Source organism: Bubalus kerabau, chromosome X, assembly GCF_029407905.1.
Source record: "Bubalus kerabau isolate K-KA32 ecotype Philippines breed swamp buffalo chromosome X, PCC_UOA_SB_1v2, whole genome shotgun sequence".
NCBI lineage: Eukaryota > Metazoa > Chordata > Mammalia > Artiodactyla > Bovidae > Bubalus > Bubalus kerabau.
Window position 1 is genome coordinate 68504985 of NC_073647.1, and position 139584 is coordinate 68644568.

The 139584-nt window shown below is 38.3% G+C and overlaps 1 protein-coding gene across 4 annotated transcripts; it reads left to right on the forward strand.

Annotated features, from left to right (window-relative positions):
* Positions 1-2914: 2914 nt before the first annotated feature.
* Positions 2915-95594, forward strand: RADX (RPA1 related single stranded DNA binding protein, X-linked). Of its 4 annotated transcripts, none has more exons than XM_055563995.1 (14): positions 2915-3615; positions 19093-19235; positions 21170-21362; positions 32971-33076; positions 33275-33366; positions 33474-33596; positions 36513-36617; positions 37962-38126; positions 39306-39466; positions 41854-42026; positions 64282-64355; positions 75852-76145; positions 83043-83210; positions 94460-95594. In XM_055563995.1, the coding sequence occupies exons 1-14, from the start codon at positions 2973-2975 to the stop codon at positions 94588-94590; spliced, it is 2571 nt and encodes an 856-aa protein (XP_055419970.1). In that variant the 5' UTR covers positions 2915-2972; the 3' UTR covers positions 94591-95594. The 4 variants fall into 4 exon arrangements, with proteins under 4 accessions (XP_055419970.1, XP_055419971.1, XP_055419972.1 ...); XM_055563996.1 differs by having other exon boundaries at positions 75855-76145; XM_055563997.1 differs by lacking the exon at positions 39306-39466 and having other exon boundaries at positions 37962-37996.
* Positions 95595-139584: the final 43990 nt, after the last annotated feature.

Sequence of the window (139584 nt, forward strand, 5' to 3'; positions counted from 1 at the left end):
ATAGATAAATATTTATCATCAATATTTTACCGGAAAGGGTGCATTGTTTAAAGAGTATGGAAATCACTCTTCTAATCCCAAGTTTCTAAAGTGTGTTCCTCAAAATGCCTCTGTGAAATACCAAATGATCTACGGGTGATTTCAAAGAAAAAATCATGTTTATTGCATCCATTTCACAAAGACTATATACAATGATGGAGAAAGAAATAGCACCCCACTCCAATATTCTTGCCTGGAGAGAGGAGCCTCGCGGGCTACAATCCATGGGGTCTCAAAGAGTTGGACATGATCAAAGCGACTTAGCATATGCAATAATAAATAAAACTTCATAACTCATATTATTGGAATGATGTTTGGCCCTTTTGGTGGAAGAAATGTATACTACAAATAGAAATTTTTCTGTGAAATGACTCTAAATTAAACATATGTTTGATGTTCATGTCACTGAATATTCAGGTTTATGCAATATATTAATTTTTCTGGGGCTTCCCTGGTGATCCAGTGGTTAGCAATTTGCCTTGCAATGCAGGGGACACTGGTTTGCTCTCTGATCTGGGAAAATTCCACATGCCTTGGGGCAACTAACCCCATGCACCACAACTACTGAGCCTGCACTCTAGAGCATACAAGCCACAACTACTGAGCCCAAGCACCACAGCTGCTGAAGCCTGTGCACCCTAGAGCCCATGCTCTGCAACAAGACAAGGCACCACAATGAGGAGTCCGTGCACCACAGCTAGACAGTAGGCCCTGCTTGCCACAACAAGAGAAAGCCCAAGCACAGCAGTGAAGACCCAGCACAGCCAAAAAATAAAAATATATTTTTACTTTAAGGTGATAAGTTAATTATAAGTTTTAAGCTTATATTAATAATAAATGATAATAAAATATATTTTAAACTATATATTCATATTAAATTAAAAGTTTTCAAATTTGTATATTTCTTCAATCTGTGATCAAATGTTCTTCCAGAATTATAAAATTAGCATGTGTTTACTGAAATCAATGAAATTAAATAATATGTTGATCTTATAAAAAAATATATAATTTCACCCCTTTTCCTTCTCCACCTGCAAACTCCAGATAACCTTCTATGTATTATTCCACACTTTTCTCATATTCAGTGTGTGTGTATGTATTTAGCTCAATATATCATGAATATTTCTTCTTCATTAACAGAGATATAATTCTCTGTAGTACAGAAAAGAGAAGAGATATCTTCTAGCCTTGTCATGTTGTTGAGAGCTTTGATTAGTCTTATAGGATGGGAGGAGAAAATGCATAAAAGATACACGAGCAGTCTGGCCATATTCCAGTGAAGTTCAGTATCCTTGAGACTGGCACTTTCCCTGCAGTTCAGTTATTAATAATATGATCATCTTCCTCCTGTTCCTCTGGCCTAACTAATATCCAACAACTTGGAGGTGAGACAAAATGACAGCCAATGAATAACAAATTATGATGCTTCAAAATTGGGTGGGGGGCAATTTTATAAGTAATTTTAATGGGCATTTTCTTGACTACTAAAGGAGTTAGGATACTTTTCCTATCATTATTTATTTATTTTTTTGTTTCTTTTTATAATATTTCTTTATTCATTTATTTATTTTTGGCTGTGCTGGGCATTCACTGGTGCATGGGGGTGGTGAGTGAGGAATACTCTTTAGTTGCAGTGCACAGGCTTCTCATTGTAGTGGTTTCTCTTGTCATGGAGCATGGGTTCTAAAGCACAGACTCAGTAATTATGGCACATGGGCTTAGTTGCTCCACAGCATGTGGGATCTTCCTGGATCAGGGACTGAACCTGTGTCTCCTGCATTGGCAGGCAGATTCTTTACCACTGAGACACCAGAGAAGTCCTGATTATTTATTTTTCTTCTTTTTCTTCTTCTTTTTTTCGGTCATGCCATGCAGCATGTGGGATCTTTAGTTCCCCAAGTAGAGATTGAATCTGTGCCCTTTGCAGTACAAGTCCTGGAGTCTTAACCACTGGACTGCCAGGGAATTCCCTCCATTCCATTTTTAAAAAGAGGAACCAGGTTTGGAGAGTTTAGGTAACTTGGTCAAGATAAAACAAATAGTAAGTAGGAGAATGAGAATTTAAATTTGTGTTAGTCAAATTAAAAGCTAGCTTTGGCTCAGGTGGTAAAGAATCTGCCTGCAATTCAGGAGACCCAGGTTCCATCCCTGGGTCAGGAAGATCCCCTGGAGAAGGGAATGGCAACCCACTCCAATATTCTTGCCTGGAGAATTCCATGGACAGAGGAACCTGGCAGACTACAGTCCAGGGGATCACAAAGAGTCAGACACAAGTCAGACACGACTGAGCGACTAACACACTTCAATTTCTAGTTAGTTAAATTGGATGCAAACTATCAGTTCAGTTCAGTCGCTCAGTCGTGTCTGACTCTTTGCGACCCCATGAATCGCAACACGCCAGGCCTCCCTGTCCATCACCAACTCCCAGAGTTCACCCAAACCCACGTCCATCGAGTCGGTGATGCCATCCAGCCATCTCATCCTCTGTCATCCCCTTCTCCTCCTGCCCCCAATCCCTCCCAGCATCAGAGTCTTTTCCAATGAGTCAACTCTTCGCATGAGGTGGCCAAAGTACTGGAGTTTCAGCTTCAGCATCATTCCTTCCCAAGAAATCCCAGGGCTGATCTCCTTCAGAATGGACTGGTTGGATCTCCTTGCAGTCCAAGGGACTCTCAAGAGTCTTCTCCAACACCACAGTGCGTTACTGCCTAATAATAGTCCCTGGGATACAGAAGCCCGCCTGGCGAGGGGCAGGGCCAGAGAGCCGAAGCACACCCGCGTAAAGTCTTTGTAGCTCCGCGACGGGGCGGAGCCTTGCCTGCCCCCTGGGGCCGCGTACCATTTAAGGCGCGCGCGCGCAGTGTCTTATTCTTTTAGCTTCGGACCCGGCAAGCTGACTTTCGAAAGCGAAGAGGGTATGCAGCCACCTAGCAATGTCTGGTGAGTCGGGTCAGCCTCAGGCTGACCCATCCCAGGCTGGGGTCGATATGCCGCACCCTGAGAGAGCTGGGGCTGTAGTCCCGGGGCGTGTGGTTCGAAGGGTCGGTCCCTTAGGGCGCCGGTCCTGGATCCAAAAGGTTTTTCAGCAAGTAATAGATTCACCTCGCCGGTGGGTCACCCCATTGGAGGTGGTTCCTGTTGCAGTTTTGGCCGTCCAGAGATACCTGTTAGAGGATGAGCCACGTAACGTGGAACCTAAACCTCCGATTTACTGCTTTGATGTGACAATCTCAGACGGGGTGTACCAAGAGAAGTGCTACCTGGACCCCAGCCTGAATTCTCTCGTATATAAAAATATTCTCAAAGTTGGCATAGAAGTGAAAATTTTCAGAGTCTCGTGCATTTACAACGAGAGAAGAATAGGCCAGGGATTCTTGTGCATAGATGACGTTCTCTGTGGGGAGTTGCTGGAGTCTGTTTCTCTAGAAACTCCCTTCAGAAATAGTGCGCACCGAGAGGTCCCCGAGAGACCTTTAAGAGGCGGAAAAAGTCATTACCTGCCCCTGTGGAATAACGAAGATCCGTATGGAGATATCTGGCTAAACAATAAGCAACCAAAGGAGCACAATTTTAACAGTAAGTAATTGGAGGGAATGCCGGAGGGGTTAAAAAATAGTTTTTATTTGGCAAAACTAATACAGTTATGTAAAGTTTAAAAATAAAATAAAATAAAAAAAAGAAAAAAAAATAGTTTTTAGGAATTCACTTTAATGGAAAAGGAAACGAAGGTGTTTGGGTCTTGTTAATTATAAGCCGGGAGTGGTAAGAGACAAGCTTTGCAGGATGACGGAGAGACGGTCGCTTAATGAAATTTGCACAGCTTGTGTCTTGGGTTGATGGTAAAAAGGGGCCATTTCGGCAAGTGTCTTGCATGCGGTTTATTTTGTTGTTGTTGTTTATTTTTTATTTTTTTAATTTTATTTTATTTTTAAACTTTACATAATTGTATTAGTTTTGCCAAATATCTTGCATGCGGTTTAAATTTAATCTGACGAACGTAGTCTCATTGCAGTCAGTGTTCCTCATGTGTTTGTTATACATTTGACGGAGTGAAATTCATTTTAGTTCTATTCCCATTCCAGTCATGGAAGTAGTACTTTCTGTGTTGTTGGAAAGATTTGAATTCGGCATAAAAGTTGTAAAAATTTGGGGTTCGCCTTTTTAGACTTTGATTCAAAAAAGGATGTTTGGCGATTTATTCCTTAGTTTACATTTAATGAAATGCCATTTGTATACCATTAACTGTAGCAGTTACGTAAATACTGTTTTTGGAATGTGTGATTTTTGCGGAAAAGCTTGAAATTCTCATTTTTGTGTTTATTACTTACCACGAACAAAACTAATCTAAGTTCAGTTTCATAAGAAGGAAGTTAACCTGATAATGCTGGCTCCTTAGTCATCAGCCACTGCTCTAAAATACATTTTTATCTATAAGAGATGGAAATGAGCAGAATTATAGGTATGTAGGTATATGGAATGGAGAAGGCAATGGCAACCCACTCCAGTACTCTTGCCTGGAAAATCCCATGGACGGAGGAGCCTGGTGGGCTGCAGTCCATGGGGTCGCTAGGAGTCGGACAGGACTGAGCGACTTCACTTTCATTTTTCACTTTCATGCATTGGAGAAGGTAATGGCAACCCACTCCAGTGTTCTTGCCTGGAGAATCCCAGGGACGGGGGAGCCTGGTGGGCTGCCGTCTCTGGGGTCACACGGAGTCGGACACGACTGAAGCGACTTGGCCTCAGGTATATGGAAAGGGGAAGAAATAAAGTGCAAAAAATAAAGGTGAAAGTACTGGAGCGAGAAAGAAAATTTTCTGCATTTACTGCTTTTCAGGTTGGTTGTTTTTTAACATTGCAGTAGTAATGCTATAATGTGTAACAGCAACAGACTTTAAAAGATAATTGAGATGAAAATAAGCAATTAAAATAATATCCAGTTATAAGAAAAAGAAGATGGCTGTAGAAATGTGTAGCGAAGATGATTTAAAAAACTTAAACTTTAAAAACAAGATACTCATTTCAGGGATGAAATAATCAAATTATTTTTTTTAATCTCAAGCATGGAATAAAGCAGTAGTGCATTACTACTCTGTTGAATATTTTTATTTTTAGAACTGAATGTACAAATGAAAAATTGGTGCTCTAGAAGAACTGAGAATAATTTGTAAAAAGTTATTTCATTTCTCTGATTATGAAAGTAATATCTATTCATTATTTAAACCATATTTTTATTGCAAAAGGCAAGGTGCATGTACTAAAAATCCAAACTTTATATTTAAAAGTATATTGTAAGACCCAAGTACAGTAAAGTATTAATGACAAATCTAGAACTATTGGTGTTTTTTCAGGTTTGTTGTATGTTTGAAGTTTTTAATAATAAAATGTCTGTGGGAGAGGGTGAGGGTGGGATGATTTGGGAGAATGACATTGAAACATGTATAATATCATATGTGAAACGAACCGCCAGTCCAGGTTCGATGCAGGATACAGGATGCTCAGGGCTGGTGCACTGGGATGACCCAGAGGGATGGTATGGGGAGAGAGGTAGGAGGGGGTTTCAGGATGGGGAACACGTGTGCACCCGTGGCAGATTCGTGTTGATGTATGGCAGAACCAAAACAATACTGTAAAGTAATTAGTCTCCAATTAAAATAAATAAATTTATATAAAATAATAATAATAAAATGGATGGAGTAAAAGACCCTTCTTACCTCCTCTTATGGCTTCAACTTTCCACTCAAAATAGGGAAAAATGATTATATTACATTTTATGATTTGTTATTTCTACTTCTCTCAAGTGTCTTTAACACACATATTTGTATACACTTTTCTATAGTGGGGGTGTACCATAATTTATATAATCATGCCCATTTTAATGGATAATTTATAGTTTTAGGCGGTTATTAGTTTTTCAGTTTTAGATCCAGTGCTGAACCTCATTAGGATATGCCCGTGTTTGTTTACTGTGTTCAAGTATTTCTGTTAAATGGACAGCTTCCTAGCAGTGAAATAAAGAGTATTTGAATTTTAAAATGGGTATTGACAAAGCGGTTTATGAAAAGATGGGTTCTTGCCTGGAGAATCCCAGGGACGGGGGAGCCTGGTGGGCTGCCGTCTTTGGGGTCGCACAGAGTCGGGCATGACTGAAGCCACTTAGCAGCAGCAACATATTTAGTAGAGTGCCCATTTCCCCATTTTATACTATTGTTTTTAATTATATCTTTAATCTAATTAATTTATAGGATTTCTTTGCTAAGGGCAGTAAATTTTTACCTGCTGTATATTGCAGGTTATTTTCTCCCACTCTCTCTTCTCTTAGATTTGTTGTGTGCTTTTGTGCTTTTTAAACTTTTCTATTCGGTATACTGTGTACACAGTAAAATAGAAAAATCTTAAAAACACAACTATATATATATATCTATGTAACCATCCCCCTAGATCAAGATATGGAGCATTTCAGGAACCCCAAAAATCTTCCTCTTCTGGTTCAGTACCCTATTCCAAAAGTAAACTATAATACGTCAGAGACAGCTTTTTAAAATGCCAAGTTAGGAGAATTCCCTGGTAGTCTAGTTGTTAGGACTCCACTTCCACTGTCCGGGTCCAGGGTTCCATCCCTGGTCAGGGACATAAGATCCTGTAAGCAGAGGGTGCAGGCAAAAAGTAAAATGGAAGTTGGACTGTGCCACTCTCCTGCCTAAACCCTTCCCCAGGGCTCCCCATTGCACTTAGACAAACATCTAGACCACCTACCGGGATCCACGTGGCCCTATGGTGGATGCAAACTCTCTGTAAAGAGATAGTAAATCTTTTTGTCTTTTCGAGACTTATGATTTCTGCTGCAGCTATTGAACTTTGTTTATGGAAAGTGGCATAGAAAATATGTAAATGTATGGGTTATTCTATTAACAAATCCTGGCTGCTGCTGCTAAGTCGCTTCAGTCGTGTCCAACTCTGTGCGACCCCTTAGACGGCAGCCCACCAGGCTCCCCCGTCCCTGGGATTCTCCAGGCAAGAACACTGGAGTGGGTTGCCATTTCCTTCTCCAATGCATGAAAGTCAAAAGTGAAAGTGAAGTCGCTCAGTCGTGCCCGACTCTTCGCGACCCCATGGACTGCTGGCAGCAGGCTGTATTTGTCCTGAGGACCACAGTTTGCGGAGCCCTGCTGTACACAACTGCAGCCTTCCTTACTTCTCTCCTGCACCATGTTGTTTCAGCATACCGGCCGCCATTTTTCCACCCCGCCCACCGGCCGCCATTTTTCCACGCCACCCACCAGCCGCCTTTTTTTTTTTTTCCCCCTTGCCGTTTTCGGCTCAGACGGTAAAGAGTCTGCCTGCAATGCAGGAGACCCAGGTTCAATCCATGGCTCAGGAAGATCCCCTGGAGGAACTGGCAACCCACTCCAGTATTCTTGCCTGGAGAATACCATGGACAGAGGAGCCTGGTGGGCTACACTCCATGGGGTCGCAAAGAGTCTGACACGACTGAGCGACTAACACACAAGCTTTAAACATCCAAGCTTTATCCTGCTGCAGGGACTTTGTGCCTGCTTTTTCTCTTTTTGGAAAGTTCCTTCCCATCCTCAGGTTTCAACTCAAATAAAACATTTTAAAAGGGTTATTTAAATATGTATTCCCTCCCCTTTTATTGTTATTGTGTGTGTGAGTCGCACAGTCATGTCTGACTCTTTGCGACCCCATGGGGTGTAACCCGCCAGTCTCTTGTCCATGGGATTCTCCAGGCAAGAATACTGGGGCCGGTAGCCATTTCCTTCTCCAGGGGATCTTCCTGAGCTAGGGATCAAACCTGGGTCTTGTGCATTGCAGGCGGACTTTTTACCATCTGAGCCACCAGGGAAAGAGTCCGCCTGCAACGCGGGAGATGCGGGAGAGGCGGGTTCAGCGCCTGGTTCGGGAAGATCCTCTGGAGAAGGAAATGGTTACCGGCCCCAGTATTCTTGCCTGGAGAATCCCATGGACAGAGGAACCTGGAGGGCTACAGTCCATGGCGTCACAAAGAGCGGGACACGACTGAGGGACTAACACTTTATTGTTATTACACCACTAGAACAGAATTGATAACATTCAGAAATTATTTTGTTTTCTTTCTCCTCCCTCTAATTTATAAGATCCTTGGGGGTAAGCACTCGTGTGTTTTTGGTTTTTTTTTTCCACTGCTGTGGTCTATTTTTCTTACAGCCAGGAAAATGTGTGGCACATAGTAGGCAGTTTAGAAGTGTTCATTGAATAAAGAATGAATGAAATAGATTACATTAATAGGTTTTCTGATGTTGAACCACTACTGTTTGTACTTGGTCATGCTTGTTATTGTTATATCTATATATTCAAGTGAATTTGATCCATAAGTTTTGTTATATTTTAGGAAAGTACTATTTCAGTTCAATTTTGATACCAGATTAATCAATATTAGTCTAAAGAATGAGTTAGGAAGCTTTCCTGTTTTTCTGAACTTAGAGAAATAACATGTTCTTTGAAGGTTTGGTGGAATTTAGCCCCAAAACTATTTGAACCTGGGACCTTGGGTGAGCATTGGGAGTTCGGAAAATGTTTTCCTTTTCAATTTTTGAGAAAGTAGTAAAACCAGTAACGCTTCTTTTGAGTGCATTTTTGAGAGTTGACATTTCACTAGGAAATCTCATTTCACCTAAATCTCAGAGCTGTACATAATCTACATGTTTTAATCTCTATCTTGTCAGTTACATCCCCTGATATGTTCCTAATGTTCAAGTCTTCACCCTTTTTCGTGATCAGCCTTGGCAGAGGTTTGTCTACTTTCTTGTTATTCAAAAATAAAACTTTTAGCTTTACTAATTAAAAGTCTGTATCAGGGAGATGTTTCTACTTTATTTGTACTGTCCTCTTTAATTATTTTTACATCCTTTGTTCATTTTTTATTTTTATTTTTGGTACTTCCTTCTAGAGTTGAATGCTTGGTTTATTTATTCCCTTCTTTATTTCTTCCAAAAGCTTTAACAGTTCTGAAATTTAACACAGTTACTGTTTTGGCTGTATACCCCAGGTTTTGAAGTATAGAGATTTTATTACTCATTACTCATATTTTCTGATTTTAAATTTGAGCTTGTTTACCCCTAAAAGTTTAGAAAAAGTTTACTTATTAGCTATGCATTTCCTTGTTATACCAGGTTTTAAAATTTTTAATTAGAACATTCCATATCCTTATTTTAAAATCTATTTTATTTGCCCATTTCTTTGAGAGGAATATTGACTTCTTTTTAGGAAGGTGATTTTGTTCATTTCTGCTTATATTTCTAAAAGTTTTAGGTTTAGATCTTTCCGTAATACGCAAAATTTCATAACTTGAGTATATCTTGGTGGATTTTACACTTAACAACATAGAATTTCTCTTAGTCCCTTTTTGCCTCAAATTATATTTTGTCTAATAGTACTGTTTTCCACTTACATGGTCTTTTAGCATTTACAGCCATGATTCTCAAACCTGAGTGGGCATCCACATCACCTCAAAGTGAAAGTGAAAGTTGCTCAGTCGTATCTGACTCTTTGCAACCCTATGGACTATAGTCCATGGAAGTCTTCAGGCCAGAATACTAGAGTGGGTAACTTTTCCCGTCTCCAGGGGATCTTTTCAACCCAGGGATCCAACCCAGGTATCCCGCTTTACAAGAGGATTCTTTACCAGCTGAGCCACAAGGGAAGCCCAAGAATACTGGAATGGGTAGCCTGTCCCTTCTCCAGCAGATCTTCCGGCTGCAGAACCTGGGTCTTCTGCATTGCAGGCAGATTCTTTACCAACTGAGCTATGAGGGAAGCCATATGACCTCAGAAATTCAGATTGCTGGATCCTGCCACCAGTTTATGATTCTCAGTACATCTGCCCTAGAATTTACATTTCTAACACATTGATTCTGCTGGTGCAAAGGCACACTTTGATAACCACTGGCTTAGTGTATATTTCTTTGTTCATCACTTTATTTCCATTTTTTAAAAAATGGTTTTTGCCATACATTCACATGAATCAGCCATGGGTGTACATGTGTTCCCCATCCTGACCCTGCCTCCCACCTCCCTCCCTTCCCATCTCTCAGGGTCATCCCCATGCACCAGCCCTGAGCACCTTGCCTCATGCATCAAACGTGGACTGGCGATCTATTTCACATGTGATAATATACATGTTTCAATGCTATTCTCTCAAATCATCCTTGTTTTAGGTTTCTCTCTATAGCTAAGCTTTTTCTTTTTTACCCAAACAAATTCTTTTTCTTTCAAGAGATGAAGTTAATCAAGTTACGTTTTATGTAATTAATGATGTTTATACTTATTCTTGCAGTCCTACTTTATTATATGCCATGCATTATTTTTTTAAAAGTTTATTTATTTTAATTGGAGGCTAATTACTTCACAATATTGTATTGGTTTTGCCATACATCAACATGAATCTGCCACGGGTGTACACGTGTTCCCCATCCCGAACCCCCCTCCCTCCTCCCTCTCCGTACCATTCCTCTGGGTCATCCCAGTGCACCAGCCCCGAGAATCCTGTATCATGCATTGAACCTGGACTGGCTATTCATTTCACATATGATATTATACATGTTTCAATGCCATTCTCCCAAATCATCCCACCCTTGCCCTCTCCCACAGAGTCCAGAAGACTGTTCTATACATCTGTGTCTCTTTTGCTGTCTCACATACAGAGTTATCATTACCATCTTTCTAGATTCCATATATATGTGTTAGTATACTGTATTGGTGTTTTTCTTTCTGGCTTACTTCACACTGTATAATAGGCTCCAGTTTCATCCACCTCATTAGAACTGATTCAAATGGATTCTTTTTAATGGCTGAGTAATACTCCATTGTGTATACGTACCACAGCTTTCTTATCCATTTATCTCCTGATAGACATCTAGGTTGCTTCCATGTCCTGGCTATTATAAACAGTGCTGCGATGAACATTGGGGTACACATGTCTCTTTCAATTCTGGTTTCCTCAGTGTGTATGCCCAGCAGTAGGATTGCTGGGTCATATGGCAGATCTATTTCCAGTTTTTTAAGGAAACTCCACACAGTTCTCCATAGTGGCTATACTAGTTTGCATTCCCACCAACAGTGTAAGAGGGTTCCCTTTTCTCCACACCCTCTCCAGCATTTATGGCTTGTAGACTTTTGGATCACAGCCATTCTGACTGGTGTGAAATGGTACCTCAATGTGGTTTTGAGTTGCATTTCTCTGATAATGAGTGATGTTGAGCATCTTTTCATGTGTTTGTTAGCCATCTCTATGTCTTCTTTGGAGAAATGTCTGTTTAGGTCTTTGGCCCATTTTTTGATTGGGTCATTTATTTTTCTGAAATTGAACTGCAGGAGTTGCTGGTATTTTTTTGAGATTAATTCTTTGTCAGTTGCTTCATTTGTTATTATTTTCTCCCATTCTGAAGGCTGTCTTTTCACCTTGCTTAGAGTTTCCTTTGTTGTGCAGAAGCTTTTAATTTTAATTAGGTCCCATTTGTTTATTTTTGCTTTTATTTCCACTATTCTGGGAGGTGGGTCATAGAGGATCCTGCTGTGATTCATGTCGGAGAGTGTTTTGCCTATGTTCTTCTCTAGGAGTTTTATAGTTTCTGATCTTATGTTTAAATATTTAATCCATTTTGAGTTTATTTTTTGAAAGTGTTCTACTTTCATTCTTTTACAAGTGGTCGACAAGTTTTCCCAGCACCACTTGTTAAAAGATTGTCTTTTCTCCATTGTATAGTCTTGCCTCCTTTGTCAAAGATAAGGTGGCCATAGGTGCATGGATTTATCTCTGGGCTTTGTATTTTGTTCCATTGATCTATATTTCTGTCTTTGTGCCAGTACCATACTGTCTTGATGACTGTGGCTTTGTAGTAGAGCCTGAAGTCAGGCAGGTTGATTCCTCCAGTTCCATTCTTTCTCAAGATTGCTTTGGCTATTTGAGGTTTTTTGTATTTCCATACAAATTTTGAAATTACTTGTTCTATCTCTGTAAAAATACCATTGGTAGCTTAATAGGGATTGAATTGAATCTATAGATTGCTTTGGATAGTATACTAATTTTCACTGTATTGATTCTTCCAATCCATGAACATGATATATTTCTCCATCCATTAGTGTCCTCTTTGATTTCTTTCACCAGTGTTTTATAGTTTTCTATATATACGTCTTTAGTTTCTTTAGGTATATTCCTAAGTATTTTATTCTTTTCGTTGCAATGGTGAATGGAATTGTTTCCTAAATTTCTCTATTTTCTCATTATTAGTGTATAAGAATGCAAGAGATTTCTGTGTGTTGATTTTATATCCTGAAACTTTACTATATTCATTGATTAGTAATTTTCTGGTGGAGTCTTTAGGATTTCCTATGTAGAGGATCATGTCATCTGCAAACAGTGAGAGTTTTACTTCTTCTTTTCCAATTTGGATTCCTTTTATTTCTTTTTCTGCTCTGATTGCTGTGGCCCAAACTTCCAAAACTATGTTGAATAGTAGTGGTGAGAGTGGGCACCCTTGTCTTGTTTCTGACTTTAGGGGAAATGATTTCAATTTTTCACCATTGAGGATAATGTTTGCTGTGGGTTTGTCATATATAGCTTTTATTATGTTGAGGTATGTTCCTTCTATTCCTGCTTTCTGGAGAGATTTTATCATAAATGGATGTTGAATTTTGTCAAAGGCTTTCTCTGCATCTATTGAGATGATCATATGGCTTTTATTTTTCAATTTGTTAATGTGGTGTATTACATTGACTGATTTGTGGATATTGAAGAAACCTTGCATCCCTGGGATAAAGCCCACTTGGTCATGGTGTATGATCTTTTTAATGTTTTGTTGGATTCTGATTGCTGGAATTTTTTAAGGATTTTTGCATCTATGTTCATCAGTGATATTGGCCTATAGTTTTCTTTTTCTATGGCATCTTTGTCAGGTTTTGTTATTAGGGTGATGGTGGCCTCATAGAATGAGTTTGGAAGTTTAGCTTCCTCTGCAATTTTCTGGAACAGTTTGAGTAGGATATGTGTTAGCTCTTCTCTTAATTTTTGGTAGAATTCCACTGTAAAGCCGTCTGGACCTGGGCTTTTGTTTGCTGGAAGATTTCTGATTACAGTTTCAATTTCCATGCTTTTGATGGATCTGTTATGATTTTCTATTTCTTCCTGGTTCAGTTTTGGAAAGTTGTACTTTTCTAAGAATTTGTCCATTTCTTCCAAGTTGCCCATTTTATTGGCATATAATTGCTGATAGTAGTCTCTTATGATCCTTTGTATTTCTGTGCTGTCTGTTGTGATCTCTCCATTTTCATTTCTAATTTTATTGATTTGATTTTTCTCCCTTTGTCTCTTGATGAGTCTGGCTAATGGTTTGTCAATTTTATTTATCCTTTATAAGAAACAGGTTTTGGCTTTGTTGATTTTTGCTATGGTCTCTTTTGTTTCTTTTGCATTTATTTCTGCCCTAATTTTTAAGATTTCTTTCCTTCTACTAACCCTGAGGTTCTTCATTTCTTCCTTTTCTAGTTGCTTTAGGTGTAGAGTTAGGTTATTTATTTGACTTTTTTCTTGTTTCTTGAGGTATGCCTGTATTGCTATGAACCTTCCCCTTAGCACTGCTTTTACAGTGTTCCACAGGTTTTGGGTTGTTATGTTTTCATTTTCATTCATTTCTATGCATATTTTGATTTCTTTTTGATTTCTTCTGTGATTTGTTGGTTATTCAGCAGTGTGTTGTTCAGCCTCCATAGGTTGGCATTTTAAATAGTTTTTCTCCTGTAATTGAGATTTAATCTTACTGCATTGTGGTCAGAAAAGATGCTTGGAATGATTTCAATGTTTTTGAATTTACCAAGGCTAGATTTATGGCCCTGGATGTGATCTATCTTGGAGAAGGTTCCGTGTGCACTTGAGAAAAAAGTGAAATTCATTGTTTTGGGGTGAAATGTCCTATAGATATCAGTTAGGTCTAACTGGTCTATTGTATCATTTAAAGTTTGTGTTTCCTTGTTAATTTCCTGTTTAGTTGATCTAGCCATAGGTGTGAGTGGGGTATTAAAGTCTCCCTCTATTATTGTGTTATTGTTAATTTCCCCTTTCATACTTGTTAGCATTTGTCTTACATATTGTGGTGCTCCTATGTTGGGTGCATATATATTTATAATTGTTTTATATTCTTCTTGGATTGATCCTTTGATCATGATGTAGTGTCCTTCTTTGTCTCTTTTCACAGCCTTTGTTTTAAAGTCTGTTTTATCTGATATGAGTATTGCTACTCCTGCTTTCTTTTGGTCTCTGTTTGCGTGGAATATCTTTTTCCAGCCCTTCACTTTCAGTCTGTATGTGTCCCCTGTTTTGAGGTGGGTCTCTTGTAGACAACATATATAGGGGTCTTGTTTTTGTATCCATTCAGCCAGTCTTTGTCTTTTGGTTGGGGCATTCAACCCATTTACGTTTAAGGTAATTATTGATAAGTATGATACCATTGCCATTTACTTCATTGTTTTGGTTTCAAGTTTATACACCCTTGTGTTTCCTGTCTAGAGAAGATCATTTAGTATTTCTTGGAGAGCTGGTTTAGTGGTGCTGAATTCTCTCAGCTTTTGCTTGTTTGTAAAGGTTTGAATATTTGAATGAGATCCTTGCTGGGTACAGTAATCTGGGCTGTAGCTTATTTTCTTTCATCACTTTAAGTATGTCCTGCCATTCCCTCCTGGCCTGAAGAGTTTCTATTGAAAGATCAGCTGTTATCCTTATGGGAATCCCCTTGTGTGTTATTTGTTGTTTTTCCCTTGGTGCTTTTAATATTTGTTCTTTGTGTTTGATCTTTGTTGATTTGATTAATATGTGTCTTGGGGTGTTTCACCTTGGGTTTATCCTGTTTGGGACTCTCTGGGTTTCTTGGACTTGGGTGATTATTTCCTTCCCCATTTTAGGGAAGTTTTCAGCTATTATCTCCTCAAGTATTTTCTCATGGTCTTTCTTTTTGTCTTCTTCTTCTGGGACTTCCGTGATTCGAATGTTGGGGTGGTTAACATTGTCCCAGAAGTCTCTGATGTTGTCCTCATTTCTTTTAATTCATATTTCTTTTTTCCTCTCTGATTCATTTTTTTCTACCATTCTATCTTCTACTTCATTAATCCTCCCTTCTGCCTCCCTTATTCTACTATTTGTTCCCTCCAGAGTGTTTTTGATCACATTTGTTGCATTATTCATTATATATTGACTCTTTTATTTCTGCTAGGTCCTTGTTAAACCTTTCTGACCTCTTCTCAATCCTTGTCTCCAGGCTGTTTATCTGTGATTCCATTTTGTTTTCAAGATTTTGGATCATTCTCACTATCATTGTTCAGAATTCTTTATCAGGTAGATTCCCTATCTCTTCCTCTTTTGTTTGGTTTGGTGGGCATTTAGCCTGTTCCTTTACCTTCTGGGTATTCCTTTGTCTCTTCATCTTGTTTATATTGCTGTGTTTGGGGTGGCCTTTCTGTATTCTGGCAGTTTGTGGAGTTCTCTTTATTGTGGAGTTTCCTCACTGTGGGTGGGGTTGTACAGGTGGCTTGTCAAGGTTTCCTGGTTAGGGAAGCTTGTGTCGGGTGTTCTGGTGGGTAGAGCTGGATTTATTCTTTCTGGAGTGCAATGAAGTGTCCAGTAATGAGTTATGAGTTGTCAGTGGGTTTGGAGAGACTTTGGGCAGCCTGTATATTGAAGCTCAGGGCTGTGTTCCTGTGTTGCTGGAGAATTTGTGTGGTATGTCTTGCTCTGGAACTTGTTGGCCCTTGGGTGGTGCTTGGTTTCAGTGTAGGTATGGAGGTGTTTGATGAGCTCCTGTCAATTAATGTTCCCTGGAGTCAGGAGTTCTCTGGTGTTCTCAGGGTTTGCACTTAAGCCTCCTGCTTCCGGTTTTCAGTCTTATTTTTACAGTAGCCTCAAGACTTCTCCATCTATACAGCACCATTGATAAAACGTCTAGGTTAAAGTTGAAAAGTTTCTCCACAGTGAGGGACACCCAGAGACATTCACAGAGTTACATGGAGAAGAGAAGAGGGAGGAGGGAGTTAGAGGTGACCCGAATGAGATGAGGTGGAATCAAAAGAAGAGAGAGCAAGCTAGGCAGTAATCACTTCCTTACCTGCGCTCCACAGTCTGGACCACTCAGAGATGTTCATGGAGTTAAACACAGAAGAGAAGAGGGAGGAAGGAGACAGAGGTGACTAGGAGGAGAAGGGGAATCAAAAGTAGAGAGATAGATCTAGGCAGTAGTCAGTTACCTAAGTGTTATCCACTGCCCGGAATACCCAAAGTGTCACAGAGTTAGGTAGAGAAGAGAAGGGGGAGGGAGGAGATAGAGGGGACCTGGTGGAGAAAAAGGAGAGTCAAAAGGGGGAGAGAGCAATCAAGCCAGTAATCACACTCCCAAGTAAAAATGGGTACTGAGGATTGGGTTCTTAAAGGTACGCAATTGATAACAAACACCAAAAAGCAAAGATTAAAAATCTAGAGTAGAGTTTGGATTTTCAAAAGTACAATATTAAAGAAAAAAAAAAGTCACAAAATTATAATATATATATATATATATATATATATATATATATATGAAGTTTGCGTTAAAAATAGGGTCTCTCTTTTTTTTGCAAAGTAATGGTAGGTTATAAAAATTAAAATTAAAGGAGTAATAAGGACTTAAAAAAATTTTTTTTAAATAAAGAATGATAAAAGCCTTTATTTTCTTTTTTTAAACTCTCCTTCTGAAGTATAGAGTGGAGTTTTCCAGAGGCTGCATGTCAAGGACATTGAAACAGACTGAATAAATGCCAAAGAAAATATGATTTATCCAGCTGTATTCTTTTAAGCTAGATACTAAAGAGATCTGCAAAAATGTAAAACAATACCACTCTTCCCACTACATTTTTGATTTTGAACAATGTAGTCATTTTTCAAAAATACATCTTTTTACTATGTATAACAGATTTATTGTTTTTGTTTTAAAGAAATTAATAAATATTTTTATTTCTTAGTTTTACTATGTAATATGATAAGTATTGGTAAATATTACCCACATACACAGAAGCTTATTGAGAAGGCAATGGCACCCCACTCCAGTACTCTTGCCTGGAAAATCCCATGGACGGAGGAGCCTGGTAGGTTGCAGTCCATGGGGTCGCTAGGAGTCGGACGTGACTGAGCGACTTCACTTTTACTTTTCACTTTCATGCACTGGAGAAGGAAATGGCAACCCACTCCAGTGTTCTTGCCTGGAGAATCCTAGGGACGGGGAGCCTGGTGGGCTGCCATTTATGGGGTCACACAGAGTTGGACACGACTGAAGTGACTTAGCATAGCATTGAGGTCTTCAGTAATTTTTTAAGACTATAAAGGGGTCCTGAGACCACCAAGTTTGAGAAACACTATTGCGTTGTTTACTAATTTTTATATTGACTATGTAGTCTATTATTTTCATTGTTTCTTTTGATAAAGAATCCACTTATTTCTATGAATTTACATGGATTCCCCATTGTCTATGTAATTTCTTTTTAACTTGTAATTTTTTTTAGATTTTAGAGATATGTATATTCTATGAAGTTAATGAGGGTTTTTTGTTGTTGTTTTTACCCAATCTGGGAAAATGTTCTCCAGGCAGATGTTTGATCATGGCTGTCTGGACTCAATTATAGCAGAAATAGTAGCTCTTACAGCTCTGGTTTTATAAAAGTGTGTAGCTTTTGAATTTATTCCACTTGTAAAGGAGGTGTATGTGCCTTCATTGGTCAAGAGTGTTCCACATACACTCTAGATAATTCAGAGCTGAGGTACAGTTTGTTTCACCATATTAAAAAGGAAATTACTTAATTGTGTCAGATCAAATACTAGTCTCTGTGATCCTGGACTAGTAGTTTTGGGAGAATCTGGAGGGAAATTTATACAAGATACCTAATACTGAAAATGGGGTGGGTATTAATGGTAGTGTTGTAATTATAAAAGGCCATTTAAACTCTTACTGAAAACAAATTACGAGAATACTTTTAATACCAAAGTTGAGGTGGTGATACATTATATAAATAAAAATGGAAGTGGAGGATGCCTTAGAGAAGTAAATGAAATGTTTGAACAAATACCAGTTCAGGTTTTAAAAGCTGGGACTGTAGGCTATGAGAACAAAATGTGGAGAAAATTGCAGATGGAATCCCTCTTAGCCCAAGGAAGAATAAAATTAGAAATACAAATTAATCTTCTAAAGATGATGAATAGCTTTTAAACAGTTTTGGCACTTACCAACAGGCTTGGAGATTAAAACATTTCCAAGTAAATTATATGGCATATAAAAATGTAATAAATGCCATTGGTAGGTAGAAAAATGGGATGGAGATAAGTAAGGGGATTAGTTTTCTATAGGGGGGTTAGAGCTAGCATCACTAAGAAAGTGACCTTTGAGCAAAACTTGAAGGAGAAAAAGTCACTCAGATATCTAAGAGAAAGACATTCCAGACCCAGGGAACAGCAAGTGCAAAGGCCCTGATACAGGACCGTGTCTGGAATGTTTGGGGAAAATTGAACTTACACATATGAGACTAAGGTGGGGGCAATAAAGAAATATATCATGAAAATTCTACAAATTAAATGTATAAGTGCTAAGTAGTGGGAAAATATTCCATGGTTTTGAGTTTTTTCTTAAGGAAGGTAAGTTTTGATCCAAGTCTTCCAGGAAGTAATTACACAGTTTGACAAGATAGAGAGTATTATAGATGGACAATTCCATCTAAATGTGTTAGTTAGCATAGGTATTTACCTATATTCCAGTAACATAGTAAATCATGGGTATGTGTGTGTGTGTGTGTGTGTATATATATACACATATATATATATATTTAACCATTATTATTAAGGTTACTGTTTATTGCTAAGTTTTGTATGTGGGAAGTATATAGACTGGTTTAGCTGGTGAGAAGGAGTTGCTTTGGGTCTGATCTGGCTACCATTTTTAACTAATAAAATAGAATTTTGAAATCACTATGACATATTTTTTCTTTTTTGTATTCTAGATACCAAAATAATTTCCCTTTCTCACCTTGAGATGACCTGGTCTAAAACAAAGAATTTTCCTCCATTGCTTGTGAGAATCTTATATAAATCAAAACTGCGATACTATGGAAAACCCAATAAAAAGATAATTGAGCCATACCAGGTATGAATAGTGATAAGATGTTATATGTTAATTTATCAATCATAAATTATAACTTGCAGACCTGATACCTTCATTAGGATAATTTATGTTTAAATAACACGTTAAAAGTTCAACTTAGTAATGTATATAATGAACATAAATATATATTTCAGAGTATTTTTCTGTATAATTTCTTATACAAAATGGAATTATTTCTGTATTAGTGCTCTTTAGTTCCCTTGATCCAGCTAGTCTCCTTCACACCTTTTTCTGTATCTTCAGTGTTTTCCTTTTTTACTGAGATTTCTATACCAGCATATAAATATTAGTAATATATAGTCTGTGTGGGCATGCTCAGTTGCTTCAGTTGTGTCCGACTCTTTGCAACCCCATGGACTGTAGTCCTCTGTCCATGAAATTTTCCTGGTAAGAATACTGGAATGGGTTGTCATGCTCTCCTCCATGAGATCTTCTTGACCCAGGGATCAAACCCGTGTCACCTGCATCTCCTACATTGCAGCCAGATACTTTACTACTGAGCCACCATGGAAGCCCAGATATATAGTATAGTCTTCCATTTTAAAAAAGGAAAACAATCTTTGACATCAGGACACCTATATTCTCTCTCTCCTTCAGGCAAGCTCCTTGAAGAAGTAGTCTACACTAGTTGTTTTCACTGTCTTGCCTCCTGTTTACTTCTCAACACAATTAACTTGGCTCTTTTCTTCAGCTGGTCACTCACTATAGAGACCTTAATTGTCAAATCTATCTGACACTTCTCTGTTATCTTGACTGTGCATATGATGCTGATTTCTGTCCCATTTTTTTTAAACTTAACATTTTACTGTATTTCCACATTATCAAAAATTATTTTGAGTGCTTTGCTAAGCTTTTATAATAAAAGTTATACATACTTCTAGGGAATTTGCAAAGTGTATAAAGATATATAAAGCTGATAAATAATATCAACCCAAATCCTACCATTCAGTGAGAATCACTGTTAATATTAGTGTGTTTTATTCCCCCATTTTGTATGTATAGATCATATATATACATACATGTAGGTATCTCTCATAAATGCATATGTCTCTGATAGCATATGTATGTCATATATACCACATCTATGCATATATGTATTCCTGTCATGTATTTGTTGTCATTTAGTTACCAAGTCATGTCCAAATCTTTGTGATCCCATGAACTGTGGCCTCCCAGGCTCCTCTGTCCATGGGATTTCCTAGGCAAGAATACTGGAGTGTGTTGCCATTTCCTTCACCAGGGGATATTCATGACCCAGGGATCAAACCCGTGTCTCCTGCATTGGCAGGTGGATTCTTTATCACTGAGCCACTAGGGAAGTCCCCTATCATATATTACATATGACTATGTAATATATCATCAGAGAAGGCAATGGCACCCCACTCCAGTACTCTTGCCTGGAAAATCCCATGGACAGAGGAGCTGGTGGGCTGCAGTCCATGGGGTCGCTATGAGTCAGACACGACTGAGTGACTTCACTTTCACTTTTCACTTTCACGCATTGGGGAAGGGAATGGCAACCTACTCCAATGTTCTTGCCTGGAGATTTCCAGGAACAGGGGAGCCTGATGGACTGCTGTCTATGGGGATCGCACAGTCGGACACGACTGAAGTGACTTAGCAGCAGCAGCATGTCATATATCATAGTAAATTTTCTTACAAAATGGGAATCATAGTATATATAACATTTTGTATCATTTAACATTTTCTTAAGTATTTTCTCACATTACTAAAAGTTCTTCATTCATAAGTTTTCATCATTACAGAGTCTCTCATATTACATCATAAATTACTCAGTGGTTCTCCTATAATTTTGCTTCCTCATTCTTAAAAAATAAAATTTGAACACCATGTAGGTAAAAGTAACTAATATGCATTTATTAGGTAAAATATGCTTTTACTTTTGTTTTTCCTAGACCTTTTTGGAAGTTGCTGACAGCTCAGGCACAGTGTCTGTGATTATGTGGAATACCCTGTGCCCTGAGTGGTACAAAAGTCTGCATGTTGGTTTAGTTCTTCTGCTTCAAAATTATTCTGTTAGAAAGAGTTATCCATTCAGGATGCAGCCTCTTCCTGTGGATCGACACATCAAACTGATTTCTACAATGGGTTAAGTATTCAGTGAATTTGTTATTTTATCAGTGTTTTGTTTGTATAAATTTGTAAAGTACCATATCAGTCAAAAGAACTTAAAAATTACTGAAGCTGTTAGAACCTGACAAACCTTTAAATTCCTTCATCCATAAAAAAATTTTGAGCAATCACTTAATAAGTGTATTTATTCATTTATTAAGGAAAAGCATCTGAGATATTTATTATTGATTAATGAATGAGTGCCACTTTGGATTTACTTATTTTTCTTTTCTTTCATTTTTGTATTAAAATATTAAATAGTGACTTGAATATAGTTTTTGTTACTTCAAGGTACCATTTCACAGGGCTTTTGTCAACATTCTATTTTGAAATAATTTTGAACTTACACACAGAAGTTGAAAGAATAGTATAAAGAACTCCTGTATACCCTTCACACAGATTCAGCAGTTGGCAACATTTACTTTATCATTTCTCCACTATAGATAGATAGATAGATAGATCTCACCTCTGAACCATTTGAGAGTAAGTGGCAGCCATCATATATACATATCCCTTTACCTCTAAACACTTTGGTGATATTTTACTCTCTATTTCCTAAGAACAAGAACATTCTATTACACAGTCACAGGTCACAGTATAGTTATCAAAACTAGGAAATTTAAAGTTGATATAATAATGCTATATAACTTATGATCAGTATTCAAATGTTGCCAATTATTGTAATCTTGAAAGGGCTCTTCCTAATTAGTATTGAAATCACAGTATTGATATCTTGGCATCATCCTTAATATTTGGGGAACATTAGAATTAATATATTAAGTGATTGCTTAAGGTGTGGATATGACTTCTTTGAATTTCCATTTTTCAAAATTGTAGGACACATCAGTCAACAGTTTTAAGCACTGTTTTTGGTTTGTCATAGTTTTATATTGGACCTGTATTTCTATGTATTCTGAACTCCCTAGCAGACCTATTAAGGTTAATTACATAAAGAATGTTCAGATAATGTAGCCTTTGTTCACTGTTTACCGAAACATATATTTAGGACAATTTCATATGATTTTGTATTAGTGTCTACCGGCTATTGAAGGTAGACATCAATCTGGCTGGGTGAACAAGATATTAATTAATTTGGTACGACTAGTCCATTATCGCATTACTCTTTATCATAGGAGAAGATAAACTGATTGCTGTTGAGATTTAATTAAGAAAATGTAGTGAAAGTTAGCAAGAGGAAGCTAATTCTAAACGTGTATTATTGTGTCTGCCAACTTATAAATTCTTTCCCACAACCATGCATCTCCAAGTGACAAAATTGCTTTTTAGTAAAAATTGAGACATTCTTTGTCAATAGCAGATAAGGTAAGTGACTTTGTTGATGTCATATAATTGATCACTGGCATAGTGAAAATTGAAACCTAGTTCTCCTGATACCTAACCTAATGTTCTTTTTACTAAATACAGTGTTTTCTGATATAAAGAAAATTAACTTCAATCACAGTTTCTATGTGGCTGTGGACAAATCTAAAAATGAGTCTGTACTAATAGCTGCTTCTAAACCTTAAAAACATATGGAAAGTGGGCAATAGGCAGCATGTGGTCAGTAGATAAATAGTTATTAAAACATAGCAGTGAAAGTGAATTGAGCTCTATGCTACCTCTGCTACACAGAATTATAGGGCCAGATTTTGATAATATAAACTCTCTTTTTAAGATATGCTGCTGCTGCTGCTAAGTCGCTTCAGTCGTGTCCAACTCTGTGCGACCCCATAGACGGCAGCCCACTAGGTGAAGCTATTTTTACTTTTAAGTGAATAACTACAAATACAGAAATCATTTTTAAAATGAGAGCCTTAATGAGAATATGTTTAAAATGCACCTTTTAGTCTTTAGAACAGTTTTACTTATCAGTGTTAGCATCAGTCTCTGTTATCCCACACCTTTTTAATAAGTAACAGGACTTTTTCCCTCTTCATCAAGGGTCAGTGAGCTATTTCTACAAATAGCTGAATAGTAAATATTATAGGATGTATAAGCAGTATAGTCTCTTTCACAACAACTCAGCTCTGTCTTTATTGAGTGAAAGCAACCAAAGATAATATGTCAATGGATGGGCATAGCTGTATTACAGTAAAACTTTTATTTGCAAAACACAGGCAGCCATCTACAAGCCATAGTTTGCCTAGTGTTCCTGTATAAGTGGATCTCAATACTACTGATACATTAGTATCATTTCAGGAGCTTTAAAGAACCATGACCACCCCACTCTCAGAGATTTTGAATTATTAATAATTATTCTGAGGAGGGGACCACACATTGATGTATCTCTGAAACTCCTCAGATGGATTCTAATGTACAACCAGGGTTGAAAACTATTGATCTATGATTTTTAAAAATCTCAGTGTGATTAATCATCTTTTAAAGGGAAAAAAAAGTTCTGTAAACTGTGGTAGGCACAGGAAACACAAAGATAAGTAATATAGAATTCTACCCTTAGAATTAATCTAACACATAGATAGAGAACCTGTGGACACAGCGGGGGAAAGAGAGGGTAGGACAAATTAAGAGAGTAGCATTGAAACATATACATTACTCTGTGTAAAAAAGATAGCTAGTGGGAAGCTGCTGTATAGTACAGGGAGCTCAACTAGGTCCTCTGTGATGACCTAAGGAGTGGTTAGGAGGCTCGGGAAGGAGGGGATATATGTATACTTATAGATGACTCATGTTGTTGTACAGCAGAAACCAACACAACAATTATCCTCCAATTTAAAAAAATAATTAGTCTAGCAAGGTAACAGATATGTAAGATGAACAAATTACATTAACATGAAAGACTGCTGACAGTAAACAGTAAGAAAAGGATGAATGGAAGGGGAGAGGAAATGAACAGAAATGTAGTTGAGGAAAGAGTGAATGGTCTGGAGAGTAGGAGAATGGGTTGAATTGGAGAAAACGTAAGTAAGGGTTAGGAATAAGAACAGGGTAGTTTAAATGTTATGAGAGAATACATGAGAAAGAGTATGCAACTAGGGCCAGTTTGGTCAGTACAGAAATAAGGATCTGTGATACTATCACTGCCTTCTAGGTGTTGATGTTGGAACACAAACCATTGGGGTAATTTAGCTTGGTTTATTTTTTCATGCTTACACATAATAGTTGTAAGTTATAGAAACTAATGTAATTTTAAAGAAACTAAATAAATGGAAGCTTGTGAAGATGAAAATTCTATTGTAAAAAAAAAGGACGTATTTGCTGGCAATGTATGATTTTTGTATATTGTCTTTTTGTTTATTGTTCTGTCCTATCTTATACAAAATAGTGTTCAGTTGACATACACAAATGATAAACCTTTTAAAGTCTTGAGATTTTCAGACTGTATTACATAATACATATTGAGGTAATAACCTTAGGTGTTTTGGGTTTGGGGTGAAGGAAGTTCTTAATTCATTTGAAATCCTAGCATTTTAGAGCTGGGAGGGACCTTGAGTATAACTGAATAACTATGGCTATGAAAGTGCTTTGTAAAATGCAAACTATTTTCTAGGTACAAGGTAATACCATGTAATACAAACTTTGTTCACTCATATGTGAAAAGGTAAAAGAGAATTTTGTAGTCACATGTTTGGTAATATGCAAAATGAGAAAGCAGTCATCTTCATTCTGGTTTAATCTTTGTTTGCTACATAGCAAATCCTTAGAAAAATATTGACATTAAGAAATAAGAAACCCAGATAGTTCTATAACTATTAAAGTGAATCAGAGGTTTAAAATAATCACTCACACACCCACCACCCACCCACCAGGCAGGTATCATTGTATAAGCAAATTCTAGCAAACATTGAAGGAATGTATCATTAGAGAATAAAGTAAGAAGGTATACTCTCTGACTTATTCTTTGCTACCAATATAACCTTGATAATTGAAACCAAATAAGAATTTTATGAATGTGGAAAACTAAAGGCTATCTTCAGCTATGAACATATATACAGATATACAAAATTGAAGGTTAGCAAACTGAATTGTTATATGTAAAAAAAAAAATGATTACACATTGTGACTAAGCTGTATTGTTTTCCAGCAATGCAAAGTTGATTTTACTTACAAAAATAGACAAGTGTCACTGCCACATTAATAGATTAAAGAAGGTTGTCCTAGCAGAGCCATAAAAGTCATTTGCTAAAATTTTACACATATACATAAATTTTAAAAAGAAAATACCAAGAAAAGGAACTTTCCATAACTGATAAAGGATGTTTGCAAAACCAAATGAAAACAAACACAACTCTTAAGGGGAAAATTTAGAAACACTCCAAAATTTTTTTTTGTGGGGGGGGCATGCCTTGTGTCATACCAGATCTTAGTTCCCCAACCAGGGATTGAACCTGAGCCTTCTGTAGCAGAAGGGCAGAATCTTAATGACTGGACTACTAAGGAAGTCCTGAAACACTCCTTTGTAAAATGGGGACCATTGATGGTCTCTTATTACTATTTCTCTTTAATGTTGTACAGGCTGCCCTTGCCAATGTGGGGATGCGTGAGTGCCTGTGTGCTCAGTTGTGTCTTGATTCTTTGAGACCCCATGGACTCTAGCCCACTAGGCTTCTCTGTCCTTGGAATTCTCCAGTCAAGAATACTGGGGTGGGTTGCCATTTCCTCCTCCAGGGGATCTTCCCAACCCAGGGATCAAACCCGCTTTGGCAGGTCAGTTCTTTACCACTGCACCACCTAGTGAGAAGATAAAATCCATTAAAAGCATAAGAGCTTTTTATTGAGGTATAGTTGATGTATTGGCCTCCTGGATAGCTCAGCTGGTAAAGAATCTGCCTGCAATGCAGTAGACCCCCATTTGATTCCTGGGTCGGAAAGTTCCCCCGGAGAAGGGATAGGCTACCCACTCCAGTATTCTTGGGCTTCCCCAGTAGCTCAGATGGTAAAGAATCCTGCAATGCAGCAGATCTTGGTTTTATCCCTGGGTTGGGAAGATCCCCTAGAGGAAGGCATGGCAACCCACTCCAGTATTCTTGCCTGGAGAATCCCATGGACAGAGGAGCCTGGCTGGCTACAGTCCATGGAGTTGCAAAGAGTCGAACACAATGGAGCAGCTAGGCACAGCACAACACAGTTGCTGTATTGCTGTACAATATGTTAGTTTCAGGTGTCCCACATAGTGACTTGACATTTGCATACATTACAAAATGATCACCATAAGTCTAGTGACTACCTGTCTCCAAAGCAAGTTATTATAATGTTTTTATAAAGTTATTATAACTTCTTATTTTGTATATTTGGAGAAGGCAATAGCACCCCACTCCAGTACTCCTGCCTGGAAAATCCCATGGACAGAGGAGCCTGGTGGGCTGCAGTCCGTGGGGTCGCTGAGGGTCGGACACGACTGAGCAACTTCGCTTTCACTTTTCACTTTCATGCATTGGAGAAGGAAATGGCAACCCACTCCAGTGTTCTTGCCTGGAGAATCCCAGGGATGGGAGAGCCTGGTGGGCTGCCATCTATGGGGTCACACAGAGTGGGACACAACTGAAGTGACTTAGCAGTAGCAGTATTTTGTATATTACATCCCCTTGGCTTACTTATTTTATTATATAACTGCAAGTTTGTACCTCTTAATTCCCATCACCTATTTCATCCCCCAACCCCTGGCAACAGCTGATTTATTCTGTGTATCTGTGAGTCTGTTTTTGTTTTGTATGTTGAATTTATTTTAAGATTCTGCACATACGTGAGACCATATGGTATTTATATTTCTCTATCTAGCTTATTTCACGTAGCATAATATCCTCTAGATTCATCCATGTTTCAAGTAGCAAGATTTCATTATTTTTGATGGCTGAGTAATATTCCACTGTGTGTATATGTGTGTGTGTGTGTGTGTCTGTCTGTGTGTGTATGTTTGTCACACACACCACATCTTCTTTATCCATTAGTCTGTCAATGGACATTTAGGTTGCTTCCATGTCTTAACTATTGTAAATGACACTTCAGTGAACACTGATGTGCATATACCTTTTTGAATTAGTGTTTTTGTTTTTTCAGGTAAATAGCCAGAAGTAAAATTGCTGGGTCATATGGTAGTTCTGTTTTTAACTTTTTGAGGAACCTCTATATTGTTGTCTGTAGGGGCTGCATCAATTTACAATCCCAACAGTGCACAAAGGTACCCTTTTCCTTTACATACCTGCCAACATCTGTTATTTGTTGTCTTTTATGATGATAGCCATTCTAACAGGTGTGTGGTGGTATCTCATTATGGTTTTGATTTGCAGTTTCCTAATGATTAGTGATGTTGTGCATCTTTTCATGTCCATTGGACATCTTTGTGTTGTCTGAGAAAAATAAATATCTATTCAGGTCCTCTTCCCAGCTTTTAATTTAGTTTTTTTTTTTTTCCTTTAATATTTGTATAAATTCTTTGTCTATTTTGGATATTAACCCCTTATTGAATTATCATTTGTAAATACCTTCTCCCTTCAATGGGCTCTCTTTTCATTTTGTTGATAGTTTACTTTGCTTTGCAAAAGTTTGACGTGGTCACATTTGTTTATTTTTGTTTTTATTTCCCTTGCCTGAGGAGACAGATCCAAAAATATATGCTAAACCAATGTCAGAGAGCATAGGGCCTCTGTTTTCTTTTTTTTTTTTAATTTTATTTTATTTTTTAACTTTTAGAAGTTTTAGGGTTTTAGGTCTTACATTTAAGCCTTTAATCCATTTTGAGTTTTATCTTTGTATATGGTGTGAAAAAGTAGTCCAGTTTGATTCTTTTGCATATAGCTGTCCAATATTCCCAATGTCATTTATTGAAGAGGCTGTTTTTCCCCATTCTTGCCTCCTTTGTCATGGATTAATTGACCATATAAGCATGGATCACAAGGGCTATATGCTTAGGGGTGCCTCCTATGCCGGTTGTGTGAGCCCTCCTATTGTGAATGACTACTGTGGACATGCTGGTAGGCAGGGCAGCCCCTGGCCTGGTTGGCTGCCAGACCCTACCTTGTGTGGAGGCTGCTGGCCACTGGAAGGTGGGAGCCAGTCCCTGGGCAAGGGATGGGATTGTCAAGTGGGTCCATGGCTAGTGCCAGCCTGCTGGTGGGTGGGCCTGGGTTACTGCAGGAATAGCTGCTTGGAGAAGGAAATGGCAACCCACTCCAGTGTTCTTGCCTGGAGAATCCCAGGGATGGGGGAGCCTGGTGGGCTGCTGTCTATGGGGTCACACAGAGTTGTACACAACTGAAGCGACTTAGCACCAGCAGCAGCTGCTTGGTATGGAGGTGTCCCAGGACTGGTGCTGACCAGCTGGTGGGTGGGTAAGCCAGAGACTTCTGCCATAGGGCAAAGGCCCAGTCACACCTGACCCACAGACTCTGCTGTGGACCTTCAAGGATGCAGCAGAGAATGGGGGAGAGGCTGCCCTGGCAAGGTTTCTTTCACCTTAAGTACATTTTCTCTTCTCTAGTCTGTGTCATCCCTAACTTTCACTCTTGAGAAAACACTAAATACTGGAGGATCAGAAAGAGGGCATCTGGTGTATTGAGACACCCATTAGCATTTTGATAAGTCCCCCAAGGTGCACCTCGAGGTCTCTTGATGTTTTCCATTTGAGCAACTGATGCAGTTCCAGTTCAGGGGTTTCTCCCTGTAGACAGGGCACCCAGTTTGTAAGGTGCTGCTTTGCACAAATGTCACAGGCTTAGTGGGACTTGGAAGTCACATTTGGGGCATTCTTGCCATTTGGTTTTTTGAATTTCTGGGCATCTCTTTGCCATTTGCTTTTTTGGAGTAACTTCCTGCTGGCGTGATTCGGTTTGGTTTGTTTGCTTTGAGTGCACAGATATTTTGTACTAATTGCTTCCTCTAAGGTTCCATCTCCAAGTCCCCTAGGAAAAGTCCTAAGTGATTGGTAGACCTATCATTATGATCCAATGAGGAGAAAACAAAAACTTGAAACTTTAACAAAGGCTTTCTAGGGGGAAACTTGCATTTCTGTCTTTGAGATGTAAATGTTGTATCTTATCTTCCTAGGACATTCTGTTTGTGTGTTTGTATGTATGTATGTATGTGTTTTGAAAACTCTGACCTTTTGGACAAAGGTCACAGGTCTAATGGAACTGGGAAGCCATGTTAATGTGACTCTCTGGCTGGCTAGGTTTTGGTTTATTCTGGTTACTTTGGTAACGCATAGACATCTGGTACTAACTGCTTCCTGTAAGGCTTCCTCTACTTTTCTTGTTTCTTTCTCCTCAAATCCCTGCGAACAGGCTAGTGGCTATGGAAGCAATTGAGGAACTCTGGCCAGGGTTACTCTCTGGTGTATTCCAAAGGCCCTGCAGCCCACTGTGCCACAGTATCTGCCACCCAAGCAAGTGAAGGCTCTCCTTTCCTTCTGCCTTAAGTTGAGAGCCAGGCCAATTAAAATTGTGCAAGCACAGGTCAGGCACTTAAAAGCCATTAGGGTGCCTGCTGCTTGAAGACTCCCTTGACAGGATAAGGGGGATCACGGAATGGACCAGGCTACTGGGGTATCCACCCCCAACAAGACAACTTCCGTGCAATACCAGACACATCTGGCTCAAGCATAACACTGAGCCCACTTTTCCCTGGTCACTGCCTTCCTGGCAAGACTATGAGATGGATTCCTCAGCCTATCTTTCCTATTACCTTCACCTCTTTCCCCCTTGGTACAGATTGATTTACAGGAGGCTAAGTGTTGCCTCTGAGCCTTCCCAAGAGGCCTTCTTCCCTAAGCTAGAAAGGGAAAAACTTTCCAACATAGGTAAATTGGTATGTCAGTCCTTCAGTTTCATTGAGGTAGCCACACAATTCTTTTTTTTTAAAAAAAGTAAAAACAAAACAATCCTTGTTTTACAAATGTAATCTTTACAGGACCAGAAGGGTGGCTCCAAAATTAATCCAAAGCCCACCAGTCCTTTTACCACTTCCCAAATCCTCCATGTTTATCTTAAGAGGCTTGTAAATATTTTCAAAAAGGGAAACAAAGTCATCCTAGGAAGAACTTGCCTGTATCTTTAAGATGCAAGTGTCCTATCTGGTCTTCTCAGGACCACTCATCTCTGCTGTCTCTTAAAATGCAAATTTTAGAGGGGGTAAACTAGAAGTTGGCTTGTCCAAGGTAAATAGAAATCCTAAATGCTTTTTCTGCAAATATTTAGCCATCTAGCCAAGTGAATTTGACTTGTTTCATCTGTCAGAAACCCAATTTTAATACAACTTCTTTTGTAAACTGATGGGTTTTACATTGCTGAACCTGACTCAGGGCTGAAATCTTAAAATAAGAACTAAGGTCTCTGTGTGTGTATGTATCTTTGACTTTGGATAACATTGCCTTGGTTGATTTGTAAAAGAGCTCTATTTAATTGGCTTAAATATAAGTAAGTACTTACAAACCAAACAATTCAAAATACAAAAGAAATTAAGCTAAGTGAGTTTCAGGCTCACATGAGCTGGGAAGTATTTAGAATCAAATTAATATCTGAAATTAATGTTTGTTATTACACATTTGTCATCAAGGAAAGGAACTTGGTATGAAGAAAATTTTAAGGACAGAAAATGTAAATGAAATAAGAGCTTTAGATAAATTCTATTAAGGGTAATAGTGGCATAGTGGTAAAGAATCTGCCTGCCAATGCAGGAGATTCAGGTTTCATTCCTGGCTTGGGAAGATTCCCTGGAGGAGGAAATGTCAACCCACTCCAGTATTCTTGCCTGGAAAACTCCACGGACAGAGGAACTTGGTGGACTACAGTCCATGGGGTCGCAGAGTTGGACACGACTGAGCATACAATATTAAGAGAAAAAAAATGACATTATATTCCTATATCACACCTATAAAAATCAATGCCAGAGATATCAAATGCTTAAATATGAAAGGCAAAACTTTTAGAAGAACTTACAGAAAGTATCTGTTTGCCTTTAGGATAAGGAAGCAACTTGTGGATAGCACTAAGAAATGGTAACCATAAAAGAAAGATTAATAAGCTTAACTACATTAAAATTAAGAACTTCTGGGACTTCCCTGATGGTCCAATGGCTGACTCCATGCTCCCAGTGTAGAGGGCCCAGGTTCTATTCCTAATCGGGAAACTAGATCCTGCATGCTGCAACTAAGACCCAGCAGAGCCAAATAAATAAATAAACTATTTTTTAAAGGATAAAACAAAAATTAAGAACTTTTGTCCATCAAAAGACACCCCCCAAAAATTCAAAAACTGTGTGAAGATATTTGCAATAGTATAATCAACAAAGGTATTCAATATATATAAGCAACTAATACAAATAAGAAAAAGACAATCTAGTAGAAAAAATGTTCAAAAATATTAGGAGTATTTCACGAAAGAGGATGCATAGATGAACTATAGGTATATGAAATGTTGTTGAACATAATTAGTAGTAAGAGAAGTACAAAATAAGACCACAACAAATTGCCATTTTGTATCATTAGATTGACAAAAAATAAGAAAGTTAGGAATTTCCCTGGCTGTCCAGAGATTAAGACTCTGTGCTTCCACTGCAGAAGTCACAGGTTCAATCCCTGGTCAGGGAACTAAGATTCCATATGCTGCGTGGTACAGCCAAAATAAATAAATAAATAAATTTAACAGAACCAAAATTTGGAGAGGATGTGGCTCAATGGAATTCTTGCACATTGCTGCTGAAACTGTTAATAGTTTAATATTTAGTAAATATTAATAAATATTTATAATATTAATAAACTAAGTGAAGAGTTAATAAATACTACTTTAGAATAGTTTGGAATTATCCTATAGAGTGACTTCCCTGGTGGCTCAGACAGTAAAGCATCTGCCTACAATGTGAGAGACCCTGGTTCGATCCCTGGGTTGGGAAGATCCTCTGGAGAAGGAAATGGCAACCCACTCCAGTACTCTTGCTTAGAAAATCCCATGGACAGAGGAGCATGGTAGGCTCCTACAGTCCATGGAGTCACAAAGAGTCGGACATGACTGAGCGAATTCTTCATCCTATACAGTGGAACATTTGCATATTTTATAATCCAGGTTTTCTCTTCTGGATATAATACCTTAGAAAGTATTTGCCTGTGTGTACAAGGAGATATGTCGAAAAAAATTCATAGTGACTGTTTGTTATGACAAAAGCTGGAAATAACCCATATGTCCAGCAATATGATCAAGAGTAAATAGAATTGTAGTATATCAACACCCTGGAACATTATTCTCAGTAGAAATGAGAAAAAAAAAATGCTACATGCAGCTGCATGGATGAATTTTAAGACCATAATGTTAAGTGGGGAAAAAAGTAGCCGTAGAATACTACATTATGGTATTACTCCATTCTTTAAAGTTCAAAAACAAATCCAAATAGTGTACTATTTGGGCAAAAACACTTAAGTGATTTTTTTTAAACCTTTTTAAAAATTTAAGTATATGGTAAAACACAAAGATAAGTGGATGTGATAATGTCAGAATAGATAGAAGAAAGCTATTGAAAATGATCTAGTTCTTAGGTTTAGTGGTGGACTCAAAGCATTCAATCTTTTTGCTGTGTGATATATACATGTGTATATTATTTTATATGTATATCATATTAAAGTAATATATTTCTTTTTCAGAAATCTGCCTGAATATTCGAGATTTTCCTAATATAATTATCATCCCAGAAAAGCAGGTGAAACCAGAATGGAGATTGCCAAAATTGAATAACCGTTTTGTTACGAGGTAAAATAGATTCTTGTAAAATATCTCAAATATTAATTTTCACTGTTAGTCACTGAAACAAGGTATTATAATTTGCTCAAAATCTACCCCAAATTATGCTGTAGCAGTTAAATATATATGTATTTTCATTCATATTTGTAGAATGCTTTTTTGCTATTTAAAAATAAAATATCTATTTAATAATTTTCCTTCTTTTAGATCAGAACTGGATAAGATGCCAAATAATTCTATCTGTGATGTTATTGGAGTTTTGGTTTTTGTAGGAAGGGTCCAGCGGTCAAAAAAGAAGGGTAAGCTTCTGATATTGAAAGTCATAAAATGTATTTCAGTGAATAATTCTGTGTTCATATGTGCATAATCCATTGTCTTCATTTATTCTAATATTCTATCCATATAGATAGCCGTGAAGATTTTCGGTCATATCGCTGGATTCACATTGCTGACGGGACATCAGAACAACCATTTATAGTGGAGCTGTTTTCAACATCTCAGCCAGAAATCTTTGAACATATTTACCCAAGTACTCAGTTCAAATATTATTATCATTTTATATTTGGAAATGGGAACATTAACTGAAAAAAATAGCAGAGTATACTAACTTACAGAATGCCATGATACTGAGCTAGCAAATTCAAGCAGTCTGATAGCACATATAAATTTTTTTCTATATTAATATTATAAGTGGTATTATAGATATTAACTGTCTTCTGGTTTTCTATTCAGAATTAATTTGGGATTGAAACTAGCTTTTCAGAAAACAGGTGCTCTTATTAATTCTCACTTTTAGCATTTTAGACATAAAAACTTGAAATTCTGTGAAACTAAAGCATAGACCATTTCCTTTGTATCCGTTTGGAAACTGAATTAATAGACCCCATTTAAGACAATGAAGACTTTATTAATGTAGAATTAACTGGTAGAGGATTGGGAAACTATGTAATTAAATAATGACAGTGGTAAGTATGATGTCATTTGAGTATGAAATTAATATTAGGTTAATGGTGTTATACCACCTGGTCAATATTTTACTTACTTTGGTGTTGATTTTTCCCCTTATATTTATTCATATACATAGGTATTTTTTCCACTACTTTCAAGACATTTAAAGTATGTCCTACTATGTATTTTATGTAACAACTTAGTCTACAGATCTATTTTGATGAGGAAAAATATATTTAATACTTTCTTATAACAACTTCAGTGAAATTTTTCCTTGTTTGAATTTGTAACATAAATCTATTTTAGATATGGTGAGCTGTTTTCCAAATAAGTATATGAATGAAATACTGATTGTTAAATGCTTGCCAAAATTGGGGAAATTCCCAATCTTGACTACATGTATTTTTTTTTTGATCGGCAACAACATAGAAATGGTAGAATATCAGGATACCTAGAGACCATATACAGGGCTGTTCTGCTACCCCTTTATTCTCTATTGTAAAATGGTATTACCCACTATTCAGATATTACTTCATTAGAATCCACCTTATGCTTGTGAGATTAAAATTTTAAAATATATGTATATGAATAGAACTAAACATTACCCCAACTATGATTGGAGGGGAGACCAGAAAGAGAATTTTGACCAAAACCAAGGTACGGGTTTCCAAGGTAAGTGGGGCTATGACCTTTCATATAACTTCTCTCAGGGCATAGATGGTTGATAGTGATGATCGCTCATGACAATTTAGATGGGTTTTATGGCCAGATCCCTCTCTCTTTATAGCCACTATAGCTGTTTTAATAGCTAACTGACACAGGTTTTGGCAAATGATTTTTCACAGAAATGTTGCCATGTAGTCACATTCTATTTCTTATGGAAACATGAAATATATCTTTTAAGAAAAGTTTATATGGAGCCTAGTGAGATTTACTCTAGTACAAGAGTTGACAACAATCACTATTCATTTTCATCTTTTGACCAAGAGTGAAGGAAAAAATTGTGAAATAAATGGTGAACATTAAGGAAGCTTCAGGCCTATGAAGGAGAACATAACTAAGGATCTTCTGGAACAGTACCAGAATCCTTTGGTAGTAGGGCATCTGTTTTACTTTATGTGTGTGTGCTCAGAATCACAGGCTTTGGCGATACATGGTGCTGTGGAAGGCCCATGGTGTGTGCATGCTGGGGCACCACTGGCCCAGGGCCCCTTTTTTTACTTTTCATTAAGGAAAGTGAAGAACTAAGGGGAAAACTTTTTCACTGCTTACTATATATTAGTTGCTCATAGATGTTACTTAATTTTGTACTTACAGTTACCTTTTGAAGAGGTGATGTTTTTTACAAATTTATGGGTGAGGAAATAAAGGTCAAGAGAGATTTTAAACAGCTAGAAGGTGTTAGGTTCAAATACCGTATTTTTAGCAACCATGAACTTAGAATTAGAGATTTCTTTAGTATTCTTATGTCAGCATATTTAATAATGAATACTCACATCTTTGTATAGTTTTTTAAATAAATGAAAAACAATATAAATCAAGAGAATTATTCTTAGTCATTTGAACAGATTTTCTTTCTTTTCATTGCTCCAAAATAAAGAACTAGTAAATGAGAGATATAGGAAATGAATTTATAGATATTATCATGCTCTAGGAAAATATTTATTCTCAAATGAGGGCTTACTGTTGATAGGAAATTGCAAGTATTTATATTTATTTCTTCATTTCCTGATTTGTAAGACAACTGTTTTGGGACACATAAGTTAAAATTTTAAAGATATTTTTGCTTAAGTAAACTCTTCCTAAATAACCTGATAGTTACAAAACAGTTGATAGCTTTTGAAAGTGGTTGAAATCTGAAGACATGATAATCTCATTTTCAAGGATTCTTTTTAGTCTATCTAGTTGGTGAGGAAAGCCAACAGAAAAGAATACGTGGTAGAAGCCCTGTCTTTGAGATTTAAAGTCTAATTGAGATAAACACAATTAAAACACTTGCATAAACAAGTTCACATTAATAGTGTGTAGCCCTATCTAATGGAAAGAGTGAGAGTAATTTCGGGGATCAAGGTTAGATTGGGTTAATCAGTGAAAACATGGAGAAGCTCAGTGTTTTTTTTTCTCTGTAGGAAATAACGGTTCACACTCAGTTGTATGGCCAATTAAAAGACTTTCACTCGTCAGCTGTCCAGCAAGCAGGGCCTTCGGTTATGTGCAGCTGCTGTATTAATACTTGCTAAAGGAAAAGTGTTAGATCCTTGTTGCTCCAAGTGTGGTCAAAGGGCTAACAGCACTAGTATCACTCGTGCTAAGATCTCACTAAGCAAAGAATTTCAGGCCCCACACTAAAACTACTGAATCTGAATTTACATTTTAACAATTATCCCAAGTGATTCCTGAGTTCAGTAAAACTTGAGAAGCACTCTGTTAGATTGTGATCTAGGTATTTCCCTTTGAAATGCATAAATAATTTCATAAGTATTTTCTTTTCTTGCAGTGACATATTTCACGTGTACACAGCTGAAAGTTGTCAGAAAAGATGATCAAGTACCTAAACTGCTTTACCTCACCACTACAAACGAGAGTCACGTGTTTATGACTAGTAAGCAATTTCTTTGTATATATTTAATTGGAAATCTAATATATTTTCTCTTCATTAAATTAAATTTTATTATAACATTCAACCACAAGATAGCCTTATTTTGAACTCCTTCACTATAAGATTGGTTTAACAAAGAGTATGTGTGTGTGCGCACAGTAGTTGCTCAGTCGTATCTGCCTATTTGCAACCCCATGGACTAGCCCACCAGGCTCCTCTGTCCATGGGGTTCTCCAGGCATGAATACTGGAGTGGGTTGCCATTCCCTTCTCCAGGGGATCTTCCTAACCCAGGGATCGAACCCGGGTCTTCTGCATTGCAGGCAGATTCTTTACCATCTGAGCCACCAGGAGGCCCCAACAAAGAATATACAGCTTATGAAATCTATTGCTTCGAGGTGATTTACAATTCAAGCAACAATTTTCTGACTTTCTGAAGAATTTTATGTCCTTTGGTTAACTTTAATTCCTGCTTAATGTTAAGTTAGATAATCATAAATGGCTTCACAGATTGAAGACTTGTTTGGCCCTGTATCACAATAAGGATTCAACTAACAATAGTTTTAAAATGTTAAAATGAAAATGTATGTTAAATTTTGGTCCCCAGACTTGCATTTTACTTAACATAGCAAGCAAAGTCTCACTGCTTATCTACAAGTTTATTATTTTTTTCCATTCTCTCTAATAATGTGGGCAAAAAAATCAGATGAGTGAGAGAGTACTGTGGAATGTTTTACTTACTAGAATGCTACCATCTTGGTAATTAGGAAATTTGTCAAAGAAGAGTCCTAGGAAGGATGTAATACACATCTTTGTTTATACCTCATTTTATAAATATGAATAATATCAGATCTAATATATACTAATAATATCAGATGTAAATGACACTTATGTACATTTCTAAAGCATGAGTTTAAATGCTGAGCTATATTCACAGAAAATTTAGTTCATATGTGCTATCATACCTTCAGGGTAATACATAAAAATTGGTTTTCTAAGAAGATGCTAACCAGTTGGATAGCTAGAAAAGTCCAGACTATTAGTTTTCTTTTTCTTCTGGCTTTTTTTGGTGTCCTACAGACAGCTACAGTGTAGTCCACAGAAACTGTAATATGTTTGATTTCATTCTAGATTTCGGATTTATTTACCATCTTTGATAATTTTGTATGCATATTCAGTATAATTATGTGCTACATAGTGAATAAGTTGACTTCTTTTCTTGGTGACATAAGATTGATCTTATATTAAAATGTTTTTATACACAAAAAAGTCCAGGCGGTTTACTACAGTGATTTATTTGTTTTTTGTTTTTTGTTTTTCCCTTATTTTTTACCCTTCGTGCAATGAGGTCATAAAGGCCAGCTGCATAACGATGATGCCAAGGTAAAAAATTTTATTCGGTGGGTTAAAGAGAAGAACTATTCTGGCGAAGGGAAGAATACTGTTATAGGTGGATATTACCCCTATCCACCAGTGCCAGAGACATTTTGGAAGTATAGTAGTTCTCGTAAAGGTACTGATGAAATTACTAGTCGTTTATGATTATATGCTATATGTATGGTATATGCCTTGTCATTTAGTCATCTTTACTCTTTAATTTGAGTAGGCCAAAGTGTAGCAATACTCACTGTTAATAATTTGATCTTTGTAAATATATAAAAACATATGTCATGTCCCATAAAGGTGGATATTTTTATTTTATTAGACTGTAAGGAAAAAGGAATATAGACTGACTAAATGGAGATATCTTGATTTAAGGTCTTTGAGATCAAATCTGCGTTGTTATTAGATCCCAACTCTTATAATATTATTTAAATTAAACATATGAAAGGATACATTGGACAATTTGATATCAAGATACAACTGTATTAGGCCACTTTTATGAAATGATACATAGATATCCCTTGGTATCCATAGGGGATTGGTTCAAGGAGCCCCATGGATACCTAAATCTTCAGATGTTCAAAAGCCTTACATAAGGGATATACAGTGATTACAGTTGGCTCTTTGTATCTGAAGGTTTGCAAAACTTATAGATATGTGTATTGCAAAACTTGTGGATGACTGTGTATTGGATATAACACGGCTGAGGCTCCACCTTTAAATAAAAATGATATCAAAATTAGTGAGATTCAGAATAAGTACTGATGAGAGACACTAATTTATTTTAGTAGAATTAAAATATGATAGTTGAAAAGTGTAGCATATGTTCTTTTTGAAAAGCCGTGGGATAATTTCACAGCTTTGGAAAAAAAGAAACTTTGAAATACTGATCTATCATTAGCTAAATATTGGCATCCTTCTATACTTCATAATGCCAGCAATATGTAGTATATGCTATATATAGCATATAGAATACAGAAAATATTAACATGTGTGCTTCTATGCAATGGCTAAGCAACACTTTATAGTTTGAAGTATGATATATAAATTGCATTCAATATGTAAAATTTCTGTTTCAAATTAAGACACCAGACTAGAAGACGGTATAACAATTTAACTGAAATATATTTTGCCAGTTTTACCAACATCACGTAAGGGGATGCCAAATATAAACACAAAGTCGCACATATTTAAGTTATTAGCAAGTTTATAATTTTCATGTTGTGAAATTACGTTGCAAATCTAATTCTTATTTTTGTCATTTCAGTTCTTTAAAACTTACAATTTCCTTGGAATTACTCTTTTGCAGCTGAATCACTCTTGACAGCTATAAGGGAAGTAAAGGTGGAGATTGAAGATCTGCAGTATAGGGAACAAAAGCGCATTGCAATTCAGGGAATAATTACTGTTATAAAGTATGTCCCACATCACAGTGCAACTCAAAGTGCCTCAGCATCTGAAACACTATGGGTATGGTGGCAGAGAATTAATAGTATATCTCTGAAAGCACTCTGATTCTAACCACAATTAGATTTATATCTTTTTTTTAATTTAAATTTATTTATTTTAATTGGAGGCTAATTACTTTACAATATTGTATTGCTTCTGACACACATCAACATAAATCTGCCATGGGTGTACACGTGTTCCCCATCCTGAACCCCACTCCCACCTCCGTCCCCGTACCATCCCACCGGGTCATCCCAGTGCACCAGCCCCAAGGATCCTGTATCAAACCTGGATTGGCGATTAGCTTCATATATAATATTATACATGTTTCCATGATATTCCCCCAAGTCATCCCACCCTCTCCCTCTCCCACAGAGTCCAAAAGACTGTTCTATACATTGGTGTCTCTTTTGCTGTCTTGCATACAGGGTTATCGTTACCATCTCTCTAAATTCCATATATATGCATTAGTATACTGTATTGGTGTTTTTCTTTCTGGCTTACTTCACTCTGTATAATAGGCTCCAGTTTCATCCAGCTCATTAGAACTGATTCAAATGTATTCTTTGTAATGGCTGAGTAATACTCCATTGTGTATATGTACCACGGCTTTCTTATCCATTCATCTGCTGATGGACATCTAGGTTGCTTCCATGTCCTGGCTATTATAAACAGTGCTGTGATGAACATTGGGGTACACGTGTCTCTTTCAGTTCTGGTTTCCTCGATGTGTATGACCAGTAGTGGGATTTCTGGGTCATAAGGCAGTTCTATTTCCAGTTTTTTAAGGAATCTCGACACTGTTCTCCATAGTGGCTGTATAGTTTGCATTCCCACCAACAGTGTAAGAGGGTTCCCGTTTCCCTACACCCTCTTCAGCGTTTATTGCTTGTAGACTTTTGGATCACAGCCATTCTGACTGGCGTGAGATGGTACCTCATTGTGTTTGATTTGCATTTCTCTGATAATGAGTGATGTTGAGCATTTTTATGTGTTTGTTAGCCATCTATATGTCTTCTTTGGAGAAATGTCTGTTTAGGTCTTTGTCCCACTTATTGATTGGGTTGTTTATTTTTCTGGAATTGAGCTGCAGGAGTTGCTTGTGTATTTTTGAGATTAATTCTTTGTCAGTTGCTTCATTTGTTATTATCTTCTCCCATTCTGAAGGCTGTCTTTTCACCTTGCTTAGAGTTTCCTTTGTTGTGCAGAAGCTTTTAATTTTAATTAGGTCCCATTTGTTTATTTTTGCTTTTATTTCCACTATTCTGGGAGGTGGGTCATAGAGGATCCTGCTATGATTTATGTCGGAGAGTGTTTGGCCTATGTTCTCCTTTAGGAGTTTTATAGTTTCTGGTCTTACGTTCAGATCTTTAATCCATTTTGAGTTTATTTTTGTGTATGGTGTTAGAAAGTGTTCTACTTTCATTCTTTTACAAGACTCCCTTCCCGGGATGGAGCTCCATCCCTACCTCTTTTGTCTCTTTATTTGTCATTTATATTTTTTCCTACCTCCTTTCGAAGACAATGGGCTGCTTTTCTGGGTGCCTGATGTCCTCTGCCGGCATTCAGAAGATGTTTTGTGGAATTTACTCAGCATTTAAATGTTTTTTTGATGAATGTGTGGGGAAGAGAGTGGTCTCCCCATCCTATTCCTCTGCCATCTTAGGACCACCTCCCCGGCATTATATCTTGTACAATTCATTCAGAACTCAAATGTATTAACTCTTAATGATGTAAACCTAAAAGTAAAAGCTTCATTTTCAGTTTGTTTTCTTTTTATGTCATTTATTTTGGAGCAGTCTGGACTAAAGTCACAGCCTCTGATATTTCCCTAGGCCCTCCAAACTTGGTATTTTGTTTTTGCTTTCTATGTAATATGAGCCTGTCATGATAGCGTTTATTTAGATTTCCAGGTCATATTTTTTACTACGTTCATTTCTTACCTTATGTCCAGGCCGAAAGTATATGTACATTCCCACTGGAAGTTTTTAGCTCTATTGTCAGACTTGGCAGTTCTACCCAAATTTTATTAAGAGGTAGCAATGACTCTTGGAGGATAAATGCTGTAGAAGAGGCCACTTCTGAACTCTAGGCAAAATCAAGACAAATTAATTTTTTCCATGAGTTTGTGTTTTTAAAAGTTATTTCTAAGATTACTATTCTTATGGAAAGAAGCATCTAATCCAACTTTACAGTTACATAAGAAAGACTTTTGTTTATCTTTTTGAAGTATGTTACTAGCAGTTAGATTAAGATAAATCAACTTTATAAAAGCATTGTTATGATTACAAAGTTTTGTCACAACTCAAGTTACAAAAAATGGATATGCTAAAAGTGTAGAGTCTTTTAAGAGAGAAATAATTCTTGTGAATTAGTTTAAAATGTTTTCTTCAAATTTTTGGTTTTAGGATGCTGACCAACCCTCAACATCCGAAGCAGCTAGAAAAGAAAGTCAACGTCAGGAAAAAGATGGTAAACGTCATCACGATGATGGTTCTGGGAGATCTCAATGTCATTCTGCATGTGCAAGTTCAAACCCTGTCACGAAGAAAAGAATTACGCAAACCCCAAGTGGCAAACAGTAAGTCATTTGTATTAAGTATATACATAGCATATGGTTTTTCATTTTTTCTATCGTATAAAATGAGCAGTGCTACTAGAAGTTGTATAGTTTTCTACAGCTGCCAAAGTCCAAGATCAAGGTATAGGCAGGGTGGGTTCCCTCTGAAGGCTATGAGGAAGAATCTGTTCCATGCATCTCCTTTAGCTGCTAGTGGTTTAGTGGCAATCTTTAGCATTCCTTGGCTTATGGAAGTTATCACTTGAATCTCTGCCTTCATCTTCACATGGCATTCTCCCTGTGGGTATATATGTGTCCAAGTTTTTCTTTAAGGACACCAGCCATATTGGATTAGGGACCCACTCTGGAGTACCAGTCTACTCTAGTATGAACTCATCTTAACTGATTACATCTTCAATGACCCTACTTCCAAATAAGGTCATATTTTTATGGTCATTGAGCATGTAATTGGTTACATATTGGTAGTCAGGGTGGTGTTTGGCAGGAACATAATTCAGTCCATAACAGTCTGCCCTCTAAAAACTCATGTCCTTCTCACATACAAAATACATTCACTCCATCAGAACATCCCCCAAAGTCTTAATCTATACCAGTATTAACTCTCATTCCTAAATATCATATAAATCTTATATGGATGAGATGCAGGGTGTTTCATCCTGGAACAAAATTCTTTTCCATCTGTGAGCCTATGAAACTAGACATATTACCTTCCAAAATACAATGGTGGGACAGACATAGGCTAAGTATTCCCCATTTCAAAAGGGATAAATTGGGAAGAAAAAGGAGGTTATGGGCCACGGGCAAATTTGAAACCTAGCAAGGCAAATACCATTTGGCTTTAAGGCCCCAGAATTATCCTCTCTGGCAGAGTACTGTGTCCTTTGGGCCCACTGAGATGGCAGCCCTACCCCCATGGCACTGAGTGGTGGCCCTGCACTCTGGAACTGAGAAAGTGGCCCTGGCTTCTGGAATTCAGGAGGTGTCCCTGCTTTCTAGAATGGAGGAAATGGCCTCACTTCTCGGGATCATTTTCCCATTTTCTTGAAGGATAATACTTGATCACAGCTAGATATCTCTGTCAACTCATTTCCTGACTGTAGAATCCCAGAAGTCCAATGGCATTGCAGTCCTGCATTTCTTCCCACCTATGTTCCTTTCAGTTGAAGCTAATAGCATGCCTACTGAGTTGGTTGACTGGATCCACAAGTCGTAATCTCTTGGGCATGTGGTTATCTAGCAATGTTCTTAGTATGCTTCCCAAAGCAAGCTTTCATATGTTTTCCAATATGAAAGGCTGAAAATTTTTCAAGTATTGATGGTTCTTTTTTTTTTTTTTTTCATTTTTATGTCATTTTTTAATTTTTTGGCCATGCTGCACAGCTTGTGGGATCTTAGTTCCCCACCCAGGGATTGAACCCAGGCCCTTGGCAGTGAAAGTGTGGAGCCCTAACCACTGGACCTCCAGGGGATTCCTTGATTCTTTTTTTTCTTCACAATTCCTTTTCAACTCTTCTCCCTTCTTGTATTTTACTATAAGCATTAAGAAGAAACCAGACTGTGTCTTCAACACTTTGCTTAGAAATCTCTTCATCTAAATATACAAGTTCATCTTATACATGTTTCACTTTCCATCCAACAGAACACAGTTTGGCCACATACTCTGCCACTTTGTATCAAGGATTATCTTTCACCCAGTTTCCAATAACATTTCTGTCTGAAACCTTACCAGAAGCACATTTTACATTCACATTTCTAGTTCTGTTCATGACACTGAATGTATTCTCTTAGACAGAGGAAACTTTCTCTACCACTCCTTTTCTTTCAGAGCCCTCAAGAGATTCTCCTTCAAAATCCATATTTCTACCAACATTCTCTTCAGGGCTTTCTAAGCTTTTTATGTTATGCACCTCAAAAATCTTCCCAACCCAGGGAATGAACTCACATCTCTTGGCATCTCCTGCATTGTACATGGATTCTTTACTACTTAGCCACAGGGAAAGCCCCCTTCACTTAATACCCAATTCCAAAGCAACTTCTATGTTTTTATGTATTTTTTATAGCAGCACACCACTTACTGATACAAAAATCTGTATTAATTTTCTAGGGCTGCTATAACAAAGTACCACAAACTGTTTGACTTATACAACAGAAATTTATTGTTTCACAGCTTTTTAAGTCCAAAATCAAAGTGTCAGTAGAATGGATTCCTTTTGAGGGCTGTGAGAAAGTCTGCACCATGCCTTACCCCTAGCGTCTGGTGATTTGCTAGCCATCTCTGGCTTTCCTTGGCTTGTATAAACATCACTCCAATCTCTGTGTCCAAATTTCCCCATGTGATAAGGGCATCAGTCATTGGATTAAGGGCCCACTCTACTCTAATATGACCACATCTTAACTAAATTACATCTTCAATGACCCTATATCTAAGTAAGGTCAAATTCCAAGGTAATGGGGATTAGGACTTCAACGTGAATATTGAGGGGGCATACTTCAACCCATAACATAAGCTCTTATCTGCCATATTCAGCATGGAGTAATTGAATGTAGGTTTAAAGTAGGGAATTACAAAAAGGAAATAACCATTTTTGTCTTTTTTTAATTCTACATATAAGGGAGATCATATAGTATTTGTCTTTCCTAGTCTGACTTATTTCACTTAGTATGGTAATCTCAGGGTCCATCCATGTTGTTACAAATAATAAGATTTCATCTTTTTATGGCTGAGTAGTATTCCACTGTATATACTACATCTTTATCCATCTGTTGATGAGTACTTAGATTATTTCCATTATCTTGGCTGTTACCAGTATTGCTGTTGTGATCATAAGGGTGCATGTATCTTTTCTATTTTTTAAATTTTTTGACCATGCCATGCATCTTGCAGGATCTTAGTTCTGCAAACAGGTATCAAACCCGTGTGCCCCCTGCAGTGAAATCACAGAGTCTTAACCACTGGACCACCAAGGAAGTCCCTGCTATCTTTTTGATAATAGATGTTCTGATAGGTGTGAAGGTTTGAAATGATAATCTCATTGTGGTGTTCATTTGCATTTCCCTGATAATTAGTGATGTTGAACATCTTTTCCTGTCCCTGTTTGCTATCTGTATGACTTCTTTGGGAAAAAGTCTGTTCAGGTCCTCTGCTCATTTTTTATTCAGATTGTTTATTTTTTTGAAGCTGAGTTGTATGAGTGTTTTATATATTATGTATCTTAACCCCTGATGGGATATATGATTTGCAAATACCTTCTCTTATTTGGTAAGTTGTCTTTTCATTTTGTTGCTGGTTTTCTTTCCTGTGCAGAAGCTTTTTAGTTTAATGTAGTTCACATTTGTGTTTATTTTTGGTTTTGTTTCCCTTGCCTGAGGAGACCTATCTATAAAGATAATTCTAAAAGCAAGGTCAAAGATCATACTGCCTATGTTTTCTTCTATGAGTTTTATAGTCTCAGGACCTACATTCAAGTCTTTACTCTATTTTGAGTTAATTTTGTGTGTGGTGGGGGATAGTGGTCCAGTTTCATTTTTTTGCATGTGACTGTCCAGTTTTCCCAATACCATTTATTGAAGAGATTTCTCCCACCACTCTATGTTCTTTGTTCCCTTGTTATAAATAAGTTGTTCATATATGTATGAGTTTATTTCTGAGATCTCAGTTCTGTTTCATTGATTTATGTGTCAGTTTTTCTGCCAATACAATACTGTTTTGATTATTATAGCTGTGTATATAATGTGAAATCAGGAAGTATGATAACCTCCAATTTTGTTCTTATGATTGCTTTGGTTATTTGGGGTCTACTGTGGTTCCAAATAAATTTTTTAATTTTTTGTTCTATTTCTGGGAAAAATGTCTTTGGGATTTTTATAGGAATTGTAGTGAATCTGTAGATTGCTTTAGGTGATATGGACATTTTAAATTAGGAAGCATTCCCTTCAATTTTTTGGAAGAATTTTAAAAGGTATTAAATCATCTATGGATGTTTGGTAGAATTCACCTATGAAGCTGTCTGGTCCTGGAGTTTTGGTTTGGGGGTGGTTTTTTATTACTGTTTGATCATTTAACTGATCACTATACTAGTGATCAGTCTACTCAGATTTTCAGTCATTGAAGCTTGTATGATTCTAAAATCTGTGCATTTCTTCTAACTTGTCCAATTTTGGGAATGAAGTCTATTTTGTCTGATATAAGTATGGCTACACCTGCTTTCTTTTGTCTGCCTTTTGCTTGAAGCACCATCTTGCATGCCTTCATTTTCACCTTGTATTTCTCTTTATAGAGTTGAGATGAGTCTCCTGGATGCAACAAATAATTGTGTCCTGCTTTTTTTAATATAAATTTATTTATTTTAATTGGAGGCTAATTACTTTACAATATTGTATTGGTTTTGCCATATATCAACATGAATCCGCCACGGGTATACACATGTTCCCCATCCTGAACCCCACTCCCACCTCCCTGCCTGTACCATCCCTCTGGGTCATCCAAGTGCACCAGCCCCAAGCATCCTGTATCATGCATCGAACCTGGACTGGTGATTTGTTTCATATATGATATTATACATGTTTCAATGCCATTCTCCCAAATCATCCCACCCTCTCCCTCTCCCACAGAGTCCAAAAGACTGTTCATACATCTGTGTCTCTTTTGCTGTCTCACATACAGGGCTATCGTTACCATCTTTCTAAATTCCATATATATGTGTTAGTATACTGTATTGGTGTTTTTCTTTCTGGCTTACTTCACTCTGTATAATAGGCTCCAGTTTCATCCAGCTCATTAGAACTGATTCAAATGTATTCTTTGTAATGGCTGAGTAATGCTCCATTGTGTATATGTACCATGGCTTTCTTATCCATTCATCTCCTGATAGACATCTAGGTGGGTTCCATGTCCTGGCTATTATAAACAGTGCTGCGATGAACATTGGGGTACACGTGTCTCTTTCAACTCTGGTTTCCTCAGTGTGTATGCCCAGTAGTGGGACTGCTGGGTCATAAGGCAGTTCTGTTTCCAGTTTTTTAAGGAATCTCCACACTGTTCTCCGTGGTGGCTGTACTAGTTTGCATTCCCACCAACAGTGTAAGAGGGTTCCCTTTTCTCCTCACCCTCTCCAGCATTTACTGCTTGTAGACTTTTGGATCACAGCCATTCTGAGGGGCGTGAAATTGTACCTTATTGTGGTTTTGAGTTGCATTTCTCTGATAATGAGTGATGTTGAGCATCTTTTATGTGTTTGTTAGCCATCTGTATGTCTTCTTTGGATAAATGTCTGTTTAGTTCTTTGTCCCACTTTTTGATTGGGTCGTTTATTTTTCTGAAATTGAACTGCAGAAGTTGCTTGTATATTTTTCAGATTAGTTCTTTGTTAGTTGCTTCATTTGCAATCATTTTCTCCCATTCTGAAGGCTGTCTTTTCACCTTGCTTAGAGTTTCCTTTGTTGTGCAGAAGCTTTCAATTTTAATTAGGTCCCATTTGTTTATTTTTGCTTTTATTTCCACTATTCTGGGAGGTGGGTCATAGAGGATCCTGCTGTGATTTATGTCAGAGAGTGTTTGGCCTATGTTCTCCTTTAGGAGTTTTATAGTTTCTGGTCTTACGTTCAGATCTTTAATCCATTTTGAGTTTATTTTTGTGTATGGTGTTAGAAAGTGTTCTACTTTCATTCTTTTACAAGTGGTCAACCAGTTTTCCCAGCACCACTTGTTAAAGAGATTCTTTTCTCCATTGTATATTTTTGCCCACTTTGTCAAAGATAAGGTGGCCATAGGTGTGTGGATTTATCTCTGGGCTTTGTATTTTGTTCCATTGATCTATAGTTCTGTCTTTGTGCCAGTACCATACTGTCTTGATGACTGTGGCTTTGTAGTAGAGCCTGAAGTCAGGCAGGTTGATTCCTCCAGTTCCATTCTTACTTCTCAAGATTGCTTTGGCTATTTGAGGTTTTTTGTATTTCCATACAAATTGTGAAATTATTTGTTCTAGCTCTGTGAAGAATACCTTTGGTAGCTTGATAGGGATTGCATTGAATCTATAGATTGCTTTGGGTAGTATACTCCTTTTCACTATATTGATTCTTCTGATTCATGAACATGGTATATTTCTCCGTCTATTAGTGTCCTCTTTGATTTCTTTCACCAGTGTTTTATAGTTTTCTATATATAGGTCTTTAATTTCTTTAGGTTGATATATTCCTAAGTATTTTATTCTTTTCGTTGCAATGGTGAATGGAATTGTTTCCTTAATTTCTCTTTCTATTTTCTCATTATTAGTGTATAGGAATGCAAGGGATTTCTGTGTGTTGATTTTATATCCTGCAACTTTACTATATTCATTGATTAGCTCTAGTAATTTTCTGGTGGAGTCTTTAGGGTTTCCTATGTAGAGGATCATGTCATCTGCAAACAGTGAGAGTTTTACTTCTTCTTTTCCAATCTGGATTCCTTTTATTTCTTTCTCTGCTCTGATTGCTGTGGCCAAAACTTCCAAAACTATGTTGAATAGTAGTGGTGAGAGTGGGCACCCTTGTCTTGTTCCTGACTTTAGCAGAAATGCTTTCAATTTTTCACCATTGAGGATAATGTTTGCTGTGGGTTTGTCATATATAGCTTTTATTAAGTTAAGGTATGTTCCTTCTATTCCTGCTTTCTGGAGAGATTTTATCATAAATGGATGTTGAAATTTGTCAAAGGCTTTCTCTGCATCTATTGAGATGATCATATGGCTTTTATTTTTCAATTTGTTAATATGGTGTATTACATTGATTGATGTGTGGATATTGAAGAATTCTTGCATCCCTGGGATAAAGCCCATTTGGTCATGGTGTATGATCTTTTTAATATGCTGTTGGATTCTGATTACTAGAGTTTTGTTAAGGATTTTTGCACCTATGTTCATCAGTGATATTGGCCTGTAGTTTTCTTTTTTTGTGGCATCTTTGTCAGGTTTTGGTATTAGGGTGATGGTGGCCTCATAGAATGAGTTTGGAAGTTTACCTTCCTCTGCAATTTTCTGGAAGAGTCTGAGTAGGATAGGTGTTAGCTCGTCTCTAAATTTTTGGTAGAATTCAGCTGTGAAGCCGTCTGGACCTGGGCTTTTGTTTGCTGGAAGATTTCCAATTACAGTTTCCATTTCCGTGCTTGTGATGGGTCTGTTAAGATTTTCTATTTCTTCCTGGTTCAGTTTTGGAAAGTTGTACTTTTCTAAGAATTTGTCCATTTCTTCCATGTCGTCCATTTTATTGGCATATAATTGCTGATAGTAGTCTCTTATGGTCCTTTGTATATCTGTGTGGTCTGTTGTGATCTCTTCATTTTCATTTCTAATTTTATTGATTTGATTTTTCTCCCTTTGTCTCTTGCTGAGTCTGGCTAATGGTTTGTCCATTTTATTTATCCTTTCCAAGAACCAGCTTTTGGCTTTGTTGATTTTTGCAATGGTCTCTTTTGTTTCTTTTGCATTTATTTATGCCCTCATTTTTAAGATTTCTTCCTTCTACTAACCCATTTTTTCCTTTTCTAGTTGCTTTAAGTGTAGAGTTAGATTATTTATTTGACTTTTTTCTTGTTTCTTGACGTATGCCTGTATTGCTATGAACCTTCCCCATAGAACTGCTTTTATAGTGTCCCACAGGTTTTGGATTGTTGTGTTTTCATTTTCATTCGTTTCTATGCATATTTTGATTTCTTTTTTGATTTCTTCTGTGATTTGTTGATTATTCAGCAGCGTGTTGTTCAGCCTCCATATGTTGGCATTTTTAATAGTTTTCTCCTGTAATTGAGATCTGATCTTACTGCATTGTGGTCAGAAAAGATGCTTGGAATCATTTCAATTTTTTTTAATTTACCAAGACTAGATTTATGGCCCTGGATGTGATCTATCTTGGAGAAGGTTCCATGTGCACTTGAGAAAAAGGTGAAATTCATTGTTTTGGGGTGAAATGTCCTATAGATATCAGTTAGGTCTAACTGGTCTATTGTATCATTTAAAGTTTGTGTTTCCTTGTTAATTTTCTGTTTAGTTGATCTATCCATAGGTGCGAGTGGGGTATTAAAGTCTCCCACTATTACTGTGTTATTGTTAATTTCCCCTTTCATACTTGTTAGCATTTGTCTTACATATTGTGGTGCTCCTATGTTGGGTGCATATATATTTATAATTGTTTTATCTTCTTCTTGGATTGATCCTTTGATCATGATGTAGTGTCCTTCTTTGTCTCTTTTCACAGCCTTTGTTTTAAAGTCTATTTTATCTGATATGAGTATTGCTACTCCTGCTTTCTTTTGGTCTCTGTTTGTGTGGAATATCCTTTTCCAGCCCTTCACTTTCAGTCTGTATGTGTCCCCTGTTTTGAGGTGGGTCTCTTGTAGACAACATATATAGGGGTCTTGTTTTTGTATCCATTCAGCCAGTCTTTGTCTTTTGGTTGGGGCATTCAACCCATTTACGTTTAAGGTAATTATTGATAAGTATGATACCATTGCAATTACTCCATTGTTTTGGTTTCAAGTTTATACACCCTTGTGTTTCCTGTCTAGAGAAGATCCTTTAGTATTTGTTGGAGAGCTGGTTTGGCGGTGCTGAATTCTCTCAGCTTTTGCTTGTCTGTAAAGCTTTTTACTTCTCCTTCATATTTGAATGAGATCCTTGCTGGGTACAGTAATCTGGGCTGTAGCTTATTTTCTTTCATCACTTTAAGTATGTCCTGCCATTCCCTCCTGGCCTGAAGAGTTTCTATTGAAAGATCAGCTGTTATCCTTATGGGAATCCCCTTGTGTGTTATTTGTTGTTTTTCCCTTGCTGCTTTTAGTATTTGTTCTTTGTGTTTGATCTTTGTTAATTTGATTAATATGTGTCTTGGGGTGTTTCACCTTGGGTTTATCCTGTTTGGGACTCTCTGGGTTTCTTGGACTTGGGTGATTATTTCCTTCCCCATTGTAGGGAAGTTTTCAACTATTATCTACTCAAGTATTTTCTCATGGTCTTTCTTTTTGTCTTCTTCTTCTGGGACTCCTATGATTCGAATGTTGGGGCACTTAACATTGTCCCAGAGGTCTCTGATGTTGTCCTCATTTCTTTTAATTTGTATTTCTTTTTTCCTCTCTGATCCATTTATTTCTACTATTCTATCTTCTACTTCACTAATCCTCTCTTCTGCCTCCCTTATTCTACTATTTGTTCCCTCCAGAGTGTTTTTTTTATCTCATTTATTGCAGTTAGTTCAGTTCAGTTCAGTTCAGTCGCTCAGTCATATCTGACTCTTTGCGACCCCCTGAATCGTAGCACACCAGGCCTCCCTGTCCATCACCAACTCCCAGAGTTCACTGAGACTCACGTCCATCGAGTCAGTGATGCCATCCAGCCATCTCATCCTCTGTCGTCCCCTTCTCTTCCTGCCCCTAATCCCCCTCAGCATCAGAGACTTTTCCAACAAGTCAACTCTTCGCATGAGGTGGCCAAAGTACCAGAGTTTCAGCTTCAGCATCATTCCCTCCAAAGAAATCCCGGGGCTGATCTCCTTCTGATTGGACTGGTTGGATCTCCCTGCAGTCCAAGGGACTCTCAAGAGTCTTTTATGCATTATTCATTATATATTGACTCTCTTTTATTTCTTCTAGGTCCTTGTTAAACCTTTCTTACATCTTCTCAATCCTTGTCTCCAGGCTGTTTATCTGTGATTCCATTTTATTTTCAAGATTTTGGATCATTTTCACTATCATTGTTCAGAATTCTTTATCAGGTAGATTCCCTATCTCTTCCTCTTTTGTTTGGTTTGGTGGGCATTTAGCCTGTTCCTTTACCTTCTGGGTATTCCTCTGTCTCTTCATCTTGTTTATATTGCTGTGTTTGGGGTGGCCTTTCTGTATTCTGGCAGTTTGTGGAGTTCTCTTTATTGTGGAGTTTCCTTGCTGTGGGTGAGGTTGTACGGGTGGCTTGTCAAGGTTTCCTGGTTAGGGAAGCTTGTGTTGGTGTTCTGGTGGGTGGAGCTGGATTTCTTCTCTCTGGAGTGTAATGAAGTGTCCAGTAATGAGTTATGAGATGTCAGTGGGTTTGGAGTGACTTTGGGCAGCCTGTATATTGAAGCTCAGGGCTGTGTTCCTGTGTTGCTGGAGAATTTGTGTGGTATGTCTTGCTCTGGGACTTGTTGGCCCTTGGGTGGTGCTTGGTTTCAGTGTAGGTATGGAGGCGTTTGATGAGCTCCTGTCGATTAATGTTCCCTGGAGTCGAGTTCTTTGGTGTTCTCAGGGTTTGGACTTAAGCCTCCTGCTTCCGGTTTTCAGTCTTATTTTTACAGTAGCCTCAAGACTTCTCCATCTGTACCTCACCTTTGATAAAACATCTAGATTAAAGATGAAAAGTTTCTCCACAGTGAGGGACACCCACAGACATTCACAGAGTTATATGTAGACAAGAATAGGGAGGAGGGAGTTAGAGGTGACCTGAATGAGATGAGGTAGAATCAAAGAGGAGAGAGCAAGCTAGGCAGTAATCACTTCCTTATGTGCGCTCCACAGTCTGGACTGCTCAAAGATGTTCATGGAGTTATACAGAGAAGAGAAGAGGGAGGAAGGAGATAGAAGTGTCCAGGAGGATAAAGGGGGAATCAAAAGGAGAGAGACAGATCCAGCAAGTAATCAGTTCCCTAAGTGTTCTCTACCATCTGGAACACACAAAGAGATTCACAAAGTTGGGTAAAGAAGAGAAGGGAGAGGGAGGAGATAGAGGTGACCCGGTGGAGAAAAAGGAGAGTGCAAAGCGGGAGAGAACAGTCAAGCCAGTAATCTCACTCCCAAGTAAAAATGGGTACTGAAGATTGGGTTCTTAAAGGTACAAAATTGATTACAAATACTAAAAGGCAAAGACTACAAATCTAGAGTAGAGGTTGGATTTTCAAAAATTATCATATTAAAGAGAAGAAGAAAAAGTCACAAAAATTATAAAAAGTATATATATATATATGAAGTTTGCTTTTAAAAATAGGGTCTCTTTTTTTGCAAAGTAATAGTAGGTTATAAAAATGAAAATTAAAGGAGTAATAGAGGACTTAAAATTTTTAAAAATTAAAAAAATAGAATGATAGTAAAATATATCTAGGACTTTCTCTGGTGGTGTTGTGGACAGTGTGGGGTCAATTCATTTTCGGATAGTTCCTTGGTCCAGCTTGTACTTCTCAAGGTCTATAGGCCTCTTCCTATGTAGTCGGTACTAACGACAGGGTTTTAATCTATTGCACCTGTCACTTCCAAGGTGATTCCCTCTGTTTTAGCTCCTTCTGTTTGGTGGTCTCTTCAGTGTCTGATTTCCACCCTGACACAAGGGAGCCATGGTGGACACTTTTTTAGGCTCACTTTTTCACTCGCGCTGTGGGGAGGGAAAGACGCTACAAACAAATAACACTGGCATGTGCTCGCAGTGCCTCAGCCACACTGAGCCTGCCCCCTGCTCACAGTGCATGTGCCCTCCCTGCTCACACTGCTCAAGCTCTAGGTTGCTCTGCTGGGAACCGTCTGAGGCCGGCCCTGGGCTGCATGTACCTCCCAGGTCTAAGCCGCTCAGGTTCAGGCACTCGGGTAGTCCTCAGAGGCGCAGACTCAGTTGGGCCTGCGTTTTGTGCCCTTCCCGGGTCCGAGCAGCTCAGGTGATCAGGTGTTTGGTGAGCGCGGTCGCTGCGACTTATCGCCTCCCCCATCCCTGCTGCTCAGTTTTCTGGGTGTACTACCGGCACACCTTCTCAGGCAGATGTTGACCGTCCAGAATCCCAAGAAATCTTAGTCAGCAACAAAGCCTGCTTGCAGTTTGGTAGATAATGCCTCTCTGGGGCCGCGATTGCCCCCTTCTGGCTCTGGCTGCCTGTCAGCAGAGGGGGATGGTCTGCAGCCGGCTAGCTCTGCTCAGTCCTTTGTTCTGTGTGGGGGCCTGATGGTGTCTTAAGTTAGGGCTTTTCACGTAGCTCTCTCATCAGTCCTTTGTTCTGTGAGCAGGCCTGGCTGTGTCTTAGGTTAGGGCTTTTCGTGTGGTAGCTATCCCCCAGTCTGGTTTGCTATCCCAAGTTAGTTCCCTCAGATTGCCCTTGGGGCATTGAGGCCCGGTCCTTACTCTAAGCATTGCAGCCTGCGCCTCCCTGCCCAGCCCCCACTTGCTAGCGGCAGATGCAGGCGTCTGTGCTGCTTCACTGCTGGGGGAGTTACCATTGGGCACGTAATCTGTGGGTTTTAATTATTTATTTATTTTTCCTCCTGGTTATGTTGCCCTCTGTGGTTCCAAGGCTCGCCACAGACTTAGCAGTGAGAGTGTTTCCTGGTGTTTGGAAACTTCTCTCTTTTTTAAGACTCCCTTCCTGGGACGGAGCTCCATCCCTACCTCTTTTGTCTCTCTTTTTGTCTTTTATATTTTTTCCTACCTCCTTTCAAAGACAATGGGCTGATTTTCTGGGTGCCTGATGTCCTCTGCTGGCATTCAGAAGTTGTTTTGTGGAATTTAGTCAGCGTTTAAATGTTCTTTTGATGAATTTGTGGGGGAGAAAGTGGTCTCCCCGTCCTATTCCTCCACCATCTTAGGACCGCCTCCTGTGTATTGCTTTTTAATCCATCCAGCCATGCTTTTTAATCCATCCAGCCACTGTATCTTTTGATTGGTGAATTCAATCCATTTGAGTGATTTAGAGTGATTATTGATAGATGAGGATTTAGTTACTGCCATCTTATCTTCTGTTTTTTGATTGCTCTGTTGTTGTTCAGTTGCTCAGTCCTGTCTGACTCTTTGTGGCCCAATGGACTGCAGCGTGCCAGGCTTCCATGTCCTTCACTACCTCCTGGAGTTTGCTCAAACTCATGTCCATTGCTGCTGCTGCTGCTAAGTCGCTTCAGTTGTGTCCAAGTCTGTGCAACCTCTCAGACAGCAGCCCACCAGCTCTCCCTTCCCTGGGATTCTCCAGGCAAGAATACTGGAGTGGGTTGCCATTTCCTTCTCCAATGCATGCATGCATGCTAAGTTGCTTCAGTCATGTCCAACTCTATGCAACTCTATGGACAGCAGCCCACCAGGCTCTTCTGTCCACAGGGTTCTCCAGGCAAGAATACTGGAGTGGGTTGCCAGTTCCTTCTCCCCATGTCCATTGAGTGTCATCCAACCATTTCATCCTCTGTCACCCGCTTCTCCTCCTGCCCTCAATCTTTCCCAGCATCAGGGGCTTTTCAAATGAGTCGGCTCTTCACATCAGGTGACCAAAGTGTTGGAGGTTCAGCTTCAGCGTCAGTCCTTCCAATGAATATTCAGGGTTGATTTCCTATAGGAGTGACTGATTTGATCTCCAAGGGACTCTCAAGAGTCTTCTCCAGTGCCACAGCTCGAAAGCATCAATTCTTTGGCACCCAGCCTTCTTTATAGTCCAACTCTCACATCCATACATGACTACTAGAAAATCGTACATAGCTTTGACTAGATGGACCTTTGTTGGCAAAGTGATGCCTCTGCTTTTTAATATGCTGTCTAGGTTTGTCATAGCTTTTCCTCCAAGGAGCAAGCATCTTTTAATTTCAGGGCTACAGTAGCCATCCACAATGATTTTGGAGCCCAAGAAAATAAAGTGTCACTGTTTCCATTTATCCCCATCTATTTGCCATGAAGTGATGGAACCAGATGCCATGATCTTAGTTTTTTTGCATGTTGACTTTTAAGCCAGCTTTTTCACTCTCCTCTTTCACTTTCATCAAGAGTCTCTTTAGTTCTTCTTCGCTTTCTGCCATAAAGGGGGGTGTCATCTGCAATATCTGAGTTTATTGATATTTCTTCCAGCTATCTTGATTCCAGCTTGAGCTTCACCCAGCTCCTCTTTTTACATGATGTACTCTGCATTTCAGAGAAGGTAAAGGCAACCCACTCCAGTACTCTTGCCTGGAAAATCCCATGGATGGAGGATCCTGGTAGGCTGCAGTCCATGGGGTCGCTAAGAGTCGGACTTCACTTTCACTTTTCACTTTCATGCACTGAAGGGGGAAATGGCAACCCACTCCAGTGCTCTTGCCTGGAGAATCCCAGGGACAGGGGAGCCTGGTGGGCTGCCGTCTATGGCGTCGCACAGAGTTGGACACGACTGAAGCAACTTAGCAGCAGCAGCAGCAACTCTGCATATAAGTTAAATAAGCAAGGTGACAATATACAGCCTTGACATACTCCTTTCCCAATTTTGAACCAGTCCATTGTTCCATGTCCAGTTCTAATTGGTTGCTCTGTATCTCCATTATTTCTTTTTCATTCTTTTTTGATCTACCATTTTGTTTCGTGGTTTTCTCTGATATTTTTCTCAGTTTCTTTCTCTTGTTTTTGGCTTTGGTGGGTCTTCGTTGCTGAACTTTGGCTTTCCCTAGTTTGGCTAGTGGGGGCCACTCTTTGTTGTGGTGTGTGGACTCTCATTTGGTGGTCTCTCATGTTGCAGGGCACAGACTATAGGTGCGCTGGCTTCAGTAGTTGCAGTGTATGGACTCAGTAACTTTGGCTCACAGGCTCTTGAGCACAGCCTCAGTAGTTGTTGGGCACAAGCTCAATTGCTTTATGGCATGTGGGATCCTCTTGCCCCAGGGATTGAAGCAGTGTCCCCTGCATTGCAGGACAGATTCTTAACCACCAGACCACCAGAGAAGCCCTCCTGCCTTTTTTTTCTTTTGTTTGGTGTCTCTGCTTGTTTTTTTTTTTTTTCTGCTTGTTGTTAAGTTGCTAAGTCATGTCTGACTCTTGGCATCCCCACCAACTGTAGCCCACCAAGCTCTTCTGTCTATGGGATTTCCCAGGCAAGAATACTGGAGTGGGTTGCCATTTACTTCTCCAGGGATTTCTTCTCAACCCAGGGATCAAACCCTCATCTCCTTCTTGGCAGACAAATTCTTTACCACTGAGCCACCAGAAAATTTTCTGCTTTAGATTTATGTTTTATGGTTACCAAAAGGTTTGTATACAACATCTCACAGATAAACTAGTCCTTTTTCTGTTGATAGCATCTTATCTTCATTTGCCTATATAGGTTATGTCCTTTTCCCCATTCTTGTTCATGTTTTTGTTTCTCAAATTACCTTTCTTTATGTTGTGAATTTGTTACCAAATTGAAGTAGCTATAGTTATGTTTCCCTCTTTTCTGCTTTAACATTTATGCTAAAATAAAATGTTAAAAAGCCTATTTTGATGTAGTTACAGTTTTATGATTCTATTACCTTACTCAAACTTTCGTGAACTTTTTTGCCTTTTTGTTTCTGGTAGAAGAACTCTTCTCAGCATTTTTTGTAAGGCATAGCTTTTGTTTGTCTGAAAAACTCTTTATTTCGCATTCATATCTGAATGATTACTTTGCTGGATAGAGTATTCTTGGGTGACAGTTTTTATCTTTCAGTATTTTGAGAATGTCAATTCCACTCCCTCCTGACCTGTAGAGTTTCTGCTAAGAAATCTGTTGATAGCCTAATGTAGGTTCCTTTGTAGGTTACCATCCTTTTCCCCTGCCTTTGAAATTCTTTCTGTGTCACTGACTTATGAAGACAACTTTGGTACAGTGCATCTTGCAGAAGATCTTTTTGCATTGAGGCAACAGTTCTCCTAGCTTCATGGACTTGTATATACAGTTCCTTCTGCAGACTTGGGAAATTCTCAGCTATTATTTCTTTCTTCTCCTTGCTCCTTTCTCCCTCTCTTTTCCTTTTGGGATATCCATTATCCTAATACTGCCCTTCTTAAAAGAGTCAGCTAGCTTTCTTTGCACTTACTCACTTTAAAAAATATTTCAATTCTCTTTTCTCCTTGTATCATCTATTTCTATCTTCAAGCTCACTAATTCTGTCTTCCGTATGGTCTGCTCTATTTCCAGTGTTTTGTAATGCATTCTTCAACTCATTTATTAAGTTCTTTAGCTCCAGATTTTCTGATTGGTTCATTTTACTTTCAGTGTCTTTGGTAAAGTATTTCTTGTGTTTATTAATTTTATACCTGAACTAATTGGTATCCTGATTTATCTTGTAGCTCATTGAATTTTACGATAGCTATTTTGAATTCTCTTATCAGTTAGATCACAATATTCTGTGATTTTTAATTTTGGTTTCTGGAGAACTGTCATTTTCTTTTTGTGGTGCAGTGTTACTGTGGTTTTTTATGGTGCTTAATGAGGTGTTACTCTGCTGGCCCATTTCAAGTGGCAGAAACCTTTCTTCTTTTTTTTGTTGTTGTTTTAGTCGCTAAGTCGTGTCTGGCTCTTTTGAGACCCTGTGGACTGTAGCCCTCCAGGTTCCTCTGTCCATGGGATTTCCCAGGCAAGAACACTGGAATAGGTTGCCATTTCCTTCTCCAGGGAATCTTCCTAACCCAGGGATCAAACCTGTATCCCCTGCATTGCAGGCAGATTCTTTACCATTGAGTGACCAGGGAAGCCCCTTTCATTTCTAGGTAAAACTTTTTGTTTCTGATAATTCAACAGATTGCTGCTGCTAAGTCACTTCAGTCGTGTCCGACTCTGTGTGACCCCAGGGACAGCAGCCAAGCAGGCTCCCCTGTCCCTGGGATTCTCCAGGCAAGAACACTACTGGAGTGGGTTGCCATTTCCTTCTCCAGTGCATGAAAGTGAAAAGTGAAAGTGAAGTCTCTCAGTCGTGCCCGACTCTTAGCGACCCCATGGACTGTGGCCCACCAGGCTCCTCCGTCTATGGGATTTTCCAGGCAAGAGTACTGGAGTGGGGTGCCATTGCCTTCTCCGATTCAACAGATTAGGCCTTTCTTTTATCTTCCAGTAGGTGGTGCTATAGCACAAGTTTTTGGCTTCTCTTACCTGCACTGCCTCTGGTTATATTTAACAGTCAGCACTTTCCACTCTTCACCACCTCCATCAGAGGTATCTCCCAGTGCCTTTGTTGTTACTGCTTATGCTTCCAGGGTCATTGGTGCTATGCTGCTGGTGGTGTGGCTGGTGTCACTCCCTGGGGCACCAGGATGGTGGACAGTTCTGCCATGTCTAGGATTTCCTGAGGCGCAGACTTTCCCACTGCAGGTTGGGGTGGCACAGGTGGCACAGGAACCCTGGCCATGTTCAGTGTTGTCAGATGAGGACTCTGTGGCTGTAAGCGAGGGGAGGGGTCAGAATCATGGGTACCTCCACGGCTAGAGAGGCAAGGTCCCAGACCCTACTACCACTGCCATCCAGTTAATCTGTGGCTGTTGGGCACCGCTGTAGCCAGGAGGCCGGAGTTGTATCCACTGCTTACCTTGTTGCCAACGAGTTCTCCAGGACTGCAAGTTCAGCTGCCATGGCTTGGGGGACCAGGATTACAGGCACCAACTCCACTGTTCCCCAAATTCCACATACTCTATAAGTCTAGTCCACCCACCTTTAGATATACAGCTATGTTGAAATCTCCAGTGCTCTGGTTTGTTGGGCAGAAGCACTTTTGTTGAGTTGTGGATGTTTTACTGGTTGTAGATAGGAGAGAGACAAAGAGAGCATCTTCCTTTGCCTTGATGCTGATATCACTCTGTTCAATTTTAATGAAACTAATGATACAGTCCCCAATTTATGTTTCGATTTACTATTTTTAAACTTTATGATGGTGTGAAAGCAATACAAATTCAGTAGAAAACATACTTTAAATTCTGAATTTTGATCTTTTCTTGGGCTAGTGGTATGCAGTACTATACTCTCTTGTGATAAAGGCAGTGGCAGTGAGCCACACCTCCCAATCAAATATGCAGTCACAGGGGTAAAGAACTGATACACTTATAATCATTCTGTACCCAGACAGCCATTCTGATTTTCATCTTTAGCATGGCATTCAATAAATCACATGAGATATACAATACTTTATTATAAATTTGGTTTTGTGTTAGGTGATTTTGCCAAACTGTAGGGTATTGAAAATGTTCTGAGCATGTTTAAGGTGGGTTAGGCTAAGCTATGATATTGAGTAGGTTAAGTGTATTAAATTCATTCTCAAGTTACTATATTTTCAACTTATAGTGGGTTTATCAAGACTTAACCCCATCATAAGTTGATGGAGACCTGTACTTTGGGCTTATATCAATTTTTATACTATTTGTTTAATCAAATAGTTTTCATTATTCAATTTCCCCTCTTTTAATTTGATATATGTTCTTCAGTAGTTACTCTATAAATTACAACCTAAACACTTGACTTATTGTAGATAAATACAAATTATTTAGAGCTTCCCTAGTGGCTTAGTGGTTAAAAAAAAAAAAAAAAATCTGACAGTGCAGGAGACACAGGTTTGATCCCTGGTCTGGGAAGATCCCACATGCCACAGAGCAACTAAGCCTGTGCCACAACTATTAAGCCTGTGCTCTAGAGCCCGCGAGCCACAACTACTGAAGCCCATGTGCCCTAGACCCTGTGCCTTGTAACTAGAGAAGCCACCGCAATGAGAAGCCCATGCTCCACAACTGGAGAGTAGTTCCCGCTTGCCACCACTAGAGAAAAGCCCCCACAGCAACGAAGACCCAGCACAGCCAAAGATAAATAAAATAAGTAAATAAATAAATGCAAATTATTTTACCATTTCCTGATAATGCTAGATCTTTAGGATAATTCCATTTATCTCCATTTTCATTACTTTTGCTTTATATTTTAATTCTACATATTATTTTAAATTCTAAGACTCATTGTTAATATTGTTTTTCTTATATGGTTAGTATTTATTTATATTTAACCACAGTTTTTTTTTTAAGTTCTCTTCATTCCTACTTATATTTCCATGCTTCTCTTTGGGATCATTTTCCTTCTGAATGAAGAATTCCTCTCAGCATTTATTTCAATACAGCTTGCTGATGATATATTCTCTATTTTTGCTTGTTTAAAAACATCTTTATTTCACTTTTACTTCTAAAAGGATATTTTCAGTTGGTTGCAGGTTTATTTTTTGAAGTCTGAAACTACTGTTTTATTGCTTTCATTGTTTCTATTAAGAATCAGACTAATGCCTTCTGATTGTTCATTCAAAGATACTGTATTTTTTTACTGTGAGTGCTTTTAAGATTTTCATTTTGATTTTCAACTGTTTGTATGTGATGTGCCAAGGAGTGGTTCTCTTTGTTTTATACTGCTTTGAGGTTACGAAGCTTCTTGAGTCTGTTTATTGATATCTTTCATCAGTTTTGGAAAACCATCTGCCATATTTCTTCAAATATATTTTCTTCCTCATTATTTCCTTTTTTCCCATGATTCCTACTTCATATATGTTAGCACTTCTGACTGACCAGCAAGTTTCTTACACTGCATTTTTTACTCATATACATATTTCATTTCTATTTTTGATTCTGTGTTTCAGTTTGGACCTGTCACTCCATTTAGTCTTTTACTATGTCCTGTGTGCTATTAAACCTATCAGTTAGGTTCATTGAGCTCTTGTGGGGTTTCCAATCCAACTAGCCATACTGTGATTCAGTTTTAATACTAATAACCAGATTTAACATCAGATTCTTAAGGGCTTAGTCCTCCTCAAGATTGACCTTACCTCATGTGCTAATGGCCACAGTTCAGCTGGTCCCCAGGTCCCCCTCACTTCCAATCAACTGGCTACAAATTCAGGAGTTCCCATGACCCCCTCAGAGTCAGTAACTCACTAGAATGAAAAATACTATACTTAAAATCACAGTTTTATTGTAAAGGTTACAGATCAGGAAGAGCCAAAAGAAGAGACACATAGAGAAAGGTCTGAGAAGAAACATGGAGCTTCTGTGCACTCTACTTGTGGAACCTGGGCATGCCACTCTTCTGGCACATTGTTGTGTTTTAAATCCTGGCTTGCTGACTCCAGTGTCTGTATTACCCATTGGTCTGTTTCCACTGGTACAATTTATGGTAGTAATAAATATGACCATTTAAGAGGTTGTATCAATGAACATGGGAGCTAGTGACCCATGGTGCTCTCTACTAGATAGTAAAATGTAGTCAAAGTATATCAACTCATTCAAAATTTAGCACTTAGAAATAAAACATAATAAATGGGACGTTAAAACTTATTTGTGTTCTCTTGGTTGTATTTACTTCATAAAGCAAGAAAGTACACCATATCAAGGTTATATGAATCCTTAAAAATCATTATCAGTGTCCCCTAAGAAAGGAGAAGGCACTATTGGAATGACTTTTGTTGTGCATGCGTGCTCAGTCATGTCCAAATCTTTGCCACCCTCCTCTGTCCATGAGATTTTCCAGGCAAGGATACTGCAGTAGATTGCCATTGCCTCCTCCAGGGAATCTTCCTGACCCAGAGGTTGAACCCATGTCTCCTGCATTGGCAGGTGATTCTTTATCACTGAGCCACTGGGGAAGACCACAGAAAAGACTACAATATTAATTATAATACTGTTATATCAATGAGGGCATGGCATACTATACAATCTATGTGACTTTTATCTAAGGCCAATAAGTTGATGAAGAGTACAGCTTATTGCCTCTGACATAATTTTTATACTATTCAGCTACTATCCACCATATTTAACATTATTGTCTTAGCCATCTGTTCCCTTTCTTTCCTCAGGCATCCTGTTATATTTCTTATGCTTTAAGTTTTCATCTCTTTTTTTCACTTTCTTCAGTTGGTACCCATAGACATTGATATCTCCACTTCTGTCATTTAGGCCCTCACCTTTAAGACACTTAAGGCATACAAATGAATGATTGTATGTTTCGGTAAAAATTTCCTAAGCCACTTACAAAAAATTCTATACAATATAATGATGCTGTCAGAATTTGGAAAACTACTTCTAATTTGTTTCAGATGAAAAAAATCACTTTATAACACCATGTATTTTAAAGTATATGCTGCTGTGTGTGCTCGGTTGTTCAGTCATGTCTGACTGTTTGCAACTCCATGGACTGTAGCCTGCCAAGCTCCTCTGTCCACGGAATTTTCCAAGCAAGAATACTAGAGTGAGTTGCCATTTCCTACTCCAGGGTATCTTCTCGACCCAGGGATCAAACCCACATCTCCTGCATTGGCAGGCAGATTCTTTACCACTGTGCCACCTGGGAAGACCCTATTTAAAAGTATATACATACTGTTTAATGATCTCAAAATACATGTAATTTAACTATTTTTATTTATTTAAATATCTCTGAGAGTTGATGTTATCAGTTTATTAATTTTTAGAAATAAACCATTTTTTGATATTCAGAAAAAAGTTTTAATTACAACAATAAAACGTATTTGTATTTCCTGGAGTTCTTTAAATGAAGTCTTCCTTCATGAAAGCTTGTTCTTTGCATTCATTAAGAACTCATTCATAAAATGAAGAATACTACTATTGTAACAGACATTTCTATTGCTGAAGTAAGCTGAGCAGTATTATGCAGTATTCTACAACATGACACTTCTGTTTTGCTTTATGCTTTTAGTTTTGGAACTACAACAGCAGAAAATACTCATCATAGAAATTTACTGAAAGTTTTTAAGAAGGAGGTCTTTGTTATAAGTGCAAGTTTCTCTCGTCAGCTTCAAAATAAGATGCTTCCTTTTCACTTATTTTTCTTTCAATAAACAATTATTGAGTGGCTATTCTGTGGAGATACAAAAATAGATAAAGTCTATGTTTTTGTAGAGCGAATAGAATCTGGTATAGGAAATAAACTGAAAAGGCAGTAATTTTAATACCATGTGGTGAGTGGTATGATAATATTTATTCTTAGAGCTATTACAGCATAAATAAGGATTAGTGAACCTTGAGTAGAGATCAAGGATGGCTTCTTATAGAAAATAATGCTACGAGCTAAATTTTGAAGGCTAAATAAGAGTTAACCAAGCAAAGGAAAGGGGGAATGTTTTTCTGGCTGAAGGAAAAACGTGATGTTTTGAAGCAGCATGAGGCTTATAGAAAACTCTGAAATGAGGTTGGAGAGTTAGGCCAGTTTGTTTTCCAGAATATTTGAACAAAGCAAATATGAAAGGAGGCCATTGAATAATTTAATTTATATTGTAGGGAATGAAATATATATATATCCATCTTTAGTGTCAACTAATTTAATAAAAGTTGAATACTTTCTTTTGTGTAATACTCCTTAAAAAAACATATAACTCTGTTTCAGTATTTGAATTATGTTAGTATGGATATTTGTTTAGAATTTGAATGTGTTTTCCTTACATTTCTAATGCATTACTTTCAAGAAACTAAACCTATAAATTTTCTAATTGTATTGGATTAGAATAAATTCCAAATGGAAACAGTTTTCCCATTAAAGTCTGTTTTTATAACTGTTATCTTTTTTTAATCTTTTGCAGAATTCCTGTACCTCAACCAGAAACTTCTTCACAAACAAAAGAAAGTAAACCAAGCATGCCAAGCTCCTTCCACTGTATGTTGGTTTGATAATGATAATGATTTTATGAAGACTTTGTGGAACACTATTATTATATACATACTGCTGTTTGATTTGATTGTGCATTTTTGGGTTGTGCCTGCCACTGGCATAATATAAGTACTTTAAATAGATATGTAGCTAGTTATTTTTGTTTCTATTTTTATTTATATTACCTTAAATCCTTGTCAAAAGTACTAGTCCAAAATTGTTCTGAAATTTGCACCAGTACAACACTTAATTCCCTAAGAAAAATAAATGCAAAAAAGCAAAATGGTTGTCTGAGGAGGCCTTACAAATAGCCGTGAAAAGAAGAGAAGCGAAAAGCAAAGGAGAAAAGGAAAGATACTCCCATTTGAATGCAGAGTTCCAAAGAATAGCAAGGAGAGATAAGAAAGCCTTCCTCAGCAATCAATACAAAGAAATGGAGGAAAACAATAGAATGGGAAAGACTAGAGATATCTTCAAGAAAATTAGAGACACCAAGGGAACATTTCATGCAAAGATGGACACAATAAAGGACAGAAATGGTATGGACCTAACAGAAGCAGAAGATATTTAAGAAGAGGTGGCAAAAATACACAGAAGAACTGTACAAGAAAGATCTTCACAACCCAGATAATCACGAAGGCGTGATTACTCACACTCACCTAGAGCCGGACATCCTGGAATATGAAGTCAGGTGGGCCTTAGGAAGAATCACTACGAACAAAGCTAGTGGAGGTGATGGAATTCCAGTTGAGCTGTTTCAATTCCTAAAACATGATGGTATGAAAGTGCTGCACTTAATTTTCCAGCAAATTTGGAAAACTCAGCAGTGGCCACAGAACTGGAAAAGATCAGTTTTCATTCCAATCCCAAAGAAAGTCAACGCCAAAGAATACTCAGACTACCACACAATTGGACTCATCTCACATGCTAGTAAAGTAATGCTCAAAAATCTCCAAGCCAGGCTTCAGCAATATGTGAACCCTGACCTTCCAGATGTTCAAGCTGGTTTTAGAAAAGGCAAAGGAACCAGAGATCAAATTGCCAACATCAGCTGGATCATCAAAAAAGCAAGAGAGTTCCAGAAAAACATCTATTTCTGCTTTATTGACTACGCCAAAGCCTTTGACTGTGTGGATCACAATAAATTGTGGAAAATTCTGAAAGAGATGGGAATACCAGACCACCTGACCTGCCTCTTGAGAAACCTGTATGCAGGTCAGGAAGCAACAGATAGAACTGGACATGGAACAACAGACTGGTTCCAAATAGGAAAAGGAGTACGTCAAGGCTATATATTGTTACCCCGCTTATTTAACTTATATGCAGAGTACATCATAAGAAATGCTGGGCTGGAGGAAGCACAAGCTGGAATCAAGATTTCCAGGAGAAATGCCAATAACCTCAGATATGAAGATGACACCACCCTGATAGCAGAAAGTGAAGAGGAACTAAAGAGCCTCTTGATGAAAGTGAAAGAGGAGAGTATAAAAAGTTCGCTTAAAGCTCAGCATTTAGAAAACTAAGATCATGGCATCCGGTCCCATCACTTAATGGCAAATAGATGGGGAAACAGTGGCTGATTTTTTTTTTCTGGGCTCCAAAATCACTGCAGATGGTGATTGCAGCCATGAAATTAAAAGACGCTTACTCCTTGGAAGGAAAGTTATGACCAACCTAGACAGCATATTAAAAGGCAGAGACATTACTTTGCCAACAAAGGTCCGTCTAGTCAAGGCTATGGTTTTTCCAGTAGTCATGTATGGATGTGAGAGTTGGACTATAAAGAAGGCTGAGCGCCGAAGAATTGATGCTTTTGAACTGTGGTGTTGGAGAAGACTCTTGAGAGTCCCTTGGACTCCAAGGAGATCTAACCAGTCCATCCTAAAGGAGATCAGTCCTGGGTGTTCATTGGAGGCCCTGAGGTTGAAACTGAAACTCCAATACTTTGGCCACCTGATGGAAAGAAGTGACTCATTTGAAAAGACCCTGATGCTGGGAAAGATTGAGGGCAGGAGGAGATGGGGACAACAGAAGATGAGATGGTTGGATGGCATCACTGACACAATGGACATGGGTTTGGGTAGACTCCAGAAGTTGGTGATGGACAGGGAGGCCTGGCGTGCTATGGTCCATGGGGTCAAAAAGTGTCGGACACGACTGAGTAACTGAACTGAACACTTAGTAAATTGGTTCCCTGGTAGTACATTCCTTCAGATGTACTATTTTTAATTAAGAGAAGAATGAAGTAGGAAGTTTAATTTTTATTTGACAATAACCGTAGTTAAAGCTTAAAAGATAGTTGTAGTTTCAGTTTTTGGGCTTTTTTTTCTGAAGTGACACAAATTTTATGACACAAATTTAGTTCTGGCAGGGTATCCTTAAAGTGAGTTTGTTTAAAGCAGATCTTATAAGGAGTCGTCTCTGTAGACATTTTAATACTTTAGATCCTTCTTGCTTTATGAGTTATTCTTATTTGAGAATTGACTTCTAGTCAGTCTGACAGATTAAGAACCCACAAAGGGATTTGGATTGTACTCCCCCCCAAATAAAAGATAGAAAATAAGAGGGAAATCATTGTAGTATAAATATATAACCAAGTTGAAAGCAAGAATTAAAAATCCCTAAGTGGCAGAAACAAAAAAGATTAAGTGGTGAATAGGAACTAAAACTAAAACTGCTCATGGACATTTAAGAACTAGAGGCCTAAATGATCATAGACTGAGGTGTAATAACCACTTAGAAAACAGAGTCCAGAGCACAGGCCTCTTGGATTTGAAGTAGAACCAATATAAACTTGAAAGGTTATTAATGGTCAGATAAATTATTGCCATCAACATGGGGAAGTATCAAGGAGTTTCCTGTAGTCCCTGGACAATGAATAGGAAAAATTGCATTGACTTAGTATCCACTGAATTGAAAACCATTGTTAAATATCAAATTCTCTTTCACTGGTCTATATGTATGTCCCTATGCCAGCACCACAGTGTTTTGATTACTATAGCTTTGTATCAGCTGTTGAAATTGGGGTGTATGAGCCCTCCAACTTTGTCCCTGTTGTTCAAGATTGCTTTAGCATTGAGGAGTCTTGTAATTCCATATAAAATTTAAGGATCCATTTGACCATTTCTGCAAAATAAGCTTTTGCGATTTTGATATGGGTTGCATTGAGTCTGCAGGTAGTTTGGATAGTATTGATGTCTTAATAATATTAGTTCTTCTAGTCCATTAACATGGGATTTTTTTCTGTTCATTTTTAGGTATTCTTTAATTTATTTCAACAATGTTTTGTAGTTTTCAGTATAGAAGTCTTTCACCTCCTTGCTTAAATTTTATTCCTAGGTATTTTCTTCTTTTAGTTGCTATTTTAAATGGAATAGCATTTTAAATTTTCTTTTGAATCTCTTTACTTGCTATCAGATCAGATCAGTCCCTCAGTCGTGTCCAACTCTTTGCAACCCCATGAATCGCAGCACGCCAGGCCTCCCTGTCCATCACCAACTCCCAGAGTTCACTCAAACTCACGTCCCTAGAGTCAGTGATGCCATCCAGCCATCTCATCCTCTGTCGTCCCCTTCTCCTCTTGCCCCCAATCCCTCCCAGCATCAGAGTCTTTTCCAATGAGTCAACTCTTCACATGAGGTGGCCAAAGTCCTGGAGTTTCAGCTTTAGCATCATTCCTTCCCAAGAAATCCCAGGGCTGATCTCCTTCAGAATGGACTGGTTGGATCTCCTTGCAGTCCAATGGACTCTCAAGAGTCTTCTCCAACACCACAGTTCAAAAGCATCAATTCTTCAGTGCTCAACCTTCTTCACAATACCAACTCTCACATCCATACATGACCACAGGAAAAACCATAGCCTTGACTAGACGAACCTTTGTTGGCAAAGTAATGTCTCTGCTTTTGAATATGCTATCTAGGTTGGTCATAACTTTCCTTCCAAGGAGTAAGCATCTTTTAATTTCATGGCTGCAGTCACCATCTGCAGTGATTTTGGAGCCCCCAAAAATAAAGTCTGACACTGTTTCCACTGTTTCCCCATCTATTTGCCATGAAGTGATGGGACCGGATGCCATGATCTTCATTTTCTGAATGTTGAGCTTTAAGCCAACTTTTTCACTCTCCACTTTCACCTTCATCAAGAGGCTTTTTAGTTCCTCTTCACTTTCTGCCATAAGGGTGGCATCATCTGCATACCTGAGGTTATTGATATTTCTCCTGGAAATCTTGATTCCAGCTTATGTTTCTTCCAGTCCAGTGTTTCTCATGATGTACTCTGCGTATAAGTTAAATAAACAGGGTGACAAGATACAGCCTTGACGTACTCCTTTTCCTATTTAGAACCAGTCTGTTGTTCCATGTCCAGATCTAACTGTTGCTTCCTGACCTGCATACAAATTTCTCAAGAGGCAGATCAGGTGGTCTGGTATTCCCATCTCTTTCAGAATTTTCCACAGTTTATTGTGATCCACACAGTCAAAGGCTTTGGCATAGTCAATAAAGCAGAAATAGAGGCTTTTCTGGAACTCGCTTGCTTTTTCCATGATCCAGTGGATGTTGGCAATTTGATCTCTGGTTCCTCTGCCTTTTCTAAAACCAGCTTGAACATCTGGAAGGTCAGGGTTCACATACTGCTGGAGCCCGGCTTGGAGAATTTTGAGCATTACTTTACTAGCGTGTGAGATGAGTGCAATTGTGCGGTAGTCTGAGCATTCTTTGGCATTGCCTTTCTTTGGGATTGGAATGAAAACTGACCTTTTCCAGTCCTGTGGCCTCTGCTGAGTTTTCCAAATTTGCTGGCATATTGAGTGCATTACTTTCACAGCATCATCTTTCAGGATTTGGAATAGCTCAACTGGAATTCCATCACCTCCACTAGCTTTGTTCGTAGTGATGCTTTCTAAGGCCCACTTGACTTCACATTCCGGGATGTCTGGCTCTAGGTCAGTGATCACACCATCATGATTATCTGGGTCGTGAAGATCTTTTTTGTACAGTTCTTCTGTGTATTCTTGCCATCTCTTCTTAATATCTTCTGCTTCTGTTAGGTACATACCATTTCTGTCCTTCATCGAGCCTATCTTTGCATGAAATGTTCCTTTGGTAGCTCTGATTTTCTTGAAGAGATCTCTAGTCTTTCCCATTCTGTTGTTTTCCTCTATTTCTTTGCATTGATCACTGAAGAAGGCTTTCTTATCTCTTCTTGCTATTCTTGGGAACTCTGCATTCAGATGTTTATATCTTTACTTTTCTCCTTTGCTTTTCGCTTCTCGTCTTTTCAAAGCTATTTGTAAGGCCTCCCAAGACAGCCATTTTGCTTTTTACATTTCTTTTCCATGGGGATGGTCTTGATCCCTGTCTCCTGTACAATGTCACGAACCTCATTCCATAGCTCATCAGGCACTCTATCTATCAGATCTAGGCCCTTAAATCTATTTCTCACTTCCACTGTATAATCATGAGGGATTTGATTTAGGTCATACCTGAATGGTCTAGTGGTTTTCCCTACTTTCTTCAATTTAAGTCTGAATTTGGCAATAAGGAGTCCATGGTCTGAGCCACAGTCAGCTACTGGTCTTGTTTTTGCTGACTGTATAGAGCTTCTCCATCTTTGGCTGCAAAGAATATAATCAGTCTGATTTCAATGTTGACCATCTGGTGATGTCCATGTATAGAGTCTTCTCTAGTGTTGTTGGAAGAGTGTGTTTGTTATGACCAGTGCATTTTCTTGGCAAAACTCTATTAGTCTTTGCCCTGCTTCATTCTGTATTCCAAGGCCAAATTTGCCTGTTACTTCAGGTGTTTCTTGACTTCCTACTTTTGCGTTCCAGTCCCCTATAATGAAAAGGACATCTCTTTTGGGTGTTAGTTCTAAAAGGTCTTGTAGGTCTTCATAGAACCGTTCAACTTCAGCTTCTTCATCATTACTGGTTGGGGCATAGACTTGGATTACTGTGATATTGAATGGCTTGCCTTGGAAACGAACAGAGATCATTCCGTCATTTTTGAGATTGCATCCAAGTACTGCATTTCGGACTCTTTTGTTACTTGCTATAGGTCTGTGGAGATTTTTTTTCCTTTTTTTTCTTTTGAATGAGTTTTGGTAATTTTTTTTGCTTTTATGAATTTGTTTCAGCTCATTTTTCTAATTTATGGTGTATGATTGTTCATAGTATTCTATTTTAATTCTTCTTATCTCTGTAATGAATCACATTGTATTTCTGAATTTAGTTATTTATGTCTTCACTCCTTGGGTGTGTAGAGGTGACGATTATCAATTTTGCTAGCCTTTACATAGGACAAGCTTTTGCTGTCTTAGATTCTATTAAGTTTTTTATTCTCTATTTCATTTATATTTACTTTAAGCATAATTACTTCTGTCACTCCTAGTTCCTTTAAATTTAATGTTACATTATTGAATATCTTTTTTAATATCAGTATTTATGTTATAAATTTCCCTCTGATCACTACTTTCACTGAATCCTAAAAGTTGTTATGTTGTATTTTCATTTTTGTTTATGTACCATAATACTATACCTCAGGGTTGGTTGGTTGGTTGTTTTTTAACTTATGTGAACAGAGGCAACTCAGTTAGTCTATATGTCAACCTACTCATCTCTGAAATTGACATCAGGCTTCCCAGATGGCTCAGTAGTAAAGAATCAGCTGCCAGTGCAGGAGATGCAGGTTCAGTCCCTGGGTCAAGAAGATCCCCTGGAGGAGGAAATGGCAACCCACTCCAGTATTCTTGCCTGGGAAATTCCATGGACAGAGGAGCCTGGTTGGCTACAGTCCATGGCATTGCAAAGAGTTAGATGGGACTCAGCGACTGGCATGCACTCAAAAGGGATGATAGCATCCCTTTATTTACTTAATAAAATTAGCCTAAGACTTTTAAACAGATGTTCGAAAGTACTTTTTAAACTGTAAATGTTTCTCAGAGTTGTCACATTTGTATAGCATCCCTCTACAAAAAAAATCTGGAAACTAAGTAAAAATAATCAGTTAATTCTTACAGATTATGTGAGTATAAACCCTGGGATGTGTTACCATATGAATGACTGGTTTAATTTTTTACTTTTTTTGAATCTATATGATTTTCATAATAAATTATTTTGCCCAGGCTTATAAATAATTGCCTTTAAATTTAATTTCTCTTTATTTTTTCTTGATTATTATCAATATTTAAAATATATTGATAACTTTTAGCTATTCAGAGCAAGCAAACCTTAAAGAAACTGATAATTAAATTTAAATGGTCAGAATTGTTAAAAAAAAAAAATAGAGAAATGTAACTAGAGTGTGAGCAAAAGATCAAATCTTATTCAGTTAGTGTAGTGTCCCAAATCCCCAATATGGCATTCCTGTTAACAAGATAGTTTCTCAAGAAGTGTCCGATACATGAAGTTGATAATGGTTCTTCCTAATTTACAGAACTCTTTTACATTTTTTCTTTTTTAAATTGAGGTATAATTAGCATATAATATTATATTAATTTCAGGTGTACAGCATATTGATTTGGTATTTGTATGTATAGCAGAATGATTACCACAATAAGTCTAGTTAACATTCATTACCATACATAGTTATAAAAATTTGTTTTCTTGTGATGAAAAAGATCTACTCTTAGTAAGTTTCAGATATGCAGTATGGTATTAACTATAGTCACCAAGCTGTACATTACATCTCCATGACTTATTTATTTTATAACTTTTGACCCACTTCACCCACCCCCTCCCAAACCCTTGTTTCTGGCAACCATCAGTCAGTTTTCTGTATCTGTGAGCTTGTTTTTTTGAGTGGTCTTGTTTTTATTCCACATATAAGTAAGATCATATATTTGTCTTTGTCTGACTTACTTAACTTAGCATGGTGTCCTCAAGATTCATCCAAGTTAAGATTTCCCTTTATGACTGAATAATATTCCTTTGTATATATACCACATTTTCTTTATCCATTCATTCATTGATGGGCACTTAGGTTTTTTTCAGGTCTTGGCTATTGTAAATAATGCTACAGTGGACATGGGGGTATATATATCTTTATGAGTTAGTGTTTTTTATTTCTTTGGATAAATACCCACTAGTGGAATTGCTGGATCATATTGTTGTTCTATTTTTATTTTTTTGAGGAACCTCCATACTGTTATTCATAGTGGCTGTACCAATTTACATTCCCACAGTGCATAAGGGTTGACTTTTTTCCACATGCTCACCAACACTTGTTTATTCTTGTATTTTTGATAATATCCATATTAACAGGTATGAGATGATACCTTGTGGGTTTTATTTGCATTTTCCTAGTAATAATGTTAAACGTCTTTTTATGTACCTGTATGCCAACTGTATGCCTTTGGGAAAATGTCTATTCAGATCCTCTGCCCCCTTTTTAATCATATTGCTTATTTTTGTTTACTGAGGTAAACAAATTATTTATATATTTGGATATTAATCCCATATCAGATACATGATTTGCAGTCATTTTCTCCCATTCAGTAGGTTGCCTTTCCTTTGTGTTGATGGTTTCCTTTGCCATGCAGAAGCTTTCTAGTTTTACATAGTCCCCTTTGTGTTATTATACTTCAGGCTTAATGAATGAATTTGGATCTATATGTGTTAACATGGTTACTAATGTATTCCCAGATATGTTTCATGTTAGTTTTGGAAATTATTATGTGTGTAAATTCAAAAGTACTCATTTTGTGAATATATAGCTAATTTGTGTATGCAATTTGATTGTGTTAGGTATTTTGAAGATTACAGAGTTTAACATCGTATCCTTTGTATCTGGTAACATAAGTAAATGAGACATACACTGAAAATCTAGCAATAAACAGTGATAGTACTACTGAGATCATAAGACATTATAAGTAGCTTCTGACTTACACCATCCTTTACAAAGTCTTTATATGTTTGCTACCAAGCACAGACCTGATCACTGACTGAAATACCCTGTTTTTTTCCAGTCTTGTAGCTCTTGCACCAGCATGGGGTCATTGAAGGCAAGCAGGAAAGAGGCAAAGGAAATAGCTCTTCCCACTCCCCTATGCCTTCATACACCCCTACCTGTCACTCTTATCCACACAATGAAATGCTTAGTGTAGATTCAGTGAAGAAACAAAATCACCACACATACACATTTATATATACAATGACCTTTTTCAACTCACAACCTAAATGTGGTATTCTGAAATTTTTATTCATTAAAATATATATCCATTCTCATCAGGAATAAGGGTAAAATGATTCACTAAAATAAGAATGATTACTATAATTCTGATAAATAATTATATATATGTGTGTATAATTTTGCTAGGTAATTAAGCTGTATCTTAGATATGTGCATATGTGCATGCTCAGTCATTTCAGTCGTGTTTGACTCTTGGTGACCCTATGGACTGTAGCCCACCAGGCTCCTCTGTCCATGGGATTCTCCAGGCAAGAATACTGGAGTGGGTTGCCGTGCCCTCCATGGGATCTTCCCAACCCAGGAATCAAACCTGGGTCTCCTGCTTTGCAGGTGGATTCTTTACCACTGAGCCACCAGAAAGCCCATCTTAGTTATGTTTTGGGCCTAAAGCATAATGTGTTTTGTATGGTAATATTAGTAATATTCAAGCTAAAAATTAAAGAATTATAGTATATGATTTTCCATTTTTAGAAAAACCTGAACTCTAGATACATTTTGTCTCTTTCCTAATTGTTGCCCTTGAAATCTTACTATTTATAACCAGTGACTGCCAATATCTCCTGTACTGATTTCATACCCATTTGTATTAATTTTGAAACATATAATTGAGATAGTTACAGCCCCAAGTTACTAAATTAAAAAACTATACATTATTTTTTTCAGAAGAACTTTTTCATGTGAGCATTAAACCTTGCCAGTTCTTAACACTCAAATGAGAACACAAGCACAGAAAATATATCAGACTATCAGACTTATTCTTATAAGACAGTGTGAATTAGAGGGTTTTTTTTCCTATGGAGTAGATGAAATTATTTAATTTTTCAAAATTGGAATGGCCTATAACTTGTTCTTTGCATATTTTAGAACAAATCAGTCAGGAATTCTCACTATATTGGGTTGTAATATCTACTTATTGCTGATCTGATTATGTACTTTTATTAGTTTAGATAAGAGGAATTCATTTCTAGAAGATAAAAGGATTAAATCCATTGCCCAATCTCCAGTTTAGTCCTATTAGAGTTTTCCTCTTGGCTTTTATTGAGTCCTTTCCTTTTCACATGTGATTATATGTTCTATCCTTTTTGTTATCAAGCAGTATTATAAGGAAGTTAAGTGTGTTCATCAACTAAATTTTGAGAATTAAAAAGAAACTCTTTTGTAATATGGCAGTATTTTAAATTCCTGGTAAGAAGTTCAACTTCTTCATCTTCTGTCAAAATTCAGCCTAGTATTTTACCTTGTAATAAATGTTCAGTCTCTGTCTAGGGTTAAGAAACCAAGAAAGTAGTCTGGGGATATGGAATAAAGTCCAAAAGCAGAAGTGATACATTAACCACACTGAAACCTCGCTGTTGAAACACCCTTCTGTCTCAGCAAGGTCTTTTATATTAGGAAAATAACGAACGCCAAGGCACGAGCAGCATACAAGGAAGCAATTCAGCAACCTTATTAAACTTAGGAATGAAGTTCTGAAAAAACAATTTGCTTCAGGTTGTCTGAGCTAGCAGAACTGACAAAATGAGAAGTGCTAAAATCTGGCTTTTTTACTGGTTCTACTCTATGTCTTCAGATTCCGGTGTATATTATTAAATTAAAATGTTATTTTACCAAATTCCTCAGTGCAGTATCTGGTACATAATAGGTGTTGCTGAGTGAATGAATATCACAGTGTGTAAGAGATAAATTATATTCTGCCTTAGAAACTAAATATGTTAAGTAAGTTGTACATAAATGATAAATGGACTTGACGACAGAGAACAATCAAGAGTTGAAGTGGTCTTTCAATTTAGAAAGGAATATCATATAAATGGTCCTTTTGAAAGAGTGTTATATCCAAGAAATAGACTACATTTTGTATTTGTTCAGGGTACTTTTAGCAAAAGTTAACAAAATTTATTTTAAGCTTACCTTCCACAAGTAGTGAGGAGTGGTTCAATCTCTAAATGTTCTTATTCTCATGAATTTGACTTAACTTGAATTTATCACTGAAAATAAAAGGAATGTTTGTTTGTTTAAGAACATTTAGGAAAGATAGAAAAAGTATAAAGAAGATAATTAAAAATCTCATTAATTCCAGCAACAGAGAAAACAATATTTTTAATACTTTGGAGTAAAAGTTTATTTTGAAGGTGAATTTTAGTTCATTCCTCACTTTAATAAGATTTATCTTTTGGACATTCAGTTTATGTTTTCTAGGTTGCTGTTTGATTCTTACAGTTAATTAAGCTATTTCTTATTAATCTGCTTCTTTGTACTGAATTACCTGATTTCATTAGTTTATAAGTCAATTGTGTTTATCTCATTGTTTCTTTAGCAGGTCGAGAAAACCCCAGTCATACCTTCGTAGTGAGAGCCAAAAAAACTTTAAGTGATAAATGGGAAAGTCAGCTGTGGAGAGACAAGAAGTTCAGCTTGATAGATCACCTGCGTTACAGCCAGATTCATCCTGAAAGTATTCCACGAAAATTTAGTTCCGAGCACAGACATTTTCTTGGTCAGCAGTTTAATTCTCAGCCTGCAAAATACGTACCACCAGAGGGAAAGGTCCCAAAACTTGATCATTTTAAGAGTGCCCGAAGCCTTGGACATTTTGAATTAACCATCTTAGGTGAGTCACCTGTTCTTTTCTTTGAATGTTACTGTCTCCTTGTGCTTTGTTGCTCAGTCATGTCCTGCGAGCCCATGGACTATAGCCTGCTAGGCTCCTCTGTCCATGGAGATTCTCCAGGCAAGGATACTGGAGTGGGTTACCATGCCTTTCTCCAGGGGATCTTCCCAACCCAGGGATCCAACCCAGGTCTCCCGCATTGCAAGTAGACTCTTTACCATTTGAGCCACCACGAAAGCCCTTGTGAATGTTATTTACTTGACATAATTTAAATACAGATATTATTTTGCTTTAAAAAAAAAACCAAAAACTAAACATTTCACCTCCACCCATCCAAAAAAAAAGTTAAACCCAAAGAGCTCCTGTTTGGCTCAAACCAAAGGAATGGGAACACATCCTAGAATACATGAAGCTTTAATTGTGGGCTTTTAAATATTGGCAAATCCTTGGAAAGTATTTGAGGAGAGAAGAGTGGGAACCAAGGGAACTTTTCTATTCCCTGACTGACTGTCTCTAAAACCGATTCTCTTCTCCTTTAGCCACCACTTTCTTGCTCATATTCTCTGCCTTTCTTTCTCAGTGCATCTGAACCACTGAAGGGTAAAATGTCGGTTAAAGAGAAAGGGATAATTAAGAGAAGATCCTATGAACTTCTGTCTGTTTAGCCTGTGAAGAAAATAAAATTCTCAAGTAACTTAGGTTGAAAAGAAAGAAGCTACTGAAAAAAACTATCTTGTCTTTTCTCTTTTTTTGGCCATGCCGCACAGCATGCAGGATCTTCGTTCCCTACCAGGGATCGAAACCGAGCCCCCTACAGTGGAAGCTCGAAGTCTTAACCACTGGACCAACCAGGAAGTCCCAAAACTATATTGTCCGATAAGTGACAATAAACTTATTTTCTCAGGTTGTTCTAAACTGACATGTAGCTATGGAACTTATAAAAATTTAAAGTCAACACATTTTTAAACTTCATTTTTAAATTTTGTTTCTCATGAATGAAAAATGTACACAAAAGTTAATTATGAAATAAAATCTTAGCCAAAGTGAGATACTCTCTAGATCAAGGGAAATTTTTTATTTGTACTTGAAAGGAAGATCTGATTACCTTAAGTGAAAGAATGATGCAATGCCATTAGCAAATTAATTTAATGCCTGAAAGAAAATGTATTTCACAGATTTTTATATCTCTAGTACTGGAATGAATTACCTTGACCTTTATCAAGATTCCTTTTTCCCCCTTACTCTCTCCCACTCTTCTTCCCTACTTCCTCGCATATAAATATTACATCCACGTGATTGTATATGTATATAATTTATGAAAAGTATGAATTCCCACTGACTGTTAGACAGTCTCAGATCTAAGTTTCAAATGCTTCTTTTTACTAGACTGCATTGCTTGGTCTCTTTGGGTAGTTTGTCTATCTTAGTTTTATATCCAGGAAACAAAAATTACAGCAGAGATTTCCCATACATCACAAGAAGTAACCATAAAATCATGAGTTCATTTGGAGTCATAGAAATTGAATATTTTTCTTCTTTTCAACATGTTACTGATCCTCTAAACATTTCAGCTATCTTATGTGTCACTGAAAAGCAAGAATCAGATGTAAAGGAGGCTAATTTGTTGTTATGCCTAACCAGCTGTAATTCATGTTAGAATTGGACTGTTTTATATCCTACCATTTTTCAAGGGCGTAAGTGGATTTACAGGGATAAAAACATTGAAAAATAAGCTACATGTGGATTAAATAAAACAGAACATTTAAAATAAAACAAATAAAATTTTAAAAAAAGAAAAGTAAATAAATAAAATAAAACAGAAAAAGTTAAGTATTACTAGGTGCCTGTAAATAACAAATTACCAGCATTCAGTAGTAATTTTCTGTGAGTTTTCTTGCAGGAAGGGAGAAAAGGGATTGTTCCTGATGAGGTACTTAATTTTAAAGATAAAAGAATCCTGAATATCTTCTAGTCTTACCTACTAGATAGGTAAAAGTCAGGCCATGATGAGAAATCATGTCTTAATTCCTTACCCTTATAATGTCCCTCCCCCTTCTCTCTTCCCCCTTCCCATAACAACTAGTTTGTTCTCTATATCTGTGTCTGCCTCTTTTTTGTTATACTCACTAGTTTGTTTTATTTTTTAGATTCCACATATAAGCAATATCATATAGTATTTGTCTTTCTCTGTCTGACTTATTTCATTTAATATAATGCTCTGCAAGTCCATCCATGTTGCTACAAATGGCAAATTTTTAATTCTTTTTTATGAGTGAGTAGTCTTCTATTATGTATGTATACCACATCTCCTTTATCCATTCATCTGTTGATGGTCACTTATGTTGCATCCATATCTTGGCAGTTATCAATAATGCTGCTGTGAACATGGGGTGTGTGTATCTTTTCAAATTAGTGGGGTTTTTTTATATATATATAGCCAGGAGTCATATGGTAGCTCCATTTTTACTTTTTAATGATGGCTGATCTGACAGGTGTGAGGTGATAATTCATTGCTCTGCTGTTTTAGTGTGAAAGCAGTCATAGACAATGTGTAAATGAATGTGCCTGACTATGTTTAACTAAAACTTTATTTATAGACAGTTAAATTTGAATTGCATGTTATTTTCATGTATCACGAAATACTTTTTTTTCCAACCATTTAAAATGAAAAAAAAAGTTTCCTAGGCCATGGATCCTTTGAAACCAGGTAGAAGCTACATTTGATCCCTGCCCCCAGCTCGTAGTTTGCTGACCCCTATTCTAGATCCCTGTTTTCAGATATAACTGGCTAAACCAATGAAGGCAGATAAGTCTGAATGATTTTTAAAGTTCTTCTGACATTAAGAGTGTACAACCTACACTGATACTACCTTCTAGTAGTTTATTATCCTTCAGCTTTATCTTGCTGATCTCTGAAGGGCCCAGTAATTTTGAAGTGTCTTATTCTGGGAGCCAGAAAGGTTATTCAGACCATAATCCCGTTACTTGGTCGTTAGCTCTGACTGCTCTAGGGTAAATCATTATTGAAAATACTGCACAGAATTATTAATCTTCCTTCCCACAATTCAAATGGCTCCCAACAACCAATTGGGTACTGTGGCAATATCAGAAACCTATCCCAAAAGTACCAATTCTTGTGTTAATAATTCTTTTATGCCATCTCACTTGACTCAAATAAGTAGATAGTATGTGCTAAAATCTCAGCCCATTGCCTATTACATAATAACATACTTGAAAGAGAAGATATTTGAATGAAGTAAGATGAAATTTTCAATGCATTTAGCCCAAGTATAAGCTTTTTAATCTGTTGGTCAATTTTAAGAATTGTTTCTCACTTAAAATATTAAGAAGATACTTCTCAAAAGCTTGATCGGACTCAAAGATGGCATTAGTACATCATTGATTCTGCAAACACTAATTTATTAATAGTTGCTCATGAAATGCTATGAGTCAATTAAAGCTTCAGTTTGCATTTGACTTAGACAATAAGGAAAATAATTACTCACCCAACCTTTAGTAAACCTCTGAAAGCCATCTGTTTATCTCTTGGATATCAAGAGATACAAACTCAAGTAACAATAGGTATAATTTAAGGAGAATGTTCGGAGAAGGCAATGGCACCCCACTCCAGTACTCTTGCCTGGAAAATCCCGTGGATGGAGGAGCCTGGTGGGCTGTAGTTTATGGGGTCGCTAAGAATCAGACACAACTGAGCGACTTCACTTTCACTTTTCACTTTCATGCATTGGAGAAGGAAATGGCAACCCACTCCAGTGTTCTTGCCTGGAGAATCCCAGGGACAGGGGAGCCTGGTGGCCTGCCATCTATGGGGTCGCACAGAGTCGGACACGACTGAAGTGACTTAGCAGCAGCAGCAAGGAGAATGTTAAGATAGTGTTTTGTGGACTTTTTAATCAGGATTTTTTTTGTCAAAAAATTTTGTATCATTCTTTTCCTTTTCTGAAAAATGCATTTAAATCATTACAAATTGTAAGTAAGTAATTGCATTAACTAACATCAAAGTAATGTAATATGCTGTAGTTACATGGAAATCATAAGGCTTTACTTATCTTGATTTTTTTCTCTTGTTAAAGCAACTAAGCAGAGCAACATAATCCCTGCCCTCCTTGGCACTAGCCTGCAGGCTCAGGACCAATTATTTGTAGCTCTGAGGTATGCCTCCTTCCGTGTTGAAGGCTACTTGAACCATTAAAATCTGAGTAGAACTGGATTCCCTTACTCTTGGTTTCTTCACTGGCTGTATCCTTAGGATATCCTATTCCAGTGACATGCTTCTCATTCTTGTATCCCAAATGGAGCAGCACACTGAATTGTATAGGTTACTGTTGCTACCCCTTAATTCTGTCCCTTATTCCATTGCATAATAAAAGTAATTTAATCCTTAAACCTTAAGTACCTACTGTCAGATTTCATCAGTGTAAGACACACTTTTTTCTCCATATGTTAACATCTTTTAAAATGTATATGGATCTTAAAATTGATGCCATGCCTTTGTTTAATTGGTAGTATTTTTTTTCCTTAGTGGTGTAAAAAATAATGATCATCTTAAAAAACAATGATATTTTAGATTTCATAAAATATAGCATATACCAAGTACTATGCTAGGTGGTGGGATCCTACCCAACACATACACACACACACACACAGACTTTTATTGGAAAAGGAATACAGTAATAATGAAGAATTTGAGAGGAAGATATATAAATTGCATACAATACACTTTACAAAAGAGGAATATGAGCTTATTTGTTTGATTTTCTATTTCCCTCTAATTTTTAGTATAATCCACATATATTACCACACTTACCTAGGTAGTATGTTGCAAGTTACTTAAGTAACACATAAATTGTCACCATTGAAGTGCATTATACCTGTACATTGTGGGGAGGATATTTGTGTTCATCTCTTTTGCTATTGTGAATATGGATGAATTCGTATTTGAATACAGTGCACAAATGTCCTAAAGTCTAAGTAGTTGAAAACTGTACATTGAAATGCGCACGTATACTTTCTTTTACTCAATTTCACAAATATTTACTGAGCACCTAAGGCATGCTCAGTGCTGCTCTGGGGACTGAGGTTACATGAGTTAATGCAAACGATAACAGAGCCCTGTGGTGAAATGAGGTATAATGATCAATGCTAGAAGAAAGGGGTTGGAGAGTGCTGTCATTGGAAATGGCTAAATTTTAAATGGAGTGGTCAGGGAGGTCTCCCTAAGAAAATAACATTTCACCAGACACCTAACAGAGGTGAAGGACCAAGCTGTGTGTTTATCTGGGGAAAGAGCATTCTATGTACAGGAACATCAAGTACAGCGGCCTTGGGCATATTTGCTTATACATTTGCACTCTGAACTCTAGTTTAACCAAACAACTCATGACAAATTTTACCAGTAATGTTGAAACTAAACCCACAGTATTCTATAATTTAGAAAGCAACTCATAATAGTGTCAATGACACAATGATAATAAAGCTATCTTCCTAAAAATCAAGGTTTCCAACTTGATATTTTCTCAATTCTAAAGCACTCTTTCTCTTTTTTTACATTTGCAAGTTGGAATGCATCTTATGGTCAATGGGTACATTTAATGCAGTGTTTTCTTTTTATTAAAAACCCATTATTAAATTGATGGTATGCCTTAGATTTGGTATTAGAATCAAGGAAATAGAATACCAGTATGCACACTGACATGAGTTTTGCAGCATTGCTGAGTTATGAAGGAATTACAATACTGAATTGGAATCCACAGTAAATTCTAGATGGTATGACTATTTTAGTTTATGAATACCAGATTTTAGTAATCCTTAAAAAGCTTTAAGTAGCCCTTAGTTGTTTGTTAAGTTAAAGCTATGGAACTTAATGTTGTTTACCCATAAAAAAACAAAGAATGGACTTGAGTTTCTGGATCAGTTTACAGCTTAACTGGAAGGACTTGTTTACACATCATTGGCTCATGCTCTATACTTAAGAATTGCTATGGGATGAATAGGGTAGATACTGAAGTCATAGAATCTATAGGACTTGCTGACTAAATATCAGGGAAGAATGAAAGGGAAGAGTTAAGGATAACTTCTAAGTTTCTGGTTTGAGTGGGTAGAATTCAGAGTTTTCAAGCTGTGCTCTGCATATTTTTCCTTCATCCAGTCAAGATGGTTTCCTTACTCTGGCCTGTACTTTTGGCTTCTTCCTGCCCTACCTGAAATACCCTTCTCTCTATTTAAATGCTACTCATGCTTGAATACCCAGCTGAAACCCTTGCCTGTCAGAAGTCTTTTTTTAATCCACCCTAGCTGACACTGACCCTCATAAAGAGACAACAGACATAGGTCAGGATGCATGGTGGTGGTTCCCCAAAGCTGCAACTTTTTCTCGCCCTAATGGTGAGTGACTGAAATTTTTCTTGTATGTTTGAGGACAAATGGAACCTTGGTACTTCCATCCCTGGCCTTTCTTGAGTCTTATATCCATAAGTCCAAAATGGCAGTAAGAGAACCAGTAGTTATCTCTGAATTCTCCTGTCCTGTGATGGCATCTATCATAAATGATGATGAAAATTCTCTACATGTCTTCATTTTTGTGACTAGGCTGTTCTCTAGATATTAATATTTAAGCCATCCATCAATATTTAAAAGATTTGGGACTGTTATTTCCAGCGATGATGCTAGATTGCTCTAAAGTGTCTCCTCTTTCAGTCAGTAGAATGTGTTTATAAGCATTTGCACAGCAAAGGGCTTAGTCCCTTAGTTTTGAAAGTTATTTTTTTACAGTTTTGAAGCTATCTGGCACATGTGAGGATCAGACCATCAGATCTGGCCTCATTAGCACCATGTTACTAACTACACTTTTAATAATGTCTGATTTTTCTGTAACAGGTCTGAACCATGAGATAGCAATCGATGTGGCTTTCCTCCCCATGTATTCTCTACAAGATGCCCAGACATCTCAAGTAGACACATTATTAACCTGCATGAATTACAGCTGTGTGTATCCACAGACATCAACCAGCAGTGAAAAAACTACAGGTTCAAGAGTACTTGCAGGTAAGACAATCTCAGGATCTTTGCAGTCAGAAAATGAAATTAATTAATAATGCAAATGGTCCCAACCTTAAGATGTTACTATATAAACAGTTCTAGCTTTAACATTTGATACAGTTTAAAGAGTTATTTGGTAAAGGTACCCAAAGATAAATGAGAATATATTTAAAAATAAAAGTGGATAGATTAATGGTTTCTATTCCAGGCAGGCATTAAGAATGTTCTTTTATAATACATTTCTAAATGTAAGTATTCGCTAAACCGAAGTGGTATGCATATGGAACAGTGCAGCTTCTACTCCTCTCTCCTTTTAATTCAGGCAAGACAGTTTGTCCTTTCACCTTATAATTGCCTGAAATCTCAGTGCCTCCATACTGTGTGCTTAGTCACTCAGTCATTACCAATTCTTTGTGGCCCCATGGACTTTGGCTGCCAGGCTCCTCTGTCCATGGGTATTTTCCAGGCAAGAATACTAGAGTGAGTTGCCATGCCCTCCTCCAGGGGATCTTCCCAACCCAGGGATAGAACCCAGGTTTCCCACATTGCAGGCGGATTCTTTACCATCTGAGCCACCAGGGAAGCCCAGGAATACTGGAGTGGGTAGCCTATCCCTTCTCCAGGGCATCTTCCTGACCTAGGATTCAAACTGGAGTCCCCTGGATTGCAGGTGGATTCTTCACCAGCTGAGCTACCAGGGAAGCCCCATACTATAGTACAGTACAATTGTTTTCTCTTATAAATAGTTATTCAAGTGCTATGCAATAAATTCCTTGGGGACTGCTAAGCATGTGTGTAATCCCAATAGTGAAACCTTTCAACCAACGAATTGTTTAGGCTGCTATTTAACATCCTGAACTTTAAATCATTTTTATATATATGAGTAAAATTACATGTCCAATTATAATTATCCTATTCACTTTCTTCTGTCATTTCTATTTCCTAAGCATGTGGTAAGGTTTCTAGCAATTTTAATTGAGATTATATGAATATTCCCTTTAAAAAAGCACTAAAGAAAGGCCTTATTATCTTGGGATTTTGTGGTGGGTCTTTCTAAGCTGATGAAACTCTTGAGTGTATGTTGTTTTTAAACAAGTCTTAGGAGTTGTGCCTGATGATGAAGTAACTTTTGGCAGTAATGGTTACTGCAAACTGAACTTCCCTGGTGGCTCAGATGGTAAAGAAACTGCCTGCAATACGGGAGACCTAGGTTCAATCCCTGGATTAGGAAGATCCCCTGGAGAAGGGCATGGCAACCCACTCTAGTATTCTTACCCAGAGAACACCATGGACAGAGGAGCCTGGTGGGCTATAGTCCATGGGGTCACAAAGAGTCGGACACAACTGAGCAACTAACACTTCACTTCAAACTGAACTTAAGTATCCAATTTTGTAAGAGATAAGGTTCTTTATTTTTCCCACAGTCCATTTTAAAGATGATATATTAACTTGCAGTATTACTTCATACGGGACTTCCCAGGTGGCTCAGTGGTAAAGAATCTACCTGCCAATTCAGGAAACACAGGAGATGTGGGTTTAATTCCTGTGTCAGGAATATTCCCTGGGGGAGGAAATGGCACCCCACTCCAGTATTCTTGCCTGGGAAATCCCATGGACAGAGGAGGCTGGCAAGCTGCAGTCCATGGGGTTGCAAAAAGTCAGGCGCAGCCGAGCATGCATACACATTACTTCTTACTCAGTTTCAGCTCCTTAGACTGTTAGTAACTCTGGATTTGGTAATTAGGACCCTAATCTGTACTTTAAATCTTTGTGGAACTCTTGCTCTTGCTTCATTGCAGTATCCACTTCTGTCATGTTTCTTCTGCTGTCTGTGTATGTTATTAACAATATAAAAAAATGAAGACAAAATTCACAGTTACCCACTACTTGCTAGAGCCAGCGTTCTTCCAGCAGTCACTTAACATGATCATGTGAAAATACCTGGTACCATTCTGCCAGAGCAGTTAATATTTGGGACATGAAGGGCAAGAATCACTAGAAGAGAGAAGTGATATAATCAAAAGCAAGGTAATTCATTTCAAACATGGAATACCATATTTTTCATGGCATAATGATAGTGTCCATTTAGCTCTCTGCAAAGCATTGTGCCTGGACATTTTACATAAGTTACAACTAATCCTAACAAGAAGAGCCTTGCAAGGTAAACATTATTATCCCCTGTTGATAGATGATTAAACTGAAGATCAGAGAGATTCATCAGCATAGATAAGAGCTAGGATTTGAGCACAGATCAATTTGGTTCAAAACATTTCCATTCTCTCCATAATTACAAACGGAAAGATACACAAAAGAGACACAGATATAAAGAACAGACTTTTGGACTCTGTGGGAGAAGGCGAGGGTGGGATGATTTGAGAGAATAGCATTGCTATGCTATGCTAAGTCACTTCAGTCGTGTCCGACTCTGTGCGACCCCATAGAAGGCAGCCCACCAGGCTCCCCCATCCCTGGGATTCTCCAGGCAAGAACACTGGAGTGGGTTGCCATTTCCTTCTCCAATGCATGAAAGTGAAAAGAGAAAGTGAAGTCGCTCAGTCGTGTCCGACTCCTAGCGACCCCATGGACTGCAGCCCACCAGGCTCCTCCATCCATGGGATTTTCCAGGCAAGTGTACTGGAGTGGGGTGCCATTGCCTTCTCCGGAGAATAGCATTGAAACATGTATATTACCATATGTGAAATACATGACCAGTCCAAGTTCAGTGCATGAAACAGGGCACTCAAAGCTGGTGCACTGGGACAACCCAGAGGGATGGGATGGGGAGGGAGGTATGACCGGTGTTTGGGACGGGGTACACATGTTCACCCATGGCTGATTCATGTCAGTGTATGGCAAAAACCACCACAATATTGTAAAGTGATTAGCCTCCAATTAAAATAAATTAATTAAAAAAAAGAATATACAGAATAAAGTAATGCAGTGGCTTACAGTATAACATTGGTATCATCTTTTCAACATTTTTATGAACTAGTTTTTTATTATAAACGCTATCCATGTTCATAATTTAAAAATTCAAATAATACCAAAAGGTACAGGGTAAAACTGAAAGTTTCCCTCCCTGCCTTTGAAGGTTCATCCCTTTCTACTGGCCCACCCACTCTCTGGAGATAACCTTTATTTGAATCCTTTAAGAAATTATTTTTACATTTGACAGTATATTCTTTCTGTCTCACATACACACGCACGCATGCACACATACAGTCTGTTTCTCTCTCTCCAGATACATACATGGAATTATACTATACATGGTTTCATAACCAACTTTTATCTTTTAACACTTGAATAGTTTTTCATGTTAGTATCAATATATAGAGAGCTACCTCTTTCGTTTTAATAGCTATAAATACTCCACTGTGTAGCTATACTGGTATTTACTTAATTAGTCCCATACTGATGGACATTTAGATTGTTTCCAAATGTTTTTTATACTGGCAAACAGTACTGAAATGAATATCTATATCTGTCTGTGTGTATGTATGTTGGTGGTGTTCAGTTGCTAAGTTGTGTCTGACTCTTTTGTGACCCTATGGACTGTAGCCTGCCAGGCTCCTCTGTCCATGGGATTTCCAAGGCAAGAAGACTGGAGTGGGTTGCCATTTCCTCCTCCAGGGGATCTTCCTGGATTAGGGATTGAACTCGCATCTTCTGTGTTGACAGGCAGATTCTTTACCGTTGAGCCACCAGGGAAGCCCTGTGTATATATATATAATCTATAATCTTTGCGCACTTATATATATCTGTAAGATGAATTCTTCAGTTCAGTTCAGTCGCTCAGTCATGTCCAACTCTTTGTGGCCCTATGGACTGCAGCATGCCAGGCCTCCCTGTCTATCACCAAGTCCCGGAGCTTACTCAAACTCATGTCCATTGAGTCGGTGATGCCGTCCAACCGTCTCATCCTCCATCCGCCCCTTCTCCTCCCGCCTTCAATCTTTCCCAGCATCAGGGTCTTTTCAAATGAGTCACTTCTTCCCATCAGGTGGCCAAAGGATTGGAATTTCAGCATCAGTCCTTCCAATGAATATTCAGGACTGATTTCCTTTAGGATGGACTGGTTGGAGCTCCTTGCAGTCCATGGACTCTCAAGAGTCTCCTCCAACACCACAGTTCAAAAGCATCAATTCTTCAGCACTCAGCTTTCTTTATAGTCCAACTCTCACATCCATACATGACTACTGGAAAAACCATAGCTTTCACTAGACAGACCTTTGTTGACAAAGTAATGTCTCTGCTTTTTAATATACTGTTTAGGTTGGTCATAACTTTTCTCCCAAGGAATAAGCATCTTTTAATTTCATGGCTGCAGTCACCATCTGCAGTGATTTTGGAGCCCCCCAAAATAAAGTCTGTCACTGTTTCCACTGTTTCCCCATCTATTTGCCATGAAGTGATGGGACTGGATGCCATGATCTTAGTTTTCTGAATGTTGAGTTTCAAGCCAACTTTTTCACTTTCCTCTTTCACTTTCATCAAGAGGCTCTTTAGTTGTTCTTCACTTTCTGCCACCAGGGTGGTGTCATCTGCATATCTGAGGTTATTGATTTTTCTCCCAGCAATCTTGATTCCAGCTTGTGCTTCATTCAGCCCAGCATTTCTCATGATGTACTCTACATATAAGTTAAATAAGCAGAGTGACAATATACAGCCTTTACCTATTTCTTAGATGTCACCAAATTTAAAATTTTGGTGTAAGTGAAAAGTGAAAGTGTTAGTCACTCAGTCGTGTCTGACTCTTTGTGACCCGCGGACTGTAGCCATGAGGCTTCTCTACGCAAGGGATTTCCTGGGCAAGAATACTAGAGTGGGTTGCCATCTCCTTGTCCGGGGGATCTTCCCAACCCAGGGATTGAACCTGGGTCTCCTGCATTGCAGGCAGATTCTTTACTGTCTGAGACATCAGGGAAGCCCAAAACTTTGGTAGGTATTGTCAAAATGTCCTTCAAAAAGGTTATAACGATTCACACTTCAACCAAAAGAAAGAGTGCCACTTGACTCACTCCTTTAAAAATACTGGATAGTATCAGTCTTGTTAATCTTTGGCAGATGATAGGCAAAATGTATTGCTATCATTATTTTCATTTGCAGTTCTGAATTATTTCTAAGGTTCAATATCTTCATATATTTATTGGCCATTTATATTTTTCTGTGAACTTTCTAGAACTTTCTATGCTACTTTTTTCCATTTTTCTATGAGTTCTTTTTTAAATTAATTTGTAAGTTCTTTCTGCATATTGAAAGAATTTAACCTTCATTGTGTGTTGCAAATACTTTTATCAGTTTGAAATTTATTCAGTGGGAATCTTGTTTTGATTTGTTAAGCAATTTTATGTTTATGTACTCAAATATATCAGTCTTTCATTTTTGTGGCTATTGATTTTATGTCAGACTCAAGAAGACATCACTCAGTCCAAGATTTTTTTTAAATTCACTGTTTTTTTTTCTGATACTTCTATATGTTTTTTTACTCACATATAATTTGTATTTTAGTAAAATATGCATAACATAAAATTACCACTTTAACCATTTTAAAGTGTACAATTCAGTGACACTAAGTACATTTACAGTGTTGTGCAACCATCAATGTTAACCATTTTCAGAACATTTTCATCATCTGAAAACAGAAACACTATACCTGTTAAACAATAACTCCCCATTCCCCCCTCTCCTTAGCTCCTGATAACCTCTATTTTACTTTCTGTCCCCATGAATTTCCCCATTCTAGATACTAAGTGAAGTAATGCAGTTTAGTCCTTTTCAGTCTGACTTACTAACTTGGTATAATATCCTCAAGGTCCATCCATGTTATAATATATATCAGAATTTCATTCTTTTTACATCTGAATAATCTTCTGGTGAATGTATGCACCACATTTTTTTATTCATTTGTCTGTTGATGGACGTTTGGGTTGTTTCTATCTTTTGACCACTGTGAATAGTTCTGCTATGTAAATTGGTGTGCAAGCACCTGTTTAAGTCCCTGCTTTCAGTCGTTTTAAGAATATCCCTAGGGTTGGAATTGTTGAGTTGTATGGTAGTTCTCGGAGAAGGCAATGGCACCCCACTCCAGTACTCTTGCCTGGAAAATCCCATGGACCGAGGAGCCTGGTGGGCTGCAGTCCATGGGGTCGTTAAGAGTTGGACATGACTGAGCGACTTCACTTTCACTTTTCACTTTCATGCACTGGAGAAGGAAATGGCAACCCACTCTAGTGTTCTTGCCTGGAGAATCCCAGGGACAGAGGAGCCTGGTGGGCTGCCATCTATGGGGTCGCACAGAGTCAGACACGACTGAAGCGACTTAGCAGCAGCAGCAGCAGCATGGTAGTTCTATATTTAACTTTTTGAGAAACCAGCAAACCATTTTCCACAGCAGCTGTACCATTTTACATTCCCATAAGCAATTCACGAGGATCCCAATTTCTCCACATTCTCACCAACACATTATTTTGGGGGTTTTTTTTTGTGGGGGGGCTCTGCTTTTGATTGTTTTTTTTTTTATAACAACCATCCTACAGTGATATCTCATTGTGGTTCTGATTTGCATTTCCCTAATTACAAATGATAGTGAGCGTATTTTTATGAGCTCATTGGCCATGTGTATATCTTCTTTGGAGAAATGTTTATTTAAGTCCTTTGCCCATTTTTGAATTGGGTTGTTTGGGCGTTTTGTTTTGTTTTGTTTTTTGCTTTTGTTAATATGGTTTCATTTTTATAGTTTAAAATTTTAATCCATTTGGAATTTATTTTGGTATACAGAATGAGATGGGGGATCCAGCTTAATGTTTTTCCAACAATTAGCCATAGTTCCCAAATCATGTTGAATAATACTGATACGATATTGAAATTGCTATTATACTTTTAACTATTAAGTACAAGAATATATGTATGTGTATACACACACACATATGCATGCCACCCCTTTGAAAGCAGTTTCCATTGATAAACATTTCAGAAGCGTAACATGGTATGAAAAGGTTTTAACACATCTAAGAAAATAATTGTATTATCTTCTAGGTAACCCGGATTTCCGATATTATGTTCAGAGAAAGGAATAACACACTGTATTACACGAGAGGTTAGACTGTGCTGCAGTACAAAGCAATTCCAAAGTCTCAGTGACTTAACACAGTAAAAGTTTGTTTCTTGCTCAAGTCAAGTCTGATGCAATCAGTTATTAGCTTTCTCCCCAGCAGTGATTCAGGAATGCAGCACGCTTCCATCCTGCTGCAGCTCCAACAGGAACAAATGACTTCTAGGGTTGTCTAGGCAGAGGAAGAAAGGGATGAAAGAGACTGGCTTGTAATTGTGTTGGAGCAAAACTGCTACATCATTTCCACTCACATTCTCATTTGCCAGAACTTATTTACATGATCTCGACCTAACTGGTGGCTCAGTTAGATGGTAAAGAATTTGCCTGCAGTGCAGGAGACCCAGGTTTGATCCCTGGCTTTTGAAGATAACCTGAAGAAGGGAACGGCAACCCATTCCAGTATTCTTGCTTGGGAAATTCCGTGGACAGAGGAGCCTGGCAGGCTACAGTCCGTGGTGTTGCAAAGAGTTGGACACAACTGAGCGACTAATGCTAACCTAACTAAAGGGAGGCCAGGACACTTTGTCTCCCATGTGACCATGAATAGGAAATGGAGAGGTAAACACATAGCATTCCTTTGTCACACTCACCTTATGCATATATGATGTTCCTAAAAATATACAATTTTTGTAATTCCAACAATTTAAAATGAGATGTAGAGAAGCTCATTTTATAGGTAAAATCTATAACCCTCTTAAAACAATTCCTTTGTAATATAAATGAGAACATTATAATTTAATAGCAGGGTATTTTTTAAAGCAGGGCATCTATTAGTTCTTTTTACTTAAACTTATTTACATGATAGCAAAATTTGCATACAACAATAAGAGTGAAGTTTATAGTATGAATTGCTTGGATTACGTAAAGCACTTTTTATAGACAACTGTGTAAAGCACATTTTATCTATTTAAAACTTTTAAGACACTTTGTTTTACTGCCCATCAAAACACATTTATAAATAGAAAAGAATCAGTATGATAACAAGAGAAGCAATATTACATTTAACGAAAACCTCCAAAAATTTGTAATTTAATACCAGTTTTTCTTAAGTAGAAAATGATGGTTGCTGACATTTAATTGTTATGTCAGCTACCAAAGTGCTTTTTCATGCATTTAATCCTCCTATGATGTAGTTACTGCATGAGCAGATTGAAGCACAGAGAGGCTGTCATTTACACAAGTAGGCAGAGTCACCTAAACAGAAGACTTACTTATACATTTTGTTGCAGGTACTGTGTAACTCAATATTTATAAATGACATGATAGCAATTAGAATTAGTAAGGTTTGGGTTTCTGTTGTTAGCATCAAATCTGAAGATCTTAAAATCTTTCCAAAGCACCTGGATTAAAGTCCATTCCAATCAAAGAAGAAGAAAACTATATAGTACTAGCAAGTTTTGTTTTTTGTTTTTTGTTTTTTTTTTAATTTTGACTGTGCTGGGTCTTCGTTGCTGCATGGGCTTTTCTTTAGTTGTGGAGTGAGGAAGGATGGCTACTCTCTAGTTGCACTGCACGGGCTTCTGTTCTGGTGGCTTCTCTTGTTTTAAAGCATGAGCTCTGGGGCACAAGGCCTTCAGTAGTTGCAGCACATGGGGTCAGCAGTTATGGCTCCCAGGCTCTAGAGCACAGGCTCAGTACTTGTTGTGCACAGGCTTAGTAGCTCTGTAGTATGTGGGATCCTCCCGAATCAGGGATCAAAGCCAGGTCTCTTGCATTGGCAAGTGGATTCTTTACCACTGAACCACCAGGGAAGACCTAGCACTTTTATTATATTCATTGTGTGTTAGTGAACTTGCACAATTTTAAATAATTCATCAGGGGCTTCCCTGGTGGCTGAGTGGTAGAGAGTCCACCTGCCAGTGTGGGAGATGTGGGTTTGATCCCTGGTCCAGAATGATTCCACATACCTCGGAGCAACTAAGCCCATGCAGCACAACTGCTGAGCCCATAGGCCACAGCTACTCAAGCCCACATGCCTAGATCCTGTGCTCCACAACAAGAGAAGCCACCGCAGTGAGATGCCTGTGCACTGCAACTAGCCCCCACTCTGTGCAACTTTAAAAAAGCCCATGCAGCAACAAACACCTAGCAGAGACAAAAATAAATAAAATTATTAAAGATTAAAAACAATCATCCAATTTTGTGGCAGATGTGGCTTTTGTGTGAAGCTGATGAAATCTAAGCTTGAGGAGTTCTCACTTGCATAAATCCCTTCCGAGGCCCTTCTGGGGTTTTTTTTGGAGGTATTTTTCTTTCTGTTTCATAAAGAGGGCCCCCAAATACTGTACCTTTTCAGGCCCCATAAAATGTAGATGCACTGCTAGCCTTTTAGCATAATTTTTTAGAGAAGTAGCTCTAGCACAAAAGTTTCAGAGCCCATACTTTAATGCCAGACTGTCCAGTTTAGAATGACCCTGTGACTTTGGTTATTTTACTTAACCTCTAAATGTTTTCATCTTCTCATATTTAAAATGAAATCTTTGTCATGTGTAGTCACAGAAATCTGTGATACAGTAGCTTAGTAGTGGTCAGGTAGTGTTTTGAAAGAGATTCCTTAAATACCATTTTACCCAAGAAAAGGAAGAAAAGAAAAACAGCACTCTCTCATTTTTTGCAGATTGACTCTGTGTTGTGGCGCCCCTTTGGTGCTTTGTTGTTGTTTAGTCACTCAGTTGTGTCCAATTCTTTGCGACCCCATGGACTGTAGCCTGCCAGGCTCCTCTGTCCATGGGATTCTCCAGGCAAGTATACTGAATTGGTTTGCCAGGCTGTGCTTCTCCAGGGATCTTCCCCACACAGGAATTGAACCTGCATCTCCTACATTGACAGGTGGATTCTTTACTACTGAGCCATCAGGGAAGCCCCTTCAGTACTTAGCGAGTTGTTTATGATCCTGTCTTAGCCCTCACTTCTGCTCTGCAGAGACTGATGGTTAGCCAGAGGTGAACAGTGAGTGTTTTCTCAGGCCTTTTCTGAACATGCTTCCAGCACTGGGCATATAAGTGGCCACCTTGATTCCTTCAAATACGCAGGAAGTCTTAAAAGCCAATAATACTCCCCCCACATCTCTTCCCAGCTCCTTCCTCCCCAGGCTTTTTGGTCTGTCTATTGCTTGTCTCAACTTTATCCCTTGCTCTATCTGCTCTGATTGATCAGTGCTTTTGCTTTCAGCAAAAGCCACTGGGAAAGCTACCCTAGTCGTGGGGGTGCTCCAAACTGGGTAAAACAAAAGCAGTTTATTGCATCTGACCTTGAGGGAGCTGCCTAAGAGATCAAAAATATACAACCACATCTTTGAGAAAAAGGCCAGCATTGCTGCCTCTGATGCTAGCAGCCTGTACCAAGAGGGCAAGCTGCCATCTTCATGACTGTTGCTGATTTGGGGAGTAGGTGGGCAATTCAAAACAAGCACACTCTTACCATAGTGCAGCAGAATCTCTATTCATTAATCTTTCACCAGGTTGTTAAGTTTTGTTCTAAATTCCAGAGTTCTGCAAAAGCTGATCTGAGAGCTTTTTGCCAGCTTATAAGTTGCTTTAGTGGAGGGAGAGAGCCCTGAAATTCTGTACTCTGCCATTTTCATCAATGTCTTACCCAATCCCCTCTTGATAAAGGTGCTTAAGAATATCCATAAACAAAGGCAACATCAAACCATTAAAAAAAAAAAAAGAATATCCAAAGCTAAGTTAGTTAATAAAGCTACTTCAAAGGAAATATACTTTAAAAGCAGCTTCAATTATTATTCTTACTTCACTTTATGTCTTAGAAGTTTTGTAAATAATTGATAATTGAATTTCAAAATAGAAAAGTTTATTCTTTGTATTTCCTTGAGAAGTACTAGGAAACTGTTTACTTGGCACTTAAATGACCTTGAAAATACGTAGATTTATTTAGTTAGTTAATTAATTAATTATGGGGAGTACCAGCTTGTATCTTGACATTTTTTGTAGCATTTGTTTGATGTATTTACTGTTGTCTGCAGAAATTACTGTGACATAACTCGATGGATGTGTGTGATGAATTGGAGGGAAGAGGGAGAAAATCAGAGACACTGTTAATTATAAGAAAAATCAGCTTTTGTTGATACTTAATCTGAGTAAATATTTATCTATTTTATAATACTTTCCATCTGTTTTACTTTTAGGTGATATTGTCAAAGCAGTATCTAAAATGGATAGAGAACATGTCATCTGTATCTTGGATATCTGCAGTTTGGGGAACAATAAAGCAGAAGTCTACTTGCACAAAATTTACAAACCAAATAAAACTTATTAAAAATTGGCAAATGCAATTACTGAAGGTTATAAATACAGCATTGCTTTAAAGATATTCTGTTATTTTGTTTGTGATTTCAATAACCGTTTTTCAGCAAGAATATTATGTAAATTCTAAAGTGGTTTTCTGTTCATCTTGTATTTGGAGCTAACACACTTCATTTTAAATTCATTACTTGAAAAGATCATCAAAACAATTCTTGTGTATCAAGAAAATTCATGTTACTTGTTTCTATATGAGTATTATCTTGACTTAGAATTTGTGTTCACTGTTGTATTTGTGAAAGTGTCCATCATGACCGACTTTGCCACCCCCAGAGACTGTAGCCCACTGACTCCTCTGTCCATAGGGTTCTCCAGGGAAAATACTGGAGTGAGTTGCCATTCCCTTCCCTATGCAGATTTTTTTTTTTTTTTAACCATCTGAGCCACCAGGGGTGGCTATTTGTGTAGCCATTTTATTCTACAGCCTCATCGTTAAGGCATCCCAGCTTACAAGAGTAACTTTTCATGGACATTTAGCATCCTTCCATTTTAAATTGGGTTATGATGGAATTCTCCCATCTAAGTTCTAACCAGAAGTTTGTGGTCATAAGCTAACCATACTCTGACCGTGCTTAGCTTCTGAGTTTGGACAACATCAGGCACAGACAGGTGGTATGGCCATAGACTACAGTGGAAAATTCTAATTTGAGGATTACATTCCCCTAAAGTGGTCAACCTGCATTTCTCATAACCGAGGTAGTTTCTGTCATTTTCAAAAGCACATGTGGATTGTTATATTCCAGTTGCCTTGGCCTTTAGTTTGGTCAGCTGTACAATGAGCATACTGAATTCAGTTGTTGTAAGGTTTTCCACTCTATTGTGACTTCATACCCTTTGAATTTCTAAATGTTTTGACCAGTGTGTGGTCTTTTGTTCTTAAAATTGTGTTTAAAGTTAATTAAAGTAGTGAATCCTCCTCATGTTAAAATTTTGAATGTGTTATTAAAGAAGTTAAAACTTGTCTCTTTCTGAATGTATTTGATGTCTTTCCTCCATATTTTTGACCTATAATAGACCTACATGCACTTGCTAAATGAGCCAGTATGATTCTTCCATATGGGTTGAAAACTGTTTTTTATCAAATAGAATCTGGGTTTTCATATTAAGCTATTAGAAACTTAAATAAGCAGTTCAGTTTTAGTGCCACATAAATGTTGGAGAAGGGAAAAGTTAATACTTAAGTAACTGTTGACTAAAAATTCCTCAGGCTGAGATTGCAAAATTACACACTTTAACAGGTGTGATTTCTGTTCTCATATTGAATGAGAAATAGGAAATATTTTTTAAGATTCAAGATCTTTAAAAACAACTTCCATGGCAATTTATTTTATAGTAATGTTTCTATCCAAATTTGGAGTTTTAACATCTGTGTCTACATTTCCAGTTACAGAAAAATTGGATAGGTACTGTGGTGATTTCCTAAGGAAAATAGCAAACATCAGAAGACCTTATCTTCAAGTGACAGTAAGCGCTGATTCTTCCCAAATCAACACAAATACACTACTATGGTATCACTTTTATATTAAAAAATTGGTTTTTAAATTACAAAATATTACATAGTCTACCACAAGACCACAACCTTTCACTGAAGTTTCTAATTTTAGATGGTACATGAGATCTACACATTTAAATCCTTTGGTAAGCTATTAAGAATCAGAGCACCTTTATGTTCTGTCACTTTTATGTCTTTGTTGGACTTATCCTGCATTAATTTTATTCACATTAAGACTAGGTCTTTAAAGAAATTTGAAACCCTTATTTTGTGACACTGGTAGCATTTGATGTTATTAAATCTAGCTAGGTACCTTCTGCCAATATGGACTATCCATGCTGCGTCCTTGCTCAGTTGCTCAGTTTTGTCCGACTCTTGGCGACCCCATGGACTGTAGTCCATCAGGCTCCTCTGTCTATGAGATTTTCCAGGCAAGAATACCGGAGTGAGTTGCCATTTCCTTAGGGGATCTTCCCAACCCAGGATTCGAACCTGCGTCTCCTGCATTGGCAGGCGGATTCTTTACCACTGAGCCACCTGAGAAGTCCCTTCAGAGCTCTAGGAAGCCAGTAAATGGTTTGTGGCCACTGATATGCTTTGATTGGATTTATAATGTTTTAGAGCGGTCACTGTATCCTGGAAAGAGAGTGGAATATAAGGAGGTTAGCAGAGACTGCTAGCTGTATCCTAATACCTATTCTTCTCATAGAGTAATACTTCTGTCCATTTTTAGCTAAGCAGATAGCTACCTAGAATAAAGAATACTTTTCCTTGCTTCCTTTGTGGCCGGATATGGCCTTGTGACACCTTTATTTGGGTTGGGCTAATATTAAAGTTAACTTATTTGTTTTAAGTGGTGCTGGGAAAACTGGTCAAACCACTTGTAAAAGAATGAAACTAGAACACTTTCTAACACCATACACAAAAATAAACTCAAAATGGATTAAAGATCTAAATGTAAGACCAGAAACTATAAAACTCCTAGAGGAGAACATAGGCAAAACACTCTCCGACATAAATCACAGGATCCTCTATGATCCACCTCCGAGAATAGTGAAAATAAAAGCAAAAATAAACAAATGGGACCTAATTAAAATTAAAAGCTTCTGTACAACAAAGGAAACTCCAAGCAAGGTGAAAAGACAGCCTTCAGAATGGGAGAAAATAAAAGCAAATGAAGCAACTGACAAAGAACTAATCTCAAAAAAATACAAGTAACTCCTGCAGCTCAATTCAGAAAAATAAACGACTCAATCAAAAAATGGGCCAGGAGAAGGAAATGGCAACCCACTCCAGTGTTCTTGCCTGGAGAATCCCAGGGACGGGGGAGCCTGGTGGGCTGCCGTCTCTGGGGTCGCACAGAGTCGGACATGACTGAAGCGACTTAGCAGCAGCAGCAGCAGCAGCGATAGGAAAGTAAGTGATATGAAACAGCTTTTCTGTCCTGTGTGTTGACCTGGCTGTAGGTGTGTTCTGTTATTTGAGGAAAGATAAATCTTAGGAACCCTTACCTCACGCTTTTTAAAACACAGGGTACCACTTAGCCGCCAGGAAGCCCATTAAAAGACAGGGAGGTCCAGTAATCAGTCTTTTAGGAAACTGGTAATGATGTCACCTAAACTTGAAGCATTAAAAAAAAAAAAGTGTTCTCAACTATTTAAAATCTTTCTCCTCCTACCTTCTCAAATGTAATCCTAGGAATTTTGCCTGTAAACAAAGCATTTCTGGGCCAGAAATACTTTCTCTCTTTATAGCAAGGCTTCACATTATATTGAGTGCCACAGGTTCCATCATTTTTAAATGACAGAAACATAAATGATAAATAATGGATATAAAAATATTACAATCTACCACCTCAAAAAATATTGTTTATGGAGCTTGGAGATTCAAGTATTGATTGCAGTTTTATTTTGAAAAGAATGCTACAACTTATGTGGTTTTTCTTCCTCATGTTTATATTAAAAGAAAAGCTAATAAACTCTATTTTAATTTAAAAAAAAAAAATGGGCCAAAGAACTAAACAGACATTTCTCCAAAGAAGACATACAGATGGCTAATACATGAAAAGATGCTCAACATCACTCATTATCAGAGAAATGCAAATCAAAACCACAATGAGGTACCATTTCACGCCAGTCAGAATGGCTGCGATCCAAAAGTCTACAAGCAATAAATGCTGGAGAGGGTGTGGAGAAAAGGCTTACACTGTTGGTGGGAATGTAAACTAGTACAGCCACTATGGAGAACAGTGTGGAGATTCCTTAAAAAACTGGAAATAGAACTGCCTTATGACCCAGAAATCCCACTACTGGGCGTACACACCGAGGAAACCAGAATTGAAAGAGACACGTGTACCCCAGTGTTCATCGCAGCACTGTTTATAATAGCTAGGACATGGAAGCAACCTAGATGTCCATCAGCAGATGAATGGATAAGAAAACTGGATGGGGAACACATGTATACCTGTGGCGGATTCATTTTGATGTTTGGCAAAACTAATACAATTATGTAAAGTTTAAAAAAAAAAAAAAAGCTGTGATACATATACACAAAGGAGTATCACTCAGCCATTAAAAAGAATACATTTGAATCAGTTCTAATGAGGTGGATGAAACTGGAGCCTATTATACAGAGTGAAGTAAGCCAGAAAGAAAAACACCAATACAGTATACTAACACATATATATGGAATTTAGAAAGATGGTAACGATAACCCTGTATGCGAGACAGCAAAAGAGACACAGATGTATAGAACAGTCTTTTGGACTCTGTGGGAGAGGGCAAGGACAGGATGATTTGGGAGAATGGCATTGAAACATGTATAATATCATATAAGAAATGAATCACCAGTCCAGGTTCAATGCAGGATACGGGATGCTCGGGGCTGGTGCACTGGGATGACCCAGAGGGATGGTACGTGGAGGGAGGTGGGAAGGGGGTTCAGGATGGGGAACACGTGTATACCCGTGGCAGATTCATGTTGATGTATGGCAAAACCAATACAATATTGTAAATAATTAGCCTCCAATTAAAATAAAAAATAAAAAAATAATAAAGTTAACTTACTTGTTTTGAACATACACCAAGTTAGTCACCCAGCCCAGAATTGGAAGTTTGCTATGAATAATCAAGGAGTATCTGTATTAGATACCATTCCTGTATCTAGTAAGCCCTGTACTTCATCTATAAATGATAGGTTTGTCATAGCTCTTATTCAATCATATGGAAAAATCTGAAATTTTTCTTGCTTAAGGGAAGTAATTCCCTTCTCTATGCCTTTATTAGTATTACATACCTTTGCTAAGATTCTTGATATGTATTAAGGTACTTAATAAAGGTACAAGCAATAGGAAAAGTCCAATAGTATCAAATGTTTGAAACACAATAGTGGTTCTCAAACTTGGCTTCATATTGGTATCACCTGGGGAGTTTCAAAAATGACTATGCCAACGTGCCACCCACCCCAAGTTCTGATCTGGGTGTAGCCTGGACATCAAGATAGGTAACAGCTCCCCAAGTGATTCTAATGTGCAGGCAAGTTTGCACACCACTAAAGTTATATAGCACTAAATGGGTAGAGTCCCGTTTCAAGCACTTGTTAGTTTTATTAGAGCTCAAGCTTTACCCAATACATGGAACTTAACCTCCTATCTAGGCACTGTAGTTTCATCTACACTCGATGCAGCTTCATCTTGAATTGTTCTGATAAGAAGGAAAAATTAAAACCTCATAGTTTTGAAACAACTTTCATTTTTGTAAGAGTCCTAGCATGTCAGATCCAGAAAAGACTTGATAGGTCAATTCTAATCCAACCTCTTTCATTGTGTCAATGAAGAAAAAGTCCTGGAGAACTTACTGTTTTCCTGAGGATATAATACTAGCTGCTGCCCTGTCAGCACATGCACAACCTTTTGTCTTGTAAGAGAACTTCAGGAATGTTAAGAGAAGCACCTAAAGTACAAACAAACATCAAACCTTGGGGAGAAGGAATAGTCAGGGAGTTTAGGGTGGACAGGTACAGCTTGGGATGGACAGTTACACAGTGCTACATTTAAAATGGATAACCAAAAAGGTCCTACTGTATAGCACAGGGAATTCTGCTCGATGTTATGTGGCAGCCTGGATGGGAGGGAAGTTTGGACAAGAATGGATACATGTATGTGTATGGCTGCATCCGTATGCAGGTGTATTTCAGGTGTATGGCCACCTGAAATTATCACAACATTGTTAATCAGCTATACTGCAATATAAAATAATTAAAACATCAAACCGTTATAGATTGGAAGTGGAAGCACTATGAGGTTGAAATTAAATGACAGCAGCTAATCTGTCAAAACTACAACTAGACACCACACTATTCTTCATGTACAACTTGTATCATCTAAAGTTCTTAAATTGTATATTAACATATATAATGAAATCTAGAAAGATGGTACTGATGAACCTATCTGCAGGGCAGCAGGAGATGCAGACAGAGAACAGACTTGTGGACACGGGTAAGGAGAGGGTTGGACAAATTGAGAGAGTAGCAATGAAACCTATACACTACCATATGTAAACTTAGACAGCCAGTAGATATTTCCTGTATGATGCAGGGAGCTCAAATCCAGTGCTCTGGGACAACCTGGAGGGGTGAGATGGGATGGGAGGCCAGAGGGAGATTCAAGAGGGAGAGAACATACATATATTTATGGCTGATTTCTGTTGATACATGGCAGAAAGCAATGCAATAGTGTAAAGCAATTCAGTTCAGTTCAGTTGCTCAGTCGTATCCGACTCTTTACAACCCCATGAACCGCAGCACGCCAGGCCTCCCTGTCCATCACCAACTCCCAGAGTTCACCCAAACCCATGTCCATCGAGTTGGTGATGCCATCCAACCATCTCATCCTCTGTCGTCCCCTTCTCCTGCCCTCAAACTTTCCCAGCATCAGGGTCTTTTCCAATGAGTCAGCTCTTTGCATCAGGTGGCCAAAGTATTGGAGTTTCAGCTTTAGCATCAGTCCTTCCAATGAATACCCAGGACTGACCTCCTTTAGGATGGACTGGTTGGATCTCCTTGCAGTCCAAGGGACTCTCAAGAGTCTTCTCCAACACTGCAGTTCAAAAGCATCAATTCTTCGGTGCTCAGCTTTCTTTATAGTCCAACTCACATCCATACATGACCAGTGGGAAAACCATAGCCTTGACTAGACGGACTTGTGTTGACAAAGTACTGTCTCTGCTTTTTAATATGCTGTCTAGGTTGGTCATAACTTTCCTTCCAAGGAGTAAGAGTCTTTTAATTTCATGGCTGCAATCACTATCTGCAGTGATTTTGGAGCCTAGAAAAATAAAGTCAGCCACTGTTTCCACTGTTTCCCCATCTATTTCCCATGAAGTGAGGGGATCAGATGCCATGATCTTCGTTTTCTGAATGTTGAGCTTTAAGCCAACTTTTTCACTCTCCTCTTTCACTTTCATCAAGAGGCTCTTTAGTTCTTCTTCACTTTCTGCTATAATGGTGGTGTCATCTGCATATCTGAGGTTATTGATATTTCTCCCGGAAATCTTGATTCCAGCCCGTGCTTTATCCAGCCCAGCGTTTCTCATGATGTACTCTGCGTACAAGTTAAATAAGCAGGGTGACAATATACAACCTTGACATACTCCTTTTCCTATTTGGAACCAATCTGTTGTTCCATGTCCAGTTCTAACTGTTGCTTCCTGACCTGCAGACAGGTTTCTCAAGAGGCAGATCAGGTGGTCTGGTATTCCCATCTCTTTCAGAATTTTCCACAGTTTATTGTGATCCACACAGTCAAAGGCTTTGGCATAGTCAATAAAGCAGAAATAGATGTTTTTCATTACCTCCAGTTAAAAATAAATTTAAAAAATAATGTTCTTAAATTGAGTGCATGAGAATTACCTGGAGAGCTATTTAAAATGTGGATTCCTAGATATTTCCCTCTGATTTTGATTCAGGATGACTGGTAGTAGGACCCAGGAATCTTCACTTTTGATAAATTTCCAAATGATTCTACTGTAGGTGTTCACAGAGAAAATCTTAAAAACACTGAATAAATACTAGACTACTCATCCCCCAGCAAATTTACTTGAGTCAACTGGAAAATTGCACTGATGGGTATTTATTGTTCTAGGACTAATTTTACTTAACTGCAAAATTTTAAAAACAATTTAAAATTATCTTTGTAAGGTGTGACTCTCTGAAAGCTATAAAAGGAAACATAAAGGCACGTACATACAAGGTATATAATGCTGGCTACCATTTAAAGTCACGCACTTCAACCATCAGAGCAATTTAAAATAGTTTAGCAAAGTTTTCTCATGAGCACTGCCACAAGTGTCATGCAAAACTGTCATTTAAAATCATACAATGATTTTCCTTTTAGAATCAATTACCAGATAAATACGAGGGTGTGATCACTGACCTAGAGCCAGACATCCTGGAATGTGAAGTCAAGTGGGCCTTAGAAAGCATCACTACGAACAAAGCTAGTGGAGGTGATGGAATTCCAGTTGAGCTATTCCAAATCCTGAAAGATGATGCTGTGAAAGTGCTGCACTCAATATGCCAGCAAATTTGGAAAACTCAGCAGTGGCCACAGGACTGGAAAAGGTCAGTTTTCATTCCAATCCCAAAGAAAGGCAATGCCAAAGAATGCTCAAACTACTGCACAATTGCACTCATCTCACATGCTAGTAAAGTAATGCTCAAAATTCTCCAAGCCAGGCTTCAGCAATATGTGAACCGTGAAATTCCTGATGTTCAAGCTGATTTTAGAAAAGGCAGAGGAACCAGAGATCAAATTGCCAACACCCGCTGGATCATGGAAAAAGCAAGAGTGTTCCAGAAAAACATCTATTTCTGCTTTATTGACTATGCCAAAGCCTTTGACTGTGTGGATCACAATAAACTGTGGGAAATTCTGAAAGAGATGGGAATACCAGACCACCTGATCTGCCTCTTGAGAAATTTGTATGCAGGTCAGGAAGCAACAGTTAGAACTGGACATGGAAGAACAGACTGGTTTCAAGTAGGAAAAGGAGTTCGTCAAGGCTGTATATTGTCACCCTGTTTATTTAACTTATATGCAGAGTACATCATGAGAAATGCTGGGCTGGAAGAAACACAAGCTGGAATCAAGATTTCCGGGAGAAATATCAATAACCTCAGATATGCAGATGACACCACCCTTATGGCAGAAAGTGAAGAGGAACTACAAAGCCACTTGATGAAAGTGAAAGTGGAGAGTGAAAAAGTTGGCTTAAAGCTCAACATTCAGAAAACAAAGATCATGGCATCCAGTCCCATCACTTCATGGGAAATAGATGGGGAAACAGTGGAAACAGTGTCAGACTTTATTTTTGGGGGCTCCAAAATCACTGCAGATGGTGACTGCAGCCATGAAATTAAAAGACGCTTACTCCTTGGAAGGAAAGTTATGACCAACCTAGACAGCATATTCAAAAGCAGAGACATTACTTTGTCAACAAAGTTTTGTCTAGTCAAGGCTATGGTTTTTCCTGTGGTCATGTATAGATGTGAGAGTTGGACTGTGAAGAAGGCTGAGCGCCGAAGAATTGATGCTTTTGAACTGTGGTGTTGGAGAAGACTGTTGAGAGTCCCTTGGACTGCAAGGAGATCCAACCAGTCCATTCTGAAGGAGATCAGCCCTGGGATTTCTTGGGAAGGAATGATGCTAAAGCTGAAACTGCAGTACTTTGGCCACCTCATGCAAAGAGTTGACTCATTGCAAAAGACTCTGATGCTGGGAGGGATTGGGAGCAGGAGGAGAAGGGGACGACAGAGGATGAGATGGCTGGATGGCATCACTGACTCGATGGACGTGAGTCTGGGTGAACTCCGGGAGCTGGTGATGGACAGGGAGGCCTGGCGTGCTGCGATTCATGGGGTCGCAAAGAGTCGGACACGACTGAGCGACTGATCTGATCTGATCTGATAGAAGGTTAAATCTCTAGAACTTTACTAATGAATTATCTGTTGAATTGATCACAGATGTCTATTAGCAATCAGCAGACTAATCATTTTGACAATAATACTTCTGTTTTCAGTTTGATAGTTTTCTTTGTCTAGTGAGTAGTCTTTATTATGAGTTTTGACGTCAATATGATAGCGCTAATAGCAAAATAATAAACTACTTGCATTTACTCTGAAACAGATCATAAGCTAATACACAAGACCTTTAAACTTTTCAGTTCAATTCCATGAATAATTGTTGAGTGGTTACTGTGTGTAAGTTGTTACTAATACCAGGTACTGTGAAGGAGGGGATACACCCATGAGTAATCAGCAGCTGTAAAAGGATAGAAAGGTTCATATTTGTATTGTGCATTTGCTGGGGTTTATCCATAAGTTTCTACTGCAGATTCCCTGAACTCCCTTCTGATGTTAACTGTTTGTTTCCACTTGCAGGGTCCATTCCCAATGCTAATACTTCAGATGCCCAGGAATGGACAAGTAGGGGAGTGGGATGGAAATAGCTTCATTGGTCATCTTCAACAATGTCTCCTATTTTCCTGTTTTCTGTTGTCCTGTCCTGTTGACTCTAGTGGTATTCCTTATTCCAGACTATTTCCCTTGGACTTCACACTACCATTGTTTCTGCCTTCCATTTGACCTGGTGTCTTTCTACTTCTCTGTCAGTCTGATACCTATTTATCTGTTTTTTTGACTCTTGGCCCAATCAGACTCCTGATATCTCTGTCTTGTTGTCCATTCATCTACTCCTTCACCAGCCCTTGGCTCACATTGCAATCTACCTTTCCCAGCAACTTACCCAGACCAATCGAGCCCACACCAATATATGCCCAACTGCTGCTAGTGTCCAGTGTACTCTTGATTAAAAACAGCTTATAGTAAAGGAAGCAATGAAGTAAATAAAGCTATTTATATGTTTAAAATAACTAGAATTAAAAATTCTAGGACCTAGAGACATACAGAGTGAAGAAAGTCAGAGAAAATTATCGTATATTAGCACATATATGTGGAATCTAGAAGAGTGGTACAAATAGGTGAATCTATTTGCAAAGCAGAGATGGAGATACAGATGTAGAGAACAAACATGGACATCAAGGGGGGAACAGGATTGGGGTGGGATGAATTGGGAGACTGAGATTGACATACATATGCTACTATGTATAATATGGGCTTTCCTGGTAGCTAAGTGGTAAAGAATCTGTCTGCCAATCCAGGAGATGCAGGTTGCATTGGGAAGATCCCCTGGAGAAGGAAATGGCAACCCACTCCAATATTCTTGCCTGGGAAATCCCACAGACAGAGGAACCTGGGGGCCTATAGTCCATGGGGTCACAAAAGAGTCAAACATGACTTAACAACGAAACAACAACAGTGTAAAAAATAGATAACTAATGAGAACCTACTTTTAGTGCAGGGAACTCTACTCAGTGCTCTGTGGTGACCTAAATGGGAAGGAAATCCAAAAAAAGAGGGGATATATGTATACATAAAGTTGATTAATTTTGCTCTACAACAGAAACTAACACAATATTGTAAAGCAACTACACTAAAATAATTTCTTTTTATTCTAAATGTTAGTAGATAAACCTTGAATAATCTTTTGTTAGAGTATAAGACACGGGACATAAAAATTAATGGAATGCATCACATTATAGGTATCAATCAGTTGAGAAATATTTGAGTGCCCACCACTGGCAAGGCATTGTACTTCAGATGATCTCTAGAGACTGGAATATGTTTCCCTTTCAATGAATAAACAAGGTAGCAGAAGATATTCCTTGGGGAGATTGTTAAGAAAAATTCCACAAAGAAATAAGACCCAAAAAGCCTGCAAAATCAATTCCACCAATGCCATAGCAATTAAAATGACAGATCTTAACTTACTTCTGGCTGAATTGGTTGATAGCATATTTCAGCAGGGCTTGGAAAACCAGTTTGGTGTTTTAGATAATCTGAGAGAGGTGACTTTCATTTTGTCACGTGGGAGTACCAATAGTCCAGTTCCTCATTCCAATCCACTCCATGTTTATGAGAGTTCATTAGCTGGAACAAGAAGAAGGAAAAAATGTCAATGCAGGAAGTCATCCAATCCTGATAAGTTGATGGTGTTATTTATCACTAAGGCAGTCCTGATTAAGGGTTATATGTGTGTACAGTTGGAGGAGGGACAAGCAAAGGGGAATATAGCTAAGTAAAGTGAAATAGAGCTGATGTATTCAGAGCTTACATTGCTAGAGGTGAGATCAGTTACCTACTTGCAACTGAAATTTCAAACTTCTGCTTAGCAGGGACCTGCATGGACAAATGGTGACTGATAGTTGGAAAAATCAGCAGACATCTTAAATTTTATGATGAATGAATGAACAATGAACCCGGAGACTAAGTCCAGTTTTCAGCTGCTGGTAATTTTTACCTTTTTATTTAAAATCACAGCACCTTTTTCAATTAACGCCTATGTGACTGTGACTTACTACAATGAAACCAGCAACTACACTTCAGCAGAGACATGCGAATGTGGTGTTTATGGCTTAGCCTCACCAGTGGCTAATGCTATGGGGGTGGTAGGCATCCCTAAGAACAATAACTACCAAGCTTGTGACTACAACACTGAGTTTACCTATACTAAGAAGCCCTGGATTGCGCTGATAGAAAGAGGTAATTGTACATTTTCAGAAAAAATTCAAACAGCGGGCAGAAGAAACGCTGATGCTGTTGTGATTTACAATCTTCCAGAGACTGGCAACCAGACGATACAGATGGCAAATTTCGGTAAGAACCGATTCCCAAAGAGGGTTAATGTCTTTGTTTATCTTAAAATGGTATTTCTATCTAGAATGGGTCTAGGATCTGGCAATGAGACTGTTACAAGTGTATTTTAAATTTTTTTGCCCAGCACTACTCTGAGTTACTTTACTATTAATATTTGGAATTAATTTGTTTCAAGAACAAAAGCAATTCAGGAAGTGGTTCCTGTTTTCCTTCATGATATTCTTAGCTCTATTAGTTTTCTCAGTGCATATTATATAATTGCTTTTTAATAAATGTGCCTTTACCTGTAAACATTAAAGAAAATATAAATGTTTTAATTTCATTCTTAATTTGTACTTTTCATTTTGATTCAGGTTTGTATGTATTCAAGTATGCAGTAACTGCAAAACTTATTCATTATTATGATCAAACAGTAGCATGTTTTAAGTGTTCAAAATGTTTACAGAAATGAGAATTCAACTATCTGCTGTATGCATGTGAGATTTTAATATTTGTGGGACTAATACGTATAAAACTACTCTGTAAGAAACATTATACATTTAAAATGGTATGGCTGAAATTGGATATCTCTGTAATTCACACCAAAAGTAAAGATTTCCCTTAAAAATGTTTACTTATGACTCAAGTAAATATAATTATCTAATGTATTAACTTTGTAAAGGAATTTACCCCTTAGAACTACTGTTTTAATTTTGTTTGTTTTGTAAAAAATGCCAGTTTCAAAATAAATGGTTTTAAACCAGTGAAGAAGTAGACTTCTGAAACAAGTCTTCTATACTTTAGGTGGATATAGGTATTTTTGACCCCAGACTTGGCCAAAGGAAAAAAATAATTTCAAACAGAGTAAGATCTGGTCGAATGCAATATCAGGATAATTAGTATTCTCACCACCAAATTTTGTGTTTGAGAAAATTAATGTAAATTAAATCAACCAGATTTCAAAATTGTAAGAAAAAAATTAAATTTGTGTTGAGTAGTAGAATGATTGAAACATCCAGGTTGTGTACATACAATATGGCAATTTGGTACTAATGTTTGAAAACCAAGCTGCTTGTTCCTCTGGGTATTGAAAAACCAGGTAACATGGTAGCAGTACAAAATTGTTGTAAATGTACAAAACTCTACTTGCTACCTTTTATAACATATGCTGGACATCACCAGAACCCAAGTATTCACATTGTTTTTTCTTCTGAAGTTAAGAGTACTCCATAAGCATTCCCTGTGTTCCTATATTTTTACAGATGACTTTTATTCTTGTAAAAATAAAATGAGGCACTTCTGTTGAAAATTAGGAGTTAAACCTCTTCTAAGGAACCTATGTGCTCTGTTTCAAATTAGAGACTCTAAGTATTCAAGGTTTCCTTTTATATGGACAGTCACATTCTGCTGTTTACTCCCCTGGTTTATTTAGCATAATTTTTTAACTGAAGTATAGTTGATTTACAATGTTGTATTAGTTTCCATGTGTACAGCAAAGTGATTCAGTTATATATATATATATATATATATATATATATACATACACACACACACATGTATATGCTATATAGTAGGTCCTCATTGGTTATCAATTTTATATATAGTAGCGTGTATATGTTATTCCCGAAATTCCTAATTTATCTTTCCTTCCCACCTTTCCCCTTCGGTAACCATAAGTTTGTTTTCAATGTCTGTGAGACTGTTTCTGTTTTCTAAATCCTCTGGTTTTCTAAAAGTATAAACAGTATCAGACTAAACAGCAGTCATGTTTTCAAAACTTGCTTTGCAACATGAAGGGCCAACTACTGAAAAGTAGGTGCCCAACTATTGAATTTAAAAGATTGCCAAAACAGTAAATCTCTCCAAAAGGCATGCACAGTCATTTGAGTATATGTCTCTGAGTACAGTTTAAGAAACAAAGCAACTACATTTATCATTGAATATATGATACCAATATAATCAAGGTTATGTGGTCAAAAACATTTGTAAAAACTACAGCATTGCTCCTGTTTTAAAATAAGCACACGGGAAAAGATAGCATTATCACAGTAATTGTAATAGTTAATATTTATTGCCATTTAATATATGGCAATAAATATTAACTAAATAATAAATAAATAAATAAAACAGGCACTGTTTTAGGGTCTTTATTTTAACTAATAAATGGTGATCTTTAACACTGAATGATCTCAACCCCAAAGAATTAAAATTGTAAGTTTAGTGTTTTGCAGCTAAACCTGTCAGCTAGTGTGTTATTGGAGTTCTTCCTTCCTAGAAATTCCTCTTAGATAGAAACTATTATGTAATGCAGTTGACAAACAACAAATATAGGGAATTGTGTGGATATGAAAATTCAATGACCAGCCCCTAGGCCATTAAAGACTGAGTCATTATTATATAACATAAGCCAAAATTGTGTTTGTTTTTGCTATCTTTCATTAGTGTGTGTGTGTGTGTGTGTGTGTTTTCAGGCACAGAGCATGGGGGAACAACTCCTGTTCCTTCTACAAAGGCTCTAGGCTTTACCTTCCATCACCTTATCTTTTATCACCCCTGAAAACCACCTTTTCAGAAAACCACACTCTACCCCCTCAGGGCTGTAGCACCCTTTCACTTCCTTGCTTCCCACTACCTCTTCATTCCTTCAGTCTCATTTTCCATGCTAGGCCTCCCTAGCCTTTCCATAATGCTGTGCCTCTTTATGTCTTATTGATGTCAACACCCTCCAACCAAAGGCTGCTAGGAACAGACCCGTAGTTTTAAAAATTGGATTTATTACTTACTGCAGCAAAAGGGGAATGCATACCATCAAAAACGGTGGGGTATCTTAGTAAGAGGGCTTTAGAAAGGATTTCTAGGATTTGGGCTTGCTTCAGATGACTTGGGGGAGGATTTACAGAAACAGGCCTTTGACCAGACATCCCAGTTTGCCTGAGACAGGAATTTCCTGGATTGTGGGTCTTGCAGTGCTAAAGCCAGGAAATTCTTGGGAAAACCAAGCTGAGTAGGTCACTCTAGCTGGCATTGTTCTGGATTTGGATGCTGTCATAAAGTAGGGGGTAATTCTGTGATTGGATTTCTAAATAAATCTTATTTATAAGTGGGGAAGACTAATCTGAACCGGCAGATAATTGGTAAAGGAGTAATCGTCACTCATGTTTGTCAGGATGGAGATGTTTGGTCATTTTTGTGCCTTGGATGCTGTTCATATTTTGACTGGATTCAGACATAATTACAGAATGGTCTTGTCTTTGTCTTGATCCATCATGGGTACAGAATGAACTTCTCTACTATTGATGCTCTGTGAAATTATTTATGTTCAGTAAGAAAACACCAAGTCCTGATTGTTAGTACCAAGCCAGGTCCCAAATATCAGGGGCTGCTTGTCTCTTTCTCATCAACAATACACTATGTCTTTGTCTTTACTGATGTGCAAATACATTATCTCCCCCCATTTTATGTATCAGTGCTTCCCCACCCCCCTATACCCTGCCTTCAAAGTCCCCAAGAAGCCCAAGAGATGTTTCTGCACCCCTTACCTCTCAGGGTTTCATGATATGGATACAGAATGTCTTTACTCCTGGGCCCAATTCATTCATAGCCCCCCTACTAGCAGAATCCTTTTTCTGATGGAGACAACTTCAGTCTGAGACATGCTCTCACTGAGGAAGAATGGTGTATAGCCCAGTAAAGCTTTAATTCTAAATTTCCCAGTTTACAGTGTATTTGGATTTGCATTTTGATGTGACTGGAAATAGAAAGATATGTTTATGGTATCCTTAAGTAATTATGTAACTTCTTAACAACTCTTTCCAAATATTTTGGAGACATCTATCTATCCAGTTGTCCCAGATGTGCAAGAAAAGGCAGGACTCCTCAGTTATCAACGCAGAATGAATTAATTAACTCTGAATGAATACGTTAAGTATTGGCTTTCTGACCAAACAGGTTTTTTTGAAAGTTAAACATGCTATTAATAGGTTAATTGCCCTAAGAAGCAATTAGATTTGAATGTATTGTAGTTTATTTTGGCAAAGTCAGTAATTTGAAAGGGATAAAATGGTTCTTTATCTATTTGACTATGTTCAATGAAATGGATTACAGGGTGCTGTCTATAGTCTTTCAGAATCCCCCAAACTCACCAATTCCCAAGCAGTTATGTGCATGGAAGGAAGAGTTTCATCAGAACAGTAAACTCACATGTTTTAGAAAAATGTTTTCCTAGAAATGAGGGGGTAAATAAAAATATAGTATATAAATGAAATGAGAAAATGATAAAAACTTCAATAAGGCTTAGACTCTGATACACACACACACACACATCAGTTCAGTTCAGTTCAGTTCAGTCGCTCAGTCGTGTCTGACTCTTTGCGATCCCATGAATCGCAGCACACACACACACACATACACACACACACACACACACACACATATATATGGACTTCCCTAATGGCTCTGTTGGTAAAGAATCTGCCTGCAATGCAGGAGACCCGGGTTTGATTCCCGAGTCAGAAGATCCCCTGGAGAAGGAAATGGCAACCCACTCCAGTACTCTTGCCTGGAGAATTCCGTGGACAGTGGAGCCGGGCAGGCCACAGTCCATGGGATTGCAAAGAGTCAGATATGACTGTGCAACTGACTTTCACTTCTATATATAAACTCATATATATATATATATATATATACACACACATACACATATATATATACATATATATATATATACACACATGGGTGTGTGTTTAATTCAAGAAAACTAATCAGTTCCATTTCAAATGAATCTCAAATCTGCCTGGCACCATCTCCAAGACTTCATCCTCAGACCTCTGCAATAGCTTTCTAACTCATCTCTCTGCTTCTTTTGTCCTCATCTAAGCCCACTACCCACTCTGAAGCTAAAGTGGCTTTTGAGAATAAAACCAACCACACCTTGTTTAAAACCCTCAGTAGCTTCCCATGGCACTTAGAGTACATTCAGACACCTTTCCATGTCCTCACCTGGCCATGAATCACCTGGCTCGTGCCCACCACTCTGACCTCATCTCCTCTCACCTCCCCGCACACCACCCCCTACACTGAGCTCCAGCCACACAGGGCCCCTTTCAGGCCCTCAGTCCCAATAAACCATTCCCTACCTTGAGCCTGAAAATACTTGAAAGCACCCTCTTCTTTACACTCCCACATCTCATTAAGCATCAAGTCCTGTTGATTCAATCTCCAAGCATTGCTGAAATCCGTCTTTTCCCACCTCTGTTGCTTCAACCCAAGCCCAGACCAATATGATGCCTCACCTGCATGCGTGCTAGGTTGCTTCAGTCATGTCCAACTCTTTGCGCCCCTATAGACCATAGCCTGCCAGGCTCCTCTGTCCATGGGATTCTCCAGGCAAGAACACTAGAGTGGGTTGCCATGCCTTCCTCCAGGGGATCTTCCCGACTCAGGGGCCGAACCCATGTCTCTTACGTCTCCTGCCTTGGCAGGTGGGCTCTTTACCAGCTGAGCCACTGGGGACCTGGACCATGACAATAACCTCCCAGCAGCTCTCCCTCCTACTCTCGCCCCCCTACAGAGTCTTGTCTTCCACCCAGCAGTCAGAGTCATCCTGTGGGAAATGGAATTCAGTCCAAATTAGAATAAAACCCAGGCTTCACGCAGGTTCTACAAAACCCTGGGTGATGAGACCTGATTCCACACCCCTCTCCCCCACATTACTATGCCTCTGCCACTCTTGTCTTTCTTGTTTCTAAACCAAAAGAGCTAGCTTTTGCACTTGCTGTCCCCTCTACTGAAGTCATTTCTCTTTCATGTTTTCATATAATGCTGCCTCCAAAAATATAACTGTGTCACTACTTTCTTGACATGGCAGCTAGAACGATCTTCTAAAAATAGAGGTCAGATCACATTGCTTCTCTTCTCCAAACCAACCCCCACCCCCAGTGACTTAACATTATTCTTCAAATAAAATCTAAACTTTACCATGCCTGAAAGGACTTGTATGATCTGGCCTCTGCCTGCCTTCCCAACTTAACACTGCCACCCACCCTGCCTAAAGCCTAACCACTCTGACCCTCAGGTATTTTCACTAACCCACAAAGCTTTTTCTGCGAGGCCCTTTGGGCTTCTTTTTCTCCTCATCACCATCATCACTACAACACATGATATTCAGAGTATTCAATACTCTGAATCCCAGTTTAAATGTCTCTTCTTCACAGAAATCTCCCCTGACCACATTAATTTCAATCAAAACCGGGTCCTCATTTCTGTTGAAATCTCTTATAAAGTGTAATGACTGTCTCATTTGCTTATTATGCGTCTCTCCCACTTGATTGTAAGTTCCAGGATGGCAGAGAACATGTCACTCATTGTACAGAGCATAGTGCATAGTCTTCCCTAGTTGTTAAGTGGATGAAAGGTTAAGAAACTAAAAAGCAACTCCCTTTTATGTATGAAAAGATGGACAAGTTCAAATGAAATTTAGGTGAATTCAGCAAACTATTTCACTCTAAAGTTGTTTTTATTTTTCCCTATGCAGGTAATACTTTCTCTTTTAAAAAAAAACAAAACACAAAATATAAAGTTCTCCTTGACCATTGCCCCCAATCTCAGGCCTCTCCCAAAAGATAACCATTGCTTCATTCAGTAGGTAACCTTTCAGGCTTTTTGTATTAATTATTGCATATGTATACCAATAGAACGGAGAAGGCAATGGCACCCCACTCCAGTACTCTTGCCTGGAGAATCCCATGGGCGGAGGAGCCTGGTAGGCTGCAGTCCATGGGGTCGCGAAGAGTCGGACACGACTGAGCGACTTCACTTTCACTTTTCACTTTCATGCATTGGAGAAGGAAATGGCACCCCACTCCAGTGTTCTTGCCTGGAGAATCCCAGGGACGGGGGAGCCTGGTGGGCTGCTGTCTATGGGGTCGCACAGAGTCGGACACGACTGAAGCGACTTAGCAGCAGCAGCAGCATACCAATAGAAAATACAAAATCAACTATCTTTTATTTTTCACATTAATGAAGTTATTCTGCAACTTGCTTTTGTCACTCAACAGTAGGAACTGGAGTTATCTCCATGTTAATAAATTCATATTTAGATTGTATCAATTTTTAACTACTGCATAATATTTCATAGTGCAAGCACACTCATAACTTATTCAACCACTCCTCTATTAATGAACAATTAGGTTGTTTTCAACTTTGTTTTTTTATAGACAATACTCCAATGAACATAATTAATGCTGATACCTAAGGAAGCCAATGACATTGACCTTGCATCACTATTGATGTTGCTCTTACATCTGACCACTTTGTTAAACTCTTATTTTATTTTAATAATTTGTTCTTGAATTTTCAGGATAAATGACCATTTTCTCTACAAAGTTTTGTCTTTTATACTAATTGTACCTCTTCATTCTTTCCAGTGGTCTTATTCTACTGTCTAGGGTTCCAGTGGTGGTAAAATGTACCCCTTTGACTTATTCCTGACTTTACTACAAAAATGCTCCCACTGTTCCACCAATAAGTATGTTGTTTGAGAGAAGTTTCTGGGGGACACTCTTTATCAAGTTTCAAAACTTTAGTAAAGCTTTTGAATCTTGTTATCCTTACTGGCAAGCTATAATATAAATACATATGTATAGGCATATATTTACGGGAACAATAGGTAAAAGGGACAGTTTTGTTTTTCTTCCTTTTTTTTTAAGATATCATTGTATTGGTGCTTTTTTTGTTTGTTTGTTTGACTGCACTACACAGGTTGAGGGGTCTTAGTTCCCCAACCAGGGATCCCACCAGTGCCTTCAGCAGTGAAAGTGCCAAGCCCTAACCACTGGACTGCCAGCAAATTCCCAGGTGCCCTTGATAAAAGGATTGAAAACATTTTTGTTGCTTATACATATGACTTCAAGTTGAGTGTCAAATTGTAAGACACAAGTGAAATTTAAAAATATCTTGACAAATTAGAAAAAGTGTCTATTAAAACAAGATGAAGTGCCACAGAAAATAGTAAAGAATAATAAATATAGAGACATGTAAAATAGAAAAATCTTAAGACAGGTTTATAACCAAAATATTTGACAGTTACATTGTGCATGCGTGCTAAGTCACTCAGTTGTATCCGACTCTGCGACCCTACGGACCATAGCCCACCAGGCTCCTCTGTCCATGGGATTCTCCAGGCAAGAATACTGAAGTGGGTTGCCATGCCCTCCTCCAGAGGATCTTCCTGACCCAGGGATTGAACCTCCATCTCTTGCAGTGGCAGGTGGGTTCTTTACCACAAGTGCCACCTGGGAAGCCCAGTCACATTGTACCACAAGTTAAATAAAGAATGACACACAGTTATTTTAAAACTAGCATGATCATAAGATGTACCAGCAAGTATATAATATGTTAGGCCTGGAAAATACCATGGTTATGCTTGTAATTCACAAAACTCTGAAAATATCATAAGCCTTACTATAACCTGGCTTACAATAACAGGACTTTAGTACCTCTCTCTCATATTCTCACATAAATTCCCAAGTGTCTGTCTCTCTTTTTCTCTCCCTGCCCCCACCTCCCACCATATAGACACAAACATACACAACTGCATAAGTTTATGTTTTTATAAGTGAGTTAAAGATACAGTACCTCTGAATGCTGGTTTCCAGAAAAATAACAAAATGAGTAAATTCACTATGAGCTATTTAAAGGACATTTTATCTCCCCTTTCTCCATTTTAAAATCTAGGAATATATTTTTTAATCAAGGAATATTTTGTAAGTCTAAATATGTGCTTTTTGTTTATTGATATATTCTCTGCTTAACTCCTGTCCTCTTTCTCCTACACTAGATGGAGAAATGCCTGAATAGCATTGCATACAATAGAACAGTTCCTCTTAAGTAACCTCTCCATTTTCAGCAATCCTTGGTTCCTAAGTCCTCTTACCCTAGCTAGTTCTCTTCCATCACTCAAGCTTACCTTCCCTAGACAGCAAGGACTTTATGTAAAGAAATTATATCCATTTCCATCTAAACTCACAAGCCTTATGTCCTACTCATTTAGGTAATTATTAGATATGCCAGAGCTACTTTAATAAAGTATCCCAGGGAGAACTTTACTAGTTGTCTCTAGAAACAACATGATTTAAACAAACAAACCTGATTTCTGATGATAATATCAGGACCTTTGACAGAACTGTGGAACAGGAAATTGGAGGAAATCATATTTCAGAGCATCCCTTATCACATCATACAAGGAGCAATGTACTCTACCTAACGTTTTAGATTTTTAGACATATGTCATATTTGTATCTAAATTTTAATAATATATATTATGTGATTTTCTAATGACTTTACATGCAGTGATACATAGTGATACTATATGGTTAAATAAATTGGTCTCTGGCAGTGATCAGTACATTGGCATCTCCTTAGTGGAAAGTACAAACAGAGGGAAATGAAAATTTGCTTAATAATTCACTTGCTCTCAATTTTTAAAAAATGATTGTCTCCATATCATTATCCCTAAGATCTGGAGCTCTTTTCGTTCAGTATTGTACCTAATTCCTATTAAAAACTGGTTTTCCTTGCCCTTTATGAGGGCAGTTGTTAACAGTAAATATTCTATTAGCTATGTGCTGCACATAGTGTAATTAATCATTTCAAAAATCCATAAGGTACAAAGTGTTAGTATTCATATTTCCTATCTATGGAAACTGAGACATAGAAAGGTTGGTTAACTTTCCCCTCATAGTCATAACAACTAGTAGATTATAAAACTAAGGTTTGCAATCCTAACATCAGAACCTGTGCTTTTAAACAGTACACAATAATACCCTTCTGGTGAGCATACACAACACAAGGTGCCATACAAAATAGTACCAAAACACGATCGCTGCCCTCAAGGAGGAAAATGTAGTAGGGAAAACTGATATCTACACAACTAGTTAAAGGCAGAATATAGAAAGCACTATTCAGAGAAGTGTTGAGATTGTTGGAGCTGAAGGGGTTAAGAAATTATGAGGTCATAGTGTTGGAAAGGTCATCAATGTGGGTGGATGTTAAAGTTATAAAAGATAATAGCAAAGAACTCAAAGATCAGGAGTGGGAATATAAAAGGGAGAGCTACCCGAGGAGGCAATTAGGAAGTGAAATATTTCTGTTAAGATTTCAGAAGTTGAGAAGATCAGGATGATAATAATGTCCAGAGTCTAGTCATGACAGTGGAGTGACTACAGTGGAACAGAGACAAATGTCCCTGAGGTTGAATCACAAGGAGGCCAGACTGTTGAATGATAGAAGAACTTAGGGTGGAGAGAATAACTGTGATTCAAATGCCAAAGTCTCCATGTTTGTGGGGGAATGACTAGGAAGTTGGTCCATGACCAAATAGGGAGAGAAGGACTTGGAGGTGGTAAAACCAAGTGCCATGAGTCTCTTGACTGCCATGAGTTTCCAAGAAATGGGTTTTACTCATGATGGTTGGGGGAAAGTGGTTTGGAAACAACCATGTGGGAGTGAGGAAACCCCCTATAGCTCTGAAATATGTGGGATACAGAAGGATGAGCTGTCTCTATTAAAAGTAACTGAAGGAAAAGTGGTGTCCTCTGGGGTAAGATGGGTCAGGGACCATAAGGAAATATCATAAGTTTTAGTATAACCCTCAGTAAAGAGGAAATGAGGGAATTTTACCAGTTAAGCATATGTCATGGAACCAGAGACCTGGAAGACTCAATGGAAACTTTGGGGGAAAGAGCAGTGGAAGAAGAAAGTAATGAACAGAACAAAGAGGGGAGCACAGAATGAAGATTAAACAAATTAGCTTCCATTTGGGACAATAACTAAGGATGATATGAATGTGAGATCAGGAAGCATTAGTGTGAAGATAAAGATGTCTTAGACAAATAGAGGACTTGGTTTACCAGTGTAAAAGGCTGGCAGTGTATATAAAACATAAGAGAATTATTCACAAGAGAGCAGGAACTCTTGAAAAAGTTGAGAAGGGCAGAGCTGAATACAGTAAAGCTGAAAATATGAAAGAATTGAGATCAGTAGGGTCCTAGAACTGTGGCTATAGATTACAAGAGTGAAAGAGGGGAATGTGAATGTTTGAGCAGGGAGGGAGAGTACACTGAAGGTAATAGATGCTGAAAGACCCGAAAGTAAAACTAACCAGTCTTAAGCTTCCAAATGGAACTTCCTTAAAGTCTTAAACCAGGTGTAAGTTGGGACTTGCATCCAGTGGAGGATGTTTCATAAAAATATGAAATCCTTATAAAGAGTGAGCTCATGACAAAAATTATTTGGGTCCATCTAATAAATTAAATGTTCTGGGAAATGATCTGTTTGTTATGACTAATGCTTTTAGTAAAAACTGGTAGAAACCTAGTCAAGGCCTTAGGATGTCAAAACTGCAATGATTAAATGCCTGGTTGCCCTGCATTCCAGAATTGAATTAAATCCAACCTACATTTACTTGTATGTATTTTTAGCTTTTAAATGGAAATATAAATTGAGTTCTTTTCCTCAAAGCAGTCAATTCAGTGATGGAGGCTGAGTAGAAGGAGTGGAGAATCGGTCAAATAAGATGTTTGACATTATTTTAGCTCTAAAAAAATACTTCCATGGACCAAATAACGGTTTGTCAAATTAATTTTCCCACTGATTATTTTTATTAGCCTCATATAGGATATAACCGCATCTAAATGCTCACTAACTTGTGTATGGTAAAGATCATTTGCAATTGGAGGCCACAGTGGTTAATTCTTAGAAATGTATTACTATTCCAACCATACAGGCAAATGTTCTTAGAAAATTAGTCTTGTTCAAAAGCCAGGATATGCAGAAAGGCTGTATTTACCAGAGGGCTTTGTGGAGAATTCTTGGAACAGAACTCAGATGGAGAGAGGGGTTAGTTGCATTTTGGCTGAAGGAAGATGTATGGTTTCTCTGACCATTTCACAAAGAACACATCCTTTCTCCTCAGAAAACTGCAGCTCTTTGTCTGAACAAGAGAAGCTTAAAGAAGGCCTAAAGAGAAATGCTAGGGCCCTAACCTGATGCATATTATACATGACACCTCCCCCATCACTCCTGGGATACAAGAGGTGAGGTTAGACACTAGGGCATAAAACCCCTGGGTGCCACTCGTCCTTGTTTACATATCCATAACCTGGGCCTAGGGATAGCTCTGCAGTGACTAAGATGTAAGCTCCTAGGGAGAGCAAGTTCTGGCTGACAATTGGGTTTTCTAACATGGGAATAGAAAGAGACATAAAATGTGGGGTCTTTTGTTTTTTCATCTAAAAAGCAAGGATTTATTTATTCATTTAACAAATACGTGCAAGGACCAACTATTGGTCCTATCTTCCCAAATTTTACATTTCATAGCTCACTCACTCTCAGCCTTCAAAAATGTAACAAGGGCTCTATGAGAAGCAGTGGCATGTCATAGTGATTTAGGGCATGGGCTTGGTAGGGAGACAGATCTGGATTTGAATATCAGGTCTACTGTTTGTTTTCTAGCTGTGTGATCTTGAACAGGTTATTTAACTTCTCTGAATTCCAGTCTTCTCATCTTAGTTCTCTCATCTGTAAAGTGGGTATACTGCAGTACTACCTTATAGCATGGTTGTAAGGATCAAATGAGATAACACATGTAAAGAAAGCACTTAGCATGGTGCCTGTTCTATCACAGACACTCAAAAAATTGTAATAGTAGGATGATGATGATGAAGTAATTCCACTTCTTGATTTATTCCCTCTCTTTTCCTATCCAATTCTTTCTCACTTTAAACTCCTGGCCAAAATTTATGTCCTAATGAAGACTTTCTTGACTAACAACTTACCCTGATCTCTCCCTTGGTATGGTGGTGGTTTAGTCGCTAAGCCATGTCCGACTCTTGTGACCCCATGGACTGTAACCCCACCAGGCTCCTCCTTGAAAATCCAGGATTTTCAAGGCAAGAACACTGGAGTAGGTTGCCATTCCTTTCTCCACGGGATCTCCCCAACCCAGGGATTGAACCCATGTCTCCTACATTGGCAGGCAGACTCTTTATCACTGAGCCACTAGGGAAGCCCAACAGATACCATCAGTTCAGTTCAGTTCAGTCGCTCAGTCGTGTCGGACTCTTTGCAACCCCATGAACTGCAGCACGCAAGGCTTCCCTGTCCATCACCAACTCCCGGAGTCCACCCAAACCCATGTCCATCGAGTCAGTGATGCCATCCAACCATCTCATCCTCTGTCGTCCCCTTCTCCTCCTGCCCTCAATCTTTCCCAGCATCAGAGTCTTTTCCAATGAGTCAGCTCTTCGCATCAGGTGGCCAAAGTATTGGAGTTTCAGCTTCAACATCAGTCCTTCCAATGAACACCCAGGACTGATCTCCTTTAGGATGGACTGGTCGGATCTCCTTGCAGTCCTAGGGACTCTCAAGAGTCTTCTCCAACACCACAGTTCAAAAGCATCAATTCTTCAACGCTCAGCTTTCTTTATAGTCCAACTCTCACATCCATACATGACCACTGGAAAAACCATAGCCTCGACTAGACGGACTTTTGTTGACAAAGTAATGTCTCTGCTTTTTAATATGCTGTCTAGGTTGGTCATAACTTTCCTTCCAAGGAGTAAGCAAATTTCATGGCTGCAATCACCATCTGCAGTGATTTTGGAGCCCAGAAAAATAAAGTCAGCCACTGTTTACACTGTTTCCCCATCTATTTGGCCATGAAGTGATGGGACTGAATGCCATGATCTTAGTTTTCTGAATGTTGAGCTTTAAGCCAACTTTTTCACTCTCCTCTTTCACTTTCATCAAGAGGCTCTTTAGTTCTTCACTTTCTGCCATAAGGCTGGTGTCATCTGCATATCTGAGGTTATTGATATTTCTCCTGGCAATCTTGATTCCAGCTTGTGCTTCCTCCAGCCCAGCATTTCTCATGATGTACTCTGACATAAGTTAAATAAGCAGGGTGACAATATACAGCCTTGATGTACTCCTTTTCCTATTTGGATACCATAGCAAGGATTAATTCACTGATAGTGACTTGAGTGCAAAATGGCAGATGGGATGAGCTGTGACCTAGAAGCAGTACTAGACAGTTGGAGATCCAGGGAGCTTGTTTCTTTCATGTCAATATACATAGCACTTAGCACAGTAACAGACTAACACTAAGCCCTCACTGATGATTGATGAATGAGGCTAAAAAGAGAAGCGTATACTCTCCCAAACAAATATTACCTACTTCACAACTCTATCTATAGTAATACCAGTGTGTTGGGGTTCCTCAACTTAGTAATAGCCTTGCTGGCTATTAACATGTTCTTTTTATCTCCATCGTCTCTCCCTTAAGCTATTTGGTGTCTCACCTTCAGCTGGCAGTCAGGACATGACTTTTGTTAGGCTGCTTCTATATAAAGCCCTGGCAATAGGAACTGCCTAGATTACCACCAGTGATTCACACACTTACACAGAGGGCTTACACCCACACAGGTTCATGGGGTGAAGGATCCAAATTCCAGTTCAGGTCTTGTTTCACTGCACAATATCGTGGAATTAAAATGACTCTTCCACTTCTTTATATAAACTATTATAGATGTAGTGATCTGTATCATACTATGTGAATTTGGGTAGCATGTAAGAAAAACCTCATTAATTCTCACCAGTGTTTAAGTTAAAAATGTGGGGTTGGCACTTAGAAGAGTGGGGAGATGATTAACTGCTTCAAAGAATAGAAAACTGTTTTTATGTGGTACATAAAAGCAACTATTTTCCTGCAAACAATCTTTGCCTGTTCATTAAAAGAGCCCCAGTAGTGCTTCTCTTTGACATGATTTTAGTACCAATTCATTTGTGTTATTGTATTACTTGAAAATAATAAAGCTGCATTTCGTATGTTGTTAAAATTTTAATAGGAAAGCTTGTGTGACAGGAAATCACTGAACTCTGGAAGGGCATTTGAAAGAATATTTTTTTCAGGCATATAACAGTAATGTAATCAAGGCTAATGAAATATAGAAATCTGCTTCAAAGAACAGTGAAAATGATTTTAATTAATAATCTAATTGCTTTTATGTAAATGAATGCTTCCTAAGGCACTAGAAAAATTGGTTTTCTTGTACAAGGTAACTGTTCTCAGTGCAGAACTTATCTACACCATAAATTTCCTTTCATCACAGAATGAGCCCTAGCCCTTCTCCAAAATAATGAAATATTATTCTATAATTCCAATTATAGCACTTGCCAACTTCAAGCAAGTCTGATTTAGTAAAGTTTTTCTCTCTCTGCAAAATAATTTCATAATGAAAGTAGAGCTCTATTTTCTTTATTCTATTTACTTGGACTGTATTTCTGGCAATGAAAAAAGTGAAATCTAAAAGAATATCCACATTGTTCATTTGTGAAAATTGTTTTAACTCTTGGATATCCTATTAATACTTCTCTGAAAAAAAAATCAATGTCCACAGCCCATTAATCCTCACTCTGTGAATGCTTAAAATGTTAGTAAAGTGGTAAATAAAAGATGCATCTTCTTCAAGCACTAATACTTCACATACCTGGTCCCTTAGGCTGCCATTTAATGGACCTGTGCTCTTAACCTGTAATTACATTTTAAAAACATGCAGTTGTGGTGTTCAGTGGTTTTTTTCTGACATTTATCTGGGACATTTTTATGCTATAACTTCTTATGGGAATATTTCTATTCCCTTACAATAAGATCTTGGAGACAGTATATACTGGGTTGGCCAAAAAGTTAGCTCAGGTTTTTCCATAAGATGGGATGGAAAACCCAAATGAACTTTTTGGCCAATCCATATTTTTAAAATACCTTCTCAAATTATGTACCTATTGCACGTGAGAGAAAGAAAATACCACTCAGAGTAGGAGGGTAATTCAAGACTTCTTTGCATTCAGCAAACAAAAGGGCAAAAAGAAACAAAAAAACACAAAACCCCTATTGTCTTAAATGTACCTGCAGATAAATTTAATTACTGCATAGATTGTAGTATTCTGATTTCTGAAAGGCTACACAGTAAAGCACCATGTTTTACTGAAATATGAAAAAATAGGTAATCTAAATTCCTTTAGTATGTTTGTTTTCCTGTCCTGTAGTTAGTTTCACCCTTGTCTTTGACATACCACTAACATTCATAACAAAAGGAAAGCAGCAAAGACTAATATACACCACAAGGCAGATTTCTATAATGCTCCAATCATTATCTTTGCAGTTATTATTTATTTTGTTAGTAGTACAAGCAATTGGATGCTTCAGAAAACTCAGAGTACAATGATTTCATTGAGGGCATTGACCTAAATGAGTCTGGAAGAATTTTCAGTTTGATAAAAATGAAAACCTTTTTGACTCCTTTTTGACTCCCAGGGCTCTGAGAGCTGATCTTGGCGCCTTAGCGAGAAATTCATTAAAAAAACAAACAAACAAAAAAAACAGCCAGTTATATTCTGGCCAGTTCTATTTTTTTGAGTGCCAGTTGGAACTGGGTAGAGGAGAAGCAATAGTCTCTGGATTTTGTCTATTTTCATGATTTGCTTCTTCTGAAGCTATAAGCAGGAACACGTGGTCAACTAAAATGTGCTGATTATAGTTTATACAAATGAGCTGTGTACACCCCCATTTGACTGTAAGGAATTTGTAGGGAAGATCCTTGGTGGATATTTGTTACTATACCACTGCTGCTGCTGCTAAGTCGCTTCAGTCGTGTCCGACTCTGTGCAACGCCATAGACGGCAGCCCACCAGGCTCCCCCGTCCCTGGGATTCTCCAGGCAAGAACACTGGAGTGGGTTGCCATTTCCTTCTCCAATGCATGGAAGGGAAAAGTCAAAGTGAAGTCGCTCAGCCGTGTCCGACTCTTCACGACCCCATGGACTGCAGCCTACCAGGCTCCTCCGTCCATGGGATTTTCCAGGCAAGAGTACTGGAGTGGGGTGCCATTGCCTTCTCCACAGAGGATATTAAAAAATATTTTGATCCAACAAAAATATAAAAATAATTTTCGCTTAAAGAAAAAACACTGAACCTAAATCTCCATTCTTCTCTAAAATCAAAACACCCTCTTAATTTACAGGAAGGAACACCTACTGATTCATAGGATTTGGTCTCAGATAAAACCCTGGGGATGCGGGGAGGGGATAGGTAGAAATGCATCTTTGCAAACCCTGCACAAATCTTGAATTAAAATTCACCTCTTCACAGATATTCTCTTGTAGCAGAATGATTTAGTTGTAACAATGTAATAATTACATAAAATATAATAATGGTAAAATTGTTTCATTTGTTTACATATTTTTGGAGCGATTACCTGACAAGGAGATGCTCTTGCTTCACAAAACACAAGGGAATTCCCAAACGCATGATGAAGTCTTCGTTTCTTTGGGTCGAGATAACGTTTAAATCTTCCTTTTGAAACCAGCTAAGTGAGCCAGACTTATTCATGCCAGAAAGACTCATGAATCTGTACTAAGGGTTTATTCATTGCATGTGATCATTGTGGGGAATTCCTTTTCTCAACCCGCTGTACAACCAGATGACACAGCATTTTTCAATTCCAATCTTATAAAAGAAAGGCCCAGCAGAGGGCATGTTGAGCATTTTTATGGCTAATACAAACACCTTGGTACTTGCCTCAAGGATATTTAAGCAGTAACATGCTATATTTGCATCTGAAGTAAAATTTCCAATGTCTTCTGATGTCATATGGCAACTCTTTCAATTAAGAGAACACCAAGATACTCAGTCAAGTTCAGCCAAATAGATTTAAATAAAACAAAAATCAATCTAATTGATTACTTTAAAACCAACTACCTTGAAGATGTGAATAAATTCCCAGAATGAATAAGACCAGTGAGTTCATAGATCCTCTTTAGTGGTTACATGCTCATGGGAGTAAGGCGATAGACAGAATATAAATATGCTAAGTTATGCCATTAATTTAATTATCTGCATGCAGCTAGTCCACTGGCAGTGTTTAAATCTCAGGCTAATTTTCTTTGATCACTCAAGCTACTTCAGAGTCACCTCTTATGGGTCTGAAGGGAATGCCTGCATAAAACATAAGATGAAAATATGCTGAAAAATGTATTTCAAAGCCAACTCCAAGTGTCTTTGATAATCTGCTCTTTTGTATTATCTGTATCACTGCTTCCCATATACTTCTATCTATAACCGAGATCTGACTCAACTCTTTCTTAGGGGACTAATAAACAGTGACCCTAAGAAATCTAAACCTTCAGTATAATAATTCTGGTGAGCACCTAGATGCTTGGGGCTAGTGCACTGGGACGACCCAGAGGGATGGTATGGGGAGGGAGGAGGGAGGAGGGTTCAGGATGGGGAACACATGTATATCTGTGGTGGATTCATTTTGATATTTGGCAAAACTAATACAATTTTGTAAAGTTTAAAAATAAAATAAAATAAAAAATAAAAGTTGATTTCAATATTTGAAGGAGAAAGCCAGATAGGCAAGAATATTATTTACATTTTAAGAATATAATTCTAATAAGAGAAAGATCATCAGAGCTTTGGAAAATGACCACTACTTTAAGTATGAATGCCTTCTATTTCTAAATACTTGACAAACTGCAATGAATGAGAAAATTGCAAGACACCAAATGGCACCCCACTCTAGCACTCTTGCTTGGAAAATCCCATGGATGGAGGAGCCTGGTGGGCTGCAGTCCATGGGATTGCGAAGAGTCCGACACAACTGAGCGACTTCACTTTCACTTTTCACTTTCACGCATTGGAGAAGGGAATGGCAGCCCACTCCAGTGTTCTTGCCTGGAGAATCCCAGGGACAGAAGAGCCTGGTAGGCTGCCATCTCTGGGGTCCCACAGAGTCGGACACGACTGAAGCGACTTAGCAGCAGCAGCAGCAGCAGTTCTCTTACATTTTTCTCCATCTTTTTTTCTGCCCACACATCTAAAATGTTACTCAACTCAGCTATTTATCTTCCCATCACAGGAATTAAAAATCTTGCTTCTCCTCTCTGTTTTAATAACCCTTTGCCACAGTTAGTATCATATATGTTTACATGACACCGAAATAAATAAAAAATACTAGTTGAACAAGGCAACTGAATGTTCTACTTTTAGCCAGTTGTTTTGCTATTATCTAGGTAAGGCTGACTCTTGAATATCTCCTGAAATTATTCATCTGTATCTCTGTTGTCTTCCAAAATAGTGCACTTGAAACAATTCTTCCTATTTGCAAGTACCAGCCCTGTTTTCTTCTGCCATTATATATAATAATTTAAATGGTAAACATTCAGTGTCTAGAGCCTACCTAATTCACAGGCATCTCAGTTAGTCCCTTGGTTAAGACCAATACAAAAACAAGACATTTGTGGATAAAAATAGAATCAATCTAAAGGAGGAATTCTTAGGCTGGAGTCCTTGGAGATGCACAGATAGGTCATACAAAGTCTCTATGCCTGAAGTATTCTTTTTTTTTTTTTTGGCCACGTGGCATGTGGGATCTTGGTTTCCTGACCAGGAATCAAACCTGCACCTTGTGCATTGAAAGGGTGGAATTTTAACCACTGAACCACCAGGGAAGTACCAAGGTAAAGTATACTTGAAGTTACCAGTACATGGAGTAGATTTTTTTTTAATCATTCTAAATGTCAAGAGCAATGCAGTCCAATAACATTCTGCAATGATATAAACTTCTATCTCCATGCAGTCCAATATTATATAGCCACAGCCTTTTGTGGCAGTTGAGCACTTGAATGTGGCTAATGAATTTTTACTTTTATTAAATTTAAATAGACACATGAAGTTGTTGACTACTGTATTGAACAGTATAGCACTAGATGAACATTAACACGGGGTCACTGGGATAAGCTTCATGAGGTCCATGAAGTCCTTGAAACTGTGCACATATTTGTGTGTGTTCATTTACTCTGTACATAAGTTTCATCAATGGACATGAGTTTGAGCAAACTCCAGGAGATAGTGAAGGGCAGGGAAGCCCGGCATGCTCTTTAGTCTGTGGGGTCACAGAGTCAGACACGACTGAGCAACTGAACAACAACAAAGTTTCATCAAAGTTTCAGAAGGAACTCTGGCCCCCCAAAAGGTTAAGAATCATAGCAAAAGCAGAAGTAGTGTCCCTGTTTGGGTTGTATGCCTCCTAACAACATAGTTAGAACTAGAAACTTGGTGAATTTTATTGTTTTTTCAAAAATTTAATGTCTTAAGAAAACATCTGAATCCCTCGGCAAAAAAAAAAAAGGGGGAGATAATTTCCTAGAGTTAAATTCAAGTAATGTATTATACATTTCTACAACCAACACACATTTCTCTTTTCAAAAAACTTATTTTGAGATAATTGTAGATTTATGTGCAGTTGTATGAAATAGAGATCCCATATACCATTCACCTAGTTTCCCTGAATGTTATCACCTTATGTAACTATAGAACAATATTACAACCAGAAAATTGACATTAATGCAATCCACTGAGCTTATTTAGATTTTACTAGTTTTACATGCACTCATTGCATGTTCTGGGACTTCCCTGGTGGCTCAGATGGTAAAGCATCTGCCTACAATGTGGGAGACCTGGGTTCAATCCATGGGTCAGGTAGACACCCTGGAGGAGGAAATGGCAACCCACTCCAGTATTCTTGGCTGGAAAATCCCATGGATGGAGGAATTTGGTAGGCTACAGTTCACGGGGTCACAAAGAGTCAGACATGACTGAGCAACTTCACTTTACTTTCTATTACATGTTCTATGCAGTTTTATCACATGTGTAGGTTCATGTGATCACCACCACAGCCAAGGTTCAGAACAATTCCATCACTACATTGTTCCCTCATGTGGCCCTTTTATAGTGACACACACCTCCACCCCATACTCTTTCCTTGACTCTGCTGCTGCTGCTGCTGCTAAGTCACTTCAGTCGTGTCCAACTCTGTGCGACCTCATAGATGGCAGCCCACCAGGCTCCCCCGTCCCTGGATTTCTCCAGGCAAGAACACTGGAGAGGGTTGCCATTTTCTGCTCCAGTGCATGAAAGTGAAAAGAGAAAGTGATGTCGCTCAGTCATGTCTGACTCTTCACGACCCCATGGACTGCAGCCCACCAGGCTCCTCCATCCATGGGATTTTCCAGGCAAAACTACTGGAGTTCCTTGACTCTAGGCAACCATTAATCTGTTCTTCATTACTACAGTTTTTCATCTCAAAAATGTTATATAAATGGGGTCATACTGTATGTAATTTTTGCAGATTGGCTTTTTTCACTCAGTGTAATTCTCTGGAGATCCATTCAGATTGTTGCATATATTCATAGTTCATTCTTTTTTATTGCTGAGTAGTATTCCATGGTATGGATGTATCACAATTGGTTAACTATTCACCTATCAAAGAACATTTGGGTTCTTTCCAGTGTGGAGCAACTATGAATGAAGCTGCTATAAATGTTCATATACGTATATTTTAGTGAACATAATTTTTCATTTATTTAAGATAGAGGCCCAAGACTAGTATTGCTGAGTTATATGGTAGTTATATATGTTTAATTTTATACGAAACTACCAGACTCTTCCAAATTTGCTGCATGATCTTACATTCTCACCGACTGTGTATGTGTGATGCAGTTTCTCCACGTTCTCACCATCATTTGGTGTGGTCATTTTTTTAAGCCATTCTGATAGGTATGCAGTGATAGCACATTGTGGTTTTAATGAACATTCCCCTAATGGCTAATAATGTTGAACATCTTTTCATATGCTTATTTACCATCTGTATATCCTCTTTGGTGAAATGTGTGTTCTTGTCCCAGGGGGGGAAAAAGCATCCCAAATAGGAATGGGTTCTTTTTACATAGGAACTTGAATAATACCAGTGGATAATATAGTTTTATAAAAGAAAGAAATGCTGTTCAATCAGGAATATTTACTGGCTATCTGCTAAGATAGAAGCCTTAATATTAATTGATACTTACAGTGGCTCAATGGTAAAGAATCCTCCTACCAATGTAGGAGACATGGGTTCAATCCCTGGATTGGGAAGATTCTCTGGAGAAGGAAATGGCAACCTGCTCCAGTATTCTTGCCAGGAGAATCCCATGGACAGAGGAGCCTTGCGGACTATGGTCCACAGGGTTGCAAAGAGTCAGACATGACTGAAGTGACTAAACCACCACCACCACCACCACCATCCCAGTGAAGATGTTTCTGTGGAGAAGTAGAAAAATAGAATCCAGGAACAATACTTGGCTTTTTGATACCTTGACCTAGAGAGAATTGAGAGAATACAAATGAATGGAGAGATAAGAGAGCTTTTGGTTAAGTATTAGATTAAGTCATTTCATGAACGTGTTCTCTAGTAAGTACCAGTACCACAAATATTTTATATCCTTGGTATGTTTTTGATATATTTAGATGTCATTTGTGGCCTTGTTTCTTGGGTCATAGTTGTATATACTCACCCAGATAGAGAGCTGTCTACTTCAGCTCAGGCAGGGCAGATTAGGTCATTTCATGAACATGTTTTCTAGAAAGTACCAGCAGCACAGATATTGTATATCCTTGGTAGGCTTTTGATATATTTAGATGTCATTTATGGCCTTGTTTTATGGGTCACAGTTGTATATACTCATCCAAATAGAGAGCCACCTACTTCAACTCAGGCAGGGCAGCAGAATTACCTGCAGGCAGAACTATTACTCTCCTGTAAGAAGAGCTGGACTCAAATACCTGCAATGATGATTCAGGCATGTGTGCTACGTCACTTCACTCCTGTCCGACTCTTTTTGACCCCATGTTCTGTAGCCAGCCAGGCTCCTTTGTCCATGGGATTTCCCAGGCAAGAATAGCAGAGAGGAATGCCATGCTGTCCTCCAGGGGATCTTCCCAAATCAGGAATCAAACCCAGTACTCTTATGTCTTCTGCATTGGCAGGCGTGTTCTTTACCACCACCGCCAAATAAATCAAGACCAAATTCCTAAATACATTATTCAAGATCAATAAAGTCCTAACCTACCTTTTCTGTCCTGTCTCCCAATACTCCTCCTCTTATGCTTAAACAAACTGAAATAATGTTCCCTGAATCCCCCTGCTCTTTCCTGACTCTGAGCTTCTGTTTCTGCTATATCTTTTACTAAAATATCTTCTCTCACCTATAAAAATCACACCTACCCACCCCTCAAGGCCCTGCTCGGACAGATGCTACTTTCTCCATGAAATCTCCCCCAAATCATTAAGTCAAAAGCAAACATTCCCCCCTCTGCATTCACATAGGACTTTGTACCCCCTTCCAGCATCCATCTCTCTAACCACTCTTTTGTTTAAATGTCTTGCCATTGCAATAACATAGATGAGTCTCAAACGCATTTTACTAAGAAATCAGATGCAAAAAAACGATATACTTAGTGATTCCATTTACATGACATTCTAGAAAAGGAAAAAAAAAAACATAGGGACAGAAAACAGATGAAGAGGTGCCAGGTGTAAAGGATGGGTGCAGGGGGAGACTTGACTATAAAGGCATAGTATGTGGAATTTGAGGGAGTGATGAAACTTCTATATTTTGATTGTGGTAGTGGCTACATGACTATATATTTGCCAAAATTTATGGAATTGTATACTAAAAAAAAAGAGAAGTTTATTGTGCATAAATTATACCTTAACAAACACAGTAGGGAAAAATTAATACCAGCTAGTCAGCAAACTAAAGAGGTTGCCCTACAGTTCTTGCCATCCACTTGCATGTGTGTGCTTAGTCATGTCCAACGCTTTGGGACCTCATGGGCTACATGTAGCCTGCTAGGCTCCTCTGTCCATGGAATTTTCCAGGCAAGAATACTGGATTGGGTTGCCATTTCCTCCTTCAGGGAATCTTCCTGACCCACGGATCAAACCCATGTATCCTGCATTGGCAGGCAGGTTCTTTACCACTGAGCCACCTGGGAAATCCTGCCATCCATTTACTGTTTTTCAAATGTGTTCTAATGTACCAGGCTAAAAGCTGGGGCTACAAAGAAGAAAAATACATGATCCCTTCTCTTAAGGAACTCAGTCTCTGATGGAGAAGATATGTAAATAAATAAATGCACCATAGCATGGAAGATACTGTATATGATACAGTGGAGGTATAAAGGAGACAGTAGTCAGATGGACCTAGATTGTTGAGGTCCTAGCCCTTGAAGCCTAGAAATTTCTACTCTATTCAATACACAATGAGAAGTAACATAGCTATGTTTTAGAAAATACAGTATGGCAGTAACATGAAGGATGACTTGGAGTGGGGCAGAGACTAAAAGCAGGGAGATCAATTAGAAGGCTATTTACAATTGTCTAGAAAATTAATATCACTTTTATTCCTTATTAGTAGGCTATCGAGATTAGACTAGGCTTTCAACTAAAGCTTTTATTGACTATAATCTAGATGCACGTAGGCAAAAACAAAAAGAGGGCTCACAAAATTTTCCTTGGTATAACTGACTCCCAGTAGACTAAGATATTTAAAGGAGGGATCTGGTTGCAACTATCTTAAGACTTTGTAGACATCAGAAGCTCTAAAAAATATTTATTATTCTAATGAATAAATTCAAGAATGTGTGAATTTTCTTTTAAGTCACCGAAGTTCCAGAAGAGAAAATCACAAATCCTGCATGCTCAGTGATGCTTATCACTTAACATTTTATGTCATTCGACAGCCCAGAGGGTCAAGGTTAGCGAAACATTTTATTTTCCCAATTTGAATACTGACTGCAGTGATCAGGTGGGATTAGTCTAGCACATTTTTCCCCTGGAAAGTCCATTCTTTGCTTGTTCACTGCTATGTAACACGACTTGCAGTGACAGGGCTAAGATTCTGTTTAAAAAAATAGGATAACAGCAGGCATTATAAATCTACACTAGAACTACCCTTGGGCTTCCCAGGTGGAAAGTTAAGTGAAAGTGAAAGTCGCTCAGTTGTGTCCAACTCTTTGTGACCCCATGGACTATACAGTCTATGGAATTCTCCAGGCCAGAATCCCAGGTGGTGCTAGTGGTAGCGAACCTGCCTGCCAAAGCAAGAGATGCAGAAGACACCAGTTCAATCCTTGAGTCTGGAAGATTCCTTGAAGAAGGAAATGGCAACCCACTCCTGTATTCTTGCATGGAGAATCCCATGGAAAGAGGATCTGGCCAGCTACAGTCCATGGGGTTGCAGAGAGTTAAGACATGACTGAAGCGACTTACCATGCACACACTACCCTTAAGCAATTGACCATTCCATCTATCTTGGAACTCGAAAATTTCTGCTGAAAATACCGTATGTGCGGCAGAGTTGAAGGCACTGATCTGAGATAGCCTGGTTCCTGGAATGTACGTGCTGAAAAGTGTTCATCCTGCCTTGAATCCAAACAAACAGAAAGTCCTAAAACCAGCAGGATGTTGGGCCCTAAACTCCTTGTAGAGCCCAAACATATGCTCTCATCGGGTCTGGAAACAAACATCTCAACCATCTCCACCTCAGCAAAACTAAGATATTTAATGAACTGGTGGGATTATTAAAATAAACTTGATGAACCTCTTCAAACAAATAGGAGTTCAGGCTTTCAATGTCTACTTGCTCCCTCTCTTTTTCCCCCCACTACACAAAAACTAAACATTGCTAAGCTACTTCATTGCCTCTGCTAAAAGGCTTTCTGTGGCATCAGAGCTGACAACATCCAGAATATTAAGCAGTCATTGGTCTCTGCATCCAAACTACTTTGCTCTAAAGAACATGAAGGATACTGATCCGATCTGCCCCCAGAGTTACACAGACACAGCTTAGGAAAGAGTGTTATCCACCCTCTGCTAACTATAAGATTGACAGCTAAGGGAGAATTTATTTTATGGATTCCTGGATGTGCTGTGGTTCAATGGATCTGGGCATTTTTTCCTTGTGATGGTTCTGTTAGTACTTTACATCATTAAAGTTCCTATATTTTATATGGCATGATTTGTGATAAAGTCAAACCAAAGTAAGTTTTGTAGTCATAAAATACCCTTTTGTTGAAGACGTGCTTGTCTCTTGCCTGTTTCCTGTGACCAACACAACCATGACAGTTATCTAATTATGGTGTGACTGAACTTAATTACTGTGTGAATCATGAGTGGGAGACCAGCTAATTTCATTTGTCTCAACTGTGTGTTAGTACCTGATCATTATTGCCAGATGCTTGTTTACTCCCAGTTTTTGATCGATTTTGAGCTCTGGCCAGCAGCAGCTAATCCTAATGCATATTGTTGGCAGCTGTGAATTTTTGACTTTGCCCCTTGGAATACAAAGGCCACCTTTGCCCACACTTTAGTTTCTAAACAGTAAACCTTGGCCTCACAGGTGATTGTGATTATGCACTACACTATAACTATATTTATTCTTAAACTGCTTTTCAGAAGCTTCAGTTTTACTAGGAATTACCAAATCAGGCTCCTATTGAAAAGGAATCCCATTCTGTCTGTAGGTTAAAAAAAAATACTGCCCATGTACATTTTGAAGAACTTAACCCCTCCCTAATTTAGTAAACTGATCTTCTCCATGCCTGCCAGGCCCACTCCCTTCTCCAGCAATTCTGTCATTTGTCCTAGGCAGTGGCAAAATCTTAGATAATTTATTTTAGCTACACTAGCTGATCTGGTAGGCTTTAATCTGAAGGAACACTAAGTGGTTCAGAATATATCTACACAATTTTTTCATTATTATTATCCCTATTTTGTAGCTGAGAAATAAGAAACAGAAACTTCCTCGGTGTCACATAACCAGTCCACAACAAAGTTAAAAATAACAACAGGATCTAGTCTACTGAGTAGTGCAAACAGATTGGAAATAAACCTCATATATGTGGCCATATCTGTAGGGCTGCTGCTGCTGCTAAGTCACTTCAGTCATGTCCGACTCTGTGTGACCCCCATAGATGGCAGCCCACCAGGCTCCCCCGTCCCTGGGATTCTCCAGGCAAGAACACTGGAGTGGGTTGCCATTTCCTTCTCCAATGCATGAAAGTGAAAAGTGAAAGTGAAGTCAGTCAGTCGTGTCTGACTCTTTGCGACCCCATGGACTGCAGCCCACCAGGCTCCTCCATCCATGGGATTTGCTAGGCAAGAGTACTGGAGTGGGGTGCCATCGCCTTCTCCTATCTGTAGGGCACAATTCATTAAAAACATTTTCCCCAAGCAGTTGTTTTTCTTTCTTTTAATATACAGAAATCTCTTGTGTTCACAGATTTAATTCTTTGAAAGTCATCTTACTAGAAACCTAAAAAGAGAGAAAAGATTGCATGAGAACAGATTAATTTCCCAAGTATTTGGTTGAACAAAAATTTCTTTCGGTTTTTCTGTAAGATTTTATGGAAAAACCCAACAAATTTTTTGGCCAACCCGATAACGTTGTCCTGATACTGCAGGTGAGGGTAAAAATCACTCACATCCATCATTTCCTTCAAGCACCTCCCTTGCCCAACTTTCCCCTTGGAACCATTGCTGACCCCATGTCTTGGGCTCTTCCCTACTCATATCCCTTTTTAGCAATCTGTGATCCCCACAATCATCCCCCCAAACTCAAGATAGCTAACTTGATTCCCCTTCCCCATAGCAGTCAACTTGTCACAGTTCACTTCCAATTTTATTCACTGTCCTTATCAGTATGATTCCTTTCTGTACTAGTTTGCATCAGTGATCAGAAAACACTCTTTCCACACATAACATGTATTCAAGCACTCCTCTCCACACAAGCATGGGGGCCAGTGTGTACAACTCAATGTAGACATTTATAGAGGATGATGAAGCACTTGACTAAATGGACTTTCATTATCTCTGTTATCTAGGATTTTTAGGGCTGCTCAGCAAGAAATCAGTGCACTCTGGTGAAGGGATTCTTAGTAGGTTCAATGTGTTACTGGATCTGACTGAAAAACAACAAATCTTTGCCCCTTGTAGTAATACCCTCACTAAGTATGCGGAGAAGAAGTACAGCAAAGTGAAAATGGCATAGAATTTGGAGTCAAATATAACTCCCATGTGGATTCCAACTCTGCCACTTATTAGCTGTGTGACCTTCAGCAAGAAACTTCACTTTTCTGAGCCTCATTTTAACAGGATTTTATTACTTGTTGTAAGAATCAAATGATATAATTAATACATGTAAAGTGTCTGGCACATAGTAAGTTCTCAATAAATATGTTTCCTTCCTACTCCTACTTTGGTAGGTAGTTTATGGAATGTTATGGAATGAAAAGTTGTACAAGAAGAGTGTAGTTTTGTTCTAAGACATGGAGTCAAATTCCAATTCGATCATTAGGTTATTCCCTAATGGGTGACCTCAGCAAGTTACTTAACCTGAGCACACATTTCTCCTCTGGTAAGATGAAGCATATAACACTTAACACATGGGTATAACGTGTCTGGCTCCTGGCAGGTTCTCAATGGTAGCTATTACTGTTACAGGCATGAGAAGACTGTTCTTAGAGTCAGATATAGCACACCTACCTATTGTAAAGCCCCTCTCTGAAATTCTGTCTTTTCTTTGAGTGCATGAAATCTTTGTTTAAAAAAATATCCATTGTTTTCTAATAGTTGTATACCCACTTGAGCTGACTGAGGTTTACCTGCACTTGCAAGTCATGGGACATAATTTGAAAGTATGCCACAGCACCACATTTGGGGTTTAGGGTTCTGTTTCGTTTGGCTCTTTGCTCTCTCTGCACTGCCATCTTCTTCTTGCTATCCGAAGGGCAACTGCCTCAAGTGGAAACGTGTTGCCATACATTCTCTGCACCTATATTGTCGAGCTGTTTAGCTACAGCATGGATTTGATGCCAGGTCACCAGTTGTCCAAGATGGTACTTTGCCACTTATTTAATGGTAAGATGTGGTGTCTCATTTCCTGTAGATATATTAAAGGCTGAACGCTCTTGTCCATCTCTGCACCACCACAGAAACTCCGTGTGACCGGAAACTTAATCAGCTGCTGTGGTACCCTGCTGTTGCTTCTGCAGTATGCTGCTCTGTTTACCAGTTCATCATTAGATAGTGCACTGCTCAGGGTGGCTTTCAGTTCAGTGTTGCTGATATACATATTTGGCAAGGCTAGCCTTTGTGGTAGGATTTGAGGAGTTGAAAAAGACTCCTGGCCAATATATCTCTGTCACTGGTCACAGTGACTGAAATGCATGCAAGAAACTTTTCATATGAACTTTCCTTCTTGGGTGTAAGGCAATGTTAGAATGCAAATACCACTCTCGAGAGGAAAGATACTGGGTCATTATTGGCTATTAATACTTAGTCAGAAGTACATTGAAATCCTGACTCTATTACTAGCTATATGAGTTTCAGATCAGATCAGATCAGTTGCTCAGTCGTGTCCGACTCTTTGCGACCCCAAGAATCGCAGCATGCCAGGCCTCCCTGTCCATCACCAACTCCCGGAGTTCACCCAGACTCACGTCCATCAAGTCAGTGATGCCATCCAGCCATCTCATCCTCTGTCGTCCCCTTCTCCTCCTACCCCCAACCCCTCCCAGCATCAGAGTCTTTTCCAATGAGTCAACTCTTTGCATGAGGTAGCCAAAGTACTGGAGTTTCAGCTTTAGCATCATTCCTTCCAAAGAAATCCCAGGGCTGATCTCCTTCAGAACGGACTGGTTGGATCTCCTTGCAGTCCAAGGGACTCTCAACAGTCTTCTCCAACACCACAGTTCAAAAGCATCAATTCTTCGGCACTCAGCCTTCTTCACAGTCCAACTCTCACATCCATACATGACCACAGGAAAAACCATAGCCTTGACTAGACGAACCTCTGTTGGCAAAGTAATGTCTCTGCTTTTCAATATGCTATCTAGGTTGGTCATAACTTTCCTTCCAAGGAGTAAGAGTCTTTTAATTTCATGGCTGCAGTCACCATCTGCAGTGATTTTGCAGCCCAGAAAAATAAAGTCTGACACTGTTTCCACTGTTTCCCCATCTATTTGCCATGAAGTGATGGGACCAGATGCCATGATCTTCGTTTTCTGAATGTTGAGCTTTAAGCCATGGAGTCACTAATCCTCTCTGCAGTACTTTGGCCACCTCATGCGAAGAGTTGACTCATTGGAAAAGACTCTGATGCTGGGAAGGATTGGGGGCAGGAGGAGAAGGGGACGACAGAGGATGAGACGGCTGGATGGCATCACTGACTCGATGGATGTGAGTTTGAGTGAACTCCGGGAGTTGGTGATAGACAGGGAGGCCTGGCATGCTGCAGTTCATGGGGTCGCAAAGAGTTGGACACGACTGAGCGACTGAACTGAACTGAACTGAATCTTCTCTGAAACAGTTTTTTTTTTTTCTGAAAATAAGGATAATAGCAGACTTCCCTGGTGGTCCAGTGGTTAAAACTCTGCCTTCCAAGGCAGGGGGTTGGGTTCCATCCCTGGTGGGGGAACTAAGATCCCACATGCCAAAGGTGCAGCAAAAAAAAAAAAAAAAAAAGACAATTTAATGAAAATAAGGATAATAATGGAGGGTCGTGAGAATTTAATGAGATAATGCATGTAAAGAGCATAGTAAATGCTCAACGAACAATAGCTCTTATTAGCCTTGGGGACCCGGAAGGAATACATCTAGAACTGGTAAACTCAGTTTGAGAGCCAGGAAAAGGTGAAGTCTGGTACAGGGAAACTGCTCATAGCAAAGATCCTGGTGGAGTGCTGATAATACAGCTGGGGAAGAGCATGGAAACTCTGGGGAGCTGGGGTAGGAAGAATTGGATGGGAGGAAGAGGAAAGACTGAAGCAAAATCACAGTACATCTCTAGGAACTTTCTAACAAGAAAAGCGTCGTACTATTCAGGATGCAGTGCTCTGGGAGGTAGTAAGCTCTGACACTGGGAGTGTTCAAGCAGAGGCTGGGTGCTGGCTACCTGTCAGGAATACTCTAGTCTACCCCAGAGTAGACTACAAATAACCTGGGAATTTTGTTTAAATGCAGATTCTGATTCAGCAGGTCTGGGTGGAACCTGAGAGTCTTCACGTCTCAGGAGCTCACTGACGATACTGATACTCCTGATCAACAGATCTCACTCTTAGTAGCAAAGGCTCTGTTGCAGTTTGAAGGGAAATCATAGTGAGACAGAGGGATTTGGTTAGGGAAAGCCAGAGAGTTACCCAGTCAAGGCTCCATAAAATGGGAGCACTCTAATGCAGTCAGGATCCACAGTCTGGTCCTTAGCTTCATAAGCTTTGCAATTTGATTCGTAGTATAACCAGAGCCTGGCCTCCTGGGGACTGACTCATGCTTAACCAAATTCACAGGAGACCCATATACAAGTCAGAATGCCAACTGATTAATTTCTAATGATAAGCATAATTTCCAAGAGGAACAGATACATTATCGCCCTGTAGGCATATTTACATGAGGAGCTAAATGATAATAAGAAGGTTGCTTGGTGAGGGTGGACTCATAGCAAGGGGAGTTCATAGGATGATTTTAACAGTTTATGTCATCAAGCTATGATAGTCTGATACCTCCATCTCCACCACTGGGCTAGAATGGTCTAGGGTGAGGGTGTGGGCCTCAATACCAAGTCTGTTTTACCCTTATACAATTCGGATGATATATGTAAGCCTAGGTCTGGTAATATCATTCATTTGATACACTTCAATATAAATTTACAATCTAAACTCATCATTACGAAAAGTTTAAAATATAGAGAAAAGCTGAAAAAATATTATAGCAAGCACCTATATACCGACCATCTAGATTCAACAATTGTTATCATTTTGCCATATTTACTTTATGTCTCTGTGTGCACACATGTGCATTGAGCCTACACTGTTTAACATAGATTGCTGAACTCTTCATGCTCTGGCACAACCCACTTGACCTGCTCCACTCCTCCTGGCTCCCCCTTTGCTCCCCAGACATACCTAACTATTGAATGGGAATTCTCGAATGTTCCCTGCTATTTATTACCTATTGCCTATGTCTGAATATCCTTATTTTCTTTTTCCTTAACTCTATTTGTTCGTAAAGACAGCCATACCCATGTTGCATCCTATACTCTTCGCAATGATAACATGTATTACACTATGCTGTTATTTGCTTGCCTCTCTTCGTGGCTCACATGGTAAAGAATCTACCTGCAATGTGGGAGACCCGGGTTCAATCCCTGGGTAGGGAAGATCCCCTGGAGAAGGAAATGGCAACCCACTCCAGTATTCTTGCCTGCAGAATCCCATGGACAGAGGATCCTGTTAGGTTATAGTCCATGGGGTCGCAACGAGTCAGATGCAACTGACTAACACTTTGACTTTCTTACTAAACTATGAACTCCTTGAGGGCAGGGACTGTTTCATTTGTCCCTGTATACCTGTACCTCTCAAGTGTCTTGTGCTTAGTAGGTGTTCAGTAATCAGAAAATTCCACTGCCAGCTGGACAGTTCTACCTAGTTACATCACGGGTACCTTGAATTCAACATGTCTAAACTGAAATAATTTCTCTTCCTACCAACTCTACATATTTAAAACCCTCCTCCTAATTAAATGACATTCAGTCTTCCAAGTCAAAAACCTCAGAGCAGTCCCTAACTCTTCCCTCTCATTCATCCTCTAAACAAGTCTTATTGATTCTATCTCCAAAATACACTATAATCTGTCCATTTCTCTTTATGTCCACTACCTATTTAGTCTGGGCCACCTTCATTTCTCACCTGGAGAGCATTGGTTTCCCTGCAGACAGA

What these genes read in the sequence shown, in the direction of transcription:
- RADX (XM_055563995.1), top strand. Translation starts at nt 2,973, where the DNA reads ATGTCTGGTGAGTCGGGTCAGCCTCAGGCTGACCCATCCCAGGCTGGG. An exon ending in GAGTCACGTGTTTATGACTA is followed by an intron (nt 36,618 to 37,961) that starts GTAAGCAATTTC and finishes TCGTGCAATGAG; the next exon opens with GTCATAAAGGCCAGCTGCAT. An exon ending in GTATAGTAGTTCTCGTAAAG is followed by an intron (nt 38,127 to 39,305) that starts GTACTGATGAAA and finishes ACTCTTTTGCAG; the next exon opens with CTGAATCACTCTTGACAGCT.